Source organism: Nesoenas mayeri (genome assembly GCF_963082525.1).
Source record: "Nesoenas mayeri genome assembly, chromosome: 2".
Taxonomy (NCBI): domain Eukaryota; kingdom Metazoa; phylum Chordata; class Aves; order Columbiformes; family Columbidae; genus Nesoenas; species Nesoenas mayeri.
The window spans coordinates 148,834,162-148,978,340 of record NC_137543.1 but is presented as its reverse complement, the minus strand read 5'-3'; the positions used below and the strand labels follow the sequence as shown (position 1 = coordinate 148,978,340).

General features: G+C 40.0%; 1 protein-coding gene across 3 annotated transcripts; it reads left to right on the top strand.

Annotated features, from left to right (window-relative positions):
* Positions 1-23,957: 23,957 nt before the first annotated feature.
* On the top strand, positions 23,958-135,144 carry NRP1 (neuropilin 1; the record flags this gene model as incomplete). Of its 3 annotated transcripts, none has more annotated exons than XM_080340207.1 (17): positions 23,958-24,729; positions 28,025-28,199; positions 70,218-70,399; positions 75,043-75,270; positions 83,455-83,610; positions 86,302-86,468; positions 103,890-104,045; positions 106,925-107,069; positions 108,644-108,975; positions 113,600-113,744; positions 116,660-116,743; positions 119,730-119,789; positions 126,921-127,058; positions 130,885-131,156; positions 131,657-131,750; positions 133,332-133,391; positions 134,855-135,144. In XM_080340207.1, the coding sequence occupies exons 1-17, from the start codon at positions 24,663-24,665 to the stop codon at positions 135,142-135,144; spliced, it is 2,751 nt and encodes a 916-aa protein (XP_080196333.1). In that variant the 5' UTR covers positions 23,958-24,662. The 3 variants fall into 3 exon arrangements, with proteins under 3 accessions (XP_080196333.1, XP_080196331.1, XP_080196332.1); XM_080340205.1 differs by having other exon boundaries at positions 116,660-116,764; XM_080340206.1 differs by having other exon boundaries at positions 116,660-116,764; positions 130,882-131,156.
* Positions 135,145-144,179: the final 9,035 nt, after the last annotated feature.

Here is a 144,179-nt window from a genome sequence, read left to right as displayed (position 1 = left end):
ATGGCATCTAATCTTCTAAGAGGTGTAAAGAAAATGTCTTCTACTTTATACATTTAAAGGGAAAAGTCTTTTGTTCATCACATTGGACAGAACTTTTATCCTTAAACTGTCAAGATGATAAAGACACCAGCATACATTTAAATTCCTTACCTCGAAAGAGGGTAAATGATGTATGCAAAAGAAAAACAGAGTGCACGAGAAATTTCTTTACACAAGGTCTGTACCATGGAAGAAAGTTAATGTAAAAAAAATGGGTGTGTTTTTTAAGCTAATGTTAATGCATGATGAGGCCAAGAGGCAAGAAAATCCAGCCAGCTACAGGTTTTTTTTCTTAATAATAAAAAGGTGCTTTTTTTGAGATAGAAGACTTTTTTTGCTTTGCTTTTGCTTATATTGATGGACTGTGAAGGTCAAAAAGAGATTGATCCACAGAGGCCAGTAAAAGCTAGAAGTAATTTAATTAGAGTTGTCCAAATCTGAAATATCTTCTAATCCGATTATATACCTATTTCTTGAGGGACAGTATGTAGGTATCTATATTTGCTACAGAAAGATAATCTTCAAAATCTGAAAGGATTCAGTTATCAACTCATTTTTAAGAAGCACAAAAATCCCTGAGAATTTTTCCATAGTTAAAAAATAGAATATATTTATATTAGTTTATATTTCAAATTAATACATGCATGTGCATGTGTATGTGTGTTTATTTGTGTGTATTATATCTACATTACATAAAATAGTCTTGTTGAGTCCAAGTAAGCAGAGACACCTTTGGTTAGCTGTGCCATGTGAGGATCTGTTTTAGTGCTGTGCTACCTGCCTTATGTAGCTGGCATGATTCACCATAACAAAGGACATACTCTGGAACATTTAAAGAGATGTAATTTTGTCTAACTGTCCTAATATTAAAAAGACAAAATGCCTTTTGTGAAGGGGAAGACTGTAATCCATCAAAGATTTTTAATCCCTGCTTTGCCATGGTCATCCTTTTAGGGTTTTAAAGGTACAAAATGTACATTAACTGTAAGTACAAAAACTGAGGTGACTTTTAACAGCTGTGAAAGCAAATGAGGCATCATGTGAAGGCGAATATGCTGCAAATGAAAGCAGAGAGGCTGGGAAGCAAATTGTACTATCCACTGAAGGGTGGCACGTTCTGCCTCAGAGAGACCCCGGGCTACAGAGAAAAGTTTTCTTCCCACCACCCCATAACAGTAATGCTACTGAGAAGTTTCTAAGGATGCTTCTTATCCTCAGGTTTTTCAGCCCTTCCTAGCCCAGTAGAACAGGATTTGCCTGAGAAGTGTTCAGTAGAATTTTTGAAGTAAAGTAGGTTTGGGTGTATAGGAAGTATAGGAGTGTAGGTGAATCCCTTCCTTTCCCTGTGCCTATTTGTAGCACCAAAACATCAGCAAAGGGTTTTTTTTAAGACATTGAGTCATATTTTTTTTAAATGTCCCTGTCTTTCATTTCTTGAAGCCAGAGCCAGAAATAGCAGTGCTGAAGTTCTGTGAGAAAGACCATTCTTGCACTTCTGGGAAATACCATCATTATCTCTATGAAATTTGTTACTGTGAGATTTGGAGATGTTTTGCTGACTGCAGAAATCTGGATGTTCTTCAGATAAGGAACTGAACGTTTGTCTCATTACTAGATGCAAATCTCCACTCCAAGGTCCAGCCATTAACAGTTAACCTGTTGAAGTATATTGCAGTATAACTATCACACAAATCTGATAGGGTCTCCTTGACATGAATGTTTGCAATACTGACTTTAAAAGATTTATCAATATAGATGGACTGGTGACGTCAGCCAACGTGATTAAGATGCTGCCTAAATCAACACTACCACTGAGTTGCCCACAAATGGCACAGGTCTTATTTTATTTTTATAAATAAAATATCAGTGATAAAATGCACTTTGCACTGAATGTTGTATCTCCTGAGCTTTTACTTTTTTACCTTAGATGAGAAACTGACACAAACAGCAATTAAGAGCTTACCTTAAGCAAAAACCTAAATTTCATGTGCCTTGCCAAGCAGGAATGAGGTTACTCATATACTTAAAGATTTGTCTTGCTCTTAGGCAAAGAATTCAAAATTTGAAATTTATATACATGCAAATCCCAGCCCTATATAATGTTTTTGCAAATCAAGAAATGCGCTGTGCTTTTTGAAGCTTGCTGCATCTTGGAAAACAGATAATATATTCTTCTGTCTCACTGGTTATTTCATTGGGCAATTGAATTTCTTGAAGAGTATTGGGCAGACCATGCGTTCCAAATGATAAATATGCCAGCATGATGACAACTGTTTTTACCTGGAATGTCTCCCTGGATAGTGAATTTTTACTAAGCTGCTAATAATATGACTCAGTCTCCCAGAGGGGTAAAAAATACTTTCCCAGGAGCTGTATTAGTCCATGCTGAATGAGGGCTCTAAGAACAACCCCAGTGAGAAGTCACACGAAAGCTTTTTTAGTAAAAAAAAAAAAAAAAAGCTGGTCTAAAAGAGTTTACACAGCTGCGAGTGATAAAATATAGCAGCCATGGCAACCCACTCTCCAGTATTCTGATAATGCATCAGAAATGAGGCTATTAGAATTATTAATTCACATTAGTGGCTATTAAAATTACTACCTGCAGATTCACAGCCTGAAAATCCTTTTCTATTTCTAAGAGAAGGTTCAATTGCAGAAGGAACCTTTTTGCTAAATAGGTGCACTGTATTGTATGCTAGACATTATGGGAAGTCCAACAGATAATAAAGCTCACATTGAGCTTTATGTAGCTGCTTTGTAATGCAAGGGTAGCAGATGTAATACTTTATTCTTTTAATGATGGCAAAGAACCAATACAGCTCCAATAGCAGTAACAATAACTGGACTCTTACTGGTTCCCTGGAAACTAATACTATAAATCCAGCTTACTGTATGGTATTTCATTAAATAGCAAGTGACATAAAAAAACATTCTACTTTGGTAGGTAATAAACAAAGCCAACAGAAATCAGCAGAAAAACTGAGCCAGACCCATAGAAAGGTTTTGTAGAGATGTTGTGGTGAGACTCAGGGAGCCCTGTAGAGATTTGGCTACATCCTTTCCATCCCCCATTAACTTAACTCAAAATGCAATTGCATGCTGTTTTAAGTAAAAGAAGAAACACTATTACACCAAGGCCACAGTGGGAAATAATCAGGGGGAACAGCAACATGGCAGAGAAAGAACATTTTATTTATGGAAATGAGCAGAAAAAAAGTAACACACAAGCCAGAAGCAGCCGAATAGGTACTAGCAAAAATAACAAACAAGCAAAGAACATGAGCTTGGATCACAACCAGTTTTTAGGAATTCACATCACAGTCTATCTCCTTTAAGATCCCATGTACCAAAAATGGATATGACGTCCAGTGTTCTTTCTAAAAATTATCATTCTCAGAAAGAGAAGAGGAAAACAAGGGTGACTGCAAAATGAGATTTAGCACATCCCTACAGGCTAGGCACAAAAATGATTTGGCCATATACAATGGGGCTTGAGTAGCCTTTACACTAAATGCTGTTCTGAATTCTCTCCCCCTGATTGCCACCTAACTCAAGAACAGCCTGAATTCCTTAGGGACTTCATTTTTTTTTATAAAGTTCCCTTCGTGCCTACAGACATTTCTTTCTACATATCTATTTTTCATTTCCTGCAAAACTCTATCAGTAATACCAATAGGCACCTGGAGGTAGACATTTATCCACCTAAGCTTCCTTTGAAGCATGGAGTCAAGCTCTCAACAAAAAGGGACACTCTTCAAACATGGTGGCAATTACTCTCCTACCAAATAAAAAGATGGTAATACTTAAGATCATGAATTAGAATATATGGGATTGTTTTCTTACTGGAGATCTTCAAACCAACAAACATTTGGTGTCGGGATTGCAGTCTCCCTAGTGCTCTTGAGGACTGCACAAAATGTTTGTTTAGTTTAGCTGTACCACCCAAAAAAATACCACCTGCCATGGATGCACTTAAGAAGGTGATTGTAGACATCTGATTTAGTCCAGTTTGGCCAGCAAAATCAAATAAATATTAGTTCATCAGGCACACCAGAAAATGTTACCAATGGTCCTCACAAGAGATGACCAAGTAAGAAAAATATTTGTTAGGGGCCTTATTTGTAAAATTTCCAAGGACTACAGTTTTTCCTCAGGCATTCAGACAGACACTGGTGGATACGATCTTATTCATACAGATAACAGTATCCATGCACAACCAAAGGGTTTCATGCGTGAACAAAAGTATTTATTGTTTCTTTTTCACTACTCACTGTTCATCGGCTCCAGTTCATGTCAGCAGGATGACTCATGTGCTGCTGTTTAGCACATGCTTAGTGCTCAGCTGAGCAAAGCAGAGCCCGCTGTGGCCTGCAGAGCCCAGCTTGCCAACGGGGAGGGAGAGGAGAACGGTTCATGCCCCACGGGCAGCCGTTACACCAAAACCAGGCTGAACTGCCACAGAGGAGGTCAAACACCACTCCACGCCATGAGCAGTGCTTTCCCAAATACCCTCAGACACAGCCACACTTTCTTAGGTCACGAAAGTGTCAGGAAAAAGGTTTTGCCTGAGAACTTCCTGTCTCATAAAAAATGAAAGAACTGGGAGGAGTGGTTTGGTTTTGACAGTGTTGTGACAGAGCCCTGACCGAGTCTCACAGTACTTCCCACTTGCCAAGTCTCTGCTGGCAATATCCTTGGTTTCCTGCCATTGCATCTGCCCAGCTTCTCTGTAGCCACTGTGGGGCATGGAGAGCCTCAGCATGACCCTGCAGGAGTAGGGCCCATCACCAAATATATTTTCTTTCCTCCTTTCAAAAAAAAATCTGAAAATATTTTTTGTTTGGTTTTTTGTTTTTTCTTTGTTTGGTTTTTGATTTTTTTTTTTCAAAAAAAAAAAGTATAAATAAATAAATCTTCTACAAGGCAAAATCACCATCCTCTGTACAGTTTATGTGTAATGGACTAACAAGTAGTTATTTTTCCTGTGTCAGAAAGGAGATTTTTAGGAAACATTTGAAGTGAGAGAGAAAAGAACTTTCACAAGGACTGGCTGGGAAGTTCGTAGGAATCAGAACAGGCAAAATGAAATGATACAGTCAAAATTAGGCAAAAAACACACATGGAGACTCCGAAAAGCAGGTTGAAGGGGGCAGAGGAAATAGTGGAGGTGATAAAAACATTTCCCTTTTTCTTCTCACACACCGTGAGTACATTTGCAGAGATCATCAGTGTGACATTATGAGCTCCCTAAAAATGCACTGGAGTACATATTCCTGAAAGTAGCCCTGCACTGAAAGAAGGAACAGTTGTAGTATCTAAATACATTATTGCTTACATAGGAGTCTACACATTAAAGAAATAATCCAGTTTTATAATAAACTTCTGGTGGACAAATGCTAAAGATTACAGAATTCCTCAGTGGATCAAGGGAGATCAGGTCAATGAACGCCTGGGTTGTTCCAGCCGTGACTCCCAGGAGATGCTCCCCTCATCCTGCACGTCTCTGATCCAGAGCGGCTCTGCAGAGGGAGCAGCCGCTTCCACAGCAGAAGAGGCTTTCCCCAGGAAACTATTTTTGCTAACAGTACCAACTGACAAAAACAGTCTAAACTAATTTGCTTCTTTCTATTTTAACACTTACTGTGTGTTTTCCTTTAGATCATCCTCTTCTAAGTCACCAGGAAGGCACAGCTTCCATACATTGCCTGTTGATTAAATGACTGCTGCTACATTTAGTCATTTTGATTTTAACTTAATCTCATATTAAAATCTAAATGAGGGATGATTTCAATTTCTTCTTGGAGGCTGGAAGGAACAGCAATGCGGGACTGTACCAGCTGTAGCTTTAGAGCTTCATTGGAAGGCTACAAGGACACACTTTATTTCCTTATGGATCTCAAAGGCCTGGACTAATTAGTACTTATTAGAAAACAAATTAGAAATGCATTTTATTTCTCCATATGGTGAAAGCAGGAGCTGCAGTAAAGGGATAGGATATCAGAAGAGCTGAGATAGTGATTTGCAATGCATAATTTGACTAATTTTGCTTTTATGCCTATGCATTGTGTGTGAGCAGGTGACAACTTCCTTGAATGTATCCATTGTTCAAAACAATTTGTCAAATAATTTTTGCTATGTAGCTCATCTGTGAACAATTCCTTGCATGTAATTGATCACTAAAATTCAAAATTGTAATGTCAAAAAATAATAGATATGCAAGTGACCTGATACACTTTTGTTACTTGATAATATAGATACCACTACAACCTTTTTTATGTGAGTGTGTTTGATCTGAATTTTGAATTTTCTGTTGGCATAAATTCTTCAAAATTAACTTAAAACTGTTTGACTGCAAGTAGAATTGCTACTGAAGAGAAAAGAGGCACTACCAGGATTAAGAGGAGTTCACGGGAGCTCAGAACTTATCTTCACTGTTTCATGATTGTTTCTCCCATGATGTACTTTATGTATGTAGAATGTGATCCTGACAGGTGAGTAAACACAGTTAAAGCAATTTGATTTTTAAAAGTTAATGAATACCCAGAGAAAAAAGAAAGATAATTGATCCCAGAGATGACAGAGACACCGTATGGAAATTCTGTCATAACTGGTATGCTATTTCTATGTTTGTAAAAGACAGGAGCTGTAAATATTTGAGGCTGGAATAAAGAACTAACTGTTCCTTTCCCCTTGGCTACATTAGAAATGGGAACACTGATTACTTTGGTGATCTCCTCTTGGTGCTGTTCAGCAACAGGATCACTCCAGCACCAACACCTGCAGAGCACCACCACACACACGGCTACGGCCCAGTGATGGTGGACATCCGAGCATCTCAAATCCACATCTCTTACCTCCATGATTCTCAAACCAAATCCTGACCTCTAAACTTGGGACTGGTTAGGGTACTGAAAGATGTTTTTTCCCACGTGTCCAAAGTTCAGGTCTTTAATTTCTGACTACTATTAAACAAGCTTTTATGTGAATTCTTTCTAGTAATCTGCCAACCACATTTGTTGTTGAAAGTTATGTCATGTGGAAGGCAGTATTGACAATGTGTTAGGTGTGCTTTCAGCATGACCAGCTACAAAACAGGCTGCCTTGGGTGAGCAAGGGCAGAAATGCCAGGTTTGTTAATCCCAAACTATTTCTCCCATTTGTCTGCTCTGGGCAATTTAAAACAGGGAAAATTATGCAAAGATAGAAGTGAATGAAAGTAATTATGTCTATATGCATGCTGACCATGCAACTGCATGAACAATTGATTCCAGATAGCCACTACACTACTATACACTACACTACTATAGCCACGACACCTGGCTGACTCCAAACTCTCATCTTTAGGCCTCTGTATATGGAGGGCACGTGCAGCCTAGTCCCAAAAGTAAGACATTTACACCCTTTGAAAACAGCCACGTACCCTTCTCAATACTAAATGCTTCAAGAAAAGGCATTTTATACATCTACTGGTAGAGAGAAATGTAAAAAGAATCTGTGTAAGCACAACAATTTGGGGCAATTGATTTTTCCCTGAATTAAATGTTTTTGTTTGTTATGTGTAGATTCCAGTCAGATATATTCTATTTTATTCCATTGAGAGGAAAGGGGTAGGAGATATGTTTTCTTCCTTAAAATGCTTTTTTGGCTAGAAATTGCTTCCAATTTGTATGATATATTACTCTGTCAATGTTATAGAAATACATGCTTGATTTATACAAACAGTAAGCATGCATGGATCATACATAGTTTTTCAAATTATTAAAGACTTCTTGACTTCTTGCTTTTCTCTGCTGATTTCCTTCACTGACAGGACAGAGCTCACTTTTCAACCACCTCTTTTGACAGCACTTCACTAATCTATAGGTAGTTTATAAACTCTTTTCTCTCTTTGAAAACGTTTTCTCCAATATGTTCCACATTCAGAGCTGTATTTCAAAGTGCCAACTTAATCCTTTTTATCTTTCTGATAACTTAGAGTATTGGTCATTACTTGGTTATTCTGGTCACATTTCACTGTTCTTCACTGAAATCTCAATAGAGAAAGAACGCTTTAGGCAAAATGAACTCTGAACCTTTGTGTCATCAAAATCTTAATGTAAGTATATTGAAAACAGCCTGCACAGCTTAACCTAAAATCATAAGAAACACATCCACATAATAAAGTTTGCACCAGCACACAAATGGAAGTTTTTGTGAAGGAGAAATTTCATTTCTCAGTGTTATTTCTTACAACCCTGGGTACTTACTAAATCTAATAATAAAATAGTTTGAAAATATTTATATAAAAACCCAGAATGGCAATGTAGAGAAGACAATAATAAGAACTTCCTGCTCCCTCTTAATACAAACCATAATGCTTTTTACTGTTCATAAACTATTAAATGATTTGGTTTTCTACAATTACAAAGCTAGGACATTGACTTTATGTGCCACATTTGAATACTTACAGGTTGTGATGACACCATAAAAGTTAATGTGCATACTCTTTTTTAAATACCATTATTACTCCAAGGAAGTAGTGTCTATCATAAAATTGTGTTTAAATTAAAAAGAGATGTTAGCATGAGTTGAAGTGTCCTTTTCTCTTTCTTTCTTTTAATGCTTCATCCCTCAGGTTCATCAGAAAACTGCCTGTTTTCTAAAACAGCCATTTCTGGCATAGATACTTCAGCTCATATTTTTCACATATATCCCCACACCATTATTACATTAAATCACGGTTCTGTAGAGGATTTTGTTTTCTCCGCTTCACCTTCTGCATTAGTTATCAAACCTGCTGCTCCCTTCTGGTACAGACCAATTTCTCACAGCTTAATACTCGAATTATTATCTTAAAATTCCTAAAATGCAGGTCCACCGTGGCTTAGCCACTTCTGCCGCTTTTAAAATCGCTACTTATTAATGTTAATCATGTTAGAATGCTGGGTTTTCTTAACTAGTATAAGAGCTTAAGTTTTTAATCTGAGTCTTTTTTTTCCCTCACAAATTTCCAGAAATTGCTAGGATTAAAATACCATAAAGATTTTCTTTTAACTCATGTGAGCCTGTATCCCAGATTGCTTAGAAGAGAATCTTTTATCCCATTCAAAGGACATATGTGCAGACTGATGTAAAGCATGACCTGTAGAACACGTGTGTTCACTCCATCAGGACATTTGCACATCTTGCATGCTGTGTTTAATAAAAATGTAAGAACTGAGGGAATTGTGTTACAAGCAACTATTTCTTCCCTTCAACTTCATCCTACATCTATGTCATCACCCATTTTTATACACCTTTTGAGTGTCACCCTAGGTGAAATGTATAATGCTTTTAAGCTGTGCAGGCACCAAAGAGTAGTGAAAGCTGGGTCTCCACTCAGAAGAATAAACGTGATCCTACAGGGGAAGCCAAGCCAAGCCAAGCCAAGCCAAACCAAGCCAACCTACTTCATTGCAATTAATTACCTGGGGGTAAGGAGACGGACAAAGCAAATCTTCACCCTCAGTGCTCTCCACAACAAGCAGTGTCTCCGCTGTGGTCCCACAGCTGGGACTGGAAGAGATGAATGTGACCTCTTCTCTGGCAATATGTCAGCCAGTTTAAGCAGCAGCAGTTTTGAATTTTGAGGAAGGACTTCATTTTGCAAACTGGATTTTGGAACCAAGTTGAGCACAAATGCATGAGATCAGATATTTCTGATTCCCCATGAGAATTCAAGATAGCATCTTTGCAAAACTATATAACCATTGGTCTTCTCAAAAACTGCATGTCTCAGTCATTTCAATTCTGTTATCACATTGTTCCACAATCTCCTTTCTGAGGGTCCCCAAGAAGGAAGATGAGGCTAGATGAACCAGTCTGGAACTTTAATCTGTCCTTCCTCCTTTTTTTTTCAGGTTAATTTGGGTTAGGACAATAGCACATAGACTATTCTTTTCTCACTGACTGTTGGTTTCTCCTAGCAATGAGCAAAATCTCAGATGTCGGTTTTAATTTCTTAGATCAGTCAGCAGGCTTTGATACTCATGGTCCTTGGTTGTGATAAACAGCATAGCTTTTATGCTATCACTCACTTGAGTGATTTTGTTCTTTCCTCTCCAAATGTCAACTCCAGTTCCCACTGAACTCAACTGCAAAACTGCTTTAGGCTTCAACTGAAACAGGTTTGGGCCCCAGGAGATGAAAGAAAGTGATTTTGATCAATTGCTCATCTATCCAAAGAACACTTTTACACAGGCTCTGCCAGGCTATATTTTAGCGCCCCTCCTCTATGTGATGCTGAGAGAGATAATAACACAATTTGGACTGTTGTGCTATCAAGATGCAGATGACATGCAGCTCTATGCCTCATTTTCATCAAACCCAGATGGTGCAGCATCTTTGCTTTGCCTGTGCCTGGCAGAGATTAATACTTAGATAAGGGCAAGCCGACAGAAGCTTAATTTGGACAAGACAGAGGAGGTACTATTGTGTAAGGGAAAATAGGGGCAATCTTAGTTGTCTTCCACTTCCCATTTGGGAGGATTTCGACCTGGAGTGAGTTTGGATTCCTATTGCCATTTGAAATCACAGGTGGCTTTGGGGGCCCAAGGCAGCATTTCATATCTGCTTTGGTTAGACATCTATCATATTCCTTCTTGGCTTCGGACATTGCCACCTCCAATCCATGCCTTCGTAAATTCTAGACTTAATTATTGTGATGTGCTCTATATGGGGCTACAGATGAGGACCAACTGGAAACAATAGTGCGTGTGGAAACCAGCTGCTTGCCTAGCTGGCAATGGGAGCAAGTGAGAACATACTACATAGCTTGTCTGGCAAGAATTCTATCTCCCTCCTCACCAAAAGGATGGTTCCCTCCCTATTGAATTTGGCTTCTACACTGAATTAGTGTGAAATGACCTGGGTACTATCTTCTTGAGAAAACATCTCCTGCCAAGTGAACTCTCCAAGCAATTTCTGACAGTATAATGTTAGAGCTCTAGAATTAAACAAATAGGATGCAGTAGCAATGCTTTTAAAACAAACAGCTCTCAGCTTCAAAATTGGCTTCCCCAACTACTCCAACAGAGCCCAAATGTGTTAAGCTTGGCACAGTAAATGACCCTTCACTTTTCCCTAGCTTTGGATTATCACCACGCTTATCACAAAAGACTGGTTGGGGAATCTCATAGTAATTGTATCTGTATTCATGAGCTTTTTAACATCATCATTAATGTTGCACTAGAGTTATGGGCTCCTCATAAAATTACACTAAACTGACGGCAAGAATTCCATCTAAACAGCCTTGAACTTTGGATTCTTATTTTAACGATTCCATCCATGACCCATTGCTCCTCAAAATGTGTCGTTCAGATAAGCACTCCCAGAATTCAATATTTTTCTGACCTGCCTCTTGGGTCAGCAAAAGTGATTTGGAAAGCTCAAGAGAGTAGCCTTATTTATTACATTTCAGCACTTCATTTTCTAGTTCTAGCTAAAACCAGGACCTACAGAGAGGAATTCTTAGGACATTAAAAAATTCCTTTTGAATTCCAGAAGGACTTTATGTTTGATCCTAAGATGGTAAAAGCCTGTCACTTCTTATTGCAGCCAAATCATCCATCATAGGGGAAAGCTTAAGTAGAATGCTGCAGTCAGAAGTTATACTAGTATGTATTCAATGCAGAATGATGAAAAATCCTTTCTTTTAGACAAGTTTTGTTATCTGTATCCATGTCAGATAAAGCTCTGCTCCATCAGTACTGAAACTGTCAAAATGGTGTAAGATATCGAGGACTAAGCTACAACTTTATGAAAGTAACAGTGGTAGATTCTGTTTTGATGATAATAGACCAAGTATCGAATTCCTTCTTCCATTGCTCCAGCTGACCAGTCCAGACCTTGTTATCTGAATACAATATCTCTGTCTCAAATATCCTGAGTAAATGGGATTTAGATGAAATTTGTAATTCTTGGAAGGAAAAATATTTCATTATTTCCTATATAGATTACATATACCAATAATAATTTAAATTCCTAAAAATATGCAGGTGCTTGGATGGAAAAGAAGACATTTCAATTCCTTAGTCTCTACTTTGCCTAATTGAATTTTACTGATCATTTTAAATCGGCTGAGACTTTTGATCAACCGCACATCCACCGTCACTTCCAAGAGCTTTCATGACACTGCAGACCTGAATATCTATCTGACAGACATATTTTTGAATCTACTAACAGTTTTTTACTAAGGTATTTTCATCAAAAATGTAAAGCCTTATAAAAAATTCAAATGTTTTGGTTGAGTTGAGGCCCTCAGCTAGAATAATGTCATCCCATGTCTATACAGCATGGTGTTGTTTTTATTTGGGGGCTTTTAACACTACAGTGATAGTGATTTCAAAGGTTTCAGCTCCTTTTTAGAAGATAACTGCACTATTCTTGATTTTGATCTGTCACCACCTTGCCACAGTATGATATTCCAGGTTTCTTGTTTTGAGTAAATGTATTTTTTTACATCATTGCAGCTTGATAAAACAGAAATCCATTTTGAACAATAAAGCATAAGTAATGTATTTCTATTTTTATATGTTTTCTTGGATATGATTGCAATTTATGAGAAAAAACACTATAATTATGAATGCAAATGATTTCACAGTTACTGCAACAGATTTTGTTTATATATGTTAAACTATGCTGAGAAAGAGCCGGCTTTGATCTGGGAAACTCATTAATGTCTTTGCAAAACAGCAATCAGAACATGGTGTACAGCAGCAATAGTGACCATGGTTCACCAGGATGTACGTGACTCAGACCACACCAGCTTTGAAATTCAGACACCTTCTTGTGTCAGCACTCAGAGGTGGATCATAGAGAAGCTAGTAAGGCTGTTTAAATAAAATTGTTTACAAATTGTGTTTCTAGGCTGATATTAATAACACTGTAATTTATTAAAGCAATAGACCCATGTTTTCTACCAAGGAAAGGCAGAAGTTCCAGCAAAGACTGACAGTGGATAACCATAACCCATGAAATTAAAAGGGGCAAGAGCACAACCTTGGGCATTTGGCCCTTGATGTCCCTTCTGCATTCTCCTTTGTAGTGGTTTGGACTATTCCCCTTACATGTCTTCAAGATGAAGCTTGGGTTCATCCTAGGGTTAGCTCCAACCAAGGAGCATTATGGATGAGGCCATACCATGTTTAGCTATCTCCATCTGTCACCATCCTCCAACATTAACCCAGAAGACCTCGTACTCTCACATGCAACCCAAAATATTCACACAACACTCCAGGGCATGTGTATACTCTCCACATCACACTTATTAAAATCCCACTCTTGAGGCTGTAAAGCAGTTTCCTCATTAGCAGCCTGGCCTATGGACCCAGTCCTGACGACAAGTGTTGTTAACACCATGTCAACAAATGTCTGAGGAGTATGTGGAGCCAGCCGGGCCAGGCTGGGCCTCACAGAGAGAACAACCCTCCTTTCAGCATGCAAAAAGAAAATTCAAGAGGAGAGGGACAGCCCAATGCCCCAAAAGAAACATCAAGATATTGTACCATCCGCAGGCCACACTGGCAGCATCACAGAGGCTAATAAATAAATAAATAAATAAACAAATAATAATACAATGAAATTTAAAAAAAAAAAAATTCTCCTGAGAGTATCCCAAAGGCAATGTCTAAAAGACATTCCTTTCCTTCACCTTGCCCAGTTTCCTAATATCTATCCACTCTCCAATGTCTAACTTATTCTTAATTGGCCCAGGTGAGCTTAGAAGGACCTAGGTATGCCTTACAAAAGGGATAGGGAAAATCTATGGGTGACCCAGCATACAGGGGGAACAAGGGCACCGCACTGGACAGGCTCAAGACCTGGAAGAGAAAGTCAGGAGATATGGCATAAGAAGGTTCATCTCCCACTGCTTTCAGTGTTTTCCCAGAACTCGCTGTCACACCAAAAGACTTCTACTGTGTGGTGGATGCACATGCATGCCCCTCTGACAGCAAATATGAGCCACTCCTGGGTGTGGTGGGAGCAGACCAACATAGCAATGTGGGGTGTTGACCCTCTGTCCCTCTCAAAAGCACCCTCCTCCTTCCAGTAAGACATTTGAAACTATAAGAGACACCAAACCCACTCCCCATTGCCAAAGAGCAGCTCACACTGCTGAGTGCTGAAATACTTCCTAGAGAAGCCCTGTGCACCCTGAGCTGGCAACACACAAAAATCTGAGCTATCACCTAGCAGCTGAATCATAGGAATTCAAATGGGAGAGGGATGGTGAATCCTTTTCTTGTCCTCATTATCAAGACCCTCCCAGAAACACTCTCTGGAGCATCTGCAGGGTCTGGTCCCCAGGCATCAGCACAGGGACTGCTCTCCACACTGGGGAGCTGAGCAATAGACTGTAGTACATAGGATCACCCTTCACTTTGATTGCTTCCTCTCCACATTATAAAACATTCCCCCCCCCAAAAAAAAAGCAGCCTTTCATTTCAGTTATTTCTTACTCTGATAATTTTCCATTTGCTGGACAGCATTTGTTTTTACAAAGATGTATTAACTGTCTGTGCAGCTACTAAAACTATGTCTATATTAGTTGATGAAACAGGTCAGGGACTGTGCTCTGGCCTGATGATAACTAACCCAGTCTCATTTAGACAGTACGGTTTTGTCCAGCTTTTCTATGGGGAACGGTCCCTGGCCCCTACTGACTCCCAGAGCTCACCCAGGCATTGCCTGCAAGCGTTAGCTCACAATGACTAAAAACATGCTGGAATCATGTTGGCAGTTATCAGTAGTACTCAGGTCCACATCATATCCTCATTAATTTATCAGTCTAACTATGGCCTGTTTAATTCACTAAAATATGAAGCTATTTCAAATTGATATAAGTGGAGACTGGAATGATTGTAAGTTACAGAGCAACACTCTTTGCATGTTCTATCCTTTAGAAAAACAAACATTTATTTGGACTCAAAAATAGGTTGACAATTGAACAAGATTATCCTAAACCATTTTAATATATATTGAATTTCATTAAAACAAAATTCTCCATAGGGCATAGACAAGCTGCACAGTCTCCCAGAAAAACTGGCTTATTTCAGTATTTTTCTGGTAAATCTTCTGATGGGTTGTCAAGGAATTGTTTCTTTTCAGTGTTTGTAATACTTTACTCTTCAATGAGAGCTGATTATGGCTGGCAGCGTTCTCATTCTGGGGCAGTAAGTCAATAGGTCAATATCTTGGCTAAAGAACCTGAGTGTTCTTCACTTGGCAACACCACAGCGTGCTGCCAGAATGCAGCAGCAGATGATAATATTGAGCTTAATTTCCCCAGGAGCTCTCCTCTTCACTGAGGGAAGCATTACCCACAAATGCCTCCAGCCTCCTTTAAATATCTGCTCCTGTCCTTCTGCTGGGCTGTAGCATCTACATGCCATCTTGCCACCATGTCTAGAGATACCAACTTTTAAGCTATGTTTTTATTTTTTGAAAGAAGTCAGGGTACAAACTGTTCACATTTAATCTGCAAAAATCTGAGGTTTTGAAAGGATGAGCACAGATCTTTAGCCATAAAAAAAGATAACATCTAAAAGCAAAAATTGTTTGTCAACACTGTCTCATCACAAACTTCATATTTTTTCTCCAAGTACCACATTTACATAATTAAGAACCATTCATACACTTTGGTTTTAAATTTTAATTCACCTTAAACTCTCCAAAACAGAGTGTCTATACTTCAATGGAGATTTTGAGAGATTCTGAATATAGTGATGAATGCAAAGTGTATCACATTTGTACTGATTGTATGAGGATCATATATGTATGCCACAAAATTATGTTGTAAGACAAAAATCAAGGCAGTAAATATAAAAGAGAGATTTTCAATAAATCCAGCAAGTTCTCATCATTCTCAAAAATGATGTTTTAATTAAATTCAAGGAGTGATACTGCGCATGTCAAAAACTCCATTTCATTAATTTTCTAACATTTCGTCCAAATACTGTATCACAAAGGTCTAGCAGCCCTTTTCTAATTATGGGTAATTGGGTGAAAGAACATTTGAATTTATATTAATGTGTGAACTTTCTGCATGAAGGATACAGAGCTTTTCAGCAAGATGCTCAGTGTTTTACTAGAGAGCTGTAAAACAGCAGCTCCTGTTATGTGTTGTGTGGCAGCTGAGGTTACTCAGTCTTTTATAAGATTGCTTGGTATCTTGCAGGATTAATTTGAAGTGGGGTTCTTGGCCATTGGTCACAGCATGGTATTTTCTGCCTAGCTGAAATCATCCTACTTCCAGTCAATAAAAATCAAGCACCTTTTGGATTCACTACATGCAGTTGCCAAGCTGTTAAAGTGGGCTTTGACCTTTTTCCAGTCTATATGTGGTACCTAGTTTTTATCTGTTTATTACTTGTTAAGGTCTTTGTGATGGAAGAATATGCCCCAAAGGAAGAGAAAATAATTGAAGATTTTATGATATGCTATGGCATGATGAACAAGCCATGAAGGAAATCTCAAAAACAACATAACATATAAATGTCAGGGAGTTTCCATTCAAACAGAAATCTCACCTGAATAAATCAATGACTGTTATTAATAGTAATCAGATTCTGAAATAATCTTAAAGAGCAGAAATGTGCGTAACGTTATAACTGCAGGGTTGAAAAATAAGACAATGTCATGTTTACAAATTCTGCGGTGGCGACAAAGAAGCTTCAACACAGTAAAGCCAACGGAGCAGTTGAGAACAAAAAAGCAATGTCTCTGGATAGATTTAGAAAAACATTGAATTTTTTTTTTTTTCACAGCAAACAAGATGTTCTCTGGCAAATGATACGAATCCTTTGTCAAGGCTGTCCAGATGGCCTTTGTGAATAAAATACTGCACACAACAGTGACATACTTGTTGGACAGATAACTTACAGATTTAGAAACAGCCTGTTGGAGAGCTTCTTCATTAAACTAATAATGTTGCTGGTTATTTGGTTACAAGAAGCCAAGGGCCTGGTGACAATTTCACAAAAAGGGAAGGTTTAGCTGCTATGACAACCTGGACAACTGTGTGTCTCCTCATGATAACTCATCTGAATTATATAAAATCATGAACCCATGATGAAAACTAGACTCCAGAAAGGTCTCTAAGAAGTGCAAAACCATACCTGGGAGATTACAAGAAATCAAACATAAAGATTTCATTACCCTTTTCATGAAATAAGATTGAGAAGATAGTGAGGCATTGTAAACTGCTGTGATTATTGCTTAGAAGCTTCTTTAGAAAACATATTTCTTCCACAAAATAGGTAAAAATTATTAAGGCAACTTTCCTCAAAACAGAAATTCTTCATTTGACTTTATTGACAACTAAATGGTCTGATACAGGTAAAAATGCAGTATAAAAGACAGAATGGAGAAAGACAAAAAATTTCTAAGAAAGGTGAGGCCTTTTAAAACATTATTTATTATTCAGTCAGTCTTTTTTCAGACTCTCTTTTACTTTTTATTTTTCTTTTTCTAGTTATATACCAAGGAGTCTGCCAGTCCAGTTTTCTATCGTCCCCATTGAGTTTCTCTGACATCTCTCTGCTGCACCCTACAAATTCAGTTTTTAAAAAATTGCCTACCCATGTTTCATATCCAAAATGTCTTGCTCTTTTAACTGCTTGTTCTTGACAAAGTAACAAAACAAAATATTACTCTATGGGTTGTTTTTTGTTGTTGCTTTTTTTTAAAGCAATTTTACAAGACACACTATTTCAGAGCAATATTTCTACAACCATAGCAATAAGGAGAAAATACTGCAAGAAACCAACATTCTGAAAATGAGCCTATTAGATCAGACCAGATACATTTCTCGCTTTCCACTTTCAAGCCCTGGTATGAAACAAAATTCACCCACGTAGAGCCTAAGAGCTCCTTCCAGATCACAGTCCATATTCTTAAGGCACAAGACCAACGACAGCAGACATATAAACTAATTATATTTAATTAATTTGAATAACACTCCTACCATTATACGTTATCGCCTGAATAAAGATCTGTGTGTTAGCGGTTGCTTCCAACTCCTCCAATGAACCTAACCAACTGGAGGTAATCCATTGCCTAAGACTTAATCCCTTTGAATACAATTCCCTGAATTTCTAGTTAATCCACTATAGCCTACAAATGGATTCTCCATCTCATGTATAACATCAAAGTCTGCCAATGTAAATGTTCTCTAGCTAATAAGTAACCCAAACAAGCATTTAGCTGAAAAGCCATTTAACATCAGCTGTAATAAGTGACAAAGAAAATTATGATAGAGAACATCTCTTGAAAAAGATGCAAGATGACTGAGAACAGGGATCTGATCGGTAATGGATGCAGTGCGGCTGCCTGTTTACAGTGACTGCTGCACTGTAGCTAAAGGGGGTGCATGACAACCATGCACTGCCACCGTGACAGCTTCCATTTCCCTAATAACATCGCAACTCTCCTAGTATTATTCTATCAGATGTAACACATATAAAGTAGTTCATATAATTTTCAATAATACGATATAATCATATGGGCCTTTACAGATGAATAGATTATATGAGCAGGACACTAATTTTCCAGGCAAAAAATAGAGCAAAAGAAGAAATACAAAGATACATCTAACACTGCTTTCACCTCTTTCTTAATGATTATAGACTTTCAGTCTGGCAAAGCCTTACTTTGAAAGGAACTATTATTTTGAGTTTTTGCAGCAGTTATCTTAGTGTAAACACAGACATTGATGTGCCCATTGTGCAACCAAATGGAAACAACTGAAGTTGATAAAAACAAGTTTATAATATAGGCATCCATTATCATCATACAAGGCCTGCTTTCCTCCTTTGAAGTCAGTGGGGTTTTGTCATTGCCATCAATGGAAAAATAATCAGATTCTTAGTCCATATAGGTGAATTTGCTATGTATTACTTCCCTCATCATGGAAACAGCTACTTCAGAATCCCTTGAGTTGATCAGATGTTCTTATTAAGGACCCTACTGTAAATGATATGCTATGTATGTCCCCCACTTCCTATTTCAGATAAAAAGCAGATTACACTGAAAATATACAAACATTACTGAAGAAGTGGAGTGGGGCAGTCTGGTGGTGACCAAGCTTAGATTTTAGCAGCTGTAACAATGCAAGAACAAGAGGAATTAGGCCTAGGATAAACCTGACAGGCTTATTGTCAAATTGGAAATGGGAATAGAATGATATGTGTGATGATGTGCCTTTGACACAGACGAAAACATTTGACTTTTGATAATCAGATAATCAGCTAATAAAGCCTCAGGCTGTGCTAATTTGTTGGAGTAGAATGTGTTTAGACAGGATGATGAACATGTTGTGATAAGGCATTTGTGAGATGGCACAGTTGTGATTCCAAGGAGTTTGGTAAGATATTTGTAAAGTCACTCTAGCCCTAACAATGTAGTCAGTGTGGAGATGATGCAAATATAAATGATTTTGATCTCTAACCAATGGAGTATGGGATCTGAGTGTATTTTGCAATGCGTGGCTATATGTAAATTTAAATAATGTATAAGTCAGATGGCATGGTTTATAAAAATAGGTGTATTTGCAGCGGTTCTTTGGAGAGGGGTGAGACGTGCAGTGAAAGAAGAAGGATCATTTAGATGCATGTGGCTATGTGTGGAAAAGAGGTGTAACGTGAGAGGACAGGGTGAAAAAGCTCTGGGTGTGAGAGACTGAGTAGGAGGATAAAAGATGTAGCAGATAAAAGGGTTGAGAGAGGAGAGATATAGACAAGGGAAAATGTATGTCTGATCTTAAAGATAAGGGTAAATAGCTTTGGTTCAGTACAGTAAGCAACAGAAACCCAGGTTGTGATTCATATGGCCAAAGCAACAGGAGAGAAGATGACACAGAAGCTTAATTTTGGAGAGATTATTGGAGAAGATAAGTGAAAGAAAAGGAGAACATTAGAGCACCAAATGAGCACCAAACTATATATGAACATATTAGTAGGCACTATTCATAAAGCAAATAGATTTCTATTCTCCACTAAATATTTGTAGGAAGTTTCCATTTTCAGGCATTTAATGTTATAGATGGATGTAATTTGTTGTGTTTCTTTTTAAAAATAATACCAAATAAAGGCGTCTTCAGCCATGGATTACTCAGTTGCCAAACTTAGTTTTTAATTAAATGCATTACTGTGCTGTGTGAGTACATAAAGGAGTAAACATCAAAGTTGCTCTGTTCTGCTATTGTTAAAATGGGAAAACTGTTTTTTCCTTTGGAATTTTAAGTTTTATATTACATGATTTAGCCTAAGGCAGATATTTTTTATGGCTGAATTACAAAGTTCCTGAGAAACAGGTTTATAGCAGAAGTGCAGACAATCTTCAAAAAAGCATTATAAACACCAAAGTCAAATTATGAAGCAAAGATGGGCCTGAACCCAAACCCCAGAGCTAGCCACTCCATTAACTTTTACGTACACTGGATTCAGATTGTGTCTTTGTAACACTAACTCATCCTTGCCATAAAATCCCATTACTGATGTGAAAATGGAGAGCTGAACAAATGTGTAAGCAGTTGCAGGATCAGGACCCAGAATACCATGACTAAAATGTGAGAAGTGGATTATAAAAAGACACTTCTGAATGTTTCATTTGATGCCAGTTTATATTCAACATCATTAAAGATTAAACATTTTCAGATAAATATATGTAAACCAAGGATAGAATGTCTTCACTCATCATTTTAGGGCAATTCATACATGGAAGAAACCTGTACCTAGATCTGAAAGTAGAGAGAAAAAAAATGGGCAGAAAAACTAGAATGATACCATTCACATTATGATAGGAAAGGATGCTATTGTACCAGGCTCTACTACATTACCTAGACCTTAAGAATTCAACAGAAAAAAAATAATAATAATAATCCCAGTGTGAAATCCAAAATGCCAATGGAGTTCTGAAGAAGGGCAGAAGTCCTCCTCCATGGGCCACATCAGCCACAACAGAGGCCATTCCTGTTCAACTGTCCTTGCAGCCTGCTGCACAGCTCTGTCCAAGAGGAGCAAACACCGATACTTGAGATGTGAGCATTCTGAAATAAAGCTGGGTATATGGATTAGTGGTTACAAGGTAGGCTGAGATGATAAAAACAACCTTCATAATTAGTCTTACAATCTATCACATTGGATCATCTTCACTAGTGTACATGTTCTGTCTGCATTTAAATGTTTTATTTTTCCTTCAGAGAATGGAATTTATTTAAAATACACTAGCTACTAACACACTGTGCCCGCATCTGCAGAAATTGACTTCTTAATCTGATAGGAAAACAAATGGAGAAAACACCACAGCTAGTTGGTTGGTTTGTTTAGATCATTTTTATGGCACACAACTGCAAATGAGTATTTCCTCACTGCAGATTCATAGAAATTACCCGATGGACAATGCTAATCCCAAAGCAGGAGAGCCATCATTATCATGTGCTAAATGTAATTTTTATATATATGCTCTCTGGGTATCTGCTTACTACTTTTCACTTACAGAATTAATCTTGGCTTCTGAAACTTTGTTTTTAAAACAAACATGTATGCATACACTTCCACAATCCACCATCAGCAGGTGATTTCTGTTTTCAAAAATAGATGTACTTCATTTTAAAACCTATATTGTCTCTCTGTCAGTTGCAGACTATGATGTGCTTCAGGACGGAACCAATTTATCTCAAGGACTGTCCAGCAGCATGAGAGTTTTAATAATCAGAGAGCACTGCTAACTCTCCCCTTCCCCCTTGTTCTGGGAACTTCTCTAAAAGAAAAATATAAAGGGGGCTTAATGTGCTACCCATAAAATATACATCCCAATCAATCAAGGAAATGAATAAGTATTGCATATGATGATCCAGAGGCTACCTAAAGACAGAGAAATGAGACTGAACCCAATAACTCAGTCGGACTAGTTCCAGCCTGCCTGGTTTCCAGCCTGCCTGCAGACACGGGCATGAGCAAGGGTAGGGGCAGAGGCAGAGGAAGGAAAGAATTAAGTGTACAGAGAGTATAACAGGATCAAACCGCCCTTTAGTGCATGATATTACAGAACTGCAATCACAGAAGAGAAGGGGAATGTCTGGCAAAAACTCCGAAAGTAGTGATGAGAGACTGTGCAGCATGAAACTAGCAGACAGATTTCCTACGAACTTAATCTCCAGACTTCAGCTGACCTTAAAGTCAGGGCTTCAAAAGGGCAGTAAGGAAGAGTGAGAGTGGAAGGCTTAAACTTGGGACTGGAGACAAAGAGATGGAGGAGGCTGAATCTGTGTATAATTTCTGAACACAGATGTAACACATTTGTAGCTAATCTGTGTGGCTGCAGACTTACAGCTATCTTTGAAAACTATTTCAAACATAGTTACATCCTCAGAGTGGACAGGGATTTACTGCTACGGCTGCACTAGGGGGATGACCCTGCCTCCAGCAAAGCCCAACTCTTTTCCCTCTGCATCCTTCAGAAAGACTCCTTGTGGAGCAGGTCCCCTAACAGGCCTTTTTCCTGATGAAGCATTAACAGAGCTTGCCTCGGCTGTGCATCAGTAACAAATTGTTTTCAAACTCTGCTCTGGGAGATGAGAGTGGCTGACATCCACCATTGGCCGCAGGTCATTTTCTTTGTGCTGACCCATCTTTGGGGACCATTTAACACAGTGTTTCAGCTTTCAGCCTTAGAGCTCTTCCCTACCTCGGCAACTGGATTGCCTCCACACAGGGGGAGCTCAAAGTGCTTCACAAGAAGCAGTAGGCTTCAGCCAGGAAACCACTCCCTGGGCGCATGGACAGCCTGTGAAGCGGGGCAATGGGGCACGGAAGGGACAGGCCCCATAGCTGGTGAGCACCAGACCGTGCAGCCAAAGCAGCAGGATTCAGAGCCCACTATGTCCCTGCTTTGTGCCTGTCCCCTGGTGCTAGCAGGGAGTGGGGTGACTGCTCAGAAAGAGATACACACTCCCCAATAGGGATTTCATGCTGCATAGACTCTATGGGGAGCAGAGCCAGCACGAGGGACACCAGCAACTCCTCAGCCTCTCAAGAGGCTTCATGAGGGATGGACAGTCCTGGGGGACAAAGCAGCGAGCTGGGAGAGGAGGGAATGACAGCCAGGGTGGGTGAGAGGGAGCATGGGAAGAGGGTCGGTCGGGACAGGGTGCAGGAAGCCCCCGGAGATGCAGAAATGCAAAAGGGATAAGGGCAGTGGGTCTGTGTGAGCCTGCCACTTGAGGATATCTTCACGGGGGGTCCTCACTGCTCAGCCCACACCAGCACATCCCCTAGAATCACAGGGTATGGTGGTGTCCTACTGGGGGACAGCAGGGACTCCGAGGGACACGCGTGGGGCCGGGTGCTTGGCTGCACACTAGCACGAAACAAAAAGGGAGGGGAGGAGGGAAGGCGGCAGAGGAGGGGGGCCCGGGAGGGTACGGGGCAGGGTGCCCGCGGGGCATGGCGGAGGCAGCGGGTCGGGAGGCGGGCAGGGTGTGTGTGTGCGCGCGTCTGCCTGTGGGGCCGGGGCGGTGGGGGCGGCGTGGCCGGGCTGGGAAGGGCACGGCAGGGCAGGGCAGGGCTGCACGGGGCCGCGCAGGAGCCCGGGGGGACGGCGGTGCGCAGGTGAGTGCCTCCGCCTGGATCGGCTCTACCTGCCCTGGCGGGGGAGGCCGCCTCCCGTCCCCCCTTTCCTCCTCTGCGTCCCCCCGAGCCAGCCCCCTCCCCGGCTGGGTGTCAGGGCTAGGGCTTGCCGTGTTTGTTTGTTGGTTCTTCCGCGCTGCCGATGTCTTGGGGGGCTGAGAAGGAGGAGGAGGAGGAGGGCGGGGAGGGGGAGGGGTCTGAGGCTTGGGAGACGGCGGCTCCTCGGCCTCTCTTATTGCCGCTGAGTTGCGCTCCTCTTCCTCAGGCTGCGAGCAGGAGCCGCCCGGGCGCTTCTCCCTTCCCCAACCGGCCGGGAGTCCCTGCGGCGGTAGCGCGCTCGCTCGCCTCCCACCGGGGCAGGTGAGTGCAGGACGCCGGGCACCGCCGCCCCGGCCGGGCAGAACCGCCGGGCATCGCCGCTCCGGCTGGGCACCGCCGGGCACTGCCGGTCCCGCGGGAGCCGCGGCCGCCGGAGAGCGGGGCAGGCGAGGGGGACGCAGTTTGCCAAACTCCAGCTCCCGGCTGATCCCCGCTTACGGCTGCTTTCCCTTCCTTCTCTCCGCAGAGCACTCCCGCCTCGTCTCCCGGAGCCCGCCCCGGCAGAGCGCTCCCAAGGTGCCAGCAGCCGCGAGGATTTTTGTCTTGTCTTGTTTGTGTGTTTGTTGTCTTTTTTTTTGTTTGTTTTTCCCTCGTTTTCATTTGGCTTTGTAGTCTCGCTGGGAATGGCAGGGGCAGTAACGCCTGGAGAAGGAACAAGTGTGGGGAAAGGGAGAGGGAGCCGGAGCTAAATGACAGGATGCGGGCGAGTTGAGACACAGAAAGAAGCCAGCCTCCCTCTGCCCCCGGGACTGCCCTTGCGGACCGCTCTTTCTGCTCCTGACTCCGGCTCTCGGATTTAAGACCTACGAAGAGTTGTACGCAGAGGGCTGCTGTTTTTGTTTTTGTTTTTTCCTCCTTTCCCTGCTCTCGGAAGGGAAAATGGATTGGGGACTTCTCCTGCACTGTGCAGCCCTCACCTTCACCCTCGCCAGAGCTCTGCGAAGCGGTAAGTGTCACGGGGGACGTCGGGTCTCAGCCCGGGCAGGCGCTGCGGAGTTGGGCTCTGGGGCTGCCGGGGCGGGAGGCGGGCGGGCGGTGGGGCCACTACCGACCTCAGCCCGGCTGAAGGGAACTTTGTGCCGGAGGAGGGAGGCGGCGCGGTCCGCGCCCGGAGACCGTCCGCTGTGGCACGGCCCTCCGACGTTATTTTCCGCTCTTTTGGGTTGTTGTGTAAAGTAGGCTGCTCGTTCTCACTAGATCGGGACAGCCAATTATCTTAATAATGTTTCCTCCCATAGGCAATTAAATAAGTCTCGCTTTCGATATCTGAAAGATAATGAACACTTTGAAGGGAAGGCTCCCTCTCCCCCTTTTATTTTTCCAAAGCATAAGATTTCAGATCATCGTGCCTTTTACTAGCGGTGTGTGTACCTGCAGGTAGTCCTCAGACGGAGAGGTCTCTCACTAGACTACCCTTTTCCCAAGTCTGCAGTTTACGTGCAACTTGCACAGTGCCAAGAGAGAAGCTGAGCTTCTCTGGTAATGCTCAAGACTCCCTTCCAAGAGAGAAATCCCGTAACAAATGACTGATGTAGCTAGCGTACTATCAGGCAGCCCTTGAAAACGCAACTAATTAAAAGCAGCGTGCTCCTCCTTCCCCGAACAATGCCAGAGCACCGGGAATATTTCACTGCATGATGCGTTTTTAAAGACGGTCTAATTGTGGGACCGCTTGACGTTTAGCTCTCACATATAAAACAGCTCGTGTGAGTTTGCGTTTCCCGGCAAATCCTGAGCAATTATTATTAACTAATTATCAAATATTTACTTTTGCCTGACTGGGTTTTCAATCAAAGTAATTAAAAGAAGAGAGCACCCTCCACTTACGCTGGTATATTGTTTTAATAAGGGACTGCAAGTGGAGTGTTATGGAAGAGAGAGTAATAAAATCGTGTGTTTTATGATGGAAGTTAATCTCTTTCCCAATATGTTTTGAGGAGGCTGCTTAATTTAATCAGGACGAGCTGCCTCCTCCAGTGCTGTGGCATAGGAGTGAAGGTGGTAGAGGTGTGTGCCAAGCCCAGCTTGGGGTTGCTCCCAGAGGTGCACTTTGTGCACCCCTAGCCCAGGTGAGGGATGTGGGCAGCCACCTCCCTAAATCCCAGGCAAATCAGGACTTCTCCTAGGCCTGCACCCTCTGAGGGGTGGGAGAGGCCACCCAGGGCTCTTGTTGATCATTTCTCTCCATTGAAAGAAGGAGAATAGGGTGGGTTGCTGGGCAGAAGCCTCCACCATGAGCAGTCAATGTGGTGGCCCTGCCAGAGTCACCAAGGCCATTAACCTCTTCTGTAACCTGGCAGACTTACTAATGTTGCCTTCACCTACATGTAGTACTAGTGTCTGCTAAATTAATTCATTAACCTTATTTAGAACTAATGGTCCAAAGTCATTAGAAACTGCTCTTCTTAATCAAGTGTGAGAGAGATTGCACAGAGCCAGGGAGTCTAGCAGACCGCATTATCTTATTACACTGTCACTTTCCCAGAAGTCACAGATTAAGGAGCAGTGGTGGTAGTGAGTCCACCTCAGCATCCCCTGAAGTGACTCTGTCAAGTGACTAGAAGCAGCACTGCTTTATTTCAGGCATTTAACAGATGCCAGACTCTGCCATGTTGTTTGTAGGGCTGGAGTGGGCTTAATGAGACAGGATCACTTTCCGAGTGTGCTTACACAGGGAGGAAAATGCAAGATTCCCTGAGAGCCCCAGACAGCGGATTAGCAAGATCACCAGTGACAGCTTTTGAGCTTTGAGCTGCAATGCCTTTTGTTCTGGTCAGGGGAAACAGCCTGTTTTGCAAAGGCAAAGCAGAAATAAATAAAAGATAGTCTTTCCCCGCAACATGCTTAGCAATATCTGGGCTCTGATCATATAGCTGAGTACATATCATCCCTTTTCCTCCTAATTTATGGCAAATAATTTCTATGAAGAGTGTAGCTTTATGCATTTTTGATGGGCGCTTCGTCATTCATTTCCATTTGACCTGTTTTTCCTACAATAAAATCCCATGCATTTATAAATTCGTGCTGAGAGAGAGAAATGCCATTTTGCTTTCACAGGGAATGTATTAGAAACAGCACTGCAGCCTGTGTGTACCATTATTGGGACACAGTGATAGATAGTCTTGCTCTTTAGTGTGGGCATTCTTCCTGTCTGTACATTACTGTCATATTTTATTATTCAAAATTAAACAGTCAGTGTGTGAAGAAAGTTTTTTTGTTTTTTGTTTTTTTTTTTCTCAATGAGGGTCTATAGAAAGAAGTCCATAGTAGTAAAAAAGTGATAAACCTGCACTGGACAGTGAAGTGAGTTACTATGTAGGTTGGATTTCTTATCCCTGTAAACTTTTCCTATGAACCTTAAAATGCAACCCTGAGAATGCTGAGCAAGATGCAACATACCACATTTCATTATCACACTTGATGATTTTGAAACTTTTGCAACTATTTTGCCCTTCAAAATAAATCTTTGTTGTTCTTGGGGGAGGAAGGAAGGGATGGAGGGAAGAGGAAAGGATGTTGTTCTGCTCCATTACTTTGATGCAGTCTCCAAGCATGAACAAACTTCCTTGAAGGAATAAATAGTGGATGGTTTCTGCTTCACTGAAACCACTTTGTTCTCTGCTAGCCTGGGTTTGAAGAGCACAGATAGTTTCAACCTGCCTAGATTTATGGTCTGATAAAGGGAGGGTCTGCTGTGAATGCGCTTGGATCCTCCAAGACAATCCCAGTGGTCAGTGACACAGACCAGGCTTATCCCGTAGCTGGGCAGGGGGTCAAATGGCATCCTTTTAGCCCTTCTCCCAGCTTTCCTTAAAACTTCATGCTTAAGAAGATTACACTTTTTGGAGACAATTGTATCTCTAACACCTTTCTGAGCCAACATTAATGCTCTTGTTTTAACACTGTAAGAGGCACTGTTTGTTCGGGGTGTGGGGGGGAGCTTTTTAAATGCATACTGTTTAGAAATGAGGTATGCTCTGCTACCTGCTGCCTCCTCAGCTGCTGGACTTAAGAATGGGCATGGAGAGGCAGGCATCTTCAGTAAAATGCAGCAGAGACACCGTTGGGTTAAAGGCATGAGGATGCAGCAAAAGTTTGTTTGAAGAAGGCTTCAACCCGCCCCCTTCCCCCCCCCCGCCCCCAGCATTCCCACGGCGGTCGGCTGCTTTGCTGCTGCGGGCTGAAATTGGGAGCTTGCCGGGGGGAACTGAAAAAAGCCAATCGGTTTGTTTCCCTTGCAGATAAGTGCGGCGACACCATCAAAATTGTAAACCCCGGGTACCTCACCTCTCCCGGCTATCCCCAGTCCTACCACCCCAGCCAAAAGTGCGAGTGGCTGATTCAGGCCCCCGAGCCATACCAGCGCATCATGATCAACTTCAACCCCCACTTCGACCTGGAGGACCGCGACTGCAAGTAAGTGTGGCCGCGCTGCGGAGCGACACGGCGCCACCTGCCGGCGCGCTGCTGCCGCCACCGAGCTGGGCTCCGCGCTGGGCTCCGCGCCCGGCTCCGCGCTCGGCTCCGCGCTGGGCTCCGCGCTCGCCGCCGGTTCCTGCCGCTACCGAAGGCCTGTGGGCGGTGTTTGCTGCGGCAAGGTGCAGGAAGTGCTCGGTTGAGCATCCTTCGAGGCGGAATTCAAAAAAGATTTTTGCAACTTTCTGAGCTTTATAAAGTATGTTTGAGTTGGGGCTGCCTGATGGGAGAGGCCAGCGGAGGATGGTGATGATGCGCTTTCTGGGAGTGTGATTAGGGTGAGGCACCGTTCTGTGTTTGTTGGCCTCCTTGCTCTCTAAGAGATTTTAAAAATAGTTTCCTTTCGGTTTGTTTCCCCACAGCTACAAACGGCCTATGGCAGAAAGGCAATTTATAAATTGCCAGATCTTCTTAATGCAGAGTTAGTCTGGCATTTACTCTCATCCATTAAGGTGCAGTGGGCTGCAGGCCTGATAGTCATATTTTCCCCTTTCTCCCTTTGCTGCTGATTTATAACCAGTAGCATTTCCTTCTCCTCCTCCTGCTCTACTGTAGTGCCCTGTGAGGAGGAGGGGGACAGCCGAGGCTCCTGTTGCTCCCTGTGCTTGCACGCCCTTCAACCATCTATTTCCAAGAGTGAGGAGTCAGAGTCTCACAGAAGCTGTTCCCCACTTTTCTCCAAATCTGTAAAGCACAGAGCTTGCACAAGACAACACATGGTCAGATCATCCCCTTCTTCAACATGCTCTCTAAATTCAGCCTACTTGTTTCACGAAGAAAATATTTTAGTGATTCATTCTTTTAAAATTTCTTGAGTATCATGGTTTTTTCATCCCCTTCTGACAACTGCAAGAGAGAGTTATTGTTCATTAATGCTACCAGTCAAGGATTTATCTGCATGTCAGAAAGAGATTAAATTCAATAGCCATTGGTGTTTGGCATTTCATGGAAATATTCATGATTTTACAGGATTTGGTCCTGTAAAATGATGCTCAGCATCAACAGGAGTGGTTGTAACAGTCGTGGTGTTAGAATATTGGACTTAGAGAAAGAGAGCAACTGTACTTGAGCACTTAATTTTGACCATGCACTTCTTTGTTCCTGTCATTTAATAAATTGATTTCTTAGATCATGATTCTTGATTTTGCTTAAAATTAAGTTCTTTAATGATGTAGTGTGGTGCTTAGTTGCTTTTTTGTTGTTTGCTGTAATCTCTTACACATCAGCATTTCAGTACAATAGTTGAGCTATAACGCAGGAAAACCCTGTGCTCATAAAACTAAACTGTCTCTTTGTTAAAATGAGTTTTTACCGTAGTGTTGGAGCTGCAGCTCATATTCACACCATATGTTCACACGCTGAGTTCCCATTCTTTAATTTTTAATTTGTTATGCTCAGGCAATGATTCACTTCCCTGTGTCTTCCTGGTACAGGTTTTGCTTTCATTCTGTGGGGCATTTCTGATGCCTTAAAATATTTGTCTGTCTCTCTTTGTCTCTTAGATAGAGATTAGGAAATTAAGTCTTTCATTGTCAAATTTCATATCTTTCGTTGTCAAATCCTTTTTGTTCCTTGCTGGAATACAGGTTTTTCCAATGCTGCAAAACCAACACAGTCTTTGACAGCAGTAGAGTGGTGTACAGCATACAATTATTTAAAGAACAAGCGATCTTTGTGGCATAGTGTTGTGCTAAACAGTGCTAAACTGAGCTGAACAGGGTCCAGGGAAGGGATTGACTCCCTCCCTCCATTGCTCCCTTCTCAATATTCGTTGTCCACTCTCCCCTCTGCATTATTTCTTCCTCTGAACGAGGGCCCAGTGCAGTAATGAGATGTTAGTGGGTGGAAGGAAGTCTCTAAACAGGGTTGTTTGCATTGTCTTTGCAGTGTGCAATGGTGATGACTTTACTGTTATTTGGTCTATGTTGAAATGCTAGTTTTCTAGGCTGTGCTAAATCACTCATCTGCTACTTCACTTACATTTAAAGCTGCTCTTTTTAACTTGAGAGGGATTGTATTTGTGCCAAAAAACTTAGGACCAGAATAACAGAAAATGATTTCAGCAACAGGAATTTGTCAACAATCTCTGTGGTTTGAAATTTCAGTGTCTACTTACAAAATTCACATTCCTTGTACCAAATATTGGGTACAGCAGGAGATTAATGCAATAAAACATATCACAAGATTTTTTGGTTTCACAGCTAAGTACATTTTGATTTCATAATATACTTAGTTTATTAGCAACTCAGTCTGCAATCTAGAAATGTGCAATTTAGGTTACACTCTAGTTTATTGAAAGGTTTAGCACTGGAAATTAATAAACACTTAAATATGAAATGCAGATAGAAAATGAGAGATAGGGGAATTCATGTCTGGGAACAAAAAATACCCCGTACAATTACAGTAGACTGGAGGAGAAGATTAGTTTGCTGGCCTAGCTCCCAAAATCCTCTTTATAATGCTGTTCATTGCATCTTAGACTTTAGTGAGCATTGAAAACAACTTTAATAACAAGGACCCCTGAGCCCAGGGAGGGAAATTATGTGACTTTGGAAAGGTTATCTTCTTGTTCTGTAGTGCCAACAAGAAAATCAAGAGACTTTACATAACTTTAAAAAAAATATTACTTTATATAGAGGGCTAGATGCATCGAAATGTAAAACTGGTGAAAGGTTGATTCTCTGAGGAGAATCAAAACCAGCAAATCTGAGTATTAGCTGTACTGAAGCTGTTCCCAGTTAGTCTCTTTGTATGTTAGTGTTTGGAATTCCTTTTAAAAATACGCCCTTGATTTACCTACTTATTATGCTATGCTTTAATGAGTAAGTACTTCTCAAATGACGCCTAATAAAATTAATATATGTATGATTTTCTGACAATCTGAACTGTTTGAGGTGTTTTAAATTTCAAGCAAACACGGTAAAAATTCCTGTTTCTCTGGAAGCATTCCAAAAGACTCAGCTTTCACAGTTTTGAAGAATAAAGATACGCAAATAATTAAAAATATGTTCACACAAGCTAGATTCATCTAATAAAAAATCTTCTAGCCAAAACTACTGAACCAGCACAATGGAAATACTGGGCCTCAACTGGAAGTATACAATCATGTCAACCACAGATTGTTATCACGGACATACATAATGAAAAAACACACAGTCTCTTTTTAACTTTTAACTTTAATGAGTGTTATGCCTCCTCTTCAGGAGGCCAAGAAACAGGAATTATGGTTGCACTTTAAGGGAAAAGTAATTTCTGTTTGCCATTTTGCCTTTTCTCAAGCAAGCCCAGATAACAGCCATGCATTTTTGGAGTCAGGAACATGGTTAAAATGAATAGAAGAGACAAAACATATGGCTACACATTACTTAAAATGCCCCAGTGTTTGTTGCATGTGGTAAATGCTTTTCAGCACTTAGTGCAAGCTGTACAAGTCTCGTGTTGCTGAAGTATCCTACTGTGTAAATGTAGACATCTTGAATATAGTAAAACTTTATACTTATATAATAAACAAGAATGTCACTGATACAGTACCTTGAATTTATGGAACTTTTCCGGTTTCCCAGCAATGCACACTATCAGCATGATAATTTATAATGGTTTGTGACAAATGTTGCTGAGCAAAGAGGTGTGTGGTTACATTCAGATCAGATGTCATTATCTAGGGAGCAATAAAAATTTCACAGACACTAGGTTAAAAACATTAAGAAAATAAATGTGAAGCTTCAGAAGAAAAGGGCTTAAGAAAGGTGGAGGGTTGGATAGAGAAAGCCCAATAGTGGTTTCCTTACTGACAAATTATTGACTTTGTCGCCAGACTTGACTGTATTGTTTTACAAGGTTTTCATAGATATACCACACAGGACAATTGTTTTATTGGCCGTCATTTATAGATATAGAAAGTAAATATCATACTTGCTTGACAATTATAGAATGTATACACATTGCGGTCAAATCACTTGGGATGGAAAAAAGCCCATTTTGGAAACATTCAATTTGTAGAAGGAGAGATGTCATATATAATTATTCTTTATATTGCATTTACCAGGGATTAGTTACACTGATGAGATTAGTGCTGTATAGAAATTGCAGTCAGTTATAGAGTACAGAGCACAAAATACCTATGTTTGTTTATATAGAAGAAAACAGCTCCTCCAGATCCTTGAGTATGGAAGAAAGCATAGCTATCCAGGCATACAGAGTGAAACTATAGTTCCACGGAACTCCTGCAGACCTTAATGAAGTTAGAAATTCATCCACCCATCCATTTTATTTCTAAATAATGTCAATGGATTTATGCTATAAATCTCTAGGCATAACAAACTGAGGCTGGTGAAATAAACAGGAGCAAGGCAAGCCACGGCTCAGGCTTTCTTCAGTTTCTGCAAAGTTTAAGCTTTCGTTTGCTTTTGTCTAAATCCTGATTCCTGTTCTTCCATGCAGCAAAGTCTGCTTTGTGCAGACTTTGTGTCTCGGGTTTGTCTCATGCAGAGGCTGTTTGAGTCCTTTGGGTTGAGCCGATGGGAGGCAGCGGAGCCCCGGATGGTGCTGAGCCAGTGTGGCAATGCAGTGGTGCACATCAGCTTCTGTGAAGGACATCTCTGGGCTGCCCATCAAGCCTTGCCTGTCAGAAGGGTCCTGTCAGTGGCTGCACATGACAGCTGCTTTCTGACTGCCCAGAGGGCTCACCAGCCCTGAACTGCTCCCACTAACGGATATCTCAGGTGTAATGGAGGGTCTAACCCTAATGCAGCCCCATTATCATTAAAAGCAATGGGAATTATGCCCTTCATTTCCACTGAGCTGTCTCCTGCAACTCTTTAAGGCTGTGAGGAAGGGTGCAGCACAGGCCTTGTAGAACTGGTTTATGACTATATCACTCACTCTGATGGCAGTTGTTAGTCAAAGCTTCCAAATTCCCTCTGCCACCGTTGAGCATGGCAGACAGGGAGCTGACTGCAGCTGGCAGCAGGAGGTAGGCAGCAGAGCTAGCGAAGGAGCAGACTCCTTCAGTCCTTCAGGGACCGTATTTGCCTGTGATTGAGCAGAGAAGTCTGAAGGAGCCAAGACCTCTGAACTTTCAAACAGAAATATGGTTTTAGTGGTCTGGCCCCACTTCTCTGAGCATCAGTATGGCGCTGTTAGCGATTTGCCTCACGATGAGGTATCCAAGCCTGGTGGGAACGTCTTCTCTTCACCTGATGAGGGCAACTGGAGGAGCACTTGTGCTCCCATGTTTGCTCTGATTTGAATTAACTAAATCACCCAGCCCACACACCTGGAGCCACCCCATGATGTGCTTCACCACAGGAGGCTGGCAGAGGCTCAAATGTCTCTGTCGAAGCCAGGCTCCAGGCAGCCATGAGCAGGACGTGGGGCCCAGCACCCACCCCCTGGGAAGGCCACACCTGAGCCCAAGGGGCAGCATCTCCACCCCCTTGTCTCCCTCAAAAATCTGTCTCTCAGAAGCTGTTTGGGGTTACTGAGACATTATTTGGGAGTACCAAAGGGTTGAGGGGGACCTTCCTTTATTCTGTCCCCAAAACAAGAAACAAATATATTTGGCATAGTTTTGGATGAGTTGTTGCTGTGGATTTTGGGGACAAGTGATATCACATGTTTCTGGGTGCACTTTAAAGGCATTCTCTACTTTATGTAAAGCACATGAAAGGCTGTCTCAGGGGTTGCATTGCCAGACTACAGACAGGCCTGCTGGCCACCTGTGCTTTTTGGTGCCCTCTGGAAGGCACCAGCAAACCGTGCCAAGGAGAGGCACAGCCCAAGGCCTGCGCAGGGCCAGGGAAGCGAAAAACACTTGTTGCAGTAGTCATGGAGCATGTTACCTCACAGAGACACACAAAAATAATACTTCTTAACTTAAAGGTTCTAGATCATCTAAGTATGTAGAAGCGTGTGCTCTTTGCTACAGGATTCAGCTTGTATTCGTACATGAGTATCAGATGCAGGTATCTAAAGATAATGCTGTTATTTTGTTGTGCTTCAGAGACTAAATAAGGGTTGAAAGAGGTTGGAAATTATATGGCTTTTCTGATTGCACAGTGTAATAAACCCACTCTTTTGTCGTTTATACAAGCAGTTTACTCTTGTGTAAGTCTCTATTGTCAAACTGTTTAACAATTCTTTCTTTTAGAGTAGTGGTTTGGGTTTGAGTTTTCTCAGGAAAAGGTATTAGGGGAAGTATGACCAAACTGCCTGGTCATAGCTAGAGAGTCTCTGCTTGCCTGCATTTGGGGCTGAGATGTTGGATACAGAGCCTGGTTTTTCGGTCTATGTGTATGGCTATATTCACTGGCACAGCAGAGTTTTGACTTGGGTTTCTATAAAGTAGCACATTAAAATTGTAGTAATAACAATAATATGCAGGTGTTTCTATTAATCCACATAATTAAGACAGGAAATAAAATTGAGGGTCAAATATGGATTCCCATAAGCCTAATCCTTCATCTTTTCTGTGGACAGAGATGGACAAATACAAAACAGAGGGCTGAGTCCTTTCTAAATTGAAACCCAGAGTTGTTGGCATTAGTCCCATGAAACACTCAATACGTTTTCAGTCAACCCCATCCTGCTCTCGTCTCTCTTCTCCTTTGCTAATGTAATTAAAAAAAAAAACTACGTGTTGCTGAAAATTAGTTTCTTAATTATAGCTTATTGCAAGCTATAACATTGAATCATAATTTGATAATTATGACATAGATTTTTATACAGCTGATATAAAACCAAATTCAATTATTTTATTTTACAATATTTCCAAATAATGAAATTATATCTGAAAACAGGATATACGTGCACTCACATATATATGTCTAGATTTATGTATCACATAGAACTAGTTGGATATAGGCATATATCCATATGGTGGATATACACCATATAGCCACCATACACACACCTCTTTAAGACTGCATACATACACACATTTATGCGTATAGTATAGATTTCTTAGTTTATGTAGAAGTTCCTAAAGCAAATCTGCTAATTAAAGCGCTAATACCCATCTTAAGGCTGATAATTAGGTATAAAAAGAAAAAGAGACAGGATTAGTGTTCAGATCATGTTCCAAATGCCTCTTAATTGGGTGTTTGTAATCAATCCTGATTGCAAGAGGCAGTGGTTTGGCAGAATAAAGAATGAAAAAGGCTTAGCCCTACCATTTTCCTGTTAGTTCACTTGACTGTAGTATTTAGGTCAGGATCCAGTGTCAGACAAGGTAATTTTGTCAGCCTTAGCGATCCTCATAAAACATCTAAAAATCTTTTCTAATGATAGTTTTTCAAGCTAAAAACTCTCTCAAGCTGAAGAGTTATTTTTATCCAGAATCTTAAAAAGTGTTTTCAAGTGAACCACAGAAAACACTTTGTTCTCCTGGCTGCCATCCACCACTGACTTCTGAAATCAGGTCCGAGTTCACTGTGGGTCTTTCATTGCATTGACCTTGGCACTTTTCTCACCAAGCCACAGTTTTCCATCACAAAACCACACAGCTTGGTATAATGATTATTTCTTTATCCCAAGTAACCAAACTATTCTTTAAACATGGTGACAGATTTCCCTCCTCACTGTGGGAAGCAAGCACCTGGCCATTTCCAAATAGAGTTTTAATGAACTTCCTGAAAAATATTTGAGAGACGTTTAATAAGTCACCTGCCAACTTTTTAGGAGCATAGGTCATTTGCTTTTCTGTAGGAATTCACAAAAATGTGAGAATAACCCCCTTCCCAAGTCCTAAACTTCCATGGAGGAAATTGATTTTCATGGGTAGTATTGATGGTTTTTAAAAACGTAACCTCAGAAAATCAAATTTCTAATTTTTTCTCACAGATAAGGTACTATGAAACTCTGTGATCCACAAAGCTCGTTGTGGACTGTGTGAGCTCTTTAATAATAAATTTAAACAGAAAAGGATTGTGCATATTTAGACTCATCTTGCATGTTAATAGCATTACAAGTATTTTACGTAATGCTATAAAATGAAGAATTTAAATGGCTCAAAAGGACCATTGAGAAAATATCTCTGTATGTGGAAGAGACACCCATTTGACGTGGTGATTTCTTCCAGAAGAAACTATGCACATCCCAGAAGCACAATAACCAGCTGTTGCACAGGAGAATCTGGACTGTTGTCTGCTGCCTTCCACACTGGTGCAGAGCTGCAGTGGTCTCCCCTAAATACAGATGGGCTGAGCCTCACACTGAACAAGAGCCAGGTTTAATCCCTTCCTCACCCTCCCAGCAGCTTGGGCTCCGCTGCACATTTGTGCTGCAGGCTGCTCTGTGCCCCCATGGGAAGACACAGCCCGTCAGAGCTGTGGGGTGGGAATGGGGCTGGAGCCCCACTGTGGGGGAACACACACTGTCCTCCCCATTCAGCCCTGTGCTGTGGCCATGCCCATGCTCCCATGCTCTGCTGCTTTTCATGTCAGAAAAGAAGATAGTTAGAACTTCTTCTTAAATTGGAAGTTCGTAACCTAGAGAAAAATAGACGTCTGTTCACACCCATGTGATTATTCTGTCTCAAGCTTTGAGAAATGCTCCCTCACAGCCAAAGTTTTGCTCATCTTATTCACATAAACAGTCACACTGAAGTCAATTAAAACAACAGACTCACTCGCGCAGGGCTAATAGGTAGGAGATACATTCATGGCAACACAGAAATTAATAGTTACTTTTTATAACAATGGATTTCAGATGCTTGCAGAGTAATTTACAATACAGTAGAAAATTCATCTCCGCTCTTTTTTATCCCCTCAATTCATAAATCACCATAAATAAGTCATCATTTCTTGTCCACAATCTTAGCTCATAATAGTGAAGGTTTGGACAAGTTGCTAAGTGCGTGGGCAAGAATCAAAGTTCGCCTTGTTGTAGGATCTTTTGCCAATCTGTCATTAAGCCAGACAACTTCTACCGACTTTCCTCTGATGTATTCATCTGTAACAAGGGAAGCAGATCAGCAGTATAGAAAAGCTTTAGCTTGATCACCATGCAGAGACGTAGAATACGCTGCCTATTTCCATAGCGATCACTCCACTTTGCCAGATACAAAATGGGAGGCTTACATCCCTCATGCTAAAAACCCTTCTTAGAGGAAATCCTAGGCTGTCGCTACATTTGAGTAGCTTTAGTTAAGTCTGGAAAAATATGCAAAGGTAGCTCTTAAGTAAGAGCTCCTCTTTTCTGTTTCATAGCCATATCCATAATCTGTTTTAGAGACAGAGGCATAAGATGTATTAACACGGCAAGCATATGTTCTGATTGCTGAGTGGTTTTTGACATTCCCACAAAACCCCTGAGACTTTGTGTCACAATTCTATAAATTTTATCTATTTGTATATTCATATCTGGGCTTAAATCCCAAACTTCTTTATATGCATTTACAGCAGACAATTTAGGTTCATCTCCTTGAATTTCAGATGGCAAGCAGTTAAAGCAGGTACACATTTTAAACTATATAATCTAACGTTAATTCTCATGCATTTCAAAAGTTTTCTGTTGTGCTTCAACAGCACGTATACTATCTATGTAGGTATATAAAATAGATACATGACTACAGTGAGCTGCAAAGCAAGTGAAGACAGCTCCACTGATACCAATAGTGTCGCACCTGCTAATAGCTTGAACACAAAATACCATACGCATATCATATTAAGTTCCTTACTGGTTTCCATTTTCATTTATCCTCCACAGCTATGCTAGATGATGGCCTTCAAACAGCATAATAGCCTTCTTTATCTCATTTCTCTGACATCATTTTCAAGTTCCTTATTACTGTTGAACAGTGTAGCTAATAGTGCCCAAATTGCTTCTCATTCTTCCCATCATACCATGCCATTATTCAAGAAAGCAGTGCTCTTCAGCCTTTTCCACACAAATAGCTCTCCCCCAAACTAAACTTAAAACTCACTACCAAGAGCCAATCTCACATTTCCCAGGCAATTAAGCTCCTTCTACTGGCTATTCCATTTTTACTTTGCACATTTTTACACTTTTTAATTAACCATACCTATGTACTCCTTGAGACTTAAACGTTTGTCTTCTAAAGCCTAGTCTTCATACACTGTTTTTTGTACCAGTTTAATGATTTCAATTAAGGTTTTGTTTGTGTATAGTTAAAACAATTCAGCACACACTGGGGGATACATGTGTTCTGGTATAAAGATGTCTTATGTCACTACTTTTGCAGAAATAAATGTTGCTAGTGTCAGCAGTTTGTAGCAGGGACTGTACGGTTTTATCTGTAACGATTTCTAAACTGATATAACTAAAGTGGCTGTAAAAGCAACGTATAGATCTACTTCTGTGTTACATAACTAGCCACAAATGCTAGTAGAGGCTTTTGGATGCTGTATTCACTAAATTTCTTAGCAAAATTAATTAGAGTGCAAGTTGCAAATGGAAATACAGACATATATATAGATATATGTGCATACTAGGGGCCTTTCTGACACATCCATTTTCTCCTAGCTTTTACTCTTTGAACAAAGGCTTAGGCAAAGTGTCTAAGATAAGCAGTTTCTCTGCCCACTGTAACTTGCTCTTTCCAGGGAGTTTTTTTTTAACTTGCCTCACTAGGCAGCTAGATAAATTACTGTGGTGTGACCTTCAAGTACCTCGCTTACTCCATGGAAATTGTCCATGTGCACCCTCTCACCCAGTGATATTCCATATGATGTGCAAGGTAGTTTATTCCTTTTCTTAGTTATTCCTTCCCCCCCCAACCCCCAATATTACAAAGTAAAAACATGTTCATAGGTGTAAACACAGTTCAGCTGATGCTCTGAAATCAAACTCTGAGTGATCTGAAAATAAACATCTGATCACTGGGTAACTTCTGCACGTCCCCATATGCTCAGCATAGAAAGGAAAATATATCCTTCCTTGCCACATCCCAGCTTCAGCTCTTTCTCCTCTGAAAGATAACAGATAATTTGATTTAAATATGTAAAGAAAGGAAACTGTTTTTCATGGGCCATGTTCTTAATTTGTCCAAAGATCATTCTACTGAAGTTAGTGGAACACCAGTGATTTATATCAGCTGAGAAGCTGACTCTACATTTCTACAGTTCCCTAGAAATTCTCGGAAGAAAGGCCAGTATTGTAGCTGAAACAACATTAACTCAGAGTGAAGTCAGTTAAGGTTTTGCCATTCATCAATATCAAACTTTAATACTCATGCAGAAAGGGTAGGAGCTTCTTAAAAGTAGATGAAATAAAGACCAAAGTCCTTCTGTCATGTGTACAAACCTTTCTTTCCACTCATAGCTTTAAAGGAGTACACAGGATTTGGTGCTAGGGTACTGTGGCTGTTTACAGTGCTAACGTCATGCTGCTTGATCATGGGCAAGTCAATCATCATCTTTGTGCCTCAGTTTTCTTAGAGAGAATATTATTTCTCTAGTTTGAAAATATCTGAGGATGCACTTATTAGTGTTTGTGAAGTCCTTAGAGATTGCTGGGTGGAAATGTAGTGCTGTATAGTTGTTATTTGCCATTGTTTTGTATTTGTTCATCTTCTAGTTGTGCATTTTTTTAATGATATACTGCTGTGTAAAAAGGCATGTGGCAGTCTTTTGACTTTCAGAAAGAAGTGTTATCCAAAGAAAAATAAAGAATAGGACCGTGTTCGCGAGAGACACATTATCCATGATGAGAAGAATCTGTAACACACACAGCACTAACTCAAAAATGAGCACCAAACAGCATCCAAATGCAAGCAATTTCAAATGTGTGCATGTTGCCAGTACAAAATCAGGCCATTCCACAAACACGGCGTCCCCCAGGAGCAGTGAACCTAGCAGCAGCAACGCTAATGGCTGTCTTCTCATGTGCAGCGAGGGAAAGCAGCACTTTAGAGCTGCCTTGGGCAGCTGTTAAGTTATTCGTTCCTAACTTACTTCTATAAAGCTGTTATAGGGTGTAAGCAGATGACACAAAGATTTTGGGCCTGCTTTGTCTGCTATGGGAGGAACATTCCCCATCCTTGCATATAGGGTAAAAGTTTGGCTTACTTTGAGTCAATGGCAAAATTTCTCCCCAGTCTCATTTGGACTAAATATTTTGGAATAAATATTTTAGGCTTCAGAAAAACCTTTTTTGAAGAGCACTTTTCTGATAGCAGTGAATCTCACAGAATTTTTCTCAGTGTAGACATTACTTTCAGTGTGTGTAGGTGAGCAGAGGCCCATGAGTTTTCAAATGCATTTGTATTGCTGAAACAATGATGAAATTAAAAAAAAAGATCTGTTGTTAAAGTACATGTAATGCATGAAGGACTGTGCTAGGTCATCTACCTTGTTTCTTAACCTCCTTTCAGAACATTTCAGGCAGTTTTGTGGTTTGCTTGTTCCACCTGATGCCCTGTCCTTCCCTATCTCCTCTCTATTAGTCATGAGAAAGCTCACACTCTCCTGAGTAAAACACAGTCATTTTCTCTTCCAATATTGTCTACTCCAAGTTGTGGACATCATAAGTCAGGCCTCGAAAATGTGTGAAACTTTATAAAAAATCCTCGTATCTCAAAAAGTCCCATTGATTTCTTTTTCATTTTCCATTTGGCATATTTTGGGGGATTTCTTCTGGGACAATAATAGCCAGAAAATTCCTCTGTCTTAAAGGAGAAGTTTGGCAATAACATGATATCAGCAGCTGATGCTTTAAAACCTGCTACTTGTGATAAAAATCATGAGAGCTGACAATGTTGATTCTTCCTGAAGTCCCAACTTCCTGATGCTGTTTCTGTTCTCAGTCACAGCCCTGAAACTCCCACTCACATGACAGAATTACAGAAGAAAAACAGAAACAAAAGGAAACAGAAATATCAATTTATGTTGTTTTAACTGCTTGGCTATATTTCTTCACACCTCACTGCATGATCGAAACTTTCAGAAATAAACTTTTTGTCCCAGAAAAACAAACAAACAGACAAACAAAACATAACACCTTTGAGTTTACCACCTTTTCCTCTGACTATACATAAAATAGCATTAGAACTCCTGTTGTTATTGAGGTTACATGTTAGTTTGGCTTTAAAGCCAACTTACACCAGTGAGAGGGGAGTTGTTTGAAAGCCATTAAACAGAAGGACATGACTCTTGGCTCAGGAAGACCCTGATCTGCAAATTGCTGGCATATTTGGGACAAAGATCACGCTGGTTGCTGCAAGATCTATACGCTGTCCCACTGCTGTCCCCTGGCAGGCATGTTGGAGATTAATGAGGTGGATTGATATGGGAAATCTTTCTTATGTCATGTTCTTTTATGTGTTGTGCAGGCTTATGTTTTAAGGCGATTGTTTCCTTTCAAATATTACACAAAAATACTGTACAAAACAGCTAACATTATTGACTTTACTCCACCTAACTATACCACGTTTATGTCTACATGTGTGTGTAGTGAAGTCAGTGAAGTAGTGACTGACTGCTTTGTATTTCCATTACAGTTTGGATCCTTCCCCGCTGCAGTTACAATAGCTGCAGTGGGTCTAATCTGATGTGCACATGCTGAGAAGTGGCTGTATAGCTCTAAACTCAGGAGCTGTTCTGAAGGACAAAACTAATTTTCAAAACATTTTTATAAACTCGAGGAAAATATAATGTCTTTACTCTGTTATTACTTTAAAATAATAATCCCAAACTGATGTGGAAGCTGTTACTCAGTGAGCACTGGCCCCTTGGAAGGTTTCAACTTGTCAAGTTTAGCCATTTTTTGAACGCACAGAGGAAGTCATTAAGGCACATCAGGCTGCTGATTGCTATTAAACTCTACGGAGAGTTCTGTGTAAAAATCAATGCTGTAACAGGGCTACAAGAATCTAAAAGGCAGGAAAAGCTTTTCTTTACCCTCTGGTAACTCAAAAATGGATTAATAGATTTTGTGAAACCTCCAAAAAATATCACCTATGAGCTAGGGGCCAAATGTAAACCTCTGTGACAAAATAATACAGCTCAGAAAGCCCTGAGCATGTGAAAATGGGATTGTAATGAAACTGTCACTACTGTAACCTCAACTGTGTGTTTTTGTGCTGGAGAAATCTCACATATCTGCACAAAAACGCATGCATGTGCTTATTTATTGTATCCCAAGGAACACCTTTTTTGATGTATCGCCACTAAGGACCTGTAGGGAAAATGCATTTTTAGTAAAGTATAATCTTATATAGCTTTTTCTGGAAAAGCACTACAAGAATTTTCCAGATGAGTGCAATCTCAGCATCAGTGAAAGTGTTACTTAGATGGCTGGTGGGTTTTGCTTGTGTGGGACTTGCACTGAAAAATGCAACACAGTTTGCTACCAGTTGAAGACTTTTGTAGAAAAAAATATTTGTCATGGGAAAAATGAGTTTAAATCGTATTAGGAAGTTTTATTGTATATATGTAGTATATAAACCAGGCAGAGTCCATTGTCTGGCTCTGAGGCCAATTGCCATGAAATGGCTTAAATTCAAATCATGCAGTTTTCCTTCCCCAGAAAGCAGAGTGGCAGCATTCAGTTCAATTCTTGGCATGAATTTCATTCAATTTTTGATGATAAAATGTTGAAACATATTTTTAATTTTATTATTTTTCTTTGAGTCTTATATGAAAATAAAATGTTATGAAGCTGTATTAAATTTGCTTCATTCTATCATAGGATCATTTGGGTTAGAAGGGATTTCAGGAAATCATCTCATCCAACTCACTACTCAGAGGAATTGCATTTCATATAATACAAAAGCTAAAATGAAGCAATCCATGTAAAACCAAATGTTTCCATAAAACGGAAAACCTAGCCAAGATGTTTCAAAACCTTTATTTTATGGCCTATCGCACCCTTTCTGCTCAAGTAAATGCTAGTTTCTCACCGCCACTCTTTGTTCATTTTAAAATTGTATGTTTAATTATTTTATTGAAAAAAAAGGTTCCCTTCTGGTTTTCCATTTTAAAATACATGGAAATATCATGTAGAATTGACCCACCTTAGGAGGGCTGAGGGGTAGGGCCTCAGTGCGTCCTTACGTAGTGGCTGCAGAGTGCCACTGGATCATCTTCCGCTGTCTCAGCTCAGCCCAAAAAAGACATATTTAGAGAAAGCATGAGGGTGAGCTGTGTCAGTACGAGAGCTCAGAGCAGGCAGGACTTAAGACCAAAAAAAACGCCTTTGATCCAGGCGGAGGTAAGTTTTGCCCAAAGCTCACCAAGGCTGCGGGTGTCTGACAGGTTCACTCTCTCCTGAGGAGCCACCACTGTGCATTCCCCTGAGCCCACAGCGAGGGCAGGTGGTCATGGCCACAACCAGCATGGCAAACCTCCCAGGGTATCCAGACCCAAGACTGAGGCCTGGAGAAAAGGATCAAAAATAGGCTTCTGTTAAGGACCGTATCAAGCAAAGAAAAAGCTCTTAACGAGTGATTTGGTAAAGCTTGTTTTAGTGTGTATGGTCTGGACTGGCTGTAGCAAGGGGGCAGATTGCGGATCGTTTCCTCAGCATAGCTCTGCGGATGGAGGTTCCTACACTCTCATTACAGCAGGGGAAAATCCACTTTTCTTGCATGGATAATTTGGAAGTTATGAATCAGCCTGTTGTTTTTATTTCAGTGGAGTACAGACAAGAGTTGTGTAAAATGAGGCTGCTGCCTGTCTGTCAGGCAGCTGTAGTTTTTTACCCTGCAGCCTCTTTTAATGTGCATTCTTGGCGAATTCTGAAGAGAAGCAGTCACAACTGTGCGCTCAGACGTTAGAGCAGATCTAGTCATTGAGCCAGGGACTTCACTTGTGCGTTGCCCTGTGTTTGACGCAGCCATTAAGCATCCTGACCCCGTCACCAGAAAACTGAATTGGTGTCTAAGTTAAAAGGCACTGTAAAAATATGCTCTTGAATCCTCTGGGTTTGAACAGAGATTAATATTTTCTTGCAGCATATCTACTTTTCCCAGGTGTTAAATAGATCATTTGCTGTCTGCTGGATTTTAGGGTTTTTTAAAGTAGGTGTCAAAGGCTATTCCAGCCTAACTCAATAGGGCCTTACGACATGAGAGACAGTTATGTGCAGAAAAATGCCCATCTCTCAAATAATTAGCAATTATCTGTCAAAAAAGCTTCTGAACTGACTACAGTAAGAAAAACACTTTTCATCTTCAGTAGTTTTGTCTCCCTTTTCTCCCTCCTCTTCACCTCCCTCCCCCCTTTCCCCTGGCATTTTTTGAACAGTCTTTGCCAAAGGAAACACTGATGAAAGTAACTTTCAGTGGCTGAGCAGTTCCCTCCGTCACCTCCTCCCTGTCCGCCCCCAAGATTGCAACAGACATCTGCCTTTGTACACACCATGAGCAGGGACATTTTATGGTCATTGTTTCTCCAAAATAAATAAAAGCAGCACAGACGATGTGAACTGACTGTAGACATCCCATTGCTAATAAGGGAGCTATGTTGGTAATTGCTAATAATGATGCAGTGTTTCGTCATGGGAACACTGTTCTAGCTGTAATGTGGATCTGGCCTGAATAAAGTGACACAGATGGTAGCATTATTGCATATTTCTTTGTCATGGAAGTTGAAATTTTACTGTGGGAAAAAAAAATATTCCTACATTTCCTTCCAGTTATTTCTTTAAGATAACAGCACTGGCATGCTTGATCTGTGAACTATGTCAATGCCACCTAAGGAACCTGAAGAAGAGGCTGCAAAGTGAGGAGAAGCAATTGTTTCCACTTAGCAAAGGAAGCACTTAGATGCCATTTGACAGAATTGCATTCGCCTCCCTTGGCAGGGATGACCCATTTTGATCACATGCAACAACCAAACAACAAACAGCCAATTTGCAGTAAATCAGACTTTAAACATCTCTGTGGCTGCTAACTGAAAGACTCGTTCTGGAGTCCTCTGTGGTGAACCAGAGCTCCCACATCTGTACCTCAGTTGTCCGGGAGTGCCTCATTGCATTTTTGCAGGCTGCAAACAGCGGGAACACAAGCTTTGTGGGCCAGCTCCTGGGTTGCAGCTTTCTTTGATGCGCACGAAGTACGTGCTCCTCTGGGAGTGCCCAACGTCCTCTGTGCTTGTGTGCACAACCCCTTCAGCACCCTGGCGAGCCAAACCCGGTGGAAGCACACACTGCTACTTTGGCCTGACTGCAACATTTCCTTTGAAAGGTGTTTGTAAAGCTGTGGCAACACGTCAAAGATAAGAGAGGCAGGAATCGGTTCTATTTGCCAAGTGCCTGCCTTTGTTGGCTCCGTCCACAAGAGCAGCTATCCTCATTTTTGAACTCTCCGAACTTGCTGCATATTCACCCACAAAAATCACTAGCTCACCCAGACCTAGAATGTCAGGGCCAGAGTTGTCCTTCCTGCAAGATGAGGTCACAGCATTAGATCAAAGTCATGCTGTGCCATTTTACACCACGTGGATGCAACAACCAGCCAAGTTTTAAGTCCTAAGCACAGGTGTCTAGTAACTGTCTGATGCGCATATGGAAGTTAAAGCCAGAAGCCAAACTTACAAGCTGAATTTAATATTTTTTCCCCAGCATTACACCATTCTCATGCACCCTTGTAGCTGCATTCTCAATTTAAATTTCAGAGGATTGCTCCTAAGGTCTAAAACTTTCCTGCTTGTCTTTCCTTTCACAATTTTCTCTCTTCATTTGGCAATTCAAAACTGAGCTTAATAATGCCTTTTTAAACAGTTGAGAAAGAGTGATCCACCAAAGAGGCTTCCCTCTGTCAAAAGAAGTGTTGCACAGTATCAATTACCACATGGAGGGAACATGCAGCAGAAAGCAGTGTTGGTTTGTGTGTAGGAATAAACTCAGTGTATTTACTGCAGAGTTGCCCTGTAGCTGGAAGCGCAAGGCATGAGCAGTAGTGGTAACCAAGTGTCATTTAGAAATTATTATGAGAAAAAAATCATGATAAAATGCAGAAAGAATACTTAATTTCGTGTAATTCTTCCTTCCAAAAGCTGGATTTCTCCACTAAACTGGATATCTGGGCATCTCCTGTGGCTTATGGGGAGAGAGCTACGTCCAGCAAAAATACATCCCACGTTAAGACTGATCACTAAGATGAATCAGTCTTTCAAGGTGCCTTTATGTCTATCTGCAAATGACCAAGTGATAACTAGCTCAGAGTGTCTCCCTGGGTTTTAGACAACCACTGTAAGGTGAAATAAATTCCACCCAAAGTCCTCAGAAATGGCTGCCCAAAGTGGACAGGAAAATTAACAGACTTAGATAGCTGCAGAAGCTCATTTCTGTCATGATAGACACAGAGACGACTGCCAGGGTTGGCACAGTATTGCCCATGTCAACAAGGTCAAAAAAATCTCGCAACTGTTTGAAAATCATTTGCCACGTCACAGGCTTAATGCACAGCAAGCGGTATAATTGGATTACAAGTGAGAATGGAAACAGAAAATGAGCACAAGACCTTTTATGTTCTGTTTATATAGAAGTTAATATTTTCTTCAAGAACTGAAACTGTTGTCTTAAAATATATCACATATTGATGTACTTACAGTGTACAACTGTTTGCCTGGACATTGTTACTGTTTGAGTCTCGCTGGGGCAGGCTGACAGACCTGTATTGATGGGTCTGTGGCACTCAGAATCACTCCTGCAGAGTACATGCACTGCAGGAGCACACTGGTGGGCAGTTAGAGATCTCCTGTAGCAAAGAAGATACTTGATAGGACATAAAGATATGAACAACATCTCTGAATTGAAAGGAAAACACCAGAGTGTAAGTGTACACAACACAGACTACCCCATTCAGCAAACGCAGTTCATTCATTTGAGCTTCCTCATTCTTCTCTCAGCACACACTCAGCCCTGTTTAACATATGCTTGAACCCCGCTTTATTGAGTGTAGCCAACAGGTGCTTACAATTAGGCACACGCTTAGTAATGTGACTGAATTAAGGCCCAAATATTCCTGCTTCAACACATGAACAAGACTGTTTCTATTAAGATGGAGCATCACACGGTAGGATTTGTAGTCACTGCAGACCACACCACGTGGTCGATGAGGCACTATGAAATGCTTCTATTCAGAAGACTGCTCACATGCATCTATTTAGATCTGAGCTCAAAACTTTTTCTTAATGGGGGTCAAAGTAACGAGTGCGCCTTACACCAAGTTAAGAAACCCAGATTCTGAAGTTCTTGTTGCTGCGAAACTCCCACAGACATGAAACATGCAAATCGGATGCAGTTCATAGACTCCTGGCCGATTACTAGGGTAGTGTTCTTAAGTTTCCCATGTTTTGCTAAATTGTAGTAAGTAGTTCCACAGTTTAAAATTCAGGAAAAATAGAGAACACTGCATTTTCTCTAACAAAGTGATTTGTCATCTCTACCTAATGTAGCTAAAATAGAATGGACTTAAGCAGCACTAGGTTAAGCAGTAATGACGCCAGCATTTTCTTTTTCTGAGGCTTTAGCCAAGCTAAGGATGCAGTGCTAATCAAGAATTGTTTCTCTTTTTCCTTAAATAATATTTTTATTGAGCAAGAAGCGGATGCCAGAATGGCCTTTTGATCAGCTAAAAACAACAGTGTCTCTAAGGGAATCTTTCCTGTTTATTGTATGCTGCTGCATTTGAAAAATGCTGGCCTACAGTAGAGCTAGACTCCTTAACATACTAGAAGCAGAACAAAACAGGATGAGGCCAAAATGGGAACTGTATATCACAGGAACTTGGAAAGGCAGGAAGTAACAAAAGAAGTAGAAATTCTTGATTAAAAGTGTAATTGTACCAGCTTGTGCAAGAGGATAATGACTTTCAAATGTCAGCCTTTGTGCCTGTTCATAATGATAAAGCTATTAAACCATATGTACTCTTCTTAATTCCATTTCTCATGGCAAGTCATTTAGGATTCAAAACTATTCTGTCCGCTAAATTCTAAAGTATTTATTCAGCAGTATATCCAAACAGTAGATTAAAAGGAGTGCTAACTAGAGCAGTGCCAGCCAGGACTGCTGCAGAGTAGTTTAAAATATGTTGGAGATTCTGTTATAAGCCCCTACTTTCAAGGATTTAAATATCAGCCATAAAAATTCACTCCCAGGATAAAAGTCAGCCAAAGTGAATATTTAAACCTAATTTGTTAAAATAAAAAGGCATAATTTTTGTAATTTAGAAGTTTAAAGTGTAAAAAGCAATAAAGTCTTAAAACATTTTTTTACAAATCTGTAACTGAAAAGTAAACCTATTTCAAAAACTAACTCAATAAGAAATTAACTCATAAAGCAATCAATGACTTTACTATTTCAGAAAATTAGTTATAGCATAGATAGTCACAAACAAGTTATCAAGTTTTAAAACAACTGCTGAACAGTTGAGTTTGGTCCAGCTCTGCATTGCTAATGGAAAAAACCCATTGGCTTCAGTGATAATTAGATTAAATGCTTGCTTCCTCATCAGGAAGTTGGTTTCTGGAAAAAAACGTAAGAGCTCAGTTTTGCAATCACAAAGCTTTGTAAAATATTCACCTATAATGTCAGTAAAGCTGCCTCCAAAGACAGGAAGACAAATGTTGTGCTGGTGTCACCATGGGTGCTTCAGCCTTCCCCAGAATTTGGTCAGTGTCAGTGCTTCTGATCCCAGCCCGTGCCATTGGTGTTGCTTCCACACTGAATGTGGTAAAAACACGTTTTGTAATTGTAGGCACATGCCAACAGAAAAACTATAGAATAAATTGTCATTACCAGATGGTTCAATGTTTCAGAGGGGAAGACGTTAACAGAGAATTCTGTGGCAGCTTCCCCAAGTCCTACCCAGCAGGTGATATTTATGGACAGTTTACAAGATTTTCACATATGGCATTCTAAAGAGGTTTGTAACTTTTATACTCTGCCATCCAGTTTATTTATTTTACAAAAATCCCACTCCAAAGGTCAGCTATGTTCTGTCTGTCTCAGCAACTCCAGGCCCAGGGAAAAATACTGAACATAATCTCAGCATGGAGTAGTTAACCAAATGTGCTTTTAAACTTGGTAGAGATGGTTTTGTGTCTCATTCTCATATATCTTAGACCCCATGTCTCTTGGCTTTAGGTGTCATTTAAATGAGAGCACTGTTTAGCATCCCTTTCACATTCAAATGATATATTTGTGTTCTTTTGCGTGGAAATGTCTGCATATTTTCAACACTGCTCAATTCGTGTGAAAGCAGACAGGAACAAACCAAGGAGACAAAGATTGTGTCAAAGTGGGTGAATAAGACTGGAGTGATTATCATGCATCTATTGTTCTTTTCAAAATCTTCAGAAGAAACCTTCCTTTCCTTTTCCAGCTTCCAAGCAGCACAAGGAAGTTCATTTCAAACCCTTCCAGCCTGACACTCTGCTCATGGTGTTGGGTTTCCATCTCTGAGCTTCCTCCTTTACTCCATCTTATTCAGGCATGGAGACCAAACCCAGTACTGACTTTCCTCCTTACCTGACAGCAAAACAGAATGCTTTCTTTTCTTCTGACCACATCGTAGCTGTGAACCTGAATAAACTCCATGCGAAGTAATGAATTGCAGGTGAAATTCAAGTAATACAAATGCTGCTACTCTCATCTGGTCAAGTAATTTTGCGGGTGCAAAACGTGCTCACGCACAGGGAAGCCACAGATCAGCTTTTTGAGTTTTATCCCAAATGTCACTGGAGCTGGGAGGTATTACTACCTCAAAGTTATATTTACTGTAGAAGACCAGTGGTAAAATTTCAACAATTGATTGAATGGTTGAATATCTGATTCACATAAGCAATATGATTACAGGGCAGCTATTATTTATACAATGCCTGATTTGTGATATATGTTTATAATCAATTGCAAATTATGTGCTTTTCAAACATCTGCTGTAGTTTACTGTGAGTCTGTTAGAGGATATCTAATATCCAATAAGAAATTATGTGTAAGAAATCCATCACCTCTCTTCTGGCAGAAGAGCCTTGTGATTCCAATAGAGGCTGTCTATCTTCTTAGTTTTATTGACCCTCTGAATTTGTGCATCTGAGGCTCTCTGCTGAACCATCATGGAAATACCTTCATGATATTTTCAAGGCTACCATAATAAACCTCTTTTCTGACCAGAAGAACAAAGCAGCTCTTCAGTATGTAAAAATGGGCACAGCTTTAATACAGGCATTAGTTCTAAGTAATGAAACAGCACTAATAGAAAAACAACAAAAACCATGTTTTCAAGTCAAAATCACAAAATCCTTATTTTCATCAGCTGGCGATATCATGAGCACTATTCCTTCTAGGAATACTACTTGCGAGTATAGATTCCCTTTGCTCTTAGGAGTCCAATGTACAAGCTTTGGAAGCAGAATGTGTGATTGCTCATAGTATGCATAGTGGAGGTTTGCAATTTCTGGTCCTATGCAAGTTTCATCAAACCACCATAATTTACAAATTCCATCTTTTTCACTAGAGGAAGAACACTTGAAACCACATTTCAGCTTCAAGGTATAAAAGCAGCTATTAAATATACCCACTGTGACATGTTTATAGGTGTACTAAGGAGGACTTGCCTTGGGCTGGGCCTCAGCAGGTTAAATTGCATCCACTTAATTTAATAGAGCCGTGTCAGTTTTCAGCCTCGGTGGAGCTGGAGCAGCTAGACAGGACACCATGCAGGTCCTGCAAGCAGGACCAGAAAAGTTCCATGAGAAGGACTTGTACATATTTTCAAATTGCTGTTTTCAAATTGCTCTCTAAGAGCTGAGATTCTTCAGTTGGTATTTTCTTTCTGAGAATATTTATCTCCACCAGCAGAACCCACACATTGCCATGACCTCTGCTACCGAAGTCTGCAGAGTTTCCCAGAATGCCAGTGAGGAGGCTGTGATTGCAGTGTGCAGGATTTTTTGGGTTCCCTGTTGGGTGAGGTGTCTGCTGTGGTTCTGCACACAGGACAGCTGCTACGTGGCTCCTTGCAGCTCCTGATCTCAGCCATGTGGCAGATTGTCAGGGATGTCTTTTCCCCTTTTCATTTCTTCTCAGCCTTGAAGAAGTTCTGTTATCTCTGTGAGAATTTAACTTACGCAGAGACTGTGGGATCAGGATCGTGGCTTACTCTGTTACACCTAATTAACCCTGGGAATCCATTTCCACAACACAGAACTAGGCCAAGAATATAGGTAGCTTTACAAAAGAAAATGAAGGATTTGCAATGAAGATGTGGAATATCCACAATTACATTTCATATGATACAAAATAATTAAGGGATATAAGCCACAATGGTTCATGGCACAATCCAGATTTTAACAGATGGGGATACGATGAAATTTCCCCATGGGAAAGTGATCTTGTAATTGTAGAGGTGGGTGTATTCCATTTAGTTCTGTATTTGTTTTAGCTGTGTATTTATATTTGTATAAACATTAAGGGAAAGCATCAATCTATAACCCCTGGGTATTTTTACTATTTTTTTAAAATACAGAAGTAATTGCTGCATACTTCTTACAGAATAAAAGGGGAAAAAATTAAAACCCTTGTTTTTTCCCACCCACACATTTCTCTTCATATATCCAAGTCCTCAGATTGCCCCTCCCTCTGCAAAAGCCTGGGAAAAGATTCACAAGCACATGTGAAAAATGATAGTTTCACATGGCTGTAGTAGGTTCACATCCTTATTATGTAAATGAGTGGTTTTGGTTTAGGCGTCTCTTTTGTGGTTTTTGTGCAGATGGTTAAATACTTAAAGACAGTGGGCCAAATTGTTCCTACTGGAATTTCACTGGATTTGGCTAAACTACACCAGGAATCAAAATAGGTCATGGAACCAAAATCTACTTTTGCATATAATGAAATAGCCAAATGACTAATGGGATGGCTGCACGGTAGCGGAAAGAAAAGAAAAAAGCAACGATGAACAGATTTCCCTTTGTCTGTTCAATAATTAATGGAGTACCTGGTGAAGGATAGATCCGAGAAACCTCGCTTTGCTCCTGTGATCTGCACCCCCTCCAGACAGGTAAGCGCAGAGCTGTGTGTTCTGGAGGCTGATTAATTAGCCCAAGCCAGTTGTAAAATCTTTAGGAAACAAGTGGTGTCTGTTTTCTTTTGCACAGGATGCTAAGAGATGTATTTAAAGTGTGAGAGTCAAAGGTCAGTTTGACATCACATACTCTAGGAAAGAGCCCTTGCTCGGATCCCTGTTTCGTGTTAGAAATACTGTCTGCGAGCCGTGAAGCTATTGTACTTGATAAGAGGAGTGCGATTAATCTGCAGTGAGGAAAATTTAGGTTAAATATTATGAAAAATGTTGTAACTGGGAGATCACTTAAGCAAAGTAGCAGGCTGTCAAGGGAGACAGTCAAGGCTAGAAGTGACACTTTTCTATCAGAGCTGGTTCAGAGAATAATTAATAAGCATTTCTCTTTGAACGGGGGGAGGGGCAGCAGGCTCTGCTAGAGATCTCTGCCAAACCAAATGAGCCTACGAATCCCACAGACACCCTGTGAGTTAATGCCTATGTACAGATAAAATGGAGCGCTCTGAAAGGACTTTTCCAGCCTTTCTCAGCTTGTGCTACATATTCTAAATGTAAATTGAATGCAAATACTTTGAGCTGTTCACCACAAAGCAGTTTACAATCTCCTACACTAAATCTGACCCACTGGAAATTGAAGGGGTGATAGTAATGGTTCATATAGCTCTTTCAAAACTAATTGGCTTGCAACAGCTAAAAAGTCTGCTCCAATCTCTGTGATTTCTTATGCCTGTTTCATATTTATTTTCACAAATTTCTTGTTATAGTTTAATATTTCTAAATTTTGGCAAAGTAAAGACGGGCATGGGCAACATGAGACTTAATCCATAGCTTTCCATCTACTGCACCCTACAGAGCCACAACCCCGGGAACCAGAAGAAAGAGATCAAAAGGCCTTAAAAATGTCAGGCAGCAGGATCTTATTTAAATTATTAGGTGAGATACCCTCTTGTTTTTAACAATAGCAAAACATATCACATAGCCTGTTTTTTTCTCTCCCTTTTATGCTGTTTCTGACAGGCTGGTGCAAATTGCATGTAGAAATTGTATTTCTGTGTTCCAGCATCACTTTGGACAACATTTGAAAACATGATTCTGTAAAATAATGTAATATTCAAAGGTATTTGAATTGTGTAGAAGCTGGAGGATTTGTAACAGGTCCTTAGCCAGTATTGACTGAAATAAAACTAATTCGATGAAAAAACAAAAACCTGCCTCAGGTGAGGCTGATAAGCACTTAGGGAATATAAGAAGGCTTATCTTTTATTATGTTAAGTGATTCAGCTTTTAAAATTGTGCATTTCTAATTCACACATGTATGCTAAAAGGTGGGTTTTTTTGCATTTCCAACAATTGAAATAATTGAAATCATTTAAGAAGATACTTTTTTTTTTGTTATTTATTTTGGCTTTATTGCAGAAAGATAGATACTGTCCCAACCTGATGTCACACTGCAGAACAGTAAAACCTTTCTCTCAAGCTCTGTGTGCAACCTCTGTGCTGCTAAATCCTTGTGCACATGAGTAGTCTCACTGGCGTCAGCAAAAGCAGGGCTCTAATTCTTAATGTATGTCATGTGTATATCATTTCTTGATAGTGTTTTTTTTAATCTTAGATTTTTGCAAGGTGAAGTGTATGTCCTGAATACGATATTGGCTGTATATTAAACTTCTCTAGTGAGTGATTCGTGTTTCTGAATCATACGAGTAGTGAATGGTACTGATTTAATAAAGCACCAATCAGCCAAGACTGATGTGCTTAAAATGAAAAAAACACAAATAAAAGGTAATCAATATATACATGATTAATGATCACACTTAAAAGCAGTTTTCACCACGTCTCCTAATCACAGCATTTGCATGTCTGTGTATCTCTGTGTATGAAGGGTGAGCTGAAATGAGGGAAAAGAAGATTTCTGGACCATTCTGTCTTCCTTGCTGATGTTAATGGCTTCAGGATTCTTTTACAGATTAACACAGATATTGCAGATGAAGGAAAACAGGATGGGCTGGTTTTAGAATTCAATTAATATGAAGCTATTTGCACTTACCTTATAGTAACTCCATGATTTTCTTCTCGCAAAGTGTTTGTCTTAAGGTAGTTGGGCAGGAGAGTGCAAATATGAAGTGAGTGTGACTTGCACCCTTAAGGATTAAAAGCTTCAGGAGACAAAAACGTGTTGGAGAGGAGCAAGCTTAAGTACTGGGTGTAAAGGGCACTGGTCGTACTGGATGAAAGGCATTTCACATTCAGAATGACTTGCCATAGTGAAATGTTTGCTAATATGCTCACTTCCTCTCAAGTTGCCCCAGGTGTCTAAGACAGTTCCTAGATGGCAAACAGAGGGAGGGTCATTTATAATGTGACAGACTCGTGCTAAGGCTGGCAGGGAATATCGTTAACCTCACAAGTCTTAATGTGACTGAAGAGGCTCGAGATCTGTATGGGAGACAAGTCTGAAAATTAGCAGCCTCATTAATCAAATCACAATGTTTTGACAACTTCATAGTGTGGATGTAATCTATCCTGTATACAATTTGGTTAAGGCTTTCATGCAATGAGACTTTTTTGCAGCAACTTTATGTGAAAAGACCTCACAGCACAACTACTAGATTGGATGCTGATTATCAAAGGGTGAAAAAGCATAATTAGCTGAGATCCTAATAGAAAATACTGCCAGGATTATGAAGGAGGTAACACATCTTGTTTCCTATTCTTCTTCTTCACTGACTAAGTATAATCACCATCATCACTTACGTAGAAAGTCTGGGGGAAAGGTGGCCAACCTCTCCCACCCAAGATCAGCTAGAGGAAATAATCCTCTTCAAAGAAGAAACCTTTTGAATCCATTTGCCCAATGTGTTTATTTAAGAGTGAAAATAAGGGTGAATAACCTGCTGGAACACCCTTCCACAACACACCAGATCCTGTCCCTCAGATAACCAGTTCCTCACAGCAGCGAGACACTCAGCACTTCAGAGTAATTCTAGATCCTTCAGCTGTCAGACAATAACTTTGTGCTTAAAAACAGACTCTCCCCCCAAATCCTTTGTTCTTCAGGCTTCTTGTAAGTACCCATCTTAAGGAGCTTAAGGACACACGGTAGCCTCTTTCCACACCTAGGGATTTATGCAGAAGATTTATTAATACTTTTGAGTATTAATGGTATAAATCCCTGCACATCTAGACAAGACTACATCCATGATTGTTTCTGGGTTATAAAGCAATGTTATTGCTTGTCATAATGTGCTTAGTAAAATGAAGTTTGATGTAACAGCAAGGGTAGCAAAATGCCATATTTCACTATGAACATCTTGAAATGGAGACTCAAAAAATATGTAGTATTTTAAGTCTCTTTGTCCTTCTTGTTCATTGTCCGTCTGCAAAGGTAAAGATTTTAAATCAAAGCTAAAGAGGTCAGGAGAAAGAATGCAAAGCTCTCAATTAGGTATACTTATTTACGAAAACATGTTAGATCACAAAATTAATAACGGTGTCACTGGTATCATAGCCATCTCAGTTCATCCAAAGCCTTGAAATGTTTCAAGGGAAATATCAATAGCTGCTTTTCCAGACTGGGAAACTGAGGCTTGAGGAAGTTAACAGACACTTGACTTCACTGAATAGCAATGATGTAGAAATAGGGCCTGTGCTTTCAGCCTTCCAGTCCCATCTCTGCCCAATTTCTGCCATCATTTCCCATCTCCCTAAATGTCTTAACGCACACCATACAGAGGGTCATCTAGACTCACATTTGCTTGCATATGAAGCATGAAATCTCAACTCCCTCTTTAATCTCCAGACCTTATGTCCCTGTTAACTATTCTGTGAGCAGTACAGAGCTGTAATGACACAGAAAGTTTACAGGTGACTAAACAGTCAACCTCTGGACAGCCCAGTTCCCTTCCAAAGCTCCTGCCTTCCCCGCCAGTGGCTCTCATGAAAGCAGAATAACTCCCAGCTTCCAACCTGCCTTATGTTGGACAACTGCATTTGTGCTGCAAAGACCTGACTACAGCATCCATAATGGTTGCAAATCCTTACCCAGTTAGTGGCAACCCCGTGGTGGCATAGGTTTTATTGTCCCCAGTGGGAACATTCAGCACTGAACAGAGTCTATGGCATTATTAGTACCTCAGCCAGTTAAGTAAAAATAGTTCAGACATATGTCCCTGTGTTGTAATCACATCTCCAAATGCAAGAATAGCAATTTTTGGTATAGTTTATCACTTCTCTGAGTAACACCATTAATGAGCAAGACTGTGTTTTTCCCAGAGCATAATACTGCATAGAAACCTTACTCAGGTTCTTTCCAGCTGATATATCCTTTTGTTGCCAACGTGAGAGGCTCTTCCGTTATTGTTATCCCTATGGGGAATAAAAGACGTCCTTCATCAGTTCCTCTCTTATCCTTCTGCTAGTTCTAATTTTTGTGAATTCCATGTGAAATTTTCGCAGGGGAAGGGAGAAAGGTTTGAAATATTTCTCAAAGTTTTCTGGCTGGTGTGGTTCCTACATTAGACATGTGGCAGTCGTGCAAGGGTAGAGGACACTTCATGGTATCTATTTGAGGAGAAATGGGTGGTAATTGAGGAAAACCTTGGCTGTTATATGCCAAATACATGAAAATTCAATTCACTGGAGCTGTTTCAGGAATCTGTTCATCTCAACATGTGTTGGTACTGTGAGTCAGGCAGGATTTTGCCTCAGCAAGAGTCTGTTAGTCTCTTAACATCCCTTTGTTCAGAGAAACAGAAAGGACTGGATTTACAGTGCCCATGAGGCCAAATTCAGGTTAAAGCTAATGAGGAATGTGTACATTTAATTTGTTAAAGGGCTTTTCTGCATGTTTCAGGAAAGAGGGAGGATTATTACCATTTCACCCCTGTAATAAAAAACAAGATCCTGTATCTTGGAAATGTTTACAATGTAACAAAATGAGGTTATGTTACCTTGTAAAATTTTAAAGGGGACTACACCATGACACCTAGGCTCAATGCCATGAAACACATTAGCTGTTTGGACAAGACGGTTCGTATTTTAAAATTATGAAAATAATTTTTCTCAGTTTGAGACAAACAAGTACTTTTGGCAAAAAGTTTGAGATTCTCCAGCTAGACATCCTCCCCCTGCCAGGTAAGAACTCTCATTCAGAGTAAGGGATTAACATGGTGCGTGTATCACCTGGCACAAAGCTGGATGTGGTGTTGGTTATTTGGATTTCCTTGCACTGAGGGAGCAAAGCTGCAGGTTTCCCTCTCATTTGGATGCTACAGGGTGTCAGTGTCTGGCTGTACCGCTGGTGGGGAAGATGGTTCCCGGAGTGCACCTTGCGACCTGCCGTGCACCCTGGGAGCTGCACCCCCTCCAACACAGCACAGGGAGGGTTTGAAGCAGGAGAATGGAGACTGCGCTGCCAAAAGGAGTCCCTGATTCCTTCTGTGCAAGCCAGACATCTCTGTGAGCCAGCTCAGGGGGCTCCAAGTGAGGAAAGGGATGGGGCATTATCTCATTTCCTTCCCAGACTTCCTACTACTGTTTTGGGCAATTTATACCTTTAAGAATGCATAAGGCAAACAAACCTTGTTCTCCCTAGTGTGTGAAAGCCTGTCTTTTGCATTATTAAACCACAAAGGAAAGCATGGTGTTATCTCGCTCAGATTCTCTGCACGTACAAGAGAATCCGGCCCAAATATATTTCACGGCTTGTCTGTCTGGGTTAGTGTGCTGCTTGCTGTGAGTGAAGGAGAGGAAAGAATCAATTCTTAATACCACAGAGCCTCACACAGATTGTTCTCATATGCTTATCACTACTAAGTAGACAAACAGAAGTAAAAGCATTAATAGATACCTGACTAGAAGTGCAAACAAAACAAAAACCATAACATCAGGATTTTATCCATTTAATTGCAGAGTAGGTATTTTCATCAGCTGTATAATAGTTTGTTACCTTTCAAGGCTTATTTATTGTAACTGATTAAAGAAGACTCAGAGCACCACTCTCGTATGGATAACAAAAGAAAAGAAGTTGCAACACCATTTCTGTTTGTAATTCATTGGGTTACTACTGGTCCTCTTGATATTTCAGGTAAAACTTGATTATAGCTCCATCTCACACTGTCCATGTCCCTGGACAGAAGCATGGACAGAAGACAAATCAACATTATTATCCCATGGGGTTTTTTTGACCCAGTAACAGCCCTTTCCTGAAGACTGTGTTTTTTCTGGATCACAGCTGTTAAAGCAGCCAGGACAAGGATGGGAGAGAGCAGCTCTAGAGGAACATTACTGCTGATCTCAAAAGCAGCGATTTTTGTGTTAGAGTGTGAGTCCCAACTTGGGTTTTACACTACCCCAATTCCAAAGACGGGGGTCATCTCACAGCCACGTGGCTCCAAACAAGATTTAGCATTCACTGAGTACAGGTCCAGATGCTCAGCAGATTTAAGAGAGTATACCTCAAGAAGTTGCCCTGATGAGGGAGGAAAAGGAAGTGGAAAGATGACAAACTTGGTCTAATCTAATGAATACTTCCTCAACATTTGTGCAGCTCCCACTGGGGATTCAACCTCACGCACATGTATGTAGTATGGTCCCAATTACTGCAGCCCTCAAGCTGTGTATGTGTTTGCTGTCCAATGGTATGTCCAATACCCTGCTTACTTTCACAAGTATTTAGCACCAGAAGAAGACTATGTGAAATTCTTTAGCAGACACTTGTGAATTCTGGCAGATTTTCAACTTAGTGTTCTATTTTAAAATAACCTAGGCCAATGTGCCTTCAGCGCAACTCCACTAAACTCTGTAAATTTGTACCAGGGATGATGCTGATCTGCTGTGCACATTTTCCTTCCTGTAAGTCATTATCACATGCCTCTCTTTCTAAGAAAGACATTTTTATGAGAGGTGGATCACTGGGGTGGGTTTTGTTGTATGGCTGGTTTGCCCCATGCTCCAGCTCTAACAATGCAGTTTCACTAGGTGCTGGGTCATATGGCTGACCTCAGCTAACAAGCTGTTCCTGTTTTTAGGCTACTGGGAATGTTTATTGGCCACTGTTTTCCTCCATTCTAAACACATAGTTATTTCTCAAGACCCGTATAAATCATAAGGTCAAAATACTCATAAAAAGTGTAACATTCTCTGTGATACAGGATACAAATGAACTAACTTCAGGCTTAGCAGCTTTAAACATCTATGGTATATTTTATCACAATGGAAATGCATTCAATGAAGTTATATATACTTTTTAGGTCAATGATACACACCATAAAATTGTAATAAAATTGCTCAATGGGAAAAACTTTTATATACTAATGTTTCAAATTGGTAGCTTAACTGTGAGCTCTATTACAAAAACTATATACTGTAACTCTGTACAAAACAGCATTTAATAGAAATAGTGATCTGTTTGCAATAAATTTTAAGCATTCAGGTACTGTATAAGAAAACGATGCTGAGGATGCTATTGTATTTCCTAATGTAGATTTCAAGAGCAGAAACTCATGGACTGACAGACTGGTGTGTGCAAAACCCAACTGCACCTATAAGAAAACACACTAAATTTTCAATAGGAGTTTTATTCATAAAGTCTGTACTGAAATTAGAAAAGAAACTAATAGAAAAGGATTGGTAGAAATTAGTATAGTTAAATTTGCACAGAGGTTTCCACTCTGCTTCCCTGTTCTCATTTGCTTTAGTTGTTTTGAAATGCGCATCTTCCAGGCTGCTCCTCTGCTTGAGAATGAACTTTTAAAGTAGAGAGCTAAATTGATTCAGGCCTTTTTTTGTATAAAATATGCACATGGAGACATGTACACACACATGCATACACATCTGCATTGCATAACAGAAGAACCGTGGGACCACACTTACTAAGACCAGAAGGCTGAAATCTGAAATCACCATCCATGAGTAAATGTTCCTTGAGCTGCTCTTGTGAAATATCATTTAGATTTCACAAGGCCAGGGCTTCTTTAAAGTTGCCGGCTATGCATATTACTCATGCTGCTTAAGAGTTGTTTGTTAAATGGCAGTGTACACAACCAAATGATTTTGTGCTGAGATAACGGCCCACCAGGAAACACGCAGCCATTATAAGTGAGTTGATCTCTGAACTGCAAATGCTTTTTATTCAGCTTTGTGTGCTTCTAGGTGCTGTGGCCAGGCAGTTTGTCTTCTCAAGTTTGTATTATATGAAAGAAGTAAGGAGACATGGTTTTCATCTTTAAGTGTTACCACAGACTGCCAAAGGTCTTCTCAGCATTAAGACAATATTTAGCTAAAAATGCCACATGCTTCACACACTTCAGGTATCCATCTTCAATCCAGAAGTGTCTTGAAATTTTTTATATCCTTTATGTAATTCAAAATCTTTTTTGGTGAGAGCTTAAGTGAGTTTTCCACCCTTCTCCCCCTAAAAACCAACCAAAAAACCAAAACCCAAACAAACAAACAAAAACAGGAAAAGCTCTAATACATGAACATGATTAAACACTGACAAGTCAAACATTTCAACACCAAAGCTGTATTTTTTCCAATAACTCCACTTGTTTGTACATATGCCTGGTCCTGTGGCTCTATACAGGTTTTAGATACAGTCTCAGCAAAAATCAATCCACTCATTTACATGTGTCACACTTTCAGGCAAGGAAGTGCTATGAAAATCATTTCTATCAATACAGACTAGGCATGTGAAGACATTAATCCCATGGTGGATTTTTCACTTGGCCAACAGTCTGCCCAAAGGGAATGCAGTGCAGAAATCAGAACAAAGGGAACAACACTGAGAAATATTGAGTTCCAAGTGCCTAACACTGCATCCTTAATACTCTCTTAATATAGTTCTTAACTGGAAATAAATGAAAATACCCATCATCTGACTGCATTTACTGGTCTTCAGGACACAGTTGCCATGGAGGAAAATTGCCATAACTTGTGTCTAAAGTTGATATGTATGTCTGCAATTTCCTTTCTCCTTTAGCCCGCTTTAGTTTCATTAATTACGGGTGTTGCTCTGTGAGGCTGTAGACAGTCTACAAGGGACAAATATATGAGTTTCAAAAGCATGGAACTTATTTTATGTTGTGAACTTTCACAGTTTCTGTGAAAAGCTGACATCTACCTAATACTTTAAAAAGTCAGGTTCCTAAGGTTATGATTAATATACAACATAGATCCCAACAGGATAATTACAAATTAATCAGCAGCTCAAAACTCCCAAATGGAGTACTATAAGGTTGCCATCACTTTAAAACATTCCTTTTCTACTTTCAGGGAAAGAAAAAGAAATCAAAAATGATTCTGATTTTCATTTGATATAACTTTTTCTCTGTTCTTCAGGCATTTGAAGAAGCAAAGCTGAAGCTTCTATAACTTGCCAATTAATCAGGCTTTTTAGTGAATGCACCAGCACATGCTAACACACTAACACATCCACATATCATAAAACTAGTTAGGCATGTGAAAACAATGTTTAATGGATATAGGGGCATACAGATAGTCTTTGACTCCTTGCAGCAGTGTGTATATATGCATGAGTCTTTGTATGCAAGCTATTTAGTGTAGTTCTCCTACAGAAATCATTCAATTGTATTTGTGAGACTGTGTGAGACTTTGCAGCTCCTTCTTCCACTCATCCTATAGCCTAAGAAAACTTGCAAATTTCAAACCTCTGTTAAGAAGCTTTATTTGAAACCAACAGAAGCCATCAGAATCTTTTCATTATTTCAGGAGGAACTAGACCGGGCTCTTATATTTAAAACACAGTATCTGGCTATCTAGGCATTGTTCCTTGTTGTTTGCAAAATTTCTGGGAGACTGTCAGAATTCAGTCTCTCTCTTCTGTCTCTACATATGTAAAATGAGAATGACAGCTTTACCTCGGAGGAATGTTGCAAAGCTTCACTTATAAACAGAATGGCATACTTGGATGAAGTTGCTCAAATTAACGAGAAGTTTTCTGATTGATGGGTGTCTCTTGGGAGGTCATAAAACCAAAACCAAAACTGTATAATTGAGGTTTTGGATTTTTTTTTTTTGGCTTACAAGAGCATACTCTCATGCAAGATGACTGCTCGTGCCATCTCTTTTTTCTCTCTCTGATCACCTACAATATCTTTCCAAATCTAACCATGTCAAATTAGTGGCTAAACACCAGAGTAAGGCAAGGCATAATGCTCACAGATGAAATGTCCATGTGAAAGAATATAAAGCTTAAGGTATAGTGAGCAATAAGAAAATTACTTTTTAAAAAATATATTTTGTTCCAGTTTCTTAAGCTCTTAGCTGGCTCAATGTAGAGAAAGTAACTATGAAACAACCAGTAAAAATTAGACTGCATTTTATTTTGTGAAGAATACTGGAAAGTTGGCAAGAGGTAAGATTTTGCAGTAAAACAGGGAGGTGAACAAGTTGTAAATGACTCTAATATCTTCCAGATGGCATATTTTACTTGGGAACTGAGTTTAGAGTAATTAGAGGCATGTGAATTTCCTATAAATATTAAACTTCACCAGTCTGACACTAGAAAGCTCCTTCATCTCTGAAGTCTTTAAACTGCTAAGTGTTTCTTTTCCCCCCACTTAAAGTGGAAGTCATGGATTTGTAGATTTGTCTTATTTGACAGACAGAAAACTTTTTCCATGAAAAGATAGCATTTTTCTATGCCAGAAAGTTATGAACTGAAGTTCCTCACTGAAGAGGTTTAAAATTGAATGTTTCTTCCCAGAAGAGGCTTTCATTTTTATATACTGGGATCGTTATATTATAATTTATTACAGTATGTGGCAAGCAGTGAAATCGGTGGAGTTAGTCCTCCCTTTAAGATCAAATCTTTTCCTTGTTAAAATGCATTTTGCAGATAGATATGCTGAAGACCTTAGCAGACAGATTTTCCTTTTATATCCCCTAGGACACTGCAATGCTAAAATGCAAAATCTGGTCTACAGCCTCTGAATCTCCTTCATTTTCTGTATGACATTGTTACATTCATTCCTGGAGTGAATTCTGGTGTTCACATTTGTGTTGAAGAATTTTCCATTTTTTATCTGGTGTAAATAAAACAGAACTAAGTAAACACAAGGCAAAATATTCTGTCACCACTTGCACCCTCTTTAGCCATATATCAGTGTAAACTGGCTTGGATCCATTGACATAAAGGGGCTAATCTCATTTGCAGCAGCTAAAGATCTGTCTAATGTTCTCAGTGGAGCTGTATAGATAAAAGTGCAGATATAATCTTGCTTATTTAGTTCAGATCTTCAGTTCTGCCAGTCCCAGGTATTCAAAAGGCACAAGCCAACCAACCAGAAGCATGTGATAAGATGTAGGATAATCAGATTTTAAAATAGTAATTATTATTTTATTACTTCTGGCTTTTGAACTTTTATTGGTTAAGGTATGTTGTATTGTAGATTCCTCTGTTCTGCAGAGAATTAAAAGCTTAATTTTAAAATGAAAGGACAAATCCCAAAGCATTAGATGATTCCAGAAACCAGTGTAATAACAAAACTGTTTCTAACATGAGTTGCAATCAAACTGTTACAGTGGGTAACTGTAGATTTTCATCAATGTCTTTGTTACATCTTTTCTCTTTTTCACTACAGCATTGTCTTGTACTAAAATAGACCCTCACTAGTTTATTCTTAATGGAGGCCCGCTGTCACTTAATGGCATTAGTAAATTACTGAACAGGGGCCAAATCCCAATGGCCTTATTCCCAGAGATCTCTTAGGTTGACAGGACCTTTGTATCAATAACTTTAGTGAATTTTGGCCCTGGGTGAAGACCACAAAAACACCAGCTCACAAAAAAACAATGGAAACAAAGGCCCCCAAAACTGACAGGGATTTCAGTAAAGTGCAAATCATTAATTGATTGCAAATGGCGTATTTAAATATCCATCACTTTAGAGAACTGTGGGACTCAGATGATATGCCATCTCCCTTAGCAGGCTTGATCTGCACCACAATTCCAGTACAAGCCAAACCAGTTTAAAAGCTTCCTGCCATGGGCACTTGGTCCCGCCTCCCCCTTTCTCATGGAGTTTGCTCTGCCTGGCTGCTGTTAATTCCACTGCGTGTGTGTCCACACTCTGAGAAATGACTTGTTGGGCTTTTTAATAGATTTAAGAAAGAGAGAGGGAGAGAAAGAAAGAGAGCAGGAGAAATAGAGTGGGAGAGAAAGAGCGAGGGAGGGAGAGAGAGAGGGAGAGAAATAGAGAAAGAAAGAGAGAAAGAGACGGAGAAAGGGAGAGAGAGAGAAAGAGAGAAAGAAAGGGAGAAAGAAAAGGAGAAAGAGAGAAAGAAAGAGAGAAAGAGAGGAAAGAGAGGAAGAGAGAGAAAGAGAGAGAGAGAGAGAAAGAAAGAAAGAAAGAAAGAAAGAAAGAAAGAAAGAGAAAGGGAGAAAGAGAGAACAGAGAAAGAGAGAAGGAAGGAAGGAAGGAAAAAAAGAAAAAAGAAAAAAAGAAAAAGAAAAAGAAAAAGGAAAAGGAAAAGGAAAAGAAAAAAAAAAAGAAAAAGAAAAAGAAAAAGAAAAAGAAAAAGAAAAAGAAAAAGAAAAAAGAAAATAAAAAGGAAAAAAAAGAAAAGTTTTATAAGACCACTTCACTCATCCTATCAAAGATACATTCACAGACACCAATAGTTGACTTGGTGGGATGGAGAAAGCTGCCTCTGTTGGGAAGACTGGTGTGTAATGAGAGCAAGTGGTCAGGCAGGAATGCACCACGCGGGACCCCATGGCACCAAGCACACTGGGAAGGAGCTAAAATAGCAAAAAAACCCCATCATTCCCTGTGGTTCCTGTGCCTCCTGGTGCTCAGGGAGTACCCATGCCCTGCTTAGGCCTGGTGGTTTGCTGCTGACGCAGCCATCACCAAGGGTCCTCCCAGGGCCACATGCTGCTTCCACCTCCATCAAGGTGTGTTTTGAAGCCCATACATGAGGAGTTGTACCCTCTCTGTGTGGATACCTGCACCGAGCTGCGAGGGAAGCCTGACATGTCTCCAGAGGAGGGGACTGCTCCTCTAGTGCCCATTAGATGGGTCAGCTTGCTAGACTGGGGCACAGGAGGCCCTGGAGAGCCATCAGGATGCATGGAGGCTCAGATGGAGAGCAACCAGAAAGACCTCAGGTTACAGGCAGAAAAATAGCCCATTTGAGGTTGTGCTTTTTTGTGCTTTTTTATTTTTAACACCATATACTTCTTTCTCCTGTTGCTAATAAACTGGGATTAAGCTTGCTGTCCCTTGAGCACCTGCAGTTCTTAAGTTTTTAGCTCTGGGATACAGACTGCCTTGTGCCAAGAGCACTGCAGTAAATCCCACACTGCTAACCCTCCGCCACTAATGGGGCACAAATCCATGGTGCAGAACAACTCAAAACTCTTTATTTAGATTTCCTCTTGCAATACCTTCTGTTCAGCTGAGATGGAGTCTTGCAAGGATTAAAAATATTTCTTTATAAAATAACTCAAAAGAAGGATACATACTAAGAAGCAAATTCTCAGAACCAAAGATAGTCTGGCCAGGGTGGAAAACTCCTATGAGAGATTTAGCAGCTTGGTGGAAGTGGAATCAGGCTGATGAAAGAAACAGAGATCTTTTCACTCTAACAGGTGAATAGCTGAAATACTCATAACCACCCTATAGATGCATATCATAGTAGACTGCAGAAAAATATGGCATATTCAGATGTAAATTATAGTTGTATATGCTTTACTGATGGCTTCATAAGGTAAAATGGCAGATATTTAGATTTCAGCTGACTTCTGCATACTTCTCGGGAAGGAATGTTTTTAGGCAAAAGGAGTAAGATCTGGCTGCCCTAATAATAGGAAAACATGTAGAAGCAGAGCGTAGCTTGGCAGAGTGGCTGGCTTCAGCAGCGTCTGCCAGCACTTGCGCTTTACTTGCTGCAGTACAAGGTGCTACAGTGCACTTAAGGGTCTCCAGCATGCCCAGAACTGAAACCAGAAATAAGCACTATTATCACCTATGAGGCACTGGAAATAGAAAATTCACCAAAATCTGTGTTCTGCAGCTGTTTATGTTTTTCATTGCCCAGTGTTCATTTTATGGGCATCACTTGGCCTTTTCCTTGAACCCATAACTTACACTTTACAAAAAAAGTGCAAGTTTTTTTGCAATCCCTTCAAGAATTTGTAGGGGAGTTCTAGAGTCCCTCATCTTTCCAATGGGAATCTGTCCCAGGCATTGTTTTACTGGACCATAAAATTAGGACTGTCTAGTAATGGCATGTTCAGACACCATGTGGGAGGAGCAGGGGGAATGTGCGAGCTCTGCAGTGCGTTTCTGCCACCCGAGAGCCATGCACGGTCCTTGCACACCACAGAGGATGCAAACAGAAAGCAACCAAAACCAGGATATCTGGAAACATCCAGACAGGCAAAAAGGGAATCCTTTTACAATGATGGCATAGTGGCTCCATGGACATATCCACCGATTAGCCCCTCTTCCAAGTAAGCATCTCCTATTTCTGCACATGAAGTCATGCTCCAGTCCTTCACCTGAAACTTCATGCAGTGGTTAGCACCATGTTTATATTTACATCTGTCTGCCATAAGCCCTAAAGGACCATAACATTACAAGAAATATTTGCCACACCATTGGCAGCAGTAACTGAATGAAGAATTGCCAAGTGGGAAATCCAAATTTGCAAACTCAGTATTCTGGGCTGCGCGCCAAGGCTGTCTGGGCACTGAGGAGGTGACACATTCAGTCTCCTCACAGGGATGCCAATGTGCCAACTGCGTCCCTGGCACAGCATCTTCTCCTGACAAACTTATGGAGAAGAACCGCTACCAAGTCCAGAGGGAGATGCAAGCTGCTTTCTGAGCCTCCTTGGCGGCAAATCTATTTTCAAGTTGTGACTGTACTTCCTCCTATTTACAAGAACAGTTGTTTGCAATACACTATGGTCTCTGGTAGGATTTTGAAAAGTGCAAAAATGACAGCAGGACATTGGTTTCCAAGTATAAACTTGTAAAATCCAGAATAATTTCATTTGCCTAAGAAAAATATAATATTGATACTCACAGCAGGCCAGATATCAGATGTTGCTGCCAGTGTGGGAGAATGCAAATCCATTTGTTAGCTGCCGAACGAAAGACGTGATCCTCAGGATATGAAGGTTGTAGGGTTGATCTCTAAAGTTTTTCTTTTTCAAATGGTACTTTGTACCTATTTTCTTACAGCTAAAATTCTCTTTGTCTCTTGGTAATTTTTCAAAGCAAAAGAAAAAAAATGAAAATTTCTCCAGTCTTCCACAGGGCTGCGTGACCTCTAACTTGCAAAATCCATTAGAAGACAACCTTTTAGTAACCAAATTGTGTCATTTACAACTGCAGAGCAGCCAGAAAGAGCACCATAAATTGCAATTCTGTCACTATAAGGAACAATAGAAAGGTGTGGGCGGGCTATTGCTATAAAAGAGGAAACCTAGGAGAGTGATAAAATTTAGTTTGAATATTTTTTGCCAAATTTACTTCATGTAATAGCAAAACTGGTACTTGCAGGTTAATTATTTTTTTCTAAGTATATGAAAGACTTAATAAGACTATAGAAGATTCTTTTAAAGGTGTAGCAGAATAAAAATACTTCATTCAAACCCTTTAAGGTTTTTTTCTTCTTTGTAAATGAAGTTTTAAAAAAACAAGTACAAATCTGCTTAGTATTTTTAATTGTCATTTTACACATAATTTAATAATTCAGAAATAGGGTTCTTGATATTCATGTGAAAAGTGTTGAGGCTTGAACAATGAATGACACCTGAGAAACTGGTGAAATAATGTCATTATGGAGAGAAGAGCAATGACTGTCACTCAGATGCTGTGAGTTTATGTGGTTACTCTTTCTCTTTAACAAGTGGTTAATTATTCAGAGAAAGGTTGTTTTGTGAATAATTCTTGTCATTCATTTTTTCCCTAAATTGTAAAAGCTGGCAGCCTTCATTCCTGAGTACTTCCAAGTGATTTTGTGGGGACCTAGAACTGGTATTCTTAAGGATATTTCTAAAGAAAATTTTTTTAAAAGGCAGCTCTGAGGTCTTTTTACAACTCTCTCCTTAAGTTTCAAGTCCCATTACATATATATCATAAAGAAATTACAGAAAGAACAGAAGTCTAATTTTTAAAAAATGCAGGGTACTTAAAGTATCTGCAGAATTATCTCAGAAAGGAGCATTTCTGCCTTGTATTTCTGCCAATCTGAAATGGGACAGTGAAGATAACTAGCTGAGCAATTGCTACTAGAAAAATCAAATACATAAGAGGAAATGTAGTTAACACAATATTTCACATATGTTAATGCTTACAGTTCCATCAGTGTCAGCTTTATTTTCTACTTGATATACACCAAACCTGGCACACAATTTTAACTGATGAGGTAATGTCATTTTTAATTTAAGTAGCCTTAAGCTGTCCACTTTAACTAGTGATATCATCTTTGCAGTTGTCTCACGGGGCTTCATGTAAACATAAGTAATGTGCCCTGGATGGTTTGGAGCACAGTTGTTAAAAATGACATTGGTCATCATGAAGACATTTTTTTCCCTTGATCTCTCGAAAAATGTCAGACACACTTTATTGTCCTGTCATTTTTAGCTCTTCCTTGTATATTAATATGATCAGAACATTTCAGTGAACATAACAGTAGAGTAGAGGTCTAAACAAATTAATGGCAACATTTTAATGTCAGTCGTAGTAGGATAATGAAAAGTAAATGAGATTGTCTGGCTAACAGCAACTTGTTAAATAAAACGGCAGCAGAAAAGCTTTTCGCCGCAGTCCAAAAAAGACCCAGAGCACAACTCAGGTTCCAAATGCCACCACCTTTTAAGAAAAGATTAAACTGATTCTACAAATTGTGTCTGCTCCTCCTTCACATCCGGGATCGAGTGAAATCATCTGCTAATAAAACTTAAAATCAGACCTGTCTCCGCTTCTGCGTCTCTGCAACTTTTGTTCTCATCAGTATTCTCTGGGCTGGCTCAGGGCATGAAGCTGCTGGGTTCTCCTCAGCCCCTGGAACCAAACTCCTCAGACCAGCCTGGCACCTCTGGGGACAGGGCTGAGGAACCCTAATGTGACTGTTGTCCCCAGGCAAACTTTTGCTACATTATTGCGTTATCGTATGCTTATCCTTATAAAGTCCTTAGGAATGAAGCAAGTAACCAGGGCAGTATTTAGCCCAGCCTGTTCAGTAATCACAGGCTGTACAAGTATGAGTATTATAATGTGGGCTTCTTCATTCAAATAACTAAGCAAAGATGATTCATAATGAAAAAAGTTTTGTGTGAAAAAAAAAAAACCAAACCAAACAAAACAAAACAAAACAAAAAACCCACAAGTGCTGTGACTGATTTGGATTTTGTGATTTGCTCCAAACTATTTGTCCAGCTAGCAAGCAAAACTGATTTTCTACCACTGATCTGAAACAAAGTGGATTTTTGAACAAAATCTAACGTTTAGGGATTTATTTATTATTCTGTGGACATATGTTTGGAGGATAGCATATGGAAATCAAAGTATTGTTCATAAAGAGCTCCAGCCAAAAAGACATTTTTGAATTCATAACAGAACTTCACAGTTTGAAAAGAATGCTATGCATTATGTATTGATAACAACACTACACAGACAAAGGAACACAATTTAATAATACAGAATTGTGCTCATGAGATTTCCTTTTTTTTTTTTGTTAATTGGTTACTTTAGCTGACATTGTCTGCGAGCATAATGGACACCATTCTTCCTAATAGTTCCATGTTGCCAGATGATGTCTACAGACATAATGTAGTCCATTTTAATTATTTCATTTTGCTTACATCTTTCAGCATAATGTGTTTTCCAAGCAAGCTAGCATTTTTCTTGATTATCTGTGTTGTGTTATGGTTTCTAAATTAATTAGGTCTCCTTCTTTCCTGGAAGTTAAAAGTTTCTTCCTTCCATTTATCTACCAGGTATGATTATGTTGAAGTGATTGATGGCGATAATGCTGAAGGACGCTTATGGGGAAAGTACTGTGGAAAAATTGCTCCCCCTCCTTTAGTGTCTTCGGGACCATATCTTTTTATTAAATTTGTTTCCGACTATGAGACACACGGAGCAGGATTTTCTATCCGTTACGAAGTTTTCAAAAGAGGTGAGAAACTATTCATTGTTATATAGCTCATAACCTTTGATTTTTGCTTTCATCAAAAATTCCACCATAATTCTTTGGGATGGGGGGAATACATGAAAATGCTTGAAAGAGAAAGTTGTATTGGCCTTGTCATTCCAAAGTGGGGGATGTATTCAGTGGGTGTAAATCATTAATCCAATGGATCAGCTGCATTGGAGGATTGACTCCTCTGGGTGTAATGTGATAGTCCTCAGCAGCTGTTTGTTTTGACTTTCTTAAAACATTAGCTTTCTTCCCTGCCCACACGCCCTTTTTTTTTTTAAATAATAATTACTGTATGATTTACAATGTTACTGCCTTAACAGCACTGTAACCTTCTGAGTCCCTGACTTCTTTTTGTTAGCATTATGCTCTGAATTCCCGAGAGATGGCTGTGGGCTTGGAAAGGACCAGAGTACACATGGGCAGCAGATGATGTTGCTGTTGCTTTCACAAGTTGTGTTAGGGAGGCAGAGGAGAAGCTCACACTGGTCACAGGCATGTCCTGCTGGGTGCTCGTGCCAGGAGTTCAGTCCCGCTGAGCACTTGTAGCTGTATGGGGCACAGAGAAAGCCCAGAGAACCACAGTCCAGGACTATCCAGACCTATAGACAGTTTCTCTTTGATAACTCCTTCTGAGTCAATAGCTAGAAGACGAGTAAATTTTTTGGCATAACCTTCCCTACAGCTGGACAGAGACAAATAATTCATGTATTCCATGCCTGGAGAACAGAGGATCAAAACTCATACATAAAGACACAAGCTTAACTTTATAGAAAAAAATGTTGACTTCAACATCAGTGTTCAGGATCATATTCACAAAAGCAGCGCAAAGCTCCCAATTTCCAAATACACACCACTCCCAGACAGTGTTCCGTTTTCAGAATCAGTTCAAGTCCCTTTTACACACCTAAACCAGGGACAAATTTTCAGCTGCGTTCAGCACACACGCTTGGTGGCAGCTGTACTGTTAATGAGGAGAAGCACAGTAGTGAAACCTCTTTTCTGTTGTATGCTATTGCTGCTCTGTGCAGTGCTAATTGAGGCCACAGACCTCTTGTTCGCCATCTTCCCTGTCTGTAAATCCACTCTTGGCTCCCAGAAATTCTTTTGGTGACCTTCAGGGTCACATTTTTTGAAAGAACTCAGCATCCAAATGACACCAAGCTTTCCTGAAAAAATATCTTTATTTATTTTGGTGTCTTTAGGAGGCTAAACTCTTGAAACTGTGTCCTGAAGTTTCTCAGTGTTTATATACACAGAACCATCTTTCACAAAGAACAAGACTGAAACACAAGAACAGAGAAAGAATGGTCCATGAAACAATCAATTTTAGCAACTGAGTGTTTTCAAGAAAAAAGCTTTTATTTATTTTCTAATAGTGTAGCAGCACCTCAGAGCTCTGACAGGAATGTTGTGATTATTTCCTTGTGTGGTCATTTACATCTTTCAGAGATATACATTAACCATTTTAAGATGGCATTATGAATGTGATTTTACACACACAGAAGTCAGGAAACTCAAAATTATGGCTCCCAGAGCAACTTTAACTCTAGTTCATTCCATATAAACTGTATATTAAGCCAGGAAAGTTATCACCAGGTACAGTGTTAGAAATGTTGTGTGTACACAAAGGATATAAGTTATAGTTGCTGTGGGAACACAGCCTTTTTAAAGTTTTGAGTTAATGCATATATGCTATTCAAGATTTACATTTTCATTTCTGTACAAAATAAAGCTGACTAGTTTACCCTGTTATACAGGTGAAGCTCAGATGCTCAAACCAGACTAATATCTGTGTGTTAGCATATTCACAATCTTGCTTATCATTTCCCAGATATGAGAAGTATTAAAATGATCCCAAGGTCCTGTGGTGCTGAGCTGCATTCCAGCACACAGCATATTTTTCCCATTACTCCTGTGAGATCATCCTTAGTTTTTAAAAAGAAAAAACTGCATTATGCTACCTGTGTCCTAAGCTGAATTCTAAACCTGATGCTTAAAATGCCATGTCATAGAAGTTGTAATGTGAGACCAGCACATATAATTACTGTGATAAATGAAGTATGGGCTTTGAGAGTAGGACCTGCCTTCTCACCCAGCTCCTTACCTAGAAAGACACTGAAGAAGTTGAATTCCAGACTAAAACATGAAATCTATGTTGCCCAACATTTAGCCCATCTGAAATGTTACCATTTTGGCTCCATCAGCCAGCCTGTCCTAGGATGGATGAAAAGCCTGTTCACTAGAAGAGGATCTACCTGATTGAAGTTCAAGATTCATAACTTTAGTCAGCTGAATTCATGGTGTAAACTGAAAAAGAAGACAGTGCCAGCCAGGAAGGGAAATTATTTTCTGTGTCAGTGACACCTACTGAAAGCAAGTGAAATTATAGCCAGTGTCATCTCTTTCTCTGCTCTTCCTTTTGCCTCCTTTCTCTCTTTCCTTCAGCTCATCTCTCTTCCTTTATTTCATACACATGCACACACATAGTTTCACCACTTCAGAAGTAGCTACTCTGTCTGGTCTCTGCTAGAACCTTTTCTGCCAGCTTTCTGTGAACATTGCTACATGGAGATCCTCATACCCTTAGTGTTGATTTAATTCCTGGCGTTCCTTCACAATGCCAATAAAGGGCCAAAATATATGGAGGGCATTTTAGTGAGGCAGGTCTTCTGGAAACAGTTTTTATTTCTTGTACCAAATTGACTTGAATATGTTTAAAATAAAGCAAGCTGATATTGAGATACCATGTGTGAGTTTAAGGAGCCTGATGATTGTGCACTCACAGAACCAGGATCTGGCTGTATTTAATAAAGTAATAATGATCCTGGCTTACATTTTATATTGCATCTTTTATTGGATTCCAAGAGGAGTACAGAGCACTTTATGCTATGAAAGGCATAGCAAAGCTATTTTATTCTGGAACAGCAGCTCCTGGTAGGAGTGAGTAGCAACAACCAGAATATAACCCTCCCATACATGACAAGGAGACAAGGGAATGACAGGGAGAGAAGAGAAATATCCAACTAATGTGTAAGGGGGTGATTTAATTATAGGCAAAATGTAATTTCCCAAATTGGAATAGGTCAGGTTACATGAGCATTAATATCTACACCTTCCAAAATATGCCATGAAGTGTTCTGAATATTGATGTGATAGCTCAAGCATTTGCTGTCAGTGTTGAAGGACAAAAATACCTGAACCGACTGGATTCATTCACATCTTTCTCTTGCATGCTGAATTTAGCTGGGAGGTGGCCAAATCTGTGGGGGGTAATATGTTTGGCACATTCACAAGGAAAACATTTTCTATGGTGAAACAAGAGTATTCATATATGCAACAAGACAGACTGTTTTCCTTCAATGATCTGTGTAAAGCATTGGAAATCCTCTAAGGCTCCTGACTACAGTCTCTAGGGATGCTGGGCATCCTCATCCAAATTGAAACCTCACACACACACCCTCCAGCACAGACCTGCCTGCTGCAAGCACACTCTGTTGCCTGTGTCCTTCCTCTTCTCCATATCCAAAGACCTTCTTTCAAGTCATCCTACTCAGGCCCCCCAGGTTAGCTACTAGCCACCAATGCCCCAAATCCTGTAAATCACTTTTCATTAAATTTGGAGTGTCAGAAGTCGGAGAGAGGTACCTGTGCTGACCCTGTGGGAGAATGTGTGGGCAGTGCCTGCGGCTGACTCTGAGCACACCTGCAGATGTGGGATCCATAGAAAGGAGTCCTGAGGGACCTCAATAAAGAAGAGATGTGATCTGTCAACAAGAGAGAGACTCCAGTTTTAGTAGCCTGTATTCACAAAGACAAGTCCAGTCATCTGGCCTTTTATACCCTTGCATCTTTACTGCCACTTTCCTGCACCATGAAAAGCAGTGTTTGGAGCATCCCATTATGCCATGATGGGGACATTGGGGAAAGCTGGTATGTCAACACTGACATTAGGTGACTTCTAGCAACACTGCCTGTAATCACACAGTTTATCATGCCTGCACTAACAGCAACATTTTACTGGTGCACCTGTGTCAACACCACTCAGAATGAGTCACTCACCCTTGGTACATGTACGAATTACCTTTCACATTTAGTTTGTCAAGGAGGCATAGGTCACATCTGGCAGAGTTACTGAGTTAGTGCCCCAGGAATCTGAAACCACTACTCCCTCTACTGAATTCACTCTCCCGCTTTCGTAAAAAATTCTATTTTACCAATAAAAGCCTGTCAGCCGTAAGATTTAAAGATTTGAGCTTGAAGGGGCTATAATTATTTCTCTAGGGCTCTGTCGAGATTTCTGCAGCTTACACTTTCATTGGTCCCACATGACTTTGTATTTGTCATAATTTTTTCTAGAGCTGGTACAAGTTTTCCTGTTGTTCCTTACAAATTGAAAATTGGAGATCAGACAGTATATGCGAATTGTGCTTTAAAACCTGACTGTCAATAATAGGAACAAGCTGGCTGAATGATTAATGTGATGATTAAAATGAAGTGTTTCATTGAAAAGCCACCTTTGCCACTGGAGAGACAATACAACCTAATTTGTTTTCCAGCAAGCTACTTTGCTTAGTGCTATAGTGTTAACCCAGGTGATTTTTTTTCTCTTCCGCTTACAGGACCTGAATGTTCCAGAAACTTTACTTCATCAAGTGGAGTGATTAAGTCCCCTGGATTCCCTGAAAAGTATCCCAATAGCCTTGAATGCACTTATATTATCTTTGCACCAAAGTTGTCGGAGATTATACTGGAATTTGAAAGCTTTGAGCTAGAACCTGATCCAAATACAGCAGGGGGAGCACTCTGTCGCTATGACCGATTGGAAATCTGGGACGGATTCCCTGATGGTAAGAGAAAAATGGACTGTGATATGCATAACCATTACTCCAAAGTGGGCTGCAGAAGGCATATTCTCATTTTTTTAAATGTCATCATAGAGAGGTCCTTACTTGATTTATGTGAAACGAGTTGAATTAAAGAGATATGGGGAAAGTGCTCTGTAAATTCATTCAGTAAAGCATATCACAGTGTGAAGGATATTTTTTATGAAATATGTTTAATTTTGAACAGTTGACTCGGAGGAAACCTCTATTTTTAGAGGGAATGTGTGATGGATCTCCTACACTAAGATAAATTAAACATGAAGCCTTAAAATATTTCCCCAAACTTTCACAGCTGACACTTGTGTATTGTCCAGAAATTTCCAACAACTTGCACAAACTAGACTTTGGCTACTAACCCTCCAGTTTGAGGAAGAACCTGGTTACAGATCAGCTGTCATAGCAAATAATTTCTTTGCCAGAGAAAACATGGTGTCTGTACAATTTAAATCATACTGACTGAATGATTACCCAGGTCAGCAAACAGTCATCGAGTTATTAATTCAGGTGGCTTTGGTGATTTGGCACTGCAGGGTTCCTCCCGTATAGTGCTCTCTCTTCCAGCAGTATAAGCAAACCGAAGGTTTTATCTTAATTTGTTAATTTATAATCTCTGATTAGCTGGGCACATATGTCAGGGTGGATGTGTTGGGCACCCTTTTGGAACTTACTTCTCTGTCATCTGAGTAATTTTCCACTTAGTTGTTGACCACACTTGACCTTGTGCAAATTCGCTAAGTGCATGGCTAGATGTTAGCTAAGCCTTTAGAGCCAGTGAGCCCTTTATTTCACCTTCTGCCCAACCTCGTATGCCCGTTTTACACTGAGACTGGTGAACAAAAGAACTGCATAATTTCTCTATTTTTTTCATATACGGCATGGTCCAAGTCCTCTCTAGGTAGGGCAGCCATGTACCAGTTCTCCAAGGACACCAGCTCGATAAGCTGTGGTTCCAGCCTAAAAGGGACAGCTCAAGCTGGATACCTAAACTTTAGGGTGCCCAGATGTCTATATGAATTGTGCAAACATGTAAAACTGATTGTTTGTGATGTCTTTTTTGCTGTTTCAATGTATGGCATGAGGTGATAAACATCTTGAAGCTGTCCTTTTTCTTCTTAATTCTGTAACTTGTAGCAAAATTCAACAACTGAGAACTTATGTTGTTTGTGTTGGGCACTAATTACAGCTGTTTCAGTTTCCCACTGGTGTGATAGACACATTATTAACAGATATTTTCTTTACTTCTATGAACAGCAGCGGCAGTTTCTACAAACTGCTAATCTTACATTAATATTTCATTTAAATTAAAACATATAACTTAAAGAACAAATCTTAATAACACATTTAAACTTGCCTGTTTTCCTATATAAATCCCCAATATAATTTTAATTAAAGCTTTTACTGATGCTGCACTAAATAGGTATGTTCTTTCTAACATATATTTATTTTTCCTTTTTGTTTTATGCTTCATGAGTTTATCATGGCTCTTTTCAATCCACTCCAATAAATAGTGAAGAAAAATCCATAACAGTAGCTGAAAGACTGTTCAGTATTTAATGCCTCAGTTAGGAAAATAGTATTGTAAGACTACAATAAGGATGTCTGGAACATTTAATAATAGGTTTATTTGTATATATAGGCCAAATCTTTCCAGACTGAATTCCTGTAGAACTTGCATTTAAACTGGCATGTGAAAAGATGATCCAATCAATCAATTTATGTGCAATATTACTAAAATGAAATGCATTATTGTTCATGCTAGAGGGTTTCAAAGCAGTAATTTCCTGGGTCAAGCAAGTGACTGAGCCATACTGAAGAGCAATTAACAACAGGCGTTATCAGCCTTCCAATTGTTTCACAAACTGCCTAAACCCAAAATGATCCTGACATCCAATAAGGGTGTTTACATGTTTGTAAATATTCAACTGAATTTGTAGGCTAGAAATAAATTTTTCCTTAGATACAAACTGTTGGAAGTTGTGGTGGTTATAGGGAAATGTTTGCTGCACCATTTCATTGTCTGACAATCCTTAGCCAGACCTGTCAGTCTCTCTTGTTTAACTGAACACAACAAAGGCAGAGAGAACATGATTGCTTCTCTATAAATGAATCAGGATGAATCCCTGGAGAAAGAGGAACTATTTCAGCTGAAGACTAAAGCTTACACAGGAAACCATAGGTGTAACCTGGCCAAAAACTGAAGACAGAAATTAAAAGTTTGTAGATATCAAAAAGAGAGTATCCAGATAATCTTGGAAAAAAAAAATAAATAAAAGGAGGAAGGAAGGTAAAATAAATCTAATTCGTATGCACATGGAAGTAGCAAATTTCAGAATAATTTTAGACTGTGTGGTTGCCTTTGATGGAGGCTCACCTGGGGTGAGTCTTTCAGCCTTTTGTCCATTTCCCTTTAGTCTGTGAAAAAATATTGAGAAGCCTCCTCTACATTGTTAACTTGCAGGGGGCCGAGGCGTGGTTGTGTGCATTACTTAAATGCTGGCACACTCCCTTGCGCAATTTTAGCTCATGTTAGCTTGCATTTTCCCAAGCAATTCCTGAGTACCGCTTGGAGGACAACAAAAACCAGGGATCATTCCCAACAGGAACACTGGACACAGCCATTCTGCTTCAGAGGGAAGAGCCCGGTGGGAGCAACCTGTGTCACACTGTTCTGCTGGTCCCAGGAACTGTCCCTGTCCACTGGCTGCATGGCCAGAGGGTGATCCCTGGACATAGCCATAGAAAAAAGGAAGCTATGTTGCTTTGTTGTACTGCATTGTTATTAAAGCCCCCATCACATTACACTGATATAAACATAAATTAGAAAGATTTTTTGAATGTTTGGAAAAAAATGTGTATCCTTCAGTTCAAACCTCTGTTCCACAGCAATACAGCTGTGGTTTGCCAGAATGATGGCAGTATTTTAATAGTACACAGAACAGTTTGATGGAAAATAATTGTGACAGCAGTCAGGGCAGAATTATATGGCCTGAACGTGTGGCTGTCACCCAGCTCTGGAAACCAGGTGTCGATGTTTGAGCCAGATACTGTCAGTCCCGCCGTTCCCACCAGAGAACAGCACCCTGCTTTGCTCTGTCACGGATGTCTAGGGCAGTAATGCACCTCTGGAGGTACTTATCTCATTGACTGCTCTGGAAGCTACAGATCAGTAACTCAGACATAAACTTTAGATACCTAAGTTAGAGCAGATGAAACCCAACATAGGTGGAAAATGTTTGCACTGTAGAATTTGATCAGCTACAGTCACTAGAGATCAGCAGGAAATTAATTCACTGTTTCCTACAGTTCCGATTTTTTTCATTCATCCCCCCAAAAAGCCAAAAAAGAGACAAACTTTCTCTTAAACAAATTTTCCCAATGATGTTTAAAAGAATATGTCAAAATCAGTATGATTCCATTTACAATTTGCTTCTATGTAATTGCCATTTTTCTGGTGGAAAACGATTTTCTGTTAGACAATTTGTGAGCAACTATGACAGTCATTCACCAAGATGTTAATCCTGAAATGGTCTGTCACAATCATGGAGTCCTCAGCCTGCCTGGCTGTCCTTTTGGTGGATTGAATCTGGCAAGTGCTGAGTACCTGCATCTTGATTCTGCAAAACATGTGCTTATCTTTGAAACATGTGAGCAGTTAGATTAACTTCAAAAGGAATTTACCGAGGACACTTACAGGTCTGATGTTAAACACTAGCATGAGTGTTTTGCTGCTTCAGGAGAAGAATGGTAGGCATTCAGGAATGCCTCAAAGCTGACATTTTGTTTTTGCATAACTGCATGCCAAGGGCATCCTTTGGTCTCTTTAAAACAAAACAATAAGTGAAACAAACCCTGTTGGAGAATATTTGGAAACTACAAATGCATGTTGCAAATATTGTGCAAAAAAGGGACCATGGTTTGAAGGACATAACAGGTGGAGTTAGAGCAGGAGAGTGAGTAGATCATGGAACAGAAATATGTGATTTTGCATGAAAAAACTAGACACCCAAAAATGTCTTTGCCCAAGGCACAAATATACCTCAGCCAGCCTTGGCTGAGAACAGTCCATTGATGACTTTGAAGAAAAATAGCCCTCTCAAAACCAGGACTAGCTTAAGTGATGAATTGCTCATATTCATCATGCAGCTCTCTTTGAAGCTCTATAGACTGTCTACTAGGGGCTCAAAAGTAATTTAAAGAAATTTACATACGGTTTGAAAACCACAGGCTAAGCATTGCTGCCTTTGTCAATATCACAAGAGCTTCCACTGAATTACAGAGTAGAACAGAATGCTTCACTTCAGTCATTAACATCAGTGCAAATGAAGGTTGCTATTAATCTAGGTGTGTTTCTCCTCTGTTGCAGATACTTTCTACACTCTTCTGAGAAGCTATTACAATCTAAGAATATACACAAGCTCAGTGTAGGTGACTACTGGACTGTGAGGATGGGATTAATTTTTCAGTTCTTTTCTCTTTAGCATCCTAAATAATGTGCAAATGTTTTGTCAATAGCAATTGTACTGCTGTGAAATTACTGTCCACAGCACACCAGCATACTTTTAAAGAACAACTTTAAAATTCAGTAGAATTATTAGTTAACGTAACTTTTCTTTTAATATTTTAGAAGTCTAATATACCATTTCTCCTTGTTTGTGTTTTGCTTGTTTGTTGTTGTGGGGGGTTTTGTTTTGGTTTGGGTTTTTTTATTTGCTTCTTGTTGTTGTTGTTTTGGGGTTTTTTAACTGAATTCCAAAAGCTAAGAATTCAGCTGGATGGACAAATCTGTATTTCAATAATTCTCAAAATTTCCTGATATGGATACTCTTTGTCCAGAAGGGTAAACAGTAGAAAAGAAGAATTAGCAAGATAAGGTTTCTGTTTAGTCTTAAACCACCAGCCATATTCTATGTGTTCCACATGCAGATCTGTAAACCTTCAAACATATGTATTAAGAATAACCAAGGATTTATCCAAGTTCTAGAATTAGATGCTGCATTTGGGAAAACGCTGGCAAAACAGGTTTCTTAGTTACTCCTACATCTTTTAACCTGAAAGTTACTCAGTTTTCCACTATATCGCACTATGCCAGTGGAAAGAGGAGCCAAGGTCCCAGATATACCTACAGCATGGGCAGGCAAATGAAGTAGCTGGCTCACTGAAATGTTTCTGTTCTGCAGGTAGTATAGAAGCATCCTTTAGTAAGGACATTTCCAAACAACTCCTGTTCAGAGTAAGCCTTCCCGGGGAATGCTGACAAAGCAATATGATGGTCTACAGGTAGAGGCTGCAATGAGCTTTCTGGGCCTAAAGACTTCTCACCACCTACTGCACTAAAATTCCCGTTTGGAACTGTGTACGGTGTATTTTGAAAGCCCATTTCAGTTCATAAGGAAGGGTCAGGAAGATGATAAAAAAAAGCAGTGACATAGTCTACCTAAGTAGTCAGCAGTATCATTCCCTGAATGGAGCCCTCAGTACAGGAAAGACATGGACCTACTGGACAGGGTCCACAGGAGGACCACAGAAGTGATCAGGGGGATGAAAACATCTCTCCTATGAGGACAAGCTGAGAGAGTTGGGGTTGTTCAGCCTGGGAAGGAGAAGTCTCTGGGGAAACCTTACCGCAGCCTTTCACTACTTAAAAGGGGCCTGTAAGAAAGGTGGGAACAGACTTTTTAGCAGGGCTTGTTGCAATAGGATAAGGGGTAATGGTTTTAAACTAAAAGAGGGGACATTCAGGCCAGACATGAGGAAGAAATTTTTTACAATGAGGGTGTTGAAACACTGGCTCAGGTTGCCCAGAGAGGTGGTAGATGCCCCATTCCTGGAAACATTCAAGGCCAGGCTGGATGGGGCTTTGAACAACCTCATCTAGTTGAAGATGTCCCTGCTTGTTGCAGAGGTTTGAACTAGATGACCTTTGAAGGTCCCTTCCAACTCAAACCATTCTATGATTCTAGGATTCCATGATCCTACGATTCTGTGATGTTCAGATGATGTCACCCACACAGCATTTATTTGATGTGGTGACACCTGAAACATTTGATAATTTATTGTCATTCAAAAGTTTTTACAACTTGAATCGAAAAAAAGAGAACTTTCTATTAGCTATTTATGTAAGAAGAATAAGAATGTCTATTTCATCCTGTTCTTCTCAGATCAATACTGTATTAGCTCAGTAGGCTAAGGTTTTCATGTTGTGTAAAAAAAATTCAATACCTTTTTATGTCATAGTCTGCACATTTTTGGCTCTTGCTTCTACACAGCTAGCAAAGGGAATAGTTCTGTGACAGCAGGGCCAATCAGTAGAAGACTGAAATGTAGAATCACTAAACATGTCTTAAAAATTATAAACCAGTGAGTCATGAGGAATCTTAAAGCTTGTCTGCTTTAAACAAAGTTCTCTTCTGTTTGTCATTTCAAAGAGGCTTCCCTACAGGAAATGGGAGGAGGGAGGCTCAGAGTGCCATAACATGGTGTCCTTGTCCTCCTTATTTTCTTGCAGCTAAGAGCAACATCAACAGCTATAACGTTGAAAGGCCATCGTGGGAAACAGCAGGATCAGAGCTGTTTGCACATAGAAAATGCAAAATACAAAACCAAAACCAAACAACAATAACAACAAAACTCACCTGCAGCTCTTGGAGTGGGGTCATTATTTTGTTTTTTAAAAGCCACTAATAATAACAGTCTAAAACAACTTTCTCACTCCAAATAATAAAACTGTAAAACTTTAATGATTTCTAGGATGAGGAAGAATTCAACTTATACCCTCTATAGGGCGTTCCGTTCTATCAATACTGCATTGAACAACCCTGGTGGAAAAGGGCTGAACTGGCAGGTATTTTAAATGCCATGGGATTGCCAAGGCAACTGAAGACTGACTATGCCCAGAACATGGATAGAACAGCACACACTGGCAGCAAGAGCTACAGCATCTGAGCTCCCCCTTTCTGGCAACTCTAGGGCCTTACAGAAATGTGTGGCTTACATAAGAAAGTTATTCGAAGCTGGAACTGTTCTACTTGTTGGAAAATGCCAATGAATGACTACAAAATTATGTTAGCTGAGGATTTTCTTTGAACTGTGAATAATTAGGATATATAAACATCTTATATTTTAAACTGAAAGTGAATTGAACTTCCTAGAGGTGTTAATTTAAGCCTGGAAAGCCAGTGATGTAAGCATTAGAATGACGTCTTATGATTATTTTCATTATTGATTCCATGGATGGGTTTTATCATTGTCTTTTCTTATTGTTTATAAGCATGGATGTACCACTATTCAGCAGCCTAGGGACGTATCTGTAGGGAATGCTCAAGTGCTAGAAGGCCACATACGTTTGTTGTGAATTGAGTCGCTTAATTAAGGAAAAATATTATCTCACTGCACAGGAATCCAGAAAAAATATCAGGAACTGGTTTATACATTATTAATACTGAGAGAGATCATGTATGTGCGTATGTGTGTGTGTTCTGTGACAAAGACATATATTTAAGAAATCCTTGCTCCATTGAAAGGATTAAGATTTTCTTCTTGAATTCTTTTACAGTATTCCTTAATATTGAGCATACGGGCAAAAGATCCATGAGGGTGTGCTGAAAGCCTAGATCAGGAGGAGATGTAGAGTCATTGGTCATAGACTCAATATGAACGCAAAAATGTTTTTCTAAATTTGCTAAAAATTGAGAGATTATCTGCAGTATTGAGCATAAATCCTGAAAGGTGCTGTTTGAACTACTATTCCCAGAGCATCTTGTAGGCTGGGTGGGCAAATCAGGCTGTTCAGATGTCCTTGACATAAATAGGTGCTTCAGTCACACTTTGGAAAATACTTTTGCCAGTTTGCACATGTAATTTTGTGCATCATTGCCCTCTCTGCACACTTTAAAGGATGCTTTGTGAAATCCTGGTTCCTTACATTTTCAGAGGTTTATGGAGTGCTACCTGGAACATTTTAGAAGTAAGATTACTAGGATAGGAGAAGCAATTTATTGTCCACTGATAAGTTATTGATGAGATACTGATTTTGAACTGATGTAGAGGTTCACTATTTCCTGCTGAGGGAATCTCTTTAGGAAGCCATTGTGGTGGCATCTATTGTTGTAGCAGAATTGGTAGTTTACTATTAATCCTGTCTCTTTGCAGTTGGTCCGCACATAGGGCGTTATTGTGGGCAGAAAAACCCAGGACGTGTCCGGTCTTCAACGGGGATTCTTTCAATGGTATTTTACACCGACAGTGCAATAGCAAAAGAGGGATTCTCAGCAAACTACAGCGTGTCGCAGAGCAGTGTATCAGAAGGTCAGTATTTATCTATCCCACAGAGCTTCTTGGAAATTATTCTTTGTTGTGTCTTCTTGCACACCAGGTGTTGCATGAAACTTTAAAGAAACCCTAAATAAATAAGATGGTGGGGAAGGCTTGGTTCTGTTTCTTTTTTTTTCTTTTTTTTTCTTTTTTTTTTCTTTTTCTTTTTTTTGTTGAAAAGGAACAGCTACCCTTTGAAAAGCAATGCAAGAAGCTGAATCCTCCTTACAGTTTTACTCCACAGTATTGCCAGTAAGTTGGGGTAATTATTGTAAAAAACTGTGCTGACCAAGGAAATGCAGGAATGCAGAGCAGTTGAACAATCACATTAAAACAATGAAACATGAACGATGAATGCACTATCCAAAGCCTTCTTTTATTAGATGGAATAAGCTTTGGTGATTGATTTCTTGAATAAAAGAACCCATTTAATATATATGCTCTTGTTAAACCATTCCATAAGCTATCTAAGCTTTGTTCTCTGTCTCGTTTTTCCCAGTTGCCTCATTTTCGTGCTTACCCTTTGGACAGAGAATGAAATGAAGTGAGGGAGATGCAAGAAAATGACAAGCTGTGTTATATCATGTCCTTGCAGATTTCCTTGCTTTTCTCAGTGATAAAACACACCTTTCAAATCAAACTCTCTCCTTTCTGCGACTTACAGAGTTTTGACCAGATTCACCCAGATTTGATGCACTTGTTTAGTCAAAGAAGGAAAAAAAGAAAAATGAGTAAACTGAAATTACCCCTGTTACTCCCCACCTCTCCTCTGCCCTTACCTCTTTAATAGCTTTCTTGCATGTGCATAGCCAAGAGGAGGGAACAGGGCCTCTGTGAACGGAAAGCATCCTCCTCTATGTCTCTCAGACTGTACCTCCAGATAGTTAGTCTTCTTCTTATGTAGGTGCTGCTCCTACCCTTTCCTTAGCTAGCACAGGCAACTTGGATCCTCCTGTCCACCCCCTCCACAGTCATCCTCCCTGGGCTGTAGAGGCATCATCACACTAGAGCCAGAATTAATAGTATCTGCTATGCTGAGGTGTCTTCAGCTCTTAAACATAGGACAACAGAATAGGAGAAGTCAGTGTGTGTGAAATTCCTTTTGGATAAGAGGAAACAATTTCTGTGGTGGAGGCTTAGACAGAGGCGTGATTCCTCTCACTGAATTTCAGCCACCCTTGCTCTTTGTGTTGTCACTGCAGAGAGTGTCACCTCCAGAGGACAACTCTCCCTACTTATTTCAGACACAGGAGATGTTCCCAGGAGGTACTTGTCCCTCTCAGTGGACTACAAGGAAAGCCCACATGATTAGATCAAACTAGACACCTACCTTTTAGATATTTTAATATGACTCCCACCTACTGTGCTTTGTAGTGGCTTATGGCTTTCCTTCTGATTGCAAGCAGAGGTAATTTACTTTGAGTCTTACCCTAAACTATTTCAGTTTCAGTACTTCAACCAAGGCCCCTAATATATCGAAGCAGCGCAGAAATGGGGGGAATGGGTGGTATACCACAGAAAATGCAGTTTGGCAACAAGTTTGATCATTCAGTTATGGGGCACCAAAACTACAACTCCTATAAGGTACCCTGATAGCATTTCTGAATATAAGTTTTTGGATCCCAGATAAAATTTTTTAACTTTTTTTTTTTTCAGAATATTTAAATTTTCATTGAAAAATCAGAACTTTGCTCATTTTTCCAGCTCATGGATTTTGAAACCTTCAGCTCAGCACCTAACCCTCTGTTAGAAATATGTCAGCTCCAGAGAAGGTGTGCTAAAAAGGAGTATGTACCCAGATGTCAGGGACTCCACTTCATGCTCTTATATTTACCTTAATCTGCTAATAAAGGAACTAATGATACTAATATACTATGAAGACCCTGAACAGAGGCATGGGTACCTGTTATTTTCTCCTGCCCTTGCAGTGGGCTTGGTAAAGCTGTGGCAGAGGGGTGCACTAGCAGCTGAGTGTGAGGGTCTGTCTAAAGCCACCAGCCTGTCTTGCTTCAGTGGGGGATGGAGCTTTTATTTTTTAACAGTAAGGGAAGAATTTAGTGTTCATGCCCCATCAGCCCTTCAGATTGAATGGAGATGATCAGCTCATTTGAAATACAGCACATTATAGAAGAAGTGGTAATTCCCTTAGGTCAATACTCTTCTGGCTTGGATTCAAATTTTGTTGATCTGTTTCTTTCTAGTGTCCAGAATCAAAAGAAAATGGCTAAAATTTTATATAATATTTTAAAAACATTTTAAACTTTTTGTAGTAGAGTGAATAGCTTTAAAATAAAAATTATTTTATACAGTCATCTGATTTGTGTTTCCTGGCTTTGTGCATAATTATGAGTTGAACATATGTTGGTTTATATTATGAATCCACAGAAGTGCCTGTGCTACCCTAGAAAAGAGAATTCTATTGTCATATATTGAAATGGCTACAATTCTGGGCTAAAAATATTTGTATAGCATTATTATTGGAGGAATTGCCATGGCAACTCAAATGACAGTATTAAGAATGACACCATAAGCCCAATACTGCCTCACTTAAAGTTGCTAAAGAATTCAAAGTCACATATAAATAAATTCTTTAGATATTCATATTCAAAGCAGGAAAACGTTCTCATTATTCAGTCTAAATCAAAAAGCTGACCATAATAATGATGGTATTTTATTTTTCTTCAGATTTCCAGTGCATGGAACCACTAGGTATGGAGTCGGGAGAAATTCACTCTGATCAAATCACTGTCTCCTCCCAGTACAGTCCTATCTGGTCTGCAGAAAGGTCCCGACTAAATTACCCTGAGAATGGATGGACCCCAGCGGGAGATTCTATCAGAGAATGGATACAGGTAAGAAGATAACGTTTTAAAGATATTATTAATAATACTGTGTGGAGATTATTGAATGTGAAGAATGCAAAAGAAAAAAAATAACACAGTAAAGTACTTCTAGATAATCTAAGAGTCATTGCAAGTAAATAGCTCACATTTCCTATTAGACACACACAAAAATAAGGCTGACTCCCAATGGTATAAAAAAGAGAAAAGGTCAGGAAGATTAATTCTTCTGCTTCCCACGTCTATTGTTTTTTCAGTCTTCTGGGCACAAATAACAGAGATTTTGGTTTAGTGGAAAAGTCAATATTAGTTTAACATGCTCTTAAAGTGGAATGTCCCAGTAAACTGAGCATGTGCTATGTCTCTAGCTGATTACAGTTAAGCATTAGTACAGCATAGTGTTTTCATGCACTCAGATTTCACCTCCGAAGACCTATGTCCCTTCTAGAATACATTACACATTAAATTAGTTCAGTGATCTCTGTCTAGTGGCTATTCTTCCACATCCTTAAACCCAACATTCATTGGTAAGTTTGGCTGCCTTGACTTTGCTCTGTTAATACAGGAGAAATTGTGCAAACTTTTGTCGCCACAAAGAGACTCCTTGAGTTCAGCCAGTCTACTTGGGCATGTTTGCTGTTTGTTATCTGGTCCGTATCTCAAGGGCACATGGCTCCTGAACAGATTAAAATTATTCATATGAATTACTGTATACAAATAATCTATCCTAGCAGACAAGTATTAATATTATTAGGTGAATAAAACGCTGACTTGTCTCAATTTTAGGTTGACTTACACTTCTTATTTGTAACCTAGATTCTGTTTCCCTTGGCAGAAACTCAGAGAAAAGCTTGAGTATATTAGATCAATATTACTAATATTGAAAGCTTGTTCATATAGTTGAAACATTCCTTCTGCTTCTGTTGTTTTCTATAGGAAATTACTAACTGACATATAAAAACAATGCCTTATTAGCCGTCCATACAAATGTTCACATTGGTGTTTCCTGTGAGGTTTGCTGTCTGCAAGAAAGCTTAAAAACATGTTGAGTAGTAGTTAGTAAAGGGAAGAAAGAGAGGGAAATCTTTCATTTTGGATCCTCAGCACACAATGGGACTCTCAGGTGTCCTGCTTAGGGGCCCCTACACATCCTGAGCTCTTGGCAACTTGGTAGTTGTGTATGAGGGACCTAATCAGACTTCAGAGTAGTAAAAAAAAATCTGTTTATCCTTTTTCCCTGCTTAGGAATAAATGTTAAAATCTCCCCAGCCTTATCTAAGTGCAAGGCTTGTTATTAATCATTGCCACTTGCAATCCATGGAATGCACATGGAAGAAGGGTGGAATGCATCAGAATAAAATTCCATGTGTTTCGTCTGGTCAGAGGGCCGCCACTTTTTCTTTATTTCCTTCTTTTCTGCTGTCACTTACACATTTATGACTGGATAATCAAAACAAGATAGCTAGTCAAATCTCATTCATGTGTTCTGTGTGCTTATTAAGTTTATTAAGTTATGATGGCTACGTACATATATGCATAGCTTAATCCTTTCACTTAGAACTGGATCTTTCTGAGAAAATGTTTCAAAGGACTTTTTTAACCATTAACTTTTTAATAACAAACACATAACAGAATCCAAGCTACTCTGGGGTTTATGTTTAAAACAGCTCAGGGTACCTCAGGCCTCCTGCCTATGAATTTCTCTGCCTCCTTTGTCTTCTGTATAATCCAGGGTGCTCAGGGGCTGAAAAAAACGCTGAGCATAATTTTTAGCAGCTTTACACTGCTTTCGCCTACCACATCAGCCAAGAAGCTGGTGGTTATTTTTATGCTGTACTGCTCACGCCACAGCTCTCGCCTGCGTCACCCAGCCCCTGGTTTGGAAAAGGCAGCACAAACCATTGCCCTGAGCAGCCAAGCCCTAGGGCATCTCCTCCACTGCCCAGGGCCCATATGGTAGGACCAGCACCCCCAGGACAGGCTCCATGACAGAGCAAACTGGGCTGTAGCAGCCTTCACTGCACAGCTGAGTCTTGTTTGCAAGACTGAGCCTACAAAGTCTTGCTTGAAGATTCGTTGCATTGAACTGTTAATCATTTCTACTACTCAGCCTATGTATAAGAAGCAACTGAGCTAGTTTGGAGATGGAGCATGCCATCGCCTGGCTTTTTACAAAGTGTAACAGTTTAACTCATCTTTGGTTCCTTTTGTGTCAGGTGGACATTAATTCTTATTTATTATGGTTTAATTCAATTGTGGCATTCTTAATTCAAGCCTCCAAGTGTGTTCTAAATGCTTTCCTGTTAAACTTAATTGACAATCTTGAGATGGCTGCTAAGTGCTTCAGATCATCAGGCACCGCAATAACAAGGTCCTTGCACATGTGAACCATCATCTCCTACAAAGCCTTGATGCCATTGGCAGTAAGCACATGTTGTGAGTTTGTATCTGGATAAAATATTGAAAGCCCATGTTTCCTCTGTACAAATATCCCCAGGAACAGATGTTCACCTCCATAAGAGCTTACAGACAACCAAGGATATGCAACTAATAAAATACTCTGAAATTATCCATTGAAAAAAAAAATAATACTATTTCATAAAAGAAGGAAGACACTTGTATATGAAGGACTGAGGTCACTTTGTTCTGCTTTGTTCTGTATGCTACCGTAAACTAGTCATTTATTTGAAGTATTTGCTATTGTGCAGTACAGCGTAAATAGGTTTTTGTTGTATATTTGAAAAACTCTAGAAAATATTCAACAGCAAAAAACAGGCTGAAGTATACAGCAATGCTGAACTTGGAACTTTTAAAGTGAAAATTTATGCCTATGTGCCTTTGTCTGAGACACAAAGACTTTGTGTATATCAGTATTCATTAATCTTTTCACAATTGCAAGTTTCCATACCTGCACATACATTGCAGCTGGTTAAGTAGGGATATCTACTTCAAACTGCTAATATGCATGTGCAAGTAGGCTATATATATGAGATATGTACAATCATACCTGGGTGAAGCAGCTTGAAAATTCAGCTCCAAACATTAAATTCCTTAGTGTATCATTTTTTTTTTTTTGTGTAGGGGAAATATTATAGTTCTCCTTTCCCTTCCTTATACCTCTCCCTTCAAGGTTAATGTTTTTGCTAAGACAAAAGAAACAGAAAACCTCGGTTAAGTATCAGCAAATGGAGATTGGTATCTGTAGAGGACATCTAGAGGGCATGCAATATGGTTGTCTCCTTTGAGGTGTTGACGTCTTTTGGACTAGTTGGCTGAAAAGAATTAGGAAAATGCAGTTGGCTTGTTGTTAGTAATGGATTTGCATGGATTCTATCTGTGGACATGGAACTCCATTCTTTGGTGGAAAAAATAGATTGCTCCTTTGTGGCTGACAAGCTACTAACTCCTGAGTTCATCTGAATGCTGCCTGCTCACCAGGTGCTGCCAAGTGAAAGCTATCTATCCGTTCCTTTCCTTACCTGTTTCGAAATAAATGTCAAAGCTTAGATTCAAAATATCCAAAGCACAGTCACACCATAAGTCTGCACAGTACTTTCTCCATCTAATTTTTACCTTCAAAAATGCTTTTTAAAATTGCTTGAATAACTTGAGATTTGGAGTGACTCCATAATCAGAAACAGAGTCACTCCAGATTGAATTTCTTCTTTAGAAACACATTAATAAAGTCTGTGGATTTTCTAGTATGAATGGAATAAAGATGCACATAAGGCAACGGTTGTCAAAAATAAGCATGAAGTTCGTTTATTGTCATATGGGATGTTATTATCTCCTCAATCTTAAGCTTGGTCTGCTTGTTTATTACACTTACATTTCACACACTCAACTGCCATTCAGTGTGAATAGCATAATTTAAAATAAAAAATAAAACCAGCCCTTTAATTTAATCAAGAGCATGGAACTGCCATTGCAACATGTCATTGTCCCTCATTAACGTATCCTTTCACAGGAAAAATAGTATAGTGTTTCCATTTCTGTAATCTGAACAACAAACATGTTAATAGGTATCAATTACCAGCCAGTTTCAGTACTTAGAACCAGTAAGAAGGCCAGTGTGAGGTTTTCACATCTGGTTTTAGTGAAACTGTTCCTGTCTGTGGTATTTAAAATTTAAAGAACCCCTGTTATTGTGCAATTGGGAATCCTCAGGGAGTACAATGTTAATGAAATCCATAATGTGCAGGGATTTTATGATTGCATTTTCAAGGCATTCCTTCAAAAGGGATGACTGATTTCTGCCATGGCAGCAGTAATTGTGTTTTTACAGAGTAGATTTAATGTTCACATTTAAGAACAGCAGTTACGTTTACACTCATCTGAAACAGACACATGTGAAATCTTTATATTAAGGGAATATTTTGCATCTTATTTTTGAAGCCTTTGAGCAGGAGCCATGGGCTGCTGTCCATGGAAGCCCTTGTGTCCCAGGGCGGCCCCAATGGGCTGTGGCCGGGAGCTCCCCAGGGCAGCACAGGAGTAGGGGAGCTCCTGGTGGAGCACCCGGCCGGATCGGTGCCGTCAGCTACAGACACTTGAGACCCATGTGTGTGTGGTTTTGAAGAGAGACTGATTGCCTATTAGCAGGGTCACTGGGAATCTGTGCTATCATCAATCCTCATAATGGTGTGGGTTTTCAAATCCACAAGGAGCAACACCTTCTGGGTACTTTTACTGCAGAATCTGTATGTTTTCTATCAAAATGTTTCTTCTAATGCATATAACACAAATCCTTACACTCCCACCAAGCTGGATGATAGTTTCTGGGTGGCAGAATTTTTCTTTCATCCTGTAACACTGAGCAAGACCTCCAGCCTGCCCAGAAGGAAAAACATGTTTCTTAATAACACAAGCTCTTCAGTTCATATTATGGCTGGAGTTGAACAACACCATAAATCCAGCTTTAAGAATCTTAGTATCAGATCAAAACTTTGCAGTCATAAAACAAAAACCACTACTCTGGTATAAACACATTCTGCCAGTTTAAATTTGTTCAAAAAAGGTTAGCAGGAGGTTAACATAAATAGACATTATACTCTGGATTGAGTGTTATCTGTCGTTCTGCAGCTGACATAAGACCATACGCTAAGATGAACTCCTTATTGTGCGTTCTGACTAATATGACATAAATGGCTAATCCAGCCCAAATTTGTACTGCTGGGGTTTTCAGGATCTGGTATCACGTGGAGACGGCCAGAGGCAGAGGCTGGCACAGGGAGCCGGTTTGTTCTGCTGCCCCTGGCCTCTGCCTGCCCATCTCCACCTCATCACCCACCCGTCCCTTTGGCACTTACAACTCCTGCAGAGTAATTCTCTAGACCTCCAGAGTGGTCAGCCCTAGCAATATCAATTGATTTGGTGCAAACTGGTCCCTCTGCATCTTGCAGCATTTAGGGATCTGGAGAAAGGCCAGAGAGAGGTAAGAATAGGCCTCCTCAAAAAGCAACCTGGGAGATCCCCCTCACCTCCACTGATTGAAATATCAGTTGTTTATTTAACACTAACTCTCCTGTGCAAGGAAAATACACTTCCACTGATTTAAAACACTTCTATGTATACACTGCTTCACCAGAATGAGAGGCACCTCTGAGGTGGAATTTTCCTTCCACATTTGTCTTCATTCCTTTACATTTGCAGTAACCTACATTCTTTATTGTTTGCTCCTTTGTAAGCAAAACCCAGAAACATGCATCGCTGATGTGAACTGGTATATAGATTAGTACAGATTTATTCTTGTAGCACTTCTGAAAATAATTGCAGTTCATCATTTGGTGTTTGGACCTTTCATCTGTGTCATAGCTTATTTCCTTATCAGGTATTCACTTAAAAATACAGTCAGTATTTATATATGCTGCTGCACAGCACATTTGTTTCATTAACAGGTTTATTCTTACATCAGGCAGCTGTTCAGGTTGACTTTACCAAGCAAGCTTATCTAAATATTTCACATGAAAGCTCAAGGAAGTGCAAGGCAACAATGCCTGTTATTTTTATTCTTATTATTTCTGTTTCTTTTGGAGTTTGATATGGCAGTGAAGTGCATCACATTACTGCACAGAATAACATGAAACCTGGGAAACCTCAGCTTCCCAGTTCTCCTAGCCTTTGAAGGACTGCCTGAGAGCTGAAGTTCAGAGGCTTTGTGGCAGGGCTTGCCCATCATTAGGGAGCACACTGACATGAAAGCACAAAAACTGTCAGTCCTTTGTCTTCTCTACCACTTTAGAATACAAGTCATGTAGTTGGTTCATGTCATTTTACAGTTCACAACTGCACTACAGAAATTACAAAAAGCAGAGTTAGCTTTGTGTGGAAAAGCATTACAGTTATCTTAAAATCTTAACATACTTTGCACATGGGCAAAGAATGACAAAAGAATATTCCCTTCTGGAAATCACAGCTGGTACAGACTGTGACACAGTGCAGAACCGGGGTTAATTGACCCAGCAGGATATATTCGTACCTTTATTTACTGTGGCACAGGAATAAATGGTAGAGTTTCACAAAGGCAAGTACTGAAATTATACAAGAGACAAAGGGAGAAATAAAAGGACCCTACAAAGTATGAAGGTTTTTTTGATTATTGGAAGTGCTTTAAGAGCTATTTTAGTACCAGAAAGTTCCCAGCCATAGATTCGTCATTCTGGGGAGGCTGAAGGGATGCTCAGAGAACTCAGTCTTATTGCTCCAGAAGCGCAGGTGCAAAATGCACTTTAGAAGAAAATCCTCTCTACCTCCCTCTGACATGTTTCAACATCAGCCCTAATACAGAGGGGAGTCCTGCGTAGCTTCGAGCAATCCTGCGTGCAACATATGGAGGAGCAGCAGAAGTAGAGCCCCTCCGAGCCTCCGCTACCAGTCTAATCATTATAATAGTTTCAGTTCTTTCAGGGGAACCATTATGCAGAGATCTGCGTAGTTTGTATATAACTCTGTAATTACCTATGCATCCACTTCCCAGTCCAGCCCTACATCCCCTCAACGGCTGCAAGACAGATGGCCCTTTAGAGCTGAGATAGCGAATTAAAAATGTGTCCAGCAAAAGCACTGATTCAGCAACTACTAAAATAATTTTGTAAATTTATCTCACTTTCACTAGTTGGTTCCAGGAGGGAAAGAAATTAAAGCCTTTAAATATGTTCTTAAACTAAACACCGCAGGCTTGTTTTTAAATTACATTTTTTTCTTCTACTTTCTTTCACAGAAATTAAAGCCACTTAAAAAAACTGTACAAAATTATTTTTCTCTCTCTTTTTTCTTTTTTTTTCCATTCACCAGATTCATGTGTTTGGCTTCACTCAAAACATTTGTTACTGTTTACTGGTTTTTAAGCTTCCATCAAGCCAAAAAATCCCTCGTTTGTGCCATTCAGCTTGGTAGGGGAGCTCTCTCCCAGATGGCTTGCCCACCCCAAGGAGGCTGAGGCAGCCTTGGCCACCCAGCTACCAGGCACTGCAACACATCTGCTCCACCACAGCCAGAACCTTCTGCAGATGTGAGGGAAGATATCTCAGAAGGAGACTTTTCTGTGTCCAGCAGAAATAAATAAATGTACAAGACTAGGCAGGTGTCAGACTGCGGGTGAGGTACAGCTCAAGGCTAGAAGTGACGGAGGGCAGCGGCTGGAAACACAGCCTGGGGTAGGAACGCACAGCTGAGGCGTGTTCTAATAAGCAGAGTTGTTACCAAGCTAAAGGTCTCTGTTCTCATGGGGCCGCCCCTGGTTTGGAGATGATAGGTGTACTGCTGAGTGCTTTGCAGAGGCGACTGTGCATTTTTATTCATGCTTTCCACACTTGCAGAGTAGTATGAAGCTGAAGAGTTCATGAGTCCTATGGGCCCTTCCCCATCCCAGCATCCATGCTCCAGATTTTCTGTTGCTGAGCTATTATTTGCCTCCCCTGTCCTTGTGTCATCCTGCTTTCCTGTCCCAATTTAATTCTGTTCTGCCCATTAGGTGACATTTTCACAGCAGTAGCAAAATAGGTAAAGCAGAAGGATAAATGAGATTTCTTCCAAGTGGTAAATACCTGCCCTTCAGAAAGCAATTCGTCATCCTCCCACAGAAAAAAAAAAAAAAAAAAAAAAAGAAGAAAAAAGTATATTTCATCAGGGAAATACTTCCATTTTTGCTTTACCTCTAATGTTTTCATTCAAGGTTTTAAAAAATTCTTTAAAATGTCATCAGAGTAAACTTCATAGCTGTCTGATAAAGAAAACCTCTTAGCAGAGAAAACTCAGTTGACCAAACATTAAGTTGGGGTTCGGTTCCTCTGTTTTCAGGAACAATTGGCTTCTCATCAGAGAAGCACCATTTACACACAGCTTCCACCAACCAGCTGTACCCATGGAGTCTGGTCTTTCTATTGCAGCATCCTCTGTTGAACACTTTGGGCCAAATTCATTTCTGGTGTGGATCCTCTGAAGTTGCTGAAAAGATCAGTTTGTCCTATCATGTACAAAACCCAGGCACGTTTTAACAGGTCATATTGAGGTTATAGATTATTGTCCTATAGACTAAGGTGGCTTTCAGCCTCAACACAGACAGCAGCATGCTCAAGCTATGGGTTGAAGGGCTGCCATAGCACAGAATAATTTTTAAATACTCTTTTCAAGCCATAAAAATTAAATGTCTATGGGAGTGTTTCCCCCTTTCCTGATAGGCTTAACTAAGAAAATACATCCTTTGTTTATTTTCAAAAGCCATTGAACTTAAAAATCAATAGCTTTGCTCTTTATATAAGTGTAGATAGAGCAACTTTTGGAGGGGAAGGGTGGAGGTACACAAACCAGGCACCTTTCTTTGGCCAGAGAAACCCTGGAAATTAAATCCCCATGGCTGGAGTTTGAGTGGGGTTTGGTGAGAGAAGGGCAGAGCTGGGGCAGCCAGTCCCCCTGGTTTGCTTCAGCACCAGTGGGAAGTTGTCTCAGTAGTCACTGGCCTGTGCCATCCCTTCTGCTGTCCCCTTCCCCCTTCGGCATGGGACAAGAGCACCGGTCTCTGTAGCAGGTCTTTCAAATCACAGCCTCAGAAGTTCTTATATGTGTGCGTTTCCTCAGAACTATGAGGGGCATACCAAGGAAAAAGCAAAATGATCTTTGCATGTATAGTCTTCATCTCTCATTTTTTACTGTACATTTACAGTTCCCTCATCACACCATCTAACTGCAGCTACCTGATATTTTTCTAGAAGGTAACAGAAACTCATATTTTAAAAAAGCAGTGACTTGCTTGGTGACCCAGCAGTAAATTAAAATCATCATACACAATGTGTATGAGATAGAAAATCGAATTTTGGTGCAACAGAACTGACAGTTCCATTTAACAGAGAATAAATGAATGTAGACTCCTGTGGATGACTGACTGATTTAAAGAGAATGTGACAATTTTCCAAGATGAGAAAGCTGATCACAAATAAATACGTATATTTCTATGTGACACAGGTTATACACCTATTCCAATTGCCAGTGAAATTAGGCTTAAAAAGTATTAAATCTTAGACACTGGCACTTTGTCCTAATTTTGTTGCTATTTTTTGTAGAAAACCCAAACCTTGATCTTTCAAAAATATCTAATTGTAGCAAATTCCAGTGATTTCACTGGAGCTTGCTCTGGACACAGTGATTGCACATCTATTTACACCACCAAGGTGTGCTGTCTGAGACAGCAGAGCTTTAATTCAGCACAGTATGTCGTCCCCTCACCAGCTTCCTACACGATTGGCATAGGTATGCTGTAGAACAGGAAGAAGCAAAGGCTATTTCCATGAGTTTACAGATGTGTAATATTGTACTTACACTCAAAATACCAAACCATGTTATAAATCAAATCCTGCTGCCTGTACTCTCTGATTCCAGCAGGACAGCAGCTGGCAAAAAAATGCTACAGAATAACTTTATAGGCAAAAAATCCAGTGTTTTCCACGCAAAGCCTATTTATTCACATGTGAAGCAGTTTGATAGAGAAGCTTTAGATTACTTTTTTCCCATTTGTGCATTAGTTGCTCAGTACACTCGGGGGGAAAAAAAATCCTACAATTATGTCCTTCTCTCAGAAAAGAATGGTTCTGCAAGTATTGCTATAGAGTTTCCCTTTTCTATAGTTTCTAACACAAAGTAGGGAAGGTTACATTCAAGCTGCACTAAATAGTTGTCTTCATTCCAGATCAGAGGATTAAGCTCAGGTTTAAAATTAAATGTAAATTACAATTAAGTATTCAGAAAACGTTAATTAAAAGTATTACGTTCCTGACTCATTTATTGCTCAGCAAGGGTTCCTAAGTATCTTAGCTGGAGAAAGGAAGGGGCCATTCATATTCCCCCTTTTTGACCAAGTCATTGTACAAGTCTTAGGTTATCCATTTGCAATTTAATGTAGTGCCGAGGCAAAGGTTTTCATTTTAAAGAAGCAATATTTCACAGCAAGATATCCTCCTGCAAGATGTAAAACAATCTTTTCCTAAAGCACTGGGACTTAATCAGTCTTTCCCCTCACTGCAACAGAGAGGGTTCAAATGGCATAAGATGCTGATTACTTAGATCCCAGAGTCTATAGAAATCCTCATACGATTAAATTTTACTCCCTTTGTTAAGAGATTTTAAGTAGTTTTCAAGTTTAAAAAAAAAAAAAATTAAGAAGAAAGTATTTTCTGAGTCTTCTGAATAATGATCATGTTACATCAGAGCACCAGATAAATGTATTAAGGTGGAGCTTGCAAATGAATAGCAGAAGGATCATTCCCTGTCACTGCATGTGCACTGGATGCATTTCAGACAATGCAGCGAGCCCATTTCAGGGGAGCATTGCACTGCCCTTGCTTTTAAACCAAACTCCTTCAAAGACTCACACTAAAAATACCACACAGAACTAATGTGTAGCAGTGGCAGTGCTTCTCCTGGCCCACTCGCAGCATTTCTCCTTCTCATTTGATCTTTATAGTTTCCATACTGGAGTGATTTGGTTTGCTGAATTCTGGAAATGTCTCAAGTTGAACTGCTAGTGTATTAACCTGCTGTACTGAGTCTCTTTTGTTTCTCTTCACCAGAGTGCTGCTTGCCAATTTTTACAACTACAGCAGATTTTACTATTCAAACAGAACCAGATGGAACACCAGTTCAAAGAACATGTCAGAATTAAATATTTCTTTTTTAATTAGTTGCTTCTGATTTATGCAAAAAAAAATTAACATAAGAGTGGGAGAATGTGCCATGAATCCAGATGCAACACAGCCCACACAAGCATTATCTTTTCTCTGTCAGAAACACACAGGCCTTTTCTTTCTTTTTTTCCTGTCTTTTATTTTTTTTCTTTTTTGTTTCTGAATTACATTTTTCTTACACTTTCTGCATCTTTTCCATCTTAAATCAGCCCCCTAATAGTGACTGAAGTTCTCTTATGTAGATCGGTCATACTTTTTCATCATTATCTTAAATTTTCTCTGTCTGATCTGCCTCTAAAAAAAACAATACTGTTTTCAATGCTGCAATCCAGCATCAGTTTCTCAGTGTGACAGCAGCCTTTGAGTCAATTCTTTGTTTTCAGTTGGGAGAGTCTTTACACTTACATTTTTTCTGCTGCAGAAAAGGATTTGGGCAGAAGGTGAAGATTGTGAGGAATATTTCAACTGCTAAAGAAAGTTCATCTCCTTCTTGCTGCCAAGCATTCCTATTTCTTTGGCATGAATGTTTGTTCATCTTCTCTTTCATGCTTCCATATTTTTGCCAAGTCACATAAGCATCAGTTCAGCAAAGCACACTGACTGAGGACAGTTGTTGGGCGCAGATTAGAAGTTGAGCATGTGATTAGCTGCTTTCTCTTCTGGGGCTTTCAGGATGTAGCTGTCAAGGTCAATGAGAAAGAAGTCATTGACTCAGGAGAGATCTTAGTGACAGCAATATTTTCTCCTCACTTTTGCATGAAGATCTGTGATGGTTTACAGCCTTAACTCTTTTTCACTTAAACCCAGGATGAAAATTAACACCTCATCATTAATGAAGGAGTTGTGCTCTTGTAATGACTATTCATTTCAAGGACAAAGAGTTTTGGAAGTAATTTTCCAACCAAGTTAATGAAACTATTTTCAGAATTTCTACTAGACCCTGAGCCATATATTCTTCTTTACTGCGCATTATATTCTTATTTACTTAAAGCTCAATAAATAAAGGAATTAAGTGATGGCTGTATATACATCATGGGAGACCATGATTGGTCAAATCAACAGCAACACCTATTAAGAAATATTAACTCTTGCTTAATTAAATATTTCACAGAAGAACAGTGAAGTGTCACAACAGTTAACTGGACTCAGAGCACTGTACACTATCTAGGGAAATGACACAGTTCTCTAAAAATATTTACTTTGGTATGTTGTGTCAAGTGACAGATCATACAGCTTTTCAAGCCACAAGAGATGCCCGCAACAAAATCTTCCTGTTGTTAATCAAACCCCAGTAGTTTGTTCTTTATTTTCTCAGGCTGTTGAACAGATCTACAGTAGGAGTGTTAAAAGCTGGTAAAACTGCTTCCTTGCTACATTCCCCTCAATGACTATATTTTATTTAGCAAAGCAGATTTTCATTCCGAAAATAAGGACTTCCATACTATGACATGGTTATGTATGGTGACAAGAAGCAACAATACTAAAGTCATGTATGTTTTGTGTTGTTCTTCATGCAGCAGTTTGCTAAGATTTGCTACATGATACATTGTGCAGAGCTGTTATTCTTTTTTCTTCTATTTAACTGGTCTGTAATAAAATGCATATGCCACCCCTTGCATATCTAGGTCTTAAAAATGTGTCACTCACCCACATCTTTCAGAGACAGTAAGACAGCAATAAAAATATTTTTGCTAAAAGATGTTGCAGAATAAATAGAGAGGAAGTAATTCATATGCAGAAACAGCTAGTGTCTTGCAATATGCTCTTGCAGGAAATAAATTGATTTTAGAAGTAGAAACAACTGAAGCTTTTTCTTACATGAACATTTCTCTCCACAAAAAAAAATCACACACTTGAGGTGTTCCTCATTTCTCGTAAGTTAGGGGCTCATTCATATAGACAAGTCTACTCCCAGTCTTGTACTTACAAATAAAGGCGGTCACATTGCAGCACAGGCAGTTATCAAAGGCTATGTTTTTGGATAAGGCCCTAAGGCATAATTTTCCAAGAGAGATGTGCTTTTTAATCTGAATGAAAGTGAACAAAAATGAACTAGCGACATACTGCAGTTAGTCAAAGCTAAAACTCTGGTCATGGACATGAAATGTCAAGACTTCAGTTTTGGAGACAGCTGCCTATCTCAGATCACAGCCATACAGCATGTAATAACTTAGAAAATTGCTTGCATCCTCTAAAATAAATACCAGATGTTTGTTTATCATATGTGCAGAAAGTTAAATGTCAAATAATTGCAGGGAAATGCATTTGATGTTCATCTTCAAAAGTACTGTATTTCATCACCACCCTCTCCACAGTTGATTTTAACGTGAAACACAAGTTTTTTAAACAAAAGGACAAAAAGGTCAAAACAAAAAGGTAGTTGTTAAAGATTTGTATTGTTATCTCAGCTGGAGGAGACTGAATCTAAGAAAAATGGGTTACCTCTGGTTGTGTTAACACTTGGAGACCTCTGTGGAGGGGACGTACTGAGCTGACTGGCAATTACACAGACAGTTGGACTCTATAGGCATAAATCCCCCAAAAACATAAGAACTCCTATCTGTTTGGTGACACATCTGCACTAGATCTACTGCCCTCTGCAACGATTCCTCTGGATAACATGGTGCAGAAAGAGCTATGTCTTACCACAGCTACATTCTGGTACTTTCAGGTTCCAGTTGTTAATAGCAGCTGATGTAGTTGAACTTCAACTCTGAGCAGTCCCTGTGACATTTAGAAGGTGCATTTTTTGCATAATTTTGCATTTTACAGAGAGCAAAGTTTCAAAAAACATTGGGAAAAAAAAATACGTCACAAAGTGATTAATGAAGGTGAACTTAACAGCCCCTTAAGATGTGTCATGCAGTTTCCAAGGTAGTCTTCTACATAATTTATTTCTGTCACCTGACTTAGAGAAGAAGATTGGTACATTTAGAGCTTAATTTACAAACATACTCAGGCACGACAGAGGGGTACTCAGTGTTGTGGTTCTGTTTGTTTGCACCTGGAGAGGAGCAGTTCCTCTGGAGGCCACTGCAGAGAACTGTCAAAGGGAGGAAAACACCTTAAGCTCTACCTCTCTCCTGGACCACTGCATTGAGTCACAGTTAGTACTTAAAATTTCCAACCCTTCTGCTTCTCTGCTGCTTAACCCCTTCTTTCTCGTTTGCACTGTTCCTTTCTCACAAAACACTGATGGAGAAAGGTTATTCTTTTTTCCTCTGCCAGCTTCTGAGCAAACACCCCCTGACATGTGGCAGGTCTGGGGTTACAGCTTGCTTTTGCAAGGGGTTTAAAGCCATGGCACACAGCAGAACACTCGAGCCATCATCCCCCAGGCACTCCAGGAGATGACTGCTGTTGACACAGTTGCAATTTTCAAGAAGTGTGTAAAGATTTGCTGACCTGGAGAGAGCACATCTATGTGGAGAGATGTTCTCCCCAATGACGAGATGCACCTCTCCTCCTGTACTCTGTTACACAGCTACTGAGGCCAGGAGTGCTTATAAGGTTGCCTCTTCCCTACCTACAGGCCATAAATTAGAGGTCTTCTCAGAGTGTCTCTCTCTCACAGTGAGCTGTTAACTTCTGGCAGGAGAATTTCTGCCTACCTTTTGAAGTCTGCCAGGTTTTAGGCATGAAGGTAGATGTATAAATCTTTTATGTGTTTAGGACTTAGTTCTGGACAGCAGGATAGGTGCTGTAGGATATTTAGTGCTGTGGAGATGTTTAAAAGACATATAGACGCAGATCTTAGGGACGTGGTTTAGTGCTAGATTTAGGTTATGGTTCGACTTAATTATCTTAAGGGTCTCTTCCAAACAAAATGATTCTACGATTCTAAGAGTTAAGGAGTTGTATTGAATACCATCATTTGGGATCAAGCAAAATTTGGCAGCCTGGAGTTCTTTGATGGGACAAGCCTGAGTCCCCTGAGCAGTCAGTGATGGTAGCTGTAATTGTTAGCTCATACATCTACTAATCAAACCTTCCCCTAAACCCCCAATGTTAAATTTTAACTTGGCTTCAAATACCTAGAACTCTTGTAATAGACCATTGCTTGACTTTATTCACAATGAAGTACTTACTGTATATTAAAAAGCCCCTACTAGAATCATTTCAAATCAGTTGGAATGGTACAGGCTTGGGACCCTAATCATTTCAAAACTGAAGAGCTGTTTCAAATTGTAAGAGAAGCAGATCATTTAAATAACTTAGCTCTGCACTCCCTCAGACTTCCAGATTTTCAAGTGCACTTCAGCCTGGAAGTGAATGTGGCATTGGACATAACTCAGTGCAGCACACTTTACAATCAGCAGAGTACAGTTTGGAGAGCATTTGAAGTTAAGCTGAGATTGCTCAGCGCAATGATGCCCAGATTCCCCCATTAACTTTCAGATTGCAACAATCTAACATCTGAGACTCTCTAGTTACTTTAAATCACTTGATTGTTTTTGTAAGGTGGTGCTGGGATTTTTTTTTTTTTTTAAGCCTGCATTTTTTTATCACGACAAAACAAAATGTTGTAGTATTTCACCTCTAAAGACAAGGGCTAAAATGTTACATATAGAATTTACCAGCCTTAAAACTGAGGCAGGAACTTTGCCCTGAAAGCTGGTTCTATCTGTCACACACAAGGCTGCTATTCTTGTGTTGGAAGACTTGAAAATGCCTAGCATGACATGGGCATTGAGAGAGCAGCCAGTCTGTCCTCAATAGCACTTCCTTCAGCCTTTCGAGAGAGAATGCAGAGCATGTTGATTTAACTGCTCCAGTGCCTTTGGATATATGACATACATCCAGGAAAAAGGATGCCTGTGGGACACAGGGGACATATATTCTGCATCCTGCTTACTTTGGAAATAATGAAAAAGCCCAAGACATTCATGAGACATTCACTCGAGAAGCATTAATTCAACAGTCTGGACAACTGAAGTTTAGGGGAATAAATCACTCTGATTAATATTTTGTCAATGGTGTCATTTTATATGGAAATTAAATATTTTGTTTTAGTAAACAAAGAGAAGGTTCTATCTGCAGAGAAAGAGCATGATAAATTTGATTTTAGTTGGTTTGTTGTTATGGCTAAAGAAAGCAAATGGCAGATGTTTCAAAGCTGTGGTCACCAACCTGGTTGTGAGACAGTTTTGTGACTAGTTTCAGCCATTTTGCATCTGGACTTGTGCACTGGGACAAGGATTTATTTTGCCAGCAGAACTGACTTGAGCAGCAGCACTCCTGCACCTCACATCCTCCTCTCAACTATGCCGGTACAGCTTATGTGATGCCACAGAGTGAACTAGATGAGGAAACAGAGCTGGATGACAAATCAATAACTGGGGAAGGGGAAGGTTAACCTAAATCACCTGTCCATTTGGCTGCAATGTAACTTCATGAGAGGAGAAAGACGAAGAACGAGTGAAGAGAGAAGGCACACACATTCGTGTGCACATGATAGCATTCATTTTTCCATCAAGTTAAAATTGCAATTATTTTCTAATGATTAAAATTCACTACTTTTGACAGTTGGAACAGAATTATTGCACTTGTGCTAATGCTTCTTTCTATTTTCTTCAAATACATTGTACAGTACGAGCAACTCATTTGCCTTTTTCCCAACAAAATCACACAGTGATTTGTAATTATCTTGTGACTAACTAATACACCATGGGGTTCTTTTCTCCTCTTCTGTTTGCAAGTGATGAGCTCCTGGGTTTTAGTAGAATTCTTGTTACCACTCCCTAAGTGCACAACTTTGATATTGTGCTATTAAGTTTCATCCAATTTCTAATATTCCAGCCCTCAGGGTCATTCAGTTCTCACTCACTGCATGACTCTCCTCTGTATTGACAATGCCTTACAGCTTTGTGTCCTCAGCGAATTTCATTAGTATCTATGCCAGATAGTTAGTGAAAGCATTAAGTAAGATTGTTCACCAGGTTGATCCTTGAGGAACTTCTCTAGTAACTTCTCTGCAGTCTGGTCATTCACACTCACACTCTGGTCTCTGGTTCCACTGCCATAGAGGAAAGATAATTCTCTGGCATGTAAATAACCCTCCTGGCTAATCAGGCAAATGTTCCCATTACCTGTGATGACACTGTTTACAAAAGAGGAGATTATGGCTATGTTATTATCAACAATATGCTGCAAATTCATTTATATAAAATCCTTATTATGGAGGGGGGTTTGTAACTTCTGCATTACTGCCATGCTCTGAATAGGTTGTCCTCATGTCCCAATTAATTCCTTCTCACAGGTAGATCTAGGCCGGCTCCGCTTTGTTTCTGGAATTGGGACCCAAGGAGCCATCTCAAAGGAAACAAAGAAAGAGTATTATCTGAAAACATACCGTGTAGATGTCAGCTCCAATGGAGAGGATTGGATTACACTGAAGGAGGGAAACAAGCCTGTTGTAAGTCTTTTCTCTTTTACCACTCTTCAGCCAAAAAATAGGTTATTGAGCTGTCTAGTTACTATCAGTTGTTAAAAAAAAGAAGAAAAAAGGAGGAATAAAGTATGACAAGCTTAATCGGTATGATCAGGGTTGACCATATCCCAAATCCAAAAGATAGTTATTGTCTCAGTAGTAACAGGCCACAAAATTGTTTATCCAAAGCCTAGCGCACCCTGGAAAGGGTGCAGGGTGCTGCCCTGTCACATCCACCAGAATTTGAGTGGTTTGGGTCTTTTCCGTGGAGTGTGCTGCTGTTTCCCAGTTTGCCTTAGATTACCTATGTGTCCTTGAGGAAAACATTATAGGGAACCTTTTAAAAATATCTAGGTCCCTTATCTGCAGTGAAGTTCTGGATATGCAGTGTGTTAGTGCCTCAGCCCCCTGCGCATAGCCCTGCTGTCTTGCAGGAGTGCTGGCAAAGCCGTTAGTGCTTTGTTAGACTTCCGAGCATCTCAGTGATGGTGGCCATGCAGACAGATAATTAGACACATCTTTCCATCCTTATAGATTTTTATCACCTTTCCATTTGTCAGTGGATTTGCTCTCTGTGACCTCCCAATGAAACAGCTTTAGACACTTATAAGAATAATCTTCATTATCTACTACGATGAGCATAAAGCTTGTTACTGAGAAGTCAGTTCTGCTCCAACTCTCACATGAATAGTCCCAGTGAGGCTGTGCCTCCCTTCCCCACCTCGCTCAGGATGTGCCCAGAGCAGCATTCCCAGAGGCTGCCAGGGGCTGATGCAACTGGAAATGTTTTGTGGTGCCTCCTTTCAAAACAGTTTTTTTTTGTGATCCTTCTCTGAAGACCCAGAACAACTGTGTAATATTAACTCTATCAGTATAACCATATCTAGCTGTAAATATTTTGTTACTGGTTTGTTCCTGATTCATCTGCAAGTGCTATGTCAAATCCACCACATTTATCTAATCAAAATGGTAGCAGTGTTTAACACATACATCTTTCTTCTTTGAAGCACTCTATAAAACAATTAAAAAAAAAATCCTGAGAGTTTCTCTTTGACAGGTATTATCCTGGTTTTATAAAGCAGGACTTTAGAAGGTCTAATGCCACAATGTAGGCACTGTGTAATGATACATAAAGTTACAATAACTGACGTGCCCAAAGTCATAAGAGAGCCAACACCACTGCTGCTATGAGACACAAGGTTTCCTGGCTCTGGTTCCTGTAATCTCAACAAATGCCTCTTTCAGAATCAGACCATGCCTGATATTCATTACCAGCTTTAATTTGTAAACTCTTCAAGAGTGTATTTTACATGAGTTTCTATTGTACATGCGCTCTGTAATTGGTGAGAACACTTCCTAAACTTGTGTTGCTTCTTCAGAGGGTTTATAAAAAAAAAACAGATTTCTAAAATGGCAATATTTTGCTGTTGGTCAGGACAAGAAAAAACTACACACCAGTCTCCTGATATTTTTATTGAAAATAAAAGTTAAGGACACTTGGCTACTGAAGGAACAACAAAAGCAGACAGCCACAAATCTCTTCAAGGAAGCCTCACATGAGTGTTGCACTATCCACATCTTAGGAGTTCCGTACTTTTGAGAAAAGACTTATTTCCTCTGTCAGATACAGACCTTGAGAAAACTACAGCAGGTCCTCTCAGAGAAAAAAAAAGTTGCTGAAAAGAAATGTAACTCCTTTTAAAATCTCTTGCTAGATATGAAACTCCTGTATTAAATTACTTGAGATATAACTGAGCCTGATGGGTTGACAGCTGTGTCCTCTGGCCTCTGCTCCAAATTAGTGCACTTATTGCAAGTAACAAACAGGAAAGTAGACAGTGTGTGTAAGAAATGAGAGAATCTCCCATAAAAGGAGAGAGGTTTGTATCCATGGAAAACAACAGGAAATTGTTCCTCTCTACGTGAGGAAGAAGCAGGAAACTGAATCACCTTCTTTGGGCTAGAACATGGCAAGGTTTTGGCTCTGCTAGGAAGCAGCGCGTCGGCAGGATCCTCAACATGAAAGCACAGCACAGTCCTGTCCCTTCTTGTGGAAGTCTCATTGTTCATCTAATCTGACTGTTAGCCTCAGGGGACACAGAAAATCTTAGTGCCTGCTATATAGATTTTAAATAGACTTCCATCTCTATATGCAAGAAGAAGGAAAGTCTGAGTATTTGTTAAAAAGGATTTTTAAATGGAAGGTTAACAAAGCAAGGTTTGCATGACACACTCTGTAAAAGTCTTAAGCCCAAGGACAGCAAAATAATGTATGCTTTTACCTTAACTCCATATGGGATTTTTATGTGGTCTACCTGAAATCCAAACCTTTAATTTGGGCCTGAGGTTCTGTAGCTTTTTGCATCATTCTATGAGTGTACAGGGAATAAACCTGCCCTAAAGGCGTATTCAAGGATTCTTCCAGGACACATCAGTCCTTGGGTGACAAAGACCAGTGTATGCCATTCCTGCATCTAGATCTGGGCATCAGGAACACCTCAAAGTGGGCTGGGAGTGGACAGACCCTGTTTGCACTCAGGTGCGCTTCTGCTCTCAATGGCCCTGAGCTCTGGTCTGCTCTGCAGCCTTATGGTATGATATGGGACTCCGCAGGTGGCGAGTATTTTTTAGTATCACTGAACATCTTACATCTTCTTTTTTCCTCCCCAAGGAAAGCTTATCTGTCTGCAAAAATTGTGTTAGGAGGTCAGTGAAATCGTTCCCCACACAAATCTTTTGTCTCATCCTCCCCCACAATATAACCCTGGTTAGGGCTTGTGTCATAACTAGCTGCAAAACACAGAATTATAACCACCATTTAAGAAAACGCCTAACAAATATGTACTTTTTCTTTCCACACAAAGGTGTTTCAAGGGAATAGCAATCCCACTGAGGTTGTTTACAGACCTTTTGCCAAACCAGTTTTAACACAGTTTGTGCGAATTAGACCTGTGTCTTGGGAAAATGGAGTATCACTGAGATTTGAAGTTTATGGCTGCAAGATAACAGGTAGGTCTTGAGAAGGACTTTAAAACCAAGGGAATTTATTATGCCTATACTGTGGGTTTTATTTTTTATGAGTGAAATGCATCTTCACTGTTTCCACTGTGGTCTGAACGTAGAAATGTAAAAAAACAAACAAACCACAACAACCCAAACAACATCCAGTGTTCTTATTGTTTTGGAATTGTCTTTTAGATGTTCAGCTTTAAGAAGTGGGGGGAAAAAAAGAAAAGTTTAATTACTTTTCTTGAAACTATTTTACAGCTCCATGCAAAATACCTGAGATATACTGAAAATCTGCAAATTCCCATCTTGTTTTTCCTTCCTAACTCTCCAGTCCCTCTCTCTCTCATTTTCTCATGCCTGCTACTTATAGGTGGTTCTCAGCAGGTTTCCCAAGAAACAAACATACATAACTAGGTTTAAAAGTATTACAAACACAGAGATCTAAAGCCCAATCAAGCAACTAGACATATAGCCAATTTCCTGCTAGGGATCACTGTTGGAAGGTAACTCCTTTGTGTCACACATTCAACTACTAAAATAACTGTCCAAAGTACTTTCTGAAGTAGCAGCAAAAGGCATTCATTATTATAAAAATACTACCTTGGGGAAACAAAAACAAAAAAAGAAGCAGGAATTTTTTTATAAGTCTTTTTTTTCCTAGTTTTAAGATTTCTATAACTCCAACAAAATGAAGGTATTTTATACGTAAAGCGAAAATACAAGTCACAGATTAAAGAAAAGATTAATCATTGAAGATTTTTTTACGAAGATGATTTTTCTAAAAAATATATAGCATCATTTTATAGCAGTTCATTTGCACTAATTTTTAATAGTTTTAGGGATTTTTTTCCCTTGTGGTGTTTCACTAGTCTTAAAAATGTTTCTTAGGACTGGTTTACATACAGTAGGAAAACAAGATTACAGATTATGATGTTACAGAATTGCAGGTCATTTTATGAAATATTTTCAGACTAGATAAAGGTAATATCAACAGAACTGCTGCTGTCTTCTATAATGGAAATCTTAGTTCCTTATTAGCAGCTTTTTCTGGTTCTAGCTTTTATTTATCTGGGACAATAAAAATACTATTTAGCTTCTGTATCATTTGAGAAAGCCTGAGACACCAAAGAAACACAAAGGAAAATCTCAAATACAGCAATAAATTATATTCTACAGAATGTATAAAATATTTCCATTTCCAATGTTACCAAAATTAAGTAATCTGCATCCAGATTTGGGCTGATTTTTGAAGCTTTTTCTAGAGAACTATTCACAAATTCAGATGTGACCCTGCAGTCTGTGCCTTAGCAAGAAGAATAGAAAAGAATAGAATAGGATTTTCTGATCCTTTTTGTTCCCATCAAGCCAGAAATACTCATGGTATTTTGGTACTTCCTGCCAAAACTAGGATGTGCAAGTTTGAACACATGAAAATTATATACAAATCCAAAAAGATTATTTTGTCTATAAGAAAGAAAGAAGTAATTGCTTATTATAGTTGAACTGAGTGATATGTCCTGTTTCTGTTTTGTTGCTTGTTCGGGTCAACTATTTATTTGGTTTTTTCTCTGTAGATTATCCCTGCTCTGGGATGCTGGGGATGGTGTCTGGGCTCATTCCTGACTCTCAGATTACCGCATCTACTCAAGTTGACCGAAACTGGATCCCAGAAAATGCTCGTCTCATAACAAGCCGTTCAGGTTGGGCGCTACCACCAACTACTCATCCATATACAAACGAATGGCTTCAGATTGACCTTGGTGAAGAAAAACAAGTGAGGGGCATAATCGTCCAAGGAGGCAAGCACCGAGAAAACAAAGTATTCATGAAAAAATTCAAAATTGGCTATAGCAACAATGGATCAGATTGGAAAATGATCATGGATTCCAGCAAGAAAAAGATTAAGGTAAGAAAGAAAAAGTTGCATTTAAAAAAAAAAAAAAAAAAGAGCTTGCATTAATTTTTTACACCTCTATCTCTGACCATAGAAAAGGCACATGGTTGGGATGAAACCAAGCAGGAGGACTCCTAGGGCAGCAGGAGGGATGCTGTGGGAATGTTACCATGGCTAAGGGCAGGAGTTGGCCCTGGGATATTTATCTCTGTGGCAAAGGTTTTGTTTACTCAACAGATAGATCAGACTTGATTTCTGACAAGGGTGCTGTGTCTCTGTGGCCCTCCGTTACTCCAAAATCCCATACAATGGCAGTATGCCCGCCTGGACATGTTCCTGTGTGACCTCACCTAGGCGTTCCTGCTCCAGCAGGGGGGTTGGACTAGATGATCTTTTGAGGTCCCTTCCAATCCCAAACATACTGTGATACTGTGATATGCAACACTGCCAAAAAAGTAGAGTCATTCTGCAGCTTTTCCACAGACACTGAATAAATTTATTTGAGACACTGAAATACTTTTCCTTTGCTTCTTTTTTGCCTGAGCTGTAGAACGAGAATAGTGTTATTTAACTCAATGAGGAACCTGCTGGATTTCTGAACTGCCTGTGGACTGCTTTGAGAGCTTCACAGGCTCTCTGTAATGGCCTGATCCAAGTTCCTCTGAAAGAGAGCAATGGAGTTTTTGATGTGTTATCCCATCTCAAGTAAAATGTACTATTGTACTGTCACAAGTGAAGCATCTTGGAGGTTGCTTGGGAATAAAGGGCAGCTGGTTCACAGTTTCAAGCAGAAATTGCAACACATTTACAGAACAGGGGCAAACGAATTGCTGGGTTAGATGCCAAGGAAAAGAAAATTAGTGTGGCCCAGAAAAGTTTCTGGAAATGCACCTATTTTGTTTTTTCTTTGAGTGCAGGCTTTTCAGGACACGACTGTTTAGCTTATTTACCCCAAATCCCATTTTGTTATTTTTGCTCACAAAGTTCATTTTTGCCTCACGAGGCATAACCCTTTTTCAGCCATAACCTGTTCCTTGAGGAAAACAGTGGGCATACCATCTTGTTTAGAAACTGGTGCTGCAGTACTGGGATGATCGGGGAATCATATACCAAAAATGTGCCCTCGAAAGTCAAATTGGTGTGGTGCTTGGCAGATGGGAATGCTGAGAGTTGCTCCATATCTCAGCTGCGTTAGTCTGAAAATATGATGTAAAAGCTGTTTTGCTATATAGACTCATCTATTGGACGAACCTGTGTTTCCTTAAAGGAAAAGCTGGGTGGGCCCATGGATGTAGCTTTCCCAGGCACATTTGGTAAATATTGGACTTCATTCTCTCCTGTTTTAATCTCACTGAATATGTCTGCATTTTCTCACTTCTCATCTCTTTTCATCATTTGTTTTGGGGATTAAAACTAAATGAATTCAGCCTTTGCAGTCAGCTCCTTTCTCTTGTTACCATGAGTTTTGACTTCATCATAAAGTGTGAAGAGAGTGTAAATCAACAATGGGATCTAACCACTTTCTTTCTAAAATAGATGTTGTTTTGACATGTACTTCTACACTGTGGCTCAACGAGGGAAAAAAATAATGCCATATGCTTTCAAAGCAGAGCACCGTCTGCTGTATGGCTTTCTGTTTTTTAATATGAGCGCTTGCCATCATTGTCAGAAGTTAGCAGTTTGACAAGAAAACTAGTGTGCTAACTAACGCACTGAGCCCACCCTCGGCTTTCATCACCAGCAGAAATAAACTTTCAAGATTAATGGAATGGGGAGGGCTGGAATTCAAATCTCTTGTGGCATAATTATAATCCTTCCCAAAAATTTAAGACAGTTAATAAACTTTCTTCTGAAGCACAAGTTTTCCTCAAAGAGAATCAGATAAATCCTACAATTTGGGAGTCTGAGAGATTTAAAATGTTAATACAGGAATATAGTATTTTTAAACATAAGTGGAGCTGGATGGGACAGAATGCTTGAATGAGTCACAGCAGGAATGTGGATTAGAATCAGCCCTGTTACATGAAATGAAACACATCGTTTCACCTGGTTAAAGTCTTGACTTTCAATAAGCAAACAACTGCATTCTAAGAAAAGAAAGAGCAATGACAAGCTAAACATAACAACAGAATATGTCCACAGGATGAAACATCACCTTGTTTCTCAACATGACCACGCCTGCAGCTCCTTTCACTAAGACTACCAGAACTCAGTCCTCTGTGGCTGACCCAATTTCTGCTATTTTTGGATGTGCAGAAAGTTCCCCCCTTTAGCCTAGCTCAAGCACTCAAAGGACTGAACATCACTCAGATTGTCAAACAGCATCACAGAATGCCATTTTTATTTCAAGATACAGTTAGTATTTCTTCTCCATAGTCTAACTCAAGCCTACTCAATGAACTCAGCTTTCTCTTTCATACTTCTTTCCTCCTTCCACTTACCTACTGATGACCTTTTTGGGGGTTTTTTACACCTTCTCTCATGATTTCTGGTACAAGAAAATTCTGACTACCTTGTCGTTTGCAACAAGCCTTTAATTTTTTTCTGCCACGTTTATTTTGATTTTAAAAGACATTAGGAAGAATCTTGTTCCTCATACCAGTTTAGCTTTTCTTTAGCTATTATTTATCATAACTTATCTTTGTAATGAAGTAAAGCAATTTGTGACATAGCCTGTATAAAAGACACTCACAAAGTGAAGTTTTACTGTATATCCCCCTCTCATCCCTGACAAAGAATACCAGTACATATTTTAAATGAGCAGTCAAAATTGAATCACAGGCAGCTCTGCACTACAAAGGACAATGATTCAATATAATTATGATTCAATATAATTCTAGATGCCTATTGAATTCTAATGTCTATGTGTCAGTACTCCAGTACTGATGTCTTTTATAAAACAGTTTTCATTATTATATGTTGCTATTAAGACTACTATTAAAAAGGAAGCAAGGATTCCTTGGATACATGTGTCTGTCTACTTTTTACATATAAAGTGGCATTCATTCTTTCTTATATGGTAGGTAGCTTTTCTGATCATTTGCACTATACTGTTATTCAAATATAATAATATGTAATTGCATGTTAATTAGATCTGACAGGCTATCTACATGTGAATTCTTGACAACTGTCTTCCAAGCACTGGCAGAACACCAGGTCAACCAGTGCCCCTTGAAGCCACCTTGGAGGTACAATCTCTCCTAAGAAATAGAAGGAGAAGCATTAATGTTGAAATTATTTTTTTAATTTAGTAGGTTACATTATTGGCTTTTGTGACTGGCACTCTAACCAATGGCCAGAAAGGATTGTGGGGCATTGGTTCTTAATGCAGATGTGTACAGTCAAAACAAGCAAGGCTTTTAGGACTGCACTGAAAACACAAGCAACAATCAGTTTTACCTATACTGGTTTTGTGCCTTGGGAAATACAGCCAGCTTTTCTCGTTGCTTCTGATTTATCTGCCTCCAGATCAACAGGAGGAGTTCATTGCAGGTTGGGTTTTGTTCTCATCCAAAATGAATGACGTCTGGTGGTTTCTTCTTGAGGAAGGCTTCAGGATTCACAGCTAAGAGTTGGAAATATAAATAGCACTTCAAATCTCAAATTCAAACTCCAGCTCAAATAAGATGTTTTTTAATATTTTGCCATTTAAGTAATTAATAGAAAAATTGAAAATACTTTTTCTTCACTGTTATATATGTGTTCCTATTTTGTACTTTAGAGTATTCTCGATATGATATTCCAAAGTCATTTTTTACCATAGAATAGGGTAAAAATAACCCCTTTTCCCTAACTTGGGTTATAAACTCTTCATGGCAAGGACTGCTTCTTTGTACAGTTAATTCATTCTAAGGACTAATCATCTCCATGGAGGCACCTAAGGTGTTGCTATAAGTACAGATTAGAACTTCTATATGCAAAAGATCACTGACAAGAGAAGCTGAGGGTATCAAACAAATGCTATTGAGAGCTGCATTATGGCTGAAGAACTCAGAGTGCAACTCAGAGAAGAGATTTTTATCTGAAAGGTACATTTGCTGACCTTCCTTGCCCGTTAGATTATATTGCAGTTTTGTCAGGAAGCAGCTTTCTTCTTTCTTTCTTTTTATTCTTATTCAATAGCAGGCTCACTGGAAGAACTCTTGCAGTTACTGTTCCTGGAGTTTAATTTATGCCTTTTGAAATAACTACAACTTGTGAAACTCTGTCACTGGGGGAAATCAAATTGAAATTTTCTCTTGAATAGTTGGATTATTATTGTAACCACTTAAAAGGTGACAGGATCTTCACCTCAGCCATTTTTTTTTCCCTCAGAAGTGTTGAAAATGTCACCCAGTTAAACCCCAGATCAGAGCGTCATTTAAAAACATGTCTCATTAAACACTCAGCTCTTGTTATGACCCTGATGGATTGGTTGCTACTGAATTTATGAAAAATGAAATGCATTACTTTTCCAAGCAGCTTTAACTATGTATTTTCCATTCTCATTTAGGGGAGGAATCAAGTGGTTAGAGTCTGGCCTACCGCTCCTCTAATTCAAAGGCGAGAGAATGAAGCAAAAAAAGATAATTGTTGAAAATAGCTTCTTCTTTTTTTTTTTTTTTTTTAAACAAGTAGCATTTGTCATGCTTTGCAGACTTTTGAAGGCAACACCAACTATGACACGCCTGAACTGCGGACTTTTGAACCTGTAGTGACAAGATTCATCCGTGTCTACCCTGAGAGAGCCACGCACGGTGGATTGGGGCTGCGAATGGAGCTGCTGGGCTGTGAACTTGAAGGTAATTGCTCTGCTAGAGATGAACGCTCTTTATTATTTTCATAAATATATTCTCCGCTTGCACTGCTCCTGAACACTGCTGTGTCTGTACAGGCAGCACATTGGACTCTCGCTTCCATGACTGTCATTAGTGCTGTTTCTTGGCCTAATCAGTTCCTTCTCTGCAGACATTTGAATATGCCCAAGGCACAAATATTATTCTTTCTGCCGTTTCTTTGTTGAATCACAGTGATATTCTCCACATGGTTTTCTATTCCCTTAAGCAGCCTTATGATTATACTTTCGAGAAGCACAGAGCTATTAGGACATAATATACAGGAACTTGTATTTTATGTTACCATGATACAACCCTGGAAGAGATGTTTTCTGGGAATGCAGAGGGATCTTTACACTAAATATAGCAATTATGTCCCTTGCTCCATCAAAGGATGTGAAAGTCACACCAGACAGCATGGTGGGCAATGATTACTTGGCCGGACAGGCTCTGTGCTGTTCCTTTTGGGGGGCAGAGATTCCTCACCAAGCTTTAATTTTGCAAGACTATGTAGGACATGAAAGCCCAGGAAAAGCAAAGTTTAGACTTTATCCTTGGACTGTGACATGAATTTAAGCTTTGATTCTTATTACATAAACAATAATTATTTAACTTTGTAGATAACTACAGATAACACTATATGAATTTCACAATTTCATCTGTTGGATGATGGTCTAGTGGTGTGGCTTATAAACCACACAGCTTAACAATACACAGAGTAATGAACCATGTTAGTCAGGGTTTCTTATGATACCTTGTATAGAAGTAGCTGAACAGGCTCTCAAGATGAATGGAACCGACTGCTCTGCCTCCGTTTCTTTCTCACCATTTCTCCCCCAAGGCGGAAGAGTGGGAGGCGTTTGCTGTGAGAACTGAAGAGTTCTGTGTTGTTTTTTTAGTGAAGGCCAGCTTGAATAAGTGTACTTTTTCCTTGGCCCGGAAAGTGGGGAGGTTGGAAATACTTCTTAGTTCCTGCAGGAAGTCCTCCTTTCCTGTGAGAATACTTAGTTCATGCAGACTATTGTGCTACTAGCTCAGAAAAAAAGAGAAAACTCAGCACCTGCCTCATGTAAACCCATCACCTGTGGGCAAAGTCCTTCAGCCATGGGGCTCCTGTAGCCACCTAGACATCAAGAAGTGAGTCTGTAGACCACCTTACAAGAACACGTTGCTCAGTGAGATGGAGGAGCCAAAGAGAAGACTGACCAGGCAAAATGCCTTTGCTTTTAGGAAAACTGCAGCAGCGAGTATAATTTTTCCCTGCAACACATGTACTTGCATTTGTTTTCCTGCTATGTTGTATTTTTGAAGGATGCTCACCAGTAGGTTACCTGAAGACAGGTGAGGTCAGTTCCCATTTACCTGTGGGAGAAGCATAATAGGACAACTTTATGGTATAACTGTATCTTAAGGAGGGAGCTGAATGAAGAGACGTCACTTGAGATTTACTAAGCAGGAAAGGAGGTGAGATGAGAAAAGAAGCATGGAGATAGGCACAGAGAGGAGTAAAAATCAGTTCTCTAGCAGTAACGAGCAAGGGGAAGTTTCATGTGCTCAAAGCATCCCAGGGGGTGCTTATATGAAATGGTGGCAGAGATGTAGGAAAGCTTGAGGCTACACAGGGGCATGAAGATCAAGACAAGAAACTTGATGTAGAAAGCTAGAGAGAGCTCCCAGAGGGGTTTTTTAAGTTATATGGGGAATAGACGTTCTGCATAATTCATAATAGGTATAGAATGGTTTCTTTTGCTAGGGCTAGGTTGTACCTGTAAAGTGTAGGTCGGGGTCCTGAAGAGCCATGTTTCATCCCAAAGTATAGCTGCTTCAGAAACTACTATCCCTCCTGGCATTCTCAGGCCAAGAAGTCAGTGCATGAGATCTTATGTGACTAGTGGGCTCTAGGAGCAGTAGAAGGATAAAGAACAACCTGGTGCATTATTGCAGAGCTTATAATGAGAGCAAAACATTTATAATTAAAATAACAGTGGATGAGAACTGACAAAAACCTGGATCACATTCCCAGAGTAGTTATCTCAAGCCAGGGAACTATACGTGCAGCACAAAACATGAACCTTGAACATAACACCAAGTACCTGTATTCTGATTTTCCAGATGTGGTATGTTTTACAGATACTGGAGTATAGATACATTTTCTGGCACTTTGCACAGATCTCAAGCTTTTAACTAATAGCAAAGGTCGGACTTTTACTGGTTATGCAGCAGCTACCGGAAAGCAATCACCAATGAGAAACAGGCAGGTGGCCAGGAGGGCCACCATCACCAATGTCTTATTTATAACTTCAACAACAACAAAAGAAACTCCTTCCAGATCTCCTCATTGAGCACAAAGTGATTCTACATCACACTGGCTTCCTGCCACTGTTACCAGGACTCTGCTCAGACATTTCCTCTCTTACATGTGCTCTGCAAACAGGTTTCTTCAGTAATATGTGGTGGGTGCTTGAGCATTACCACCTTGAGCATGCACCTCTCCTGATGCTCTGTGCAGTCCCACTCTCAGGCACTTTGGCCTGCAATGAAATGATGGGGTTTCTGGCCCTCGCCAAGTCTCCTGTTCTGCCTTGCCAGGCGTTCAGTCTTTGTTGGTAGGAACAGCAAACACTCAGTGAACAGGCAGGCTGAGGCTTTGCAGCCCAGCCCTGCTCAGCTCTTGAGCTCCGGTACGGCAGCGTGCCTTGGCACAAGGAGGCACAACAGGTACGTCCCATTGCAATGAAATACTAATTAACCTTCCAAGTAGAGTTACTTCATTCCTCAGATACAATACATGAGGGCAGCATAGGGTGCTCATCAAAATATTACTGCAAATTGCATGCTGATTCTCCAGCACATTTGAACTGAACAACTGGGTTTTGTTTCAGCTCCTACGGCTATCCCTACCGTTTCCGAAGGCAAACCCGTGGATGAGTGTGATGATGACCAGGCAAACTGTCACAGTGGCACAGGTGATGACTACCAACTGACAGGTGCAGAAACCATCCTCATTCCATTGCAGCTTCATTGTAGCTCATATCCATCACCAGTTACCAGCTAAACATTTGCACTGATTTAATCACTCAACATAAATGGACATTGGTATGCAGTTCGCATTGTCAGTGCTGTCATAACACAGGCATCTGCCTTTTACATAGGACAATACTTTTGATTGTTTTCTCAGCTATGTAATTTTTGAAGCAAATAATAGTGACTGGCTGGAAGAGAGGGCACTCTTTTTAGCAGAAATTGTGTCTAATCAAATGTCCTAATCAAACTTTTTCTTATTAAGAAAAAAAACTGGACAAACCTTTCGAGGTTTATTATCTCGGACTGAAGAACTCAAAATTAAATATTGTTTAGATTCAAGATATATAAATGCTTCCATACCTAAAATTCAGCATAGAACTCAGATCTCAGCCCCCAACTCTTCCCAGACAGAAACAAAGCAGATTTGTTTCATCAAAACTTACTCATACTGCCAGATATATTTCCATGAGCTTACCCACCAACACTGCATTACAGCCACAGAGGGGCTGATGTTCTCCAAGCTGCCATCACTAGCAGAAAGATAGGAGGGAGAAACATAACATAGTCTGTTTCTGGAACAGAGGAAGCTTGCTAGTTTTCATATTTTCCCACTTCTGCACAAAACCACTGTCCTGAGAGAGCTGACACTGCACCACTACATTTTTGATCTCTTCTTGGGTGTTACTCGCTCCTCAAAGCTCTGCATCTGTTTGATGAGATCTTCCTGTAGCAGATCTATACATCTACAGTAAGTGAGCCTGTTTTTGGACATAGTGGCACGAGTTATTTCATCACTGCTCCCTGGTGTACTTATCTAATAAATGTTTATTGCTTCTTATATCCATGATATAAAATATCATTAAAATCTGGCAATAACTGTCCAAGACGACATTGGGAAACCTTAGGCAAGAGATTGGCTTTTTGGAAGCAGCCAAGTAGAACATCTGACAGCAGCTATTAATACAAGTGAAAGTGCAGTTTCAGCATCAAACCCTTTCTGAGCTTTGCCAATGTCTCCTGTAAATGCATGTTGCAAACCATAAATTGAAAAACAATTCTTGAGTAGAAAAGACACCGCACGGTCACTGTCACTGCTTTTCAAATCAGTGTCCCAGATGAATCTTATTCTTTTTGAAAACAGCCATGCAGGGAGTCTGACAAAATAGTCTGTATTGTGTTAAGGTAGCTCAGAAAGCTTTCAGTGTTACTAAACATTGTCATTTATTTATTTTTCTGAAAGAAAAGCGCCAGGTCAGGAAATGCTGAGGCTTCCTGCAAAGCCTTACACTGAGAGCTGGCTTGCAAAGCCCAATGGGTAGAGACATATCTCACATAGATGGAGGCTGCATGAGGGGAAGGAGACAGATCTATTCCTGTTCACTCATAGTGTTTGCACTCCAGGGATCTCAGGACTGCATCCCACGTGTCCCTTAGGGAAAGCTTATTGAGCAGAAGAAACTCCCTCTGGCAATTTTTGCAGGTGTGCTTAGGGAGTAGTTTATAATCTCTAAAACAAGGGAACAGCCACGAGCCTTCCTAAGCACTGGCTCATTTGGGGAGCTGAACCGATTTCAGCAATAAAATTGAAAATTACTACATTGCCTTTTTACAAAAGTGAAGACATGTGAGTATGATTTATTACTCCTAGAAACCCTGAGCAGTGCATACCCAGTTCTTCTGGACACTGTAGAAACGCTGCATTGTGCGCATGATGTTACACATGACACTAAAATCCACAGATACGATTTTACCAATAATTTAATTGTAAACACTCTTGTCTTCCTCCAAAATGCATAGAAGGAAAGTATGCAAATCTCATGGCCCATTATGGGTAGCAGGGCAGCGCAGAGGGGATTTCATCAGTGCCTTACCCTCTTTAATGCACTCCCCATGCAAGCATAGTGCCTGCACTCTCATGGGTACGACTGTTAGAGCCACTTCCCTGATAGCACTTGCACATCTGTGAGTATCACAGTGAAGCCTCCCTTGCAATTAACTGTAATTGTGCTGTAGGCCAGACTCCTTCCCGCTCTATTGGGACCCCATACAGAGCTACTCTATTTGTGTGGCTTATAGCATTTCCCGTCAGATCATTCTCACAAACATAAAGCTGATATAGCTTGGGCATTCATTCTCATTGGAAGTCATCATAGTCATCCTTTCTATAATGCTTTAAGCACTTGCTTGCTAGAGAAAATAAAAGCCATTGACTGGCAATCAGCACCCCACTGAGCATTTATAATTGTGCTAATTTGCTTTTTGTTTCCTTTATCAATATGAGGCTTACTTTAAAAAGTCAAGTATTTTTAAAATATCAATTAGTGAGCTCAGGAGAGGGCCATGACCCCACTCACCTCTTGTTCATCTGCTTAAAGCAGAAGACAAAGGGGAAGTCCTTAATTCCTCCTGCTCTTTGAGACAGACCTGAAACTTGCCTTAGACTGTAGCCTAAAGCCAGGCAATTCCCATGCACCTCTGGTGAGCTGGTCTCACAAGGCACCTGCAAAACAACCCAGAGGTAGGAGCCAGCCTGGCAGGGGCTGGAGGACCTCACATCCCTGATGGGCACAAACTGGTGGCTGCTAGGAGGTGCTATGGACATCAGGCACTATATTCCCATGTGATTTGGAGCAAATCGGTGTCTATAAAATAAGGACGGCCACAGGACTGTGGTGAGGATTGATTAGCTGATGTTCGCAAGGACTCCAAAGATATACAGCTTTATTTAATTATGAGGTTTTATTTTCTTTTTTGATAAAGGAAACCAGTTCTCTAATGTCATATTTTCCTGCTTAAGCTCACATACTCAGTTACCTACAGGTCTAATAAAGATGGTGATATTTCAGATTTATATGTAGGCTATTCCTAATGACTGCTGTGTCCTTTGTTGTATCCCATGTATCATGATATGCATAATTTCTTTTCCAGGTGGTACTACCGTGCTGAATACAGAAAAGCCAACAGTAATAGACAATACATTACAACCAGGTAAAAATAATATATCCATATATTTTCTTATCAGAAACGTAATAAATTCCATAACCAAATTTCATACCAGAGACAAAATAATGAATTGCAGCACTTCCTGACTTCCCATTCCCTAAAAGTCTCTGAAGTAAAGAAGCATCTGGTCTCTCAGCACTGTACAGTAAATATTTTATTCCTTTCATCCACATGTAGACACAGCAAAGAACAAGATTTCCTTCTGCATCAGCAAATGCCAAATGCTGACAAAATTAAGCTAACTTAATCACACAGTGCACTCTATTTAAATGTGGCACGTAAGTGACACAAAGTGTGTTTTCAAACTCTGGGAAAACAAAAACAAAGCCACAAGGCCCACTCACTCTTTATACCCATGCTTTTACAAAGCTAAGACAACTAAAGTTTGCCAGTTTTCTCCACCAGGGAGCTGGCAGAATTGCAATATTGTTTTTTATCAAGTTTTCTCAAAGTGGGGTTACATAAACCGCTACCATAAACTTGAAAAGGGAAAAAACAAGTTATCACTGGCAGCAGGTCCTTTTATTTAATCAATAAAATAACTAGCAGCTTTTAAAATCTTTAGTTTACTGCTTCCACAGTTTTCATACCATTTTTTAATATCCTGTACAATTTACTGGGAGTGCGGGAAATTATAGATTTGAGCAGAAAACCCAAACTCCAAAAACCATAAGCAGCAGTTTGAAATCCTTTGCACTAATAATTCTAGAGCAGGAAAGAGGTCAGTTTTCAGTTACTCCCATTTCCTCCGTTAATGTACAGTCAGGCACAGTCTTGCAAGTGATTTATTAATGGGGTGGGTAAGTGTTTATCATTGTTTCCTCAAGCGTGTGATACAATTCGCTCTTGCCTCAAGTAAAAGAAAGGAGTAATAATGCAAAAGTTTCCTAAAGGACACTGATGATGTCAAGCTGATTAAGAGGTAAAGCTGACTTATCTCAGACGTTGTTCCCAGTCTCGGCCTCTGTGTTCTGATATTGCAGAGGCAAAGGCTTTTATTCCCCTCAAAATTTGTCTCCAGGGTCATTCAGCTGGCTTGGTCAGCATATGCTATTCCTAGCTCTGCCCTGCTTTATGAGCAGAGGGAGGCTGTGGAGTACTGGAGCAATGCGAACACGATGGCAGACTGGCCTGCCTTCGATCTTTTGAGGTCCCTTCCAATCCCTGACATTCTGTGATTTTGTGATTCATGGGACACATCTCCTCACCGCGGTTCCCCAGTCCGCACTGAGCTGGAGGGCTACTGAAGATGGTGGATGCAAAGGAAAAAAGGATACTGTGCTGTAGTTTTAGAGTAAGACATTTCAATGTTTATGTCTGAAATGATCTTTTAGCTTTCTATTTTGCTGAAATGAAGGATTTTTTTACAGACTTTTTTTTCTTACCTTTAAACAAATTTCAAATTCATAAAGTGCCTCTGAGTAATGTGGTTTTCCTCCCTCCTCCCCAGTGCCAGTTGTGTTTACAGGTGGTGTTTAATTCCCTTTGCTTGGGTGGGAATCTCCAGTAACAAATTGACTGTTTCTGCCAGAGATTAAGATATCCTCATTTTCTCTCCTTCCTTTCCTCCTGAACCACCTTTGCTTACTCTGTGATGAGCCAAGTGTTTTTCTCTGCTAAAGAAGTTTCTGAGGTTCCCTTCAGAGCATGCCAATGTTACTTCCCTGCATTGCATTGGTAGGAACTGTTTCCTTCCAGGGAATAAGGGACGAGTTCACATCCCAAACTCCAGGCTCCCACATGGCAGCACATTACAAAGATCATAGATAGAGATCAGTCAGATGCTAATAAATAAGAATAAGGTTTCCAGAATCTCCAGTTTAAGACATAAAGGTTTCCAGCTGCTTCATAAGCCCTCACTGAAAAGCAGCCAGAAAATTTCCAAAAAGGGGCAGATAGAAATTCCCCTCAACATGGGGAAGCCCCTCCTGGTATGAAGGTGGTTTAAGAATTTCCTTCTGCTGAAGGGGCATACTGGACCTAGGAGGCACAATGAAGCACATCAGAGCAAGGAGCCATGCAGCTGGGAGCTGTGGTAGCTACAAATAATGTAGTTTAAACTGGTCTTGAAGTTACAGAGCTGCTCAGGGGCCTCTCTGGCCCTCAGCTGGCTGAGTATCAGGGAATCAGTGCATTCCAGCACTTTCAGCTATTTTTAAGCTGAACAAGGTATGAATTTAACACACCAAGGCCTTCAGTTTCCGCCTATATTCCGTCTAAGGGCTGTTTTACCTTAAGATGCTAATACAGCTTGAGGGAAACAGTGAACTCCAAGCCATCAAGCTATTCCAGATCAGTCACAGGATGCAGGCTCTGCACCAGGCCAGCACTGGCCACAGCAGCTCGTGCCCTGCCAATTTGGGACAGAGATCCACCAGCCCTCTCAGTAGCATCACCTGCTGCGGCACAGGTACTTCTGCAAGAGGTGCTGGTACCATGTATTGCTGTCCTGCCTGCATTCTAGCCTGCAAATACCCCTAATCTTGTTATCCTAGACTAACACGTCTGTGTGTGTCAAAGCCTGAGATTATCCTATTCTGACCAGCTTTCATTCACTATGGAAACAGTTAAGAACAAATAACTGGAAAGCCTCCATGTATAAACAAGCTTTCCACCAAGGAGACTTTTACAGTTCATTTCAAGAGGATCGATTTGTGAGAAAATAACAAAGAATCATTATCTCAAACTACTAGAATGTTTCAAGGTTTGGATTTTTTTTAAGAGAGGATCTACTTTCTTCCTCAAACTTAAAAAGATACCTTTAACAAACCTGCCTGTCAAGGTAAATACCTTTCATGCCTTAGTCCTAAGACTCACTCAACATCAAGTCTTTTTGAACACATCTTTTTCATTCCAGAGGACTATTTGAAATGCTTGACTCCTAGCTATTTACATACAGAGTAAGCTGTTCATTTACATTACGTGCTCTCAGTGTGTAAGCTCAGTCCTTTGTAAAGCAGACTGTTCAAGAAGTATACTGTTTTTCACACATAACAGCTATTTCAGAAAATATAATCAAGAAATCCTGAGGTCAAAATCTATGCTGAGAAATCATTTAAAGGTAGAATAAGTCTGATTCCCATTTATAGTGGGACAACTTTGCATCAATAAATGGATATTAAAGCAGTTAAATTATCATTTACTATCATTTAAGGTAATTCTGTGCTGCCAGCAGTGGTATAAAAAGGTGAAATGCAAATACGAATCAGATCCAATATACTACTTTGAAGTGGTCCAAATTATGTTTGTAATTTTCCATTTTAATGTTGATTTACCCTTTGGCGAGAGCATCCTATAGAGAATTTTCATAGCATCTTCAATGCCATCATGCTCCTTCTTGCCGATTGTTGGAGGAGTTATAAAAACATGTCAAAGTCTGTGGGCCACGAAAGATTAATGGACTTGCAAGAAACTCACTCAACTAGATTTTCAAATTACTTTCTTGTTCGTATGCAGTAATGGTTCCAGCTGTGAGCAAGATGTGGTCAAGAAGTACAGCTGTTGGTTATTCTTTGAGAGGATAAATCTGTTTTAATTCAGTGTCACGTACCCTACATTTTGAAAAAGGCATATGGGATTTCGTCACACCTCCCTCTCAGATTCTCATCTGAACTGCTGCTATTTGGTTACATAATAGCTGGTTTTCTTCATCCTCTCCACACACACAAACCTGGAGATCAATCACCCATTGGCAAGAGAATTATCTCAGCATGGGAATGGGCCAGTGCTGTAGAGGGAGCCCACCAAAAGCTACTCAGCCCTGCTTTCCTTCCTTCCACCAGAGCTGCCCAGCTATAGTTCAAGGACAAAGAGGACAGATTGCCTGTATCTTGCTGTGAGCTACTGTATCAGCCCCCTGGGACCTTTAATAGAAGTGTTGAATTATTCTGTCTTCTGCTGGAGCAGATCCATTGTCCATACAGCTAATGAACCTATCCTGATGCTACAAGTGTCTATTATTAATTGGCTATCAGGTCTATTTTTTCTTTTTATGCGTCCCTGGGAGAAGCATTGGAAGAGACATAAGAATAGACAATAAGAGATGGCATATTTAAGGAGCCCATAAAATAAGAGCACTCTGAAATACTTTGCCTTTGACCTTCAATCCCATTGCTGTGATTGTCTAAGGAATGTATTAACACAATCGCTTTTGAAAAAACAACTGGAACCTAGCAAGAAATAGCTAACTGAGAGCAGGTCACTGGTCAAATCTTTCTCAATTTCAGGAGATTCTCATTAACTTCTTCATGGAAAATAAGTTCATTTTTATGATACACCATACCATCTGCGAGACCAAAGCCAAGGAACATAGGCATAGCCAAAGCATATCAGACTTAGGCTCTTTGCCAATTTCCAGGACTATATATTTCAAATGAAAGAGCGAGGAATTCTTTATTAGGTGGTGCTGTGAAATTTAGTTCTGCTTTGAAACTTTGATTAGAGATCTCAGTGTTCAGAGCTGGTTTCAGTCCATGAAGCAAAAGGGTTTTGTCATCCCTCGCACTTTAGAATTAACAATTAAATTCTGGATATTTTCCTTATCCACTTCAGTGTCTAGTTCTCTTTGAATTCTGTTCCACCTTAACAGCATTCGAGGGAAACAAGTCTTGCTCACATCACATGAGATTTTTTTTCCTTTGATCCACGTTGAACTTCACTGGATATCTGAGTTCTCAGGCTATGCAATGGAGAAAACAGAATAATCTTCCTTCTCTGTATTCCTCACCCATTTACATACTTCTCCTGTGTCTTCTGCTATTTATTTTTATTCAGAGTTGAACAATACCAGTCCTTTCAATCTCTTTGTGCTCTCTGCTCATTGATGCTGTGTGATATCTTCAGATTGATGTGATCTATCTACCACTGTTCTCTTTTCTTGTGGTTTGAATACCACACAGGCTATCATGGTATAATCCTTCTGGATTAATAAGATTAATTTTGTTTTACGTTTTCTAATACCTTTTCTAAAGTTCTGTTTCATGGCTCTGATGTCAAAGTCATGCAATATAGCTCTCCCTAGGCCTCCTTGACAATGAAAAGCTATTTTTCACAAACTTAAAAACCTTTAATTCATTTCAATGTCACTCAGTTTCTTTAAAAACTGCCCTTGATTTTCAGATGTCCTCTTTTGGGCAAGATGTCTTTGATCACGGCCCCATTACCTAGAAAAAGAAAAAAAACATATACTGAAGAAAGAAACATAATGGATTGCCTTTCTGTACCCACATGTGCACAGGCTGATTTCTGCTTCTTTGGCATTTTGAGCCCAAAGAGAGATCATTCACCACGATCCGCCCCTTTCCTGGAAAGAGTTAGGATCCTCCAGGAAACGTGTTTTCTCCACATTGAATTCCTGTGCCAGACATTATCTGTTTAATTCATTTGTTCCCAGTTAGGATTCTGTATTCGTGACAATGTGGAGCAGACCCCTCTGGAGGCCAGTGGGAGGGAGGGGGGAGGCAGGCGGGATGGGGCAGATGAAAGGAAGGAGCGAAGAACGAAGAGATGCTGCAGCACCGCCGTGGTTCTGACAGGCGGAGGAAAGGGGCACGAGCTGCTGTACACTCTCTGCTGACAGAAAGAAATTTTCTAGGGGCCAGGGGAGAGAGGGCACAGTGGCTGCAATGCAGGAATCCAGTGAGTTGAGTGAAAACTGTGTCTTGGAGCAAGGACTTGTCAAGCAAGGACGCAGCAGGCAAAGAGAGGATGATAGATGAACACTTTTTATATCCATTCTGTCTCAACCTACTCACCTGAGGTTTTGTCTGTGTTGATAAAATGATTATTCTAGTTTACTTTTCCATTAAAATCTGGGTTGTGAGTTCAAAAGTATTTCCAGTCTTTCCTGGGCAGGAGGAGGAGGAGGTCTTTGCCTCTTCAGACTGGAACAGCTCCACCTCAAGGGTCTGGCCAGCCACAGGTCCCAACACACTTCCCATATTTATCCATATTTTCCCACAATAAACAAAACACATTCTAGCAGCTGCATTATCTTTCCTGGCTTTTTGTTATACATATATAATGGGCAAGAAAGCAAAAGAACACAATTCTTCCCCCAGAGCTGATACTGATGGGAGCACAGAGTCCTTTGTTCTTAGTTCATACTTGCACAAAGCATCTCATTAAAGTAAACCTAAGTTATTCCTTTAATAAGGCATGAGTCATGCCTGAGAAAAGACTTTAGGATTTGGTCACATTACTGTGGGAAGAGTATTGCTCTACTGGGAGTTCTCATTGCTCAAGGTGAGCTAAAGGTTCATACCAATGGGGTAGGAACCAAAAGCTCAAAAGATTTCAAACTGCTTCTGAAAATAAGAAATGCAAGGGATTTATATGCTATCTTTGTATAATCTTTCCATTCAAATTCCAAGTTCAATAGAAGAAAATAAGCTACTATGTATTAAACCTTTGGGCAGAATTGAAGAGAAGCTGAAAACAAGATATGATCTCATCCTGACCATAATACCAGACTTCCCTTGTTTTACATGGAGCTTGTTTTGAAGCTTATTTTGAGTTCATTTGGCAATCAGCCACATTTGTCCCTTTTCCATCTCAATTTATCCATTTCAATGCTGCCATCTTGTGGACCCACTTAAATGTCTGAAAGATGCTGAAATAAGTTCCTTACTGAAGCCACACACTATACATTTCACCAGAAATTCTTTCCTGCCAAGGACATTCCATTAGTGTTTCTGCCCTTTCTTTCTTTTTTGTCCAAATCTTATTGTGAGTTGTGGCAAAATGTTGGACAGTTACAGTACAAATAGATATTACCAACCATCAAATAGATCTGATAAGCAAGCCAGAGCTTTCTTTTTGAGTCGTATATGTTACAACACAGTTATCAGCTAATGTGGGCAAATCAGAAGCATTAATCTAACCACAAAAAATCCCAAAATATGGGTCATAAAGAGACAAGAAACAACCACACCACTTATTAGAAATAGTCTTTTTTCATGTTTCCCAGCAGGACTGTTCTTGCTATGGCTTTTCAGATTTTCAATCGGGAATCGTTCTGTTAATGGTCAAATGCATGCATTTGGTTTTGAAGTGCCAAATCTGAATTACACAATCAATAATCACATTTTGTCCATTCTTTTCCCTCTTTATCTGCAGAGCTGCCACTCTACAACTTCAACTGTGGCTTTGGCTGGGGATCCCAAAAGACTTTGTGCCATTGGGAGCATGACAACCAGGTGGACTTAAAGTGGGCAATCCTGACCAGCAAAACTGGGCCAATTCAAGACCACACAGGTAAACATGAGTTCATGATTTAGCCATTTTACATGGGAAGAGGTTATTCTTTTTAATACTAACATGGCCTGCCAAAACCAGAGGAGAGTGTATGATACTTAAAATCTGTAGAGTCACAAAGATGACTCTCCAGGCAACCTAACCTGTTAGATGTAGTCACAACTGACTATAGTCGTCCTTTCTGTTGGGGAATAAAGATCATTTATTGTCAGGAGTTGCAGATATTCTCTTCTCCTGTCTTGCCTTTAGATAACCATAATCTGGGGTAGAAAAAAATTCTGAATGGTCAAATATTCTGCAAATATCACTTACCAAGTGATTCAGTCATAAACAAAACAACACGTTGTTCCTGTTTGTAGTTACGGGGACTGCCCACCACAGAAAGGTGTTGTAAATGAAACTTCCCAGAGGAACGTATTTCCATGCCCTCCTCCTCTCCAGCAGGAGCTGGAGATCATAGCCATCCCTTTGCTCACACACAGTTTTTCCAGAAATATCACCCTGGGAAATTGATTGGTTGGTTTAGTAGTATTTAACTCATGGCTCTGCATAATTAGGCAATAAATATGCTGCTGGGTAGTGGAGAAGGGCAGGCTCTGTGTGACCTGCACAGCCTCTCACTTTAGTGTTCTCTCCTGCATACGTGCAGATTAATCAAATGTGTTGAGATGAATCCCCCTTCCCACTTCTGCAACCCCTTTGCCTAATGAGAATGACAAGGAAATTAGACAAAATTGGACTTTTTAAAATCTGAGACACTTTCAATTGAATCTTAAGACAAGTACAGTAGTTTCAGGAAAAAAAAAAACTTATAATACTTTGACTATAAATGGCATTGTACAAATAAATGGCATCAAATTAACTAAATGTAGTTAGCTGAAGTGAAGGCTGTAATGGTGGAAAAATTGATGTAAAGTGAAATGGCTCGGTAGAATCTGACATTGAAAAGAGGTTAAAAGCTATGTTAGCCAGAGACTGACAAAACCTAAAAGGCATGCATAAGTAAAGCTCTAATTAAGACAATGAAGACAGAGTTCCTGACCCAGCACTGCAATAATACTCTCGAAATGAGAGCTATCTGCACTTTGACACCAAGGATTATAGAGAGACCGAACCTGTCTTCAGTCAGGAGAAGAAGAAATTATATTCTTCAAATGAGATTTTGTTGTTTCCTTTGGGCCCTGCTAGTGCAGAAGACTTATTTGTTCCATTAGCTGTAGCTTCAGTAAGTCTTAGAGGCAGCCACTTCTGCCACTTACTGCACTTTCAATATTTTCCAAGATTTTCCTTCAACTCTAAGGTCACCTTCACCTGCCAGGTTTGCCGTTCACCTGCCAGCAGGTACAGAAAGAGTGCTGTGAACACAGACCATGAACAGCCTGAGTGGCACAGACATCCCAACCAAGCCCCTCAGTGCCACCACTACACAGCAAGGCCACTCTGTATATTGGGAGAACTGCAACAAGCAATTCCCAGACACATCTGGCTCTCAACTGCACATGTATAAAGCTCAACAAACTCCACAAAAGCTATCTTCAACAGTAATTCCTTTAAGACAGCAGGATACACTGTATGACATTTCAAATTATTCATAATGTGATTAAATCTGGCCACAGTAAGGTCCTCCAACTGAGACAGCCATCCTAATGCTGGGATTATTTTCCTTTTTTCCTCCTTTTGGATTTCCCTATCACAATTCTTTGATGAGATTTGCACATCTTGTGCTGCACAGAAGAAAAGTTGGAAAGAATATATAGGCACAAGCACTCCTGCTGAAGAAGCTGAACAAGATGTTACTGCAGGAAGATAGAAAAAAAAATAAAAAAGCCTAATTTTTTTTGGCAATTTAACATCATCTTCCCCTAGGAAATTCTCTCAAAAAACAGGTACTTTCACATGCCTGTTGACCAGGATATCTCTGATTGTCCATAGAAAAATGCATACAAAGGTGTCCTTGTCTCATGTTTTCATGTCAGAAGAAAATTTCTCTTTCTCCTACACTAGGGCCACTTCTTCCAGCCACTGGGTTTAACCCACTCCTCTTTGTTCCTGTCTCACCTTTTATTAACCTCATCCTTCATATTCTACCCAGAGTAGCAATGCTCATCCTAATGATTTCATTGTGTAGGACTACACCATTACAGTCCAGCAAGCCTCAATTATACATTATTTCAAATTAAATTCAAGAATATCATGTATAAGCAAAGACTAATGACAACAAAATACCACCCTTCCAAAACATCTTCTTTTGCCTCTTTTTACTTTTCTTTTGTTTAAGCATTGATATAAACAGAGATATGTGCACTTATTACAGCCTTTGAGGAATAGTATTTCTTACTACTATTTTCTCCTTCCTACTTTCAAAATAACTTTATATCAATGCCAGTAAATCCTGTCTCCACCCTTTTGTGTGAGTGCATTACACACGCCATCTATTCTTACATACACCAGGATGAACTTTGTATTTTTCCACCATAATTCTCTGCAAAGAAGCTGTTCAAAAGCTGACTGGATGGATGCCTGGCTGGTGTAAATCAGAAGCTCTTCTCTGTAGTCAGTATCTTACTTAGCAATTTTCTGTTTCCAAACTAATCACACTCCCACATGCTTCTCTCCCAGTGTGATTAAGCAAGTAATTTTCCAAGTTAAGGGTATTAGGTGTTCAGATTTCAACATGTATAACAAATCCATTATGCTCTTCAGAAAATACCAGCCATAATCTTACTCTTTTGGGAAATGGCTCACAAATATACAGAGCTCAATATCTTATTACAAAAATCAAGGGAGCAACTCTTGCATCATTTGTGACAATGCTCAGGCTCTGCTTGTGAGTACTGTTTAGATCTCAGTTCCTGATCTCTGACCAGGGCTCTTCAAAGTTACTTTATTCTCCAGTGTTCTTCCCATTCTAATCTTGCCTCCTTGAGTGCAGATTACTTTAAATAGAGATTAAAAATAGCTCTTTGCACAATTAGTGTAGAGTAGGCCCCAGGGATTTCTGTCTAGCCTGCTGAACTAGGGCTTGCTCTCTTCAGGAGGTGCATGCTGACTAACGGAGCATATGCTGTCACACCAAACATGCTCTTCCCTCCTCCCTGACCAAAAACAAATGCCTTGTGTGTGCCATGTAGTAAACATGTTGTTAGGGTTCACTCTCAGCACAAAGCAGCCGAGTGAACAGCAAAGGAGTCCACCAGAAGAAATCAGGGAACCAGTGAATCATAGAATGGTTTGGGTTGGAAAGGACCTTTAAAGGTCATCTAGTCCAAACCCCCTGCCATAAGCAGGGGCACCTTCAACTAGATCGGGTTCCCCAGAGCCCTGTCCAGTCTGGCCTTGAATGTTTCCACGGATGGCACATCCACCACGTCTCTGGGCAACCTGGGCCAGTGTTTCACCACCCTCATTGTTAAAAATTGCTTTTTTATACCCAGTCTGAATCTCCACTCTTTTAGTTTAAAACCATTTCCCCTTGTCCTATCGTAACAGGCCCTGCTGAAAAGTCTGTCCCCATCTTTCTTACAAGCCACCTTTAAGTACTGAAAGGCTACAGTAAATTCTCCCCGAAGCCTTCTCTTCTCCAGGCTAAACAACCCCAACTCAGCCTTTCCTCGCAGGAGAGGTGGTCCATCCCTCTGATCATTTTTGTGGCCTTCAGCTTTCCTAGAGCTCCCAGACCAAAGCCCTCTGACTCTCCTGGCTGTGAGACTTGACCCATCAGCATAGAAAAAAAGGCAAAATGATCAGGGGTGGTTGGGACTTCTTAGGTAAGCAAAGAAAATGAAAGCTGGTGGCTATTCCTAACACAGTCCTTTTGTCACAGTAGGAGATGGCAATTTCATTTACTCACAAGCTGACGAAAGCCAGAAAGGCAAAGTCGCCCGACTGCTGAGCCCCGTGATTTACTCACAGAACTCTGCCCACTGCATGACTTTCTGGTACCACATGTCTGGCCCACACGTCGGCACCCTGAAGATCAAACTGCGGTACCAAAAGCCAGATGAATATGACCAGGTGCTGTGGACCCTGAGCGGGAACCAGGCAAATAGCTGGAAGGAAGGACGTGTTCTTCTTCACAAGTCTGTGAAACACTATCAGGTAAGTTCAGCTTGCTGAACTAGCAGAGCCGAGGCCAGTAAGACCTTGCTGGTCATGTTTTATACACCATAGCAGAAGATGCTGCTGAAGGATTTATGTAGACAGTATTATACCTACAGGTGAGGTGCTGCTGCTGTGACAGTAATAATAGCGGCATATTTCATGGTATCTTAGATGACAGTGATACAAGCAATTTGTTATCGAAGGCCAAATAAACACCTTAGAAATCATTTCTCATCTATCACAAAACTGCATTCTTGCCACAGTCTTGCTGCTGATATAAAAGTCTTTAATGAAGTTATGACATCATAAAAATTAACATTTGTACATATATAGGTTCATAAGGGCATACGGTGGAGATTGGCAGTCCACAATCAAAGTACATGAAGATTTGGAATCACGACAAGTGAAGATTTCTGTTAACAATTAGCTAAGATATCCTGAATGCTGCAATTGTGTATTAATATGAAAACAATGTAAACATTGTCTTATTTTGCCAGGTCGTTATTGAGGGAGAAATCGGAAAAGGAACTGGAGGAATTGCTGTGGATGATATTAAAATTGACAATCACGTAGCACAAGAGGATTGCCGAAGTAAGTATAATTAGCAAGAACTTAGAGACATCTCAGCCAAAACATTATTTATTTTGTTCTGATAGCTGGTTTTAGCTGTAAGAAAGGGATAGATATTATTGGCTATATAAGAAGTTTTGCACTGAAAACACCCTGATCTGGCCCATAGCTTTATTTATATGAAGTGTCACTGGTGTCATCTCAGTACTGCAGCAACTGCAATATTTTGGATCAGAACTGGCATCCTACTGACAAGGGTCACAGCATATTCACATTCTCACATTTTTCCCTATGTTTTAGATTGCTGGTCTCTTTAAATTTCTCTACTTTTCCTAATGGTCTTCTCTGTTTTAACTGATGCTCAAAATCCAATCTTATTTATTCATCCATTTTAGATCACTTACTACCAAGCCTACTTGAAGTCTACTTTAAAAGACTGTATCAAACCCTTATAGAATACACAGACAAGGTGAAATGGCCCCTTACACTGTCCTCTGCTGTCCTGTAATTCTGAGTTTGCTGTGACTCATTTGCTGTAGTCAGCACCTCCCAGACACACGGGACACAAATGGCCTTTTCCACATCTGAGCCAAGCTATTCCTGAGATGCTATTTGAGTCCTTTTATTTCTGGTCAGTCTTGAGTTATTCCAGTCACTGCTGATCATATGTGCATTGCATACTGCACGTGATTTGGCAGCAGCAATGCCAGATAAACGCAAGCAACTGAACCTTGTCCTTCATGATGGAGATGAAGCCATGACTTTTATGTAGGAGAGGGAATAGAACTGAGAATCATTAGCATTAGAAAGAAGAACTTATGCCATGAGAGTTGGCAACATATCTGAGACCAATAATTAGCTACCTTTTGTAGCTACTATACTTTTAAGGGTAACAAGACAGACTTCAGCTACATGGTCATTTCATTGCAGGATGACAAAACTACGCAATCACTTTTTATCAGACAGTCCAACTTCTGCAGTTCATCATACGCCACCAGAGTGACAGCTATCAGGAGAGACAGAACGCACTGTTTGGTCCTCCTGCAGTGTCCTCAGTGCCCAGAAGGGTGCTGGGTTCACAGCGATGGAGTTTGCCTGACTTCAAAATGAGAGAGGAAAGCAACTTTTTTTCCTACCTCCACATGTTTGGTTTATTCAAACCTAATTCTGAGAAAGGATTTTGGCCTATGGGAGCTAAATCCAAAAGCTCAGTCTGAAGCCCAAACACACATGGTCTCATTGCAGTCAGTGAAACTATTCCTGTGATTAACTATGCATATGCTGATGAAGTGCTATGGAATTGGGCTCCAAAATTGTAAATACAATGAATGAGATGCTAATTCATCACACTGATTTATCTTTCCCAGGCATGGAAAACCCCTGCTGATAACTATAACTGTGCCAAGACTGGGCGGAGAGGAGTTTTTAAATCTTTCTTTTTTCCTCCATTAATTTTCAGAGCCCATCATAATGAACAGTTCTGTCAAGCTGACATAATGATGCTCTGACACAGGAAAATCTGCTATACCATTATTGCCAGCATCATAGTCAATCAGTGTTTGTAACCCTAATAATCAATGTCAATTCTTTTTGCTTCATTAGAATCAACTGACGTGGAGAATGAAATAGATGAAGACGACGACCCAGAAAGTAATCAAACAGGTAAAAATTGTGTTATTGTTAAAAGGGAATTAATTTTTAAGTGTATGATCATGTAAATTTGTGTATTCTGATTATTTATTTATAGATTAGCACTCTAACTGCATATTGTATTAAGGTTTTATGATTTATCTGCATCAGATGCTAAGAAATTTTACATTTATTTGAAGGATGTAATAGTTTTATTCTTCTATGTCACCAATATTACAGACTTTGTATTATTTATACCTATCTTAAACCTTACGCATTTTATGTATGTATTTTGTTACATCATATACATATACTTGCATGCAAACTATAGCTCCTTAATATTTTGTTGCCTAGAAGGCTTGTCCACAGCTGAAGAAACAGCTGTTATTGCCTCTTACAACTTACGACTCGCACAGTGTCGAGGTAATTAGGCTCAAAACTCTCCAGGCTAATTGTTTCACAGACCTGGCTGAAAATGTCAGTTTATGACCAGTCTACCAAAGCATTATCATTTTCAATGATGATAGCTCTAAATGGATCATTAAATAGGTCATAATTGTCATATTGTCCCAATAATAAAATATACTTGCATTTTTCAGGCGATGAGCTTAATTTTTTTTGTTACAATCAATGGGATTGCTATCATCGATTTCAGTAAAAGCAGGGTTTGTCCAAAAAAGACTATTTGTCTTTTCCTGTAACAATTAGCAGGGTTTGCAAGTTTACTGGGTCTCTTTTATAAACTGAAAGGGTTGAGGGAAAACATTGTGATACCCAGTGAATATTTTACATGAGGAGGGAGAGTGCTCTTATGTGTCAGTTCAGTCATTATTTCAAGGTCCAGTCCTGAAGTCAGTAGAGAAGGGTGCAAAATGGCTGGAGATTCCCAACCAATGTCTAAGGCTATAAACATTCTCACTGACCTGAACAAGATTTAATTAGTATTTTAGTGCTAAATACTGCAAGCTGGCAAAATATAATCAAAAGATCTGGTAATTCATTCCCTAGTGTACCACTTCATCCAAGGCAGAATCACACCCCTACTAACATGCGGCAGATTCTAGGACTGGACAACAGTATGAAAAAAATCAAACAGTATTTGGGCCGCATTATACAGGGTGTTTCAGAAAGATGGACCCAATTTCATGTTGGCAACATGTTACAGTTACACAAAAATTTACAAACCGTTTAATGATTTATCATTTTTCGCAACCTCTTTATAAATCCTCTATGTTCCCTTCACCTGCTGCACAGACAACATCAAGACGATAGTTGAATCCACGCCAAACACCTCTCAATTAGGTCCATCTTTTTGAAACACCCTGAAGTTTTCAGCTATTTAGGACTACCTCCTAGAAGCCAAGTTTTCAAATTATGTAGCAATTTCTGTCAAAAACTCAATGTCATTTGTCCAAACTTCCAACTCATCAAACAAAACTAACTAGAATCAGTTCTGAAAACTTTGCAATTCTTTACTCTTCTTTACTCCATTTCAGGGTTTACACCTCCATACCATACAGGTGAGGACTACGACGATAACATCTCCAGGAAACCAGGCAACGTCCTGAAGACCCTAGATCCAATCCTTATTACCATCATAGCCATGAGTGCCCTCGGGGTGCTTTTAGGAGCCATCTGTGGAGTTGTCCTGTACTGTGCCTGTTGGCACAATGGGATGTCAGAGAGGAACTTGTCTGCACTGGAGAATTACAATTTTGAACTGGTCGACGGTGTAAAACTGAAAAAAGATAAACTAAACACACAGAATTCATACTCGGAAGCATGAAGGTATAAAGCAACTGGAGAAGTTTCAGAGAATCGAGATGGAAGGACATAGCTCGGTCATGCTGGGGAACTGTTGATCTTCTTTTACTGTACAGGCTGAAAAGTGCGTTGATGACACTGAGCCAAGCTTTTCTCAGGAGCTTCAATGAGTGTGTAACCGATAAACATGGACAACAATCTGTGTTAACAATCTGAATCATGTACAGTCTGCTTTTTCTTTTGGTTTTATTTGAAATAATCAAACGCTGGTGTTGAGACCAAGTATGATTGACTTATAGTTCATTTTGTCTTTCTTTCTCTCCCTCTCTTGTTTTCTGTTAATGGATAATTTTGGTTTTACTGTGCAAAATCCAAGATGCTGTCACAAAATGTATTCAGTGGGGTCCTTCGGATGGACATGCTGTTTGTAGCTCAGTGCCCAGAAAATATTGGAGTAACAGCAATTTAGTGGACTCCTGCACCTGTATTTGTGTATAATTGCTCGTGTTGTGCATAGGCAAAGAAGGGTTAGGATGTTTTTGAAAGTACTGCTGCATCAGTACCAATATAGTGTGTCAGCTCTGTTTACGAAGCAATACAGTCAAATTTTATTGATGTTTTTCAGTGTTGTACTAAATTTTGTGCTTGTGAACTCCATAAAAGAGTATGTGCCATCGTTAGACACAACTGGTAACCGAGTGTACTGCCTAAAAGCTAAACAAAAAAGTCCTTGGCACTGGCTAGTGTATGTCCTCTCAAGTGCCTTTTTGTTGTACTGCTTTTCATTGTGTTAACATTAACTACAACTCTGCTTCTCTCCAGTTATGCCCTTGTCTTCAATCATATTCTGGTGGCTCACTGACTAAAAGAAAAGTATATTTTAGTGTAAGAAAGTAGCCTCAGTAAGGCAAGGGCTAATCAGATTTGACAACCTGGCTTGATTGTTCTGCTTTCTGTATTTCAACTTCATGTCTCTTGACCCTTTTGTATAAAGCTGCAATATCCCCTTTTATTGTTCTTTCATATAGAATGTATTTTCAAAATGTAAAATCTCTCTCCCTTTCTCTTCTCTTTCTCTCTCTCTTCCTCTCCCCGAGTAGATTGCATAAGCATTTGCCATTGCCAAGGAAAGAAAACTTGCAGCTTTAACTTGCTGGTAATGGCAAAGGATTTTATTAGAGTTTGTGTTAAACAATAAGGGAAAATTCTTAACTTTACCCTCCAAAGTTGAACTTTGGGTTTCTTCTTAACAGCATAAAGTGACAGTATCTTTTTTCCTGAAGTCATGAAACATATCTTTTATCCTGAACAGCTTGCCTGTTAATTACACTCGGGAAAATTATTCCCTTACTGAAAAGATTGCCTTTAAAATGAGAAACTTTCCTCCTCCTGCCCCTACCTGAACCCAGAGTTCTGTTCTCTCAGTAAATGTGTATTTTCATGCTAATCAATGCTAATTGGGCTTACGCATGGGTACTGAGGGCAGAATAAAATCCCACCGTGTATGTAGGGTATGTTCTTACCATACTGTTACATCCACCTGACGTTTCACACCAGGGGGTTTCCATTTGACCAGAGGTGCAGATAGTGACAGATGCAGGGAGTTGAGTAGTATGAGCTGTCAAAAAAATGCGCTTGATTTTTGACATTTTTTATTATTTTAGGACAAATATTATGGGACAACTAACATTCAACAGCCTATGCAGCTGGTCCAACAGGGTAAGAAGAAACAATAGTATGTTTCCCGCAGGGGTGCACAGGTGGATGCAAAGGGCTGAGGGGTCACTCCCCTCCCACAGGTGCCCAGGGATGCTCCGTGTTTTCTGTGGTGACCCACACCCAGCAGAGCCATAACTGGTAAGGCAGTGGGAGAAGACAGCTTTAACCTTCCCCTGGGTATCTACCAACCAGCAGATAAAGTCAGTGCAAACATGGGGAAAGGAACGTCCTGCAAAGTGCTGAATTCATGCTTTTCCTCACTGAATTCCCCACATAGAGTCAGGGAAGTGATTGTGACTTTCTGAGTTAGTCTTTTCCAAAATCGCTTTTGTAGTAGAGCAATGGAGTATCCTGTCCAGGATTAGGAGTAAAAAGGGGTTAATTCAGCCTTGAATTTCTAGAGCAACAATATCTACCACCATTTATCAACTAAATTTTTAAAGCATATCATTGTACAAATATGAACCGTAAAACAGAAAAGTCTGTAGAAAATCCACCAGTAACTTAGAAATTGAAGAAAAGGGAGGGAGATGGGAGGTAAAAATAGGAGTTTTGAAGTTGAAAATATTTTAAAGGAAGACAACAGAAAAAAGAGCGGATAGTTGCTACTTCGAAGGAGTCCTAAAGGCAAAGGCTGCAGTGAAAATTCAAACACCCACTTCAGGTCATCAAACTTTACATGCCTAAATTGGAAGAATTGCCTCTCCATGCTCTGAATCTTGAGTCCTCCAGAAAGTGAGACAGAGCACCTAAGGCCTGAAAGTCTGGCCTAAAAATTACTCCATGAAATGTCCCAAGTGATACTTTGGCAGAGGCAGAATTTTCATTTGCGTCCAACAGTGTAATTTGACCAAAATTGTCAAAGCAGCTAGTTATTTAACCCAAAGAAAAAAAGGATTTTTCCAAACTATTTTCAGCATACCACCACTGTGTGAGCCAGGTGTTGGGGTCTGTTCTTCTTAACTGAAAAAACTTCTAGTTCACTAACCTGACTGAGAGTTACATGCATACACTGCCCTGAAGAGAAAATCCCATTGAAGAGCCCAAGCCCAAAACCTTTTGAAATATTCCCATGGATTTCAATAGAATCTAGACCAGCTCTTGGTCTTGATCTATTTGAAGAGTAAAGCTGGTGGTTGGTGGTTTCTTTTCTTCTTTTAACACACTGAGAATAGAGTACATGAAAAGAAATACATCTCCTTTGTGCTTTCCAGACCTTACTAAGATAATGAGGATCTAGCACTGAAGATTTGATTTCTCTGAAGGTAATAGAATGAAAGCTGCCCTTCAGTAAAGGAAAAATGATACTGCAACTTTACATTGAAAAGTATCTTGCACTGATAAATATATTTAAGAAAATTATATGTTTATAAAGTTATTAATTTGTAAAGGCAGTGTTACAAAATGTTCAGTTTATATTGTTTTAGATTGTTTCATAATTTTTAAAGTGTAAAATAACATATTTTTTTCTTTATTGAAAAACTATAAAAATCTTCTGTAGTAAAATGATTTCATTTTACTAGTATATTATTGCTTCATGTTTTGTACCATCATAAAACTTTGTGCAAATTTTTTTTACAGAAATTTTTATTTTCTATGACAATATGACACTTGTAAATTGTTGTTTCAAAATGAACAGCGAAGCCTTAATTTTAAATGACATTTGTATTCTCAGACACTGAGTAGCATTAAAAAAAATCACATAGAACTGAACTGTAACTTAAATTTCCAAACTATGACTACTACATTCCAAAGAAACAGTTGAATTAAACATTTTCATAAAATATCTCATACCTGATGTATTTTATTATACCAAAATATATTGGTTTTATCAAATGGTTGGTTTTATTTAGTATCTTGCAACAAAAAACATGTTTTAGTCATGGTTACATTTGTTGGTAAGCAACTCCAACAGACATCTTAGTGGGACCATTTACGGTTTAGGATGGAGAGACTGACGCTCAGCCTGCCCAGATCTCTCTCCCTGTGGGAAGACAATCCCACTATGTGCCCAACTTTTAGCCAAACAGCAGGGATTTAAGAGGACAAATCTGCCATCACTGCTGGCAGGTTGCAACTCACCTCGCTGCCGTGGGAAGCCCAAGCCACACGCTCTATGTAGGTCACACGCACTCCCTGGGGCTTGTTCTTAGTGGAGGGTTTTACCAGGGAGTAATGTGCATTTTGGACAAGTTGCTCCACTAAGTCTCTGCTGCAGTAATAATGTTTGTACTCATGAGCTCCCTTCAAATTTCCACTGAAGACATCACGACTTACCCAACCATGGCCAAACCACCCAATGCAGAGCACAAGTTGTTGATGGGAGCAAATGCTGCCAGGGCAGCCCATTGGGCTTAATTCAGCATTCATTTGGGTGCTGAAGTCATGTGTGGAACATACGATCATGAGTAGAGAGACCTCCAAGAAATCTGCATCCAGACAAGAATCTTTAGATTGCACATTTCCTCTTTCATGCAATACTTACCTGTTTGTTTCTTTTTAGTACAGAGCAGTCTGCACATTAAAGTTTCTCAACCTCTTTATGTTGCACATATGAACAATGCAGATACTGTCACTCTGTCACTAGGTTGAGTGCCCATGAACACACAATTTACTTCACATACTTTACTGCTCCTGGGAAAAAATATTGTACTTACTGTACTTATTACCACATGATTGTTACAGTTGAAGAGAAAGTATCAAATCTTTCCTTTGAGAGAGAGCAGCACCGGGGATAGCTGTTTAAAATACGAGATGGAACTATGACAAGGTGCCTGAGCAAAACTTGCTTTGTGGTCACAGCAGGGATTGCTCTCGAAAGACAGTTGTGAAAGTTGTTGTCCATACAATCACTAAATCTAAATTCCTTAGAAATTTACTTCATTGCACTTTGTTTGCTTCTGTGATAACCAGCAACAGGGCTCTTTGAGGGAAGATAAATGGCGACGGAATTAATTAGTGAAACAAAGGTATCTATGATGCAGATCCATCCAGGGGGAGGTTCAGAAAAGAGAGATAAGTATTTCAAGAAAATTCTCTCTTTCATTTAGGGGAAATTAATTACCATAAAAGTTAACAACTATTTAGCACTAAACTTTCAATTTTCCACACTAAATAAGCTGCATAATGGAAAGACAAAAATGGTGCAATGGGATTTGAATTCCATTTCAGAACGTAACTTGTAAACTTGAAAGTAAAAGATGAGCAGATGGAAATAACAGATGGGTCAGCTACAGACAACCAGTGCCAGGAGTACATAACTCTGAGGCTCAAATATTAGGGTCACGGTCTGCAAAAAGGTTCTTTGGCAAGGAGAGACAAGCAAACCCTATTATTATTTCACCAATTAAACATACCAGCCCTGAGCCAGCAGCCACATAGCCACAATGCTGAGCCCAGTACCATTTCCTTGCCTTTTGGCAAGACGTAAAATACAATTACACAGCAAAAGGTAGATGTACAGGAGAGGCAGGGGCAGCACAGCTGACATATGTGTGTTTGGGTAAGGTCCACTGGCATCACAGACATGACAGCAGTGCCCACCTGTACAAACCTGCTCACTGGACCAGGGGAGATGGAGAAGCTGCCAGTCCCAGTGGAGATAAAGGCTCCTCAGTCCTTATAAACCACCTTTTATGTGGCATATGAGGACTTAACAGGTGCATACTAGTGTAACTCTAAAATTGACCCTCATAAGTCTTTGCTTATGTATAATTGGTCCATTTTGAAGACAATTCTCCTAACCTGCTTTCTCAAAGTCAAATGTCAAAGTTGGTTTTGATTTTCAGATCATGGCATCTAGATGTTAGATCCCAGAGATAATTCCCTTCTCATTCCTTAATTGTCCTGTCCTTTGCAATGCATTATGACTAACAGCATATTGGTTCAAGCAACATTAATTTATTAGAGCTTTAATTTCTTCTTTTATAACATTTTATGCCTCAAGTCATCCATAACCACAATTTTATCTACAAGTGTTTGTTAAATTATAACAAAGGGGGGATTTTTGGTTGGTTCTTTTTTGGGTTTTTTTTTGCCATGGGATATTTTGTATAGCTGTTTTCTTTGCCAGTTAGTCACTCTGTAGACTAATTGCTTTTCTACAGTAGGTCAGTTCTCTATATACGCTTCTATTCTCATAACTGTGCACAATCAAACTCTAATCTTATCACCTCAGGACTGATGGCGTCTCAATGTTTATAACTGAAAATCTCATTAAAAAAATCTGGCATTTTTCACAGATGGATGGGGTCTTATCGTGTGTCCAAACCTAATTCCACCTTCACTAATCATGTTCTCCTATTTAAATTTACATTGCTTTTATTCATCTCTCAGACATTTGATTCATGTCCCTGTCATTGTACAGCATCCCTGTGCATCACGCTCTGTGTTTTATTACAGGCAGTTGTGTTCCCATAATGGGTGAGGTGGGTCCAATTGATAAAGGAATTACAGTCTTACTGGAGCACCGTTGGTATCAGACAGAGAGGTCAGGCAATGCTCTCAAGGGGAGAAGGTAGGGAGAGGTACGGCAGGTGTTGCCATGACAAAGACAGGGATTTAATGATGAGAGGCTGGAGGATGAAGGGCTTGCCTGAGGAAATAGGTATTCCAGGTGACATGGGCTGCAAAGGGAATTATTAGAAAACTCCTGTGTTCTGTTCATTTATCCCTTGAAATAAAAGAAACCCTTCACAATTCTGAAAAAATGTCTGCATCACAGAAATGTCTCTGGCACTTTGTGCTGGTTTGACTGAGAATGAGTTAATTTTCTTCATGCAGTTAGAAACCTTTGTTTTCCATAGCTAGCATGCTTATTATTTGGACTTAGTTTGAGAACAAAAGATAACACCCCAGCACAGAGCTAATGTTTTCAATTGCTCTGGTCTGAGAGCCAAGGACAATCCGAGCTCTCTGCCCACAGGTGGAAGGCATCGAGGAAGGGGGGCATGGATGAGGCAGAGCTTGACTGACATCCAGACTGATCAATAAGAGTACTCCATCCCATTGGCATCATGCTCCATACTTAAGGAGTCAGGCTTTTCCGCTCTCTCTCAGACATCCCTGCTCTTTCTTGCTCTTTCTCTCAAGCCAGGGGAGTTCAGTGTGGGACATTTAGCTGGGCTTTTTGCCATTTTGCAGAGGGCTCTGAGCCTTTTTGCCTTTTTCCTCTCTTTTCTCTCTCTGGGACTTGCTTTGGGACCAGGTGATGTTTTCCTGGTATAGGCTGCTCAGTGTGTTTGTAAGGAATTGCCTTGAGTATCTTTTATTTCTATTATATATATATATTTACTAGTAGTGTTTTAGTATTTTTTTATTTTATTAAACTGTGTTTGTCTCAATCCAAGTTTCTCCCTTTCCTCTTGATTCTCTCCCCTATTGAGGGTGGAAGGGTGGGAGAGAGGGTGAGTGAGCTGCTGCAGTGGTTGTATTTCTAGCTGGGGTTAAACCATGACACACTTTTACATCCTCAGCCATGGAAGAAGGGATTGGGGGTACCAACCTACCTATTCGCTGAACCTGAACAGTGGATTTCTATGCTCAAATAGGCAACAGGTGTGGATGTGTCTTTGAAGACCCAGGCAGCAGCTCAGGTCTATGAAACTGGCATTCTTCATGCATTGTTTTCATGTTGAGTGCCTTTATTCCCTTTCCTCTGTAACATGTTGCTTTATGCCATTTGTTTCAGAATTGCCTGGGCTGAACTACTGTTTTTTGATATTTCCTACTGTTAATACGTTTTTTCTTACTGCAATGTGTGCTTCCCTCACTGCTCAAATACTTTTATAAACATCTCCCTATGCATTTACTAAGGCATGCACAGCATGAAACAGCCTCACTCAGTGCCACATATGCCCCGTGTCAGAAGCAAGAAGAGCCCACCCATCCCACTCCTCCTCTTCCACACCCCTGCCAGGGCTGTGCTCTCTGTGTTAGGGACCCAGGCACTATGTCTTTAATAAATAATCTACCTTTCATGAAGCCTCAATGCTTTCTATATCAGACCTGGTATCTTTGCATTAATTCATTAATTAAATATTGATGCCAATCTTCGTACTAAAATATTTACTTACTGTCTTCATAACTTTTAGCATACTAGAGTGAGTCATTCTATTTTGCCTTTTAAGACTACTAATTAGACTCCAGTGTTTTAAGTTTCTTTCCTTTTAACCTTCTAATCTGACCCTGTTTCCCACAGCTCTATCAAAGAAAAAAAGAAAAGAAAACCTAACATGAAGGCATAGTTGTGTATACTTTCTATCTACTTTCTACCTAAATTTATTTTTATATTGAAATGTGGTTTTGTGGAGTGAAGCGGAAAACCAGCAGACAAGTTGGTATTTGAGATTTTTGGGAAGCAGTAAGGAGACAGCCACTGGAACTTTCTGAAAACTATGCTGTAACATCTGGAAAGGCTTAACAACTCCAACAAGTGAGGGGAGCAGAGGATCATCAAAGTAGGCACGGTGTGAATTTATTGGTTTACCCCAAGCATGACTGACAAAATGGAAGAAAAGCAGGAAAATATTTGGTGTTAAGACTAGATCAGAAAGGAACAGCTTATTCTAGGTTCTGCTAGTTTCTCTTTTAATCAGTCCTCAGAAGATGGAAGGCAAAGCAAAAAATGAACTCAACTATAACTCACTCACACCTATAGCTCATGTTGACTCATTCATGTCCTACAGTTATCATGCAGCTCTGAGACTGATGCAAGGAAAAGCTGGTTGCCACCGCCCTTTATGTGAAAAATCTGATCCTCAACACCAGCTCCTTTGCATGTCCTCCAAACGGTTACATGCAGGAAGTGATACCACTTTGTACCCATTGCCCACGTATTCAAATGTATTTTTTCTTGCTGTAGGCCATATTATCTTTCATTTCCCTCTCTTTGGCCTTTCTTCTTCTGAAGACAAGGCCCGTCCAACAAGCCATGTTTCCCCAGACTCTCTGTCCTGCATGGTGCAGTGCACCCCACTTCCCATTTATCAGCTTAGAAGCCCAGAGTGGGACCATACCTCCCACTTGCTCAGCTGATGCTGCTCTGCTGCCCCAGCCCCTCAGGGCCTGCTGGCTGTTTTGCATCACTGTCTTGTTTGTAATAGGAGGTCACTGAAAGTTCACTTGAAATCTAGACTATTAATTAAATGCCATAATCTGTAGGCGACCAAAGATCATCTTTGCTACTTTTAACAAGTCTTCTCACAATCTAAGCCCTTTTCTCCATGCATACTGAGGTCTTAAAGTGGTCAACTTAAATCCATATATCTTGATAAAGTGGCTGAATTACTGCTGCTGAATGGTAGGCCATTATCTACAATTAGTTTATGGCTCTTAATA